The sequence below is a fragment of the Trachurus japonicus genome, chromosome 6 (assembly GCF_045865225.1).
Source record: "Trachurus japonicus isolate A0001 chromosome 6, Traja_1.0".
Taxonomy (NCBI): domain Eukaryota; kingdom Metazoa; phylum Chordata; class Actinopteri; order Carangiformes; family Carangidae; genus Trachurus; species Trachurus japonicus.
Genome location: NC_140912.1, coordinates 13,764,480 through 13,868,108, shown reverse-complemented (window position 1 = coordinate 13,868,108; position 103,629 = coordinate 13,764,480). Strand labels below are relative to the sequence as shown.

The window sequence follows — 103,629 nt, the reverse complement described above, 5'->3', positions numbered from 1 at the left end:
GACGAGCACTGAAGTACACAGATGCAACAAGCACTGAAATGACATTAAAATGAAAGATGAGAGTGAGGTATTCTAGTCGAATGATTACTGTTAGCATCTAAATGTCACACAGACATCCTGAAAAATTGAAAACTTGAGATTTTCAACTTGTTCCATGTGTCTTATTTGCATTTACACTTGACAGATATTTGGCTGCAGTGTCTGATCAGCTCAGGCGGGCAAGTGTAAATGTGCCCTACATGAATATCTGTGTCTGATAACAGTGGAAGGAAATGAGGAATTGACAACTTATTTATGCCTTGTCTCATTCAAGAGAGGATAACATATGCCTTGGCTGTCTAGACTGCATTAGTCATTGCTGCTATAGAGTTTTAGGTTACAGCCTACACCCCAGACTCTCATGCCATAAAGCTTTAGGTCATAAAAAAGTAGCACATTTATCCGTGACTCTGCATCACACAAAGGCTCAGATGTCCTCTGCAGTGAAAAGTATCAACGGAGCCCCTCTCTGAGTCTGGCCTGGACCAGCACTCGATCACAAACACAAAGTGCTCAAACACCCAAAAAACAGAATCCCTCCCTTATTTCCTTTCCTCCCTTCCCTCTCCCCATGTCTCTACACCCCCTCCTCCCTTATGGGTGAGTAATCAGTGGATGGATACTGGAAATGCCTCCCATGGCTGACCTTATAAGGCTCTCAGGAAACTGCTGATTTCAGGTTTCAGGGCTCAGATAGCTTGCCTTTTTACCTCCATTGCTTCAGTCCTCCCCCCCGCCCTCTATTACCACCAGCATCCTGTCTTTATCAGCTCATATTTCACACAAGGGAAAGGCCCGCGCTACTCACTCCACAAAGGCCTTCTCGCAGCATGAATCCTCAAGATAACACGTTGGATCTTTGCCTGCTGGCATACTGAGAACGTCTATAAATTATAATGTGGATCTGCTCTGCTAATGGCAGGGAGCAGGCTATAAGTTACCCCCCCACCCCCCAAAAGGTCCTTTGTCTAACATCCGTCATTCAAGGCCATTCACAATAATATTAACTCTCTGTTGACATTTTATATTAACTCAGCTGACAGATGATGAAACCCAATTAAAGAGTTGTTTACAATGATTTGAAGTTTATTATGCAAGTTAATATCTATTGTAGAATCTTACCTTTATTGACCATAGGTGAGACTTCTCTATGAGCTCAGACAATTATTTATTCTTTCTCTTTTCAGAAACCCTGAGTATGCCTTATAGCGGGTTCACTATTAGCTTTGTATCTTTTGACTATAAAAACCCCTGCAGCAATAATAGTTGTCAAAACCTGATTGACAGCATGGTTTGGGTATATTTTTACATACAAAGATACGTCAGGCGGCACTGTGAATTTCCTGTTTTTGAAAAGCAGATTTGTCCTTTTTGGGGGTTGTAACAATTGGCTCTTGGATAGTGTTACAGCTGCAGTAGGAAGATAAAGGTATTGGTTTTGAATTATGGTAAACTACATTTAAATAAAGGGAAACTGCTTGTATTGCTCACGCACATCTATTTAGCTGCTACAACATATAGGAAAACAAGATGTAGAGTCTTTTGTGGCCCCAAGAGGGGCTGTGCAAAATCTAATGAATGGCCTCAAGTGAGGCTGGGGATGGCTGGGCCTGAACAGTACAAGTTTGAACATGAAAAACTCAGGGAGTGTGAGTCAGAGAGACGCAAGCTTATCAGGCCTTACCAGACCTCTGTGGCCACCTCTGCCTGAAGCAAGCAACTCGAGGCTGTATTATCTGCTACCACCATAAAACACCTGGGTCTCTCAAAAAACTATCACAGGTTGTGTCGCATTGTGGGCACTGTAGCTGCCAGGGCTTGACGGGGAAGAAAATGCACAATTCTGCTGCATCAGCTTTGAACATCCATTATGAGTCTCATAGGCAGAGCAATGCTAAACCAGACTGAAAAACTGTGAACAACCTAATGACACAGAGTAACTCCATGGGGTCCTTTCCTTTTCCTAAACGATGGTCTGTCATTTGGTGAAAGTTGAGGAACTACAATAAACAATATCACTGGGAGGAGTTTAAGGTGTTAAAGACCCAACTTTCCAAATGGCTTCTTACACATACTAAAACCTGCAGCCTCTCCGGATTCCTGATATGCTGCTGTCACTTGCCAGGAAGCTGGTTTAGCATAATACATTTTAAAATACACATTACACTCACAAATAAATTATTAGAAATTACACTTCTGTATCTCGTGATTCACATTTAAATGCAATAAGCATCTATCTTCCTAACTACATGCAAAAAAATGCCACATCATTCACATTATACAACTTAACAGTCTCTTGAGTCTCCATGTGATGCCACTTGTTGAGAGCAGAGCAGCTAATTAAAATGATTAGAGAGGTAGCTGTTTTCCTCGGCTCAAATTTATTTAAATGAAATTTGTTATTCTAATGCAGATAAATTAATCAGTCCCTTGGAATTAGCCTTTTTGTGATTTTCTGTCAGGGCCAATTGAAACCTTGTTGTTCATTTGGTTCAAATGTACCATGTGAGCATGCATCCATTCTTGCAGGTTGGTATTTGGTCATTGGACTAAGTGCATGCATTTATGTGCAGTACTACACAATTTTGAGGTAGGCTACATCACATTTATTCTGCTATATACTTTTTTTATTTTACAAACAAAACACAAGATGAGCTTATAAAAGACACATCTTTACAGATTGTACCACAAACATATAAGAAATAATCCAAGTCGACCTCACCTCTGTCAGCTGCAACATCAAAATGATGTTTATTAATCCAATCAAATATTTACTTGTGTTTGTAATGAAATATTTTTACATGCATTGTTAGTTATTTTTTTATATAAAGAATTTAAATACCTCCTCAAACACTTGTGATCCAGACATGAGCTATTTGGATGTTTTATTTATCTATGGTATTACGCAAAGCACATCGTCAAACAAGGAAATTCTACATCAAAATAATTCTGTGTCCTCAGTTATGGAGTACTAACCACTATACGATCACGGCCAAAAGAAAGGTGAAAAATGGCAATGTGATGTCTGGCTCAAACACTCCTCTCGCTTTTAAAATGTGTTTTCTGAAGCTGTGTCATAAAGATAAAAGGTTTCATCTTGATTGATGCTTCAACCAGAGAGCTGAAGTTGGCACGATGTTCAGCTCAAGCACTTCTGAACATGAACCCAGACTGTTCTCATAAAGAGGGGATATAATTGCAAAGCGTGGTTTGTTTGAAGGCACAGTTATCCCCTGCCCCCAAAGCAGTCTGCTCCACCTCAGGGAAGGTTGCTGAAACAAGTTTTTTTTTTTAGGTCCTTAACACTCCAAAGTGGAGACAGGCACATGTGGGGGTCCACATTTGATCTTGGAGGATTTAAATTATACCAGTTCTCGCATGACCAGTCTTTTTTTACAACTAAATGAGCCCAACAGGAGATCATGACTTTGCTGGAAGTACCAGTAGAGAAGAACATTTGTACAACATGAAGCGTCTCAGTGGCAGATACTGTTCATTACCCTACAACACATTTATGAGCTTGCAGAATACTTTGAATATCAAATCATTCACACAGAAAATGGTTGTTTAACTCGGAGCCACTCTTTTCAAACACAAGCTGGCCTTTTGTTCACCGACACGAATCATTACTTCTCTCTGGATTCCATCACAGTGAAGGCTGTGCCATGATACTTTAGTCACAATGCAGATATAATGAAGGAGTTGCATAAAGGAGGAGGAGTCACACAACACATGAGTACTGTTGTGGTAACAAAAAGTGCTACAGCTGCCTCACACTGAATGGCTCACGCAGCAAAAGTGCTTTTAAGGACACGCATCTGGGCAACAGGTCTGTCAAGACTGACATCTTTTGAAATCACAGGATCGAAAAAGAAAATAAAAAGAAAAGAAAAGAAAAGAAAGACCTGCCCCCAGAAGAAAACATGCGGAGTAGTGACGCCTTGAAAGCGATGCATTGTTACATGTCTCACTCGTCTTCATGTGGTGTAGTCACAGTGCACTAGGCATGCTGGATGGGCCTCAGGAGTTTCCACACCTGGAACTCATAACTCATAATGGTCTATTGCGACAACCACTGCCATTAACACATGTCTCTCTGATACTAAATAATACAGCATTTGCTGTTTGGCCTCCAAACTGTGAGCCTCTGTCTCAGTGCAATAACAGACTTATATTTATCTAGTTGGTTTGGGGCTTTCTTTGTAGGAAAACTACACATTATTTTACATTAAATCTCCACCCACTGTGTATTGCACTATATATTTCACTAAGTCCCGTATATGAAGTGTAATAGGGATCCCACGTACCTGTACCGAGCTGTTACAGTGAGAGAGTGATCGTGTTTCTAATTTGAATGTGTTCCGACTCTTATCGTCTCAGTATGCAAAGATGTGGTTTTTACTGGAAAGATGAAATTGCTGTTCACAGCGCTCATAATGCTCGTCTAATGACTTAAAAGCTGAGTGGCTGCTTTTCAAATTGCTCCTAAAACATTTTGGATAATGAAGCAGAGAGAACTTTTACAATCATTTAGGAGTATTTTATCTTCACAATAATACCCCAACACAGATATATCTCAATACACATAGGTATATTTAGATAAGGTTTTGTCTCAGTAGCATATTCCACAAGGGATCATGATCATTTATATAAGTGATTGTTTTTGAATTATAGCAAAACACAAACACCATCATTGAACGAGAGCAGTTAAAAGAAGAAGAATTTTATAAACCTGAAAACTGTGGCAGATGTAATTTTCATGGCTTCATCATTGTGGGGATTCTGATTTAGTTTCAGAACAACTTTATTGTCCATCACAAATTTGAATTTATAACCAATAAATATGTAAAAAAAACACACACACACACACACACACACACACACACACACACACACACACACACACACACACGAGCGCACACTCACACATTCCTAAATTAAAACAACAGCAACAACAACAACAACAACAACAACAGTATTGTGACCTTTCTTTAACAGCAAAAGTGAACAAAGATTTTGCTACATACAGGATTATATCTTAAGAGCACATGTCCTGGTAGGAAGGAGTGAAAATCTTATTCTTCATTAAGGTGACCTTTTGTGAGAACATATGGTTATAGATGCAGTCAGTAGACGTGGAGCGCCCCAGCAGCCTGCAATAAAACTGTCACATGGCATTTACAGACAGACACACTCCTCTAATCAACCTACTTTCATGTGTCTCACAGTCTTATATAACATGATTCCAATCACAGCTCAGGCACACGGCCACTTTGCCCTAGGAGAACCCTTCCTCCCAGCACCGACATGTCTTACAATAACAGACACAGAGCACGGTGCAACCATGCAACCTCTGTTCTTTTTACCATGTAGGTCTGCATACAGTAACTCTCTCTGGGGAGGTGGTATTTTAATTATGCTATATTATGCTATTTAAGGAATGCTTTTTTCCATTTCTGGGAATTATGCTTATTCACTTTTCTTGCTGAGACTTGATACCACCCTCACATAAAGTTCCTTTTCACTTTAGTATTTGTATGGATTAAAACAAACAATACATTGTGTTAATTACTGAAGTAGTGAATAAAAGGGACTGTTCAATTATTTATTTATTTTTTTTACTTTTGGTTGCCAGTCTTTGAGCAAATCCAAGTGTCTGTGTTCATATTTACTGCACAGTCAAGAGAGTGGTATCAATCTTCTCAGCTATTAAACTCTCAATAAGAAAGTCAATAAGCGCATTTGCCACAATGACAAATAGAATTTTGAAGTTACACCATTACATTGTTTATTCATCATCAATAACTGACAAGGCCACCTGTTATATAAGTGTGTGTGTTTGTGGAATTCCCTCTGGTTAGAATAATGTGGAACAGAGCTTGAAAGACACATAAGGTAAAGGAGATTCATATGCAGCACGTGATGTACAAAAAAGATGTTTAAAAAAGGTACAAAAACACTTCTTTTAAATACAAATAAAAATCATAAAAAACACAGGCAAGTCCGTAAACGATTTTTTTTCCATGTGGTCCATGTGAAGCACTTCCTTCAGGAGAACAGCAGGACTTTCTGCAGCGTCCTCCTGAGCAGCACCTTCTCCACAGGCTTGCTATCAGGGATCATATCAGCGCTCCTCTCTGCACTCAGCTGGATCTCCGGCCGTTTCTCTCTGATAGCCTGCAGGCCTGCCTGAGTGACGTTCCTGCAAAAGTCCACCTTGACTTCCTCCAGACTATTCCCATGAGCCACAACACCTTCCTGCAGGCTGCAGTCGGTGATGCGGACACAGTTCTCCAGGTGGAGGCGGCGTAGCTTCCTGCAGCTCTGCAGCACGGAGACCACATCCTGGTCAGTGATGTGTCCACAGCCAGACAGGGTGAGTTGGAGCAGGTTGGGGCACCTGTGTGCACACACAGTGGTTGTGACGTTATTAACCAATGACAGGTTTGCACACACGTGAAGGAGACCTGTTTTGAGTCACACTTACTCATCACACCTTAGGCTATATTACACGGCAGAATGAGTTTGTTTGGAGAAGGACTAGTTTTGCTGTTTGGCGTGTGGGAGGATGAATGCTCGTCAGATCTCTTGACTAGGATCAGATAACAGAGGTGAACAATATACTGTAGATCAGGGGGTCTGATCTGAGCTATATGTGAATGAGCTATATATCCAACATCACAGAGAGGCAGCAACATGATCTGTTTCAAGACAGACGTTTCAATACCCAGTGCAAGCTATTTTTTCTTTACACTGGGTCCCACTGGGCTCATATGTTTCCGTCCTTTAACAAGCTTTTGTGAATAAATGGAGTATGTTGCTATTGCACAGAACAATTGCAGGATGTTTGATGAATACAGCATGTTAAAAAACAAAACAAAACATTTTCTAATGCTACATTTCATAGGAATGACTTCTAAAAAATGAATGTGAATTGTTTCTGTGAAAATGCATATGTGTAACTGCTTATTTCCACCCAGTATGAGGAGTGCACTGCAGCCTACTGGCAGGCTGGCAGTACAGAGCTGGCAGACAGACACTCAGATGGCTACGGACCGGGGATGTCATTCACGTTCACTGATGCAGATTACATAAAGACTTACATAATCTTACCACTTTACCACATGTGAGCCAAACATATTCCAGTTGCCTGCAAGTGTTTGAGGCTGCTGCCCCAGTAACCTCTGAACATGGGATAGCATAGCCGGTCCACGTGCTCCGTTTCATTATTGCAATGGAGGCGGGGGGGTTACGTGGGGTTTTATCAGCGGATGTGACTGCAAAGTATTGACATTAAAAGAAACAAGGAGGAGGAAGAGCAGTGGCATGACAGGAGCTCAAAGCTGGTGGCATTTAGATTCAGCTGCACTCTGATTGTGCGAGCGTGTGCCTCGGGACTGGAGGCATAAGACGGTAGTGAACATGATAGGTGTAAAAAAACATCATCAACTTTTGTTACATAATCCTGCCCCGACAGCCACTCGGTGGTGGCTTTTGGGGCTGTTGTTGCTGTTGCTTTTTTCACTCAAAATCAGGTAATTGCCTACAGTATATTGTTTTAAACTATCCTCTTCAAATCCACTTGCCTTATTTTTTTCTCTTTTTTTTTCTTCTTTCTTTCACTTGTATCTATACGGTGTGCCACAGAAATGTCTGCATGTGTTTCCCTGTTTCCATTGAGACCTGATGCATTTCCCATTAAAACACACTACACAGAGGGGCAGTCTGGTCTGAGCTGAGCACAAGCAGAGCACCACACCACTAACCTGTAATCATCTCTCTAATGACCTCTTTGGTTTCCTGACGGGTATTCTGTCTGGTCAAATTATCCAGTGAACTCGAAAAGGAACTGAGACGTATATTTAACACTCCCCTCACTTGCTCTGCTAAAAGAAAAATGTTTCTTTCGAACATCCTAAATAAGTTTTGTATGCCTTTTACTGTCTTAATTTGGTGGTGAACATTTCTAAAAGCAGCCGAAACTGTGGTCAGAAGTCATAACTCATAACCTAAACAGTCACTCATATGTGTTTGTGTTCAGCTTCAAAGAGAAAGCATCAGTTTATCCAAATGGTGGAATGAAACTACTCAGAAAGATTTAACCATTAGAGCCAAAGCTTCTTGTGCCACCCACTGTGCAACCTACACTACATGGCACGCTTAACATGTTAATTCATGTTACATAAGTCCAATGCTGTGATGTCAAGATCATCTAAATCAAATTACTGATGATAATTGATTAACTGCACTCGTTTTGTGCGAGAGGAGAGAAGCATTACACTAGAAACTGCACATAAAGAAGTCCGCTGACATGTTATGTTGTACAGTTTTTTCCAAGGAGATAAAAAAAAAGAAAAGAAAAGAAAAAAAGACTGACATGAGCTTGGCGTCAGAGTTTGCGTGGAGTCTTATCCAGGAAGAGGCAGGCAGAAACAGATGCACATGTTCATTCCTCTGACAGCAACAAAGAGCCAATTGTAAGCTCCACCTGCCTGCGTAAATATCCAGTCTGCAGCTGACTAGGAGGGTCTGCAGCCAAATCACTCTTTATCACCCCCACAGCTTCTCTGTGTCCCCTCCCACTCTGTCACGTGCACTTGCTTTCTTCTCCCTCAGACTATTTGGGAGGGTTTATCAGTATGCAGTGAGTGTGCCTTGAGCGCGTTGAGATACAGGGACCCAGACAAAGTAGGTGGTTCTAGTTTTGACTGGTCTCACGGCTCGCATGTCTTGCGTCTCAAATTTCACAATACAGGAAATCCTCACAGGGTCATACTCTGAGCTGCATGAGCCAGCCCTTTTCCCCTCCTCTCCTCTCCTCTCCTCTCCACCCAGCCAGCTGCAGTGGCCATGCGCCCTCACATCAACGGTTATTACTGGCTACCTCGAAGAAATTATCCAGAGACCTCATTACGCCTCTCCGGGCTGACTCCTGCATGCAGCCAGCGCACGGGGGCCAAAAGCCAATAAAGCTACGTTTCAGTGGCCTATCAAATGCAACTGTCACATCATTGAATAAATATAATTTGATATCTGACCACAGTTATGTTAGTTAATAGAATTAGGCTTATGTCCCACAGATGTGTCATTTTTCTGTTTCTATAGCCAGCTCCAGATACACCATCTGTTTCTAATGATTTTCTTCCCTGCTGCCTAACACTTAACATGGCAGTTTCACTAATGCATGTTCCTCCAAATAGAAAATTATTTTGTTCCCTGGGGTGGGTGTGAATGATTCTGAAAAACTGATCATGCCTGAGACACGTCTGAAAAGAGAGAGAATTTCTAAACCAATATTCAAAGTGATCATGTTGGTTTTACTAAACAGTGAAACCGCACGCTCCTGAAAGCATTTTCACATTGCCTTGTAAAAAGCAGATACAGAGACTGATAATGTGATAGGACAGGAACACTGAACCCCCTCCACCCACCCCCCCAAAAAAGTAAATAATAGTGGGGCGCCGTTTAGCTCAGTGGGTAGAACTGGCGCCCCATGTACAGAAACTATGGTCCTCTCTCCTCGGTTCAAATCCCACATCGGGTGGCCCTTTGCTGCGTGTCATTCCCCCTCTCTCTGCCTCCCCATTTCCTGTCTCTCTCAACTAACCTGTCAATTAAAGGCAATAAGCCCCCCAAAAAATATACTCAAAAAAAATTGTATAGTGGGTGTTATGAGTGATGTTAATTAAACTGGTCACGTTTGATACCAGCCTAGTCGGGTCACAGGACAACTAGGGCTTGTATATAACCAATAAGATTCAAGCTGAGAAAGGATGGTTTGCTTATTTTTATATGACCTATTTTTCCATCTTCTCTGCACATTATTTATAGAAACGTTTACATTTTATATATTTATATATTTTATTTGTACATATTTTGGTTCTTTTGTATATGTCGTCTTGTTCTTGTCTGTCTGTGTCTTCACAAAGTCTATATGAGACAAAATGTGCCAAAACAAGTTCCTGTGTGTGTAAAGCTGATAAAGCCAATAAAGCTGATTCTGATGTGAATTCCTTTTTGCTTGGAGTAGTTGCAACCTGCACAGGTTATGACAGGTCACAGACATCAGTTTGTTTAGGAGGTCACAAGCCAGAAAGTCACCAGTGATGTTTTAGCCATCTCCTGGTGGTGTATTTTGTCACTGACCATTAAAAATATCATTTTGTCTAATGTCTTCTGAAATACATGACAAAGCAGAGGGAAACCACACAGAGACACTCACATATGGCAGACATGGGCCAGGAAAGTGCTGACCAGGCTCTCGTGTTTGCTGCAGATGTCCCTCTGGAACGAGCTCTTCATCCAGTCCTCGATGTTGCACACTTGCAGGACCCTGCTGGAATACCAGCAAATAGTCAAGTAACGCAGTGAAGGTCCCAGCACAAAGTTGTCTCTCCTCAGCTGACACGGCGAGCTGAAGCGGAGTAGATTCCAGAGGCCGGGGTCCAGGAAGACCTCACGCAGATGGTGACAGGTAAATGACAAACTCCTCCGGCTGTCCTTGTCCAGGAAGGAGAAGAGGTGAAGGAGACACTCATGGTTGAGCTGGGTGAGGTGCATGGTGAGCTGTCCCGGGACAGAAAGAGGGGCCTCGTCCCTGAGGCGGCGATAGGCCTGCTGGCAGACAGCAACAATGAGCCCACAGCCTGCATTGTGTGGCCTAGATACATGATGCCTTCTCAGGCACATGCTGGAGGCCTGCACATATAAGGCTGTGGAGTGCAGGCTATTTTGGGAAGACAACTGCCGGTGTAGTCAAAGATGGAAGTGTTTGAGCCATACGCTCCCTTTCCATCTGTCATGGCTCGCAACAGACAGCAAGCAGTGGAATGGGCCAGATGTTAACACTGCCCTGGCCTAATTCTCACATACAGTCAGACAGACTGACATGTAAAAGGAGAAACACCTCCAAAATGCACTGCCATACAAAAACACTCCTCTAGTTAAAATATGCAGCTGTTATTGAGACTTCAATCCCCTCCAAAATGTTTTCTGTCATTTCTTCACATTGACGTTTCACCTTCAGTGTGCAGTGATATGTGAGGACAGTTTGACACAGGAATGCTGTTTTTCAGCAAAGTAAGCAGCAAGTAGAGAATAAAAAAAAAACTTTTAAGGAGGCAATTAAATGTCAAGGTCTTAATCTAAGAAGAGTCCTCACACCTGTGTCCTGAGGGGATGTTTCAGTTGGATGCTGTTTCAGTTACGTCACACTTCCTGTAAGGCAAAATAATGTAGCCTACTTCACACCCAACAGGGTGACGCAAAAACTCATATTTCAACCATAAACCAGTGTCTGTTACTGTAAACGTAGCCTGTACGGTGGCAGCTTTACAACCAACACAGCTTTAAATAGTAGGCTAACCCATTTTTATGACGTCAAAAGTTTCCCTTCGTTATATTCAAGATAATTACCGAGGCTAATAATTCAGACCTCACCTAAACCTGGTAGGCTGCTACACCCTTCATGTGAGTGAAAGTCACGAGCACAAACACTGTTACGCAGCACTTTGCCTGAAGGAACACGGCGAACTATGACTCAGACTGAAATTGCTCAATTGGAACACAGAGGACATACTGAGATGGCAAAGGGGAAAAATACCATTATATACCAGTCATCAGTCCACGCTGCATTACTACTGTAGCTACGTTCTGTTCCACTTGTTATCATCAACCTGTGAAAAACACCCGGGACACTGGGAAATGCCCCCGTTGGGAAGCTGGTTTCACTCTGTACTCTGACTGTCTGTATCCACCACGGCACAAAACACAATGCGGTGTGTGAGCTCATTATTAGCAGCTGTGATGTAGCCTCTGAGAGGAAGAGCAAAAGGAGAAAAAGGCCACTTGTGTCATTATTGGGGGACGGAGTATAGCGAGCCCACAGCCACCTGTGAGCAGGCGAGGACGAGCAGCTGTTCATCAACATACAGGAGCGCTTGTTTCTGCCTGAGCGAGAAAGCTGACTGGCTGGCACGTGTCCCGAGGGGAGCTCTTATGAATGTGTGTGTGTGTGTGTGGGTGGGTGGAGATGTTCGCCAGAGGGAGGGGGGTTGAAAAAAACAACAAAAAATGGGCATGGTAAAAAATAAAAAAAAATAAAAAAGTGCTCACTCTCTCCTGTAAGGTCATACTTGAACATATCAAAGCCGGTTTTCCATTACAGGCTATAATAAGGGTGTTGGGCATATAAACACGAAGCAGCTTCTGGTGTGCATGTGCCCAATAACATCCTATTACATCACAGGTAAACAAGTCAATATATAAAGATTATGTTTGAATTTGGGAAATTGTATTCGTTTATTTATCATTTTATATTTTTGATTTTAAACTTAGATAAGTTAAAGGGGTATTTCTAAAAACAACCCGCTTACAACAGTAAAAGCTAAATCATAAGTAAACAATGATTCCTTGGGACTAAGTTTTTCTGGCTTTGAAGGCTTTGGATCATTTTCATTTCTTACTGGAAAATCATTTAGTTGACATACTAGTACTACTATAAAATAATGAAAAATTAAATATAATTTCCCAGAGTACAAGATGAGGTCTTCAAATAACTTTTCTATCCAAAAACCAAACATAACTTTACTGTTATACCAGAAAAGGAAATGCAACAAAACCTCACAAATGTAAACACGTCGTAAACAATAAATCTGTTAACTGTGTAGGATCATTATTATGCAGTCAAATCTGCCTCCACTGTCCTAGAGCTTACTTTTCAGTGCACTGCAAACTAACATCTGGGAACACAAATTAATTGTGTAAAACCTCCAGAAGCAAGAACTGTTGCACAAATAACCTCAATCTTGATCTAAAACTTGATATTTTTCTTCACAGTTCCACATCATTCCCTAATAGATAAAACAATTTTGGTTGCTAAAAACTGACACAGTCAAGACAAACAACCTTATCTACCCGTTTAGTTTTCACTACCACAGATCGTCTGGTTGTGGTAATGGGCTGGCTGACTCACTAAAGGAGTTCGGAGGAAGTTAATGAGTGTAATCAAAAAAAGAAGACCAAGCATTTGAAAAACAAAAAGATTCTCCTTCTGTATTTTGTCATGTTCACTTTGTCAGATACATAATTTAAAAGAGAATTTCATCTGGGCTTGTGTCTCAGCCCATTTCAGATCAACATAAAATGTTAAAAGATTCTCCAGCACCGATACAGACAAACAAAACAATTGTAGAATGATCATTTCTTTCACATTGGTTCTGGTCAAGAGGTTAAAACAACTTTCTACAGCCCTAATGAGCAATCGTCAGTCGATAAATGCATTGCATTCTAAATCCTAATCTCCCCTAATACCTGGAAAAAAATAAACTATGAGATTCTTAAGAGGTGGAAAATATAAAATTAGAAACTTTAAAAACAACAAAGACTCCAAATATGTTACAATGACACACTGTCTTGACACAATGAATCTCATCAGTCTAGGATAAACATTGGACCAACTGAGGTTTTCCCAAGGCTAAAGCTTTACTTCATTACTTTAAACGATCACCTTTGGAATCTATTAGGTACGGAGAAATCTACCTCTCTGACCAATATAACATCAAGGTAATAAGTGTTGAAAGTCATACTAAACAAACAAAAAAAATCAAGCAGCAAATTATACATGATGCCGTCATGCAGGTCATACAAACAAAATAGTTGCACATATATCTAACGTGAAAATTAACTATCGTAATCAAGCACTGTGAGAGATGTGGCCGAGGTGGAGCCCAAATGGAGTGAGGAGCTGGTCTGAGGCCGGTGAAGCCTGAGAAATCACTGTGCAACCATTTCTATAGCTTGGCTAGCTTCCTCCCTTGTGGTCTTGTCTGAGGTATCGCTATCTGCTTCGGCCTCCGCTGACGCCGTGTCGGCTTCATCCAGCGGAGCCACGTGTTTGCCAACACTTTCCAGCGTGGCATTATCTGAGGCTTTCTCGTCCAAGGGAACCGCGTGTGAGGCCGACACATCCGTCAGCACCCTGCCTGTGGCCACTGTGTCTCCTCCGGCCTTGTCCTGAGCAGCCGCTTCTGAAGAGACACTAACGCTGTCCACGGCGGCCGTGTCCGCAGCAGGTTTGTTTGTGGCTGTGCTGTTCGTGGCGGCCATGTCTGAGGCCACCTGGCCGGTCCTCTCCACGTAGAAGAGGATGTAGGCCTTGGCTTTCCTCACTGCATCCTCATTGGTCAGAGTTACTGTGCTGTCATTGAAGTGGTACCAGCCGCCCTTGTGGCTGCCATATGCTGTATAATGCCCCGATCCAACCCTGTGAACACAGACGTATACGTTACGTTCTGCTCCGTGGCTTCTGACAGAGACTAGATTTATTGCTGCTGAAGCGAGAATGATGCGCTCGGCTACGCAACGGTGCAACATCACCACTCGGAGGCCAAGGGTAAAAACAGCAGCACTTAAATTAACAGTTGCTCTTGGCATTTCTAAACACATTTTCAAGGACTCTCAGTCTAATGCCTTTCAGCATTTAGTGGCTTCATGAATTTTTAACCAGCAGCTGTCCACAAGGCTTTTTTAACGCAGTGGAGTGACTGACAGCCAACAGCAGCGGCAGGCAGAACTGATCAGCAGACGATAATGTATAGATTCACAGTTGATTTATTTATTTTTCCCATGTGGGGACACAGCTGTTAGTTGTGCTACCGTGGTCACAAATGCAAATCTAGAATACATCTGATATCAAGATGCTGCAGCTTGAGGCTTTTGTAGGAGCTCATTAAAAAAGCAAATTAGAATTACACAGATGACACTTCAATCCTGCAGCTGTGGATATCAATTATAACTTGTCTCTCTGTGAGTTGAAAGTAAGATACTTCCCAGACAAGCACATTTCATTAATATAACAGTTTCATACATTTTAGGCCCTGAAATAAATCATGAGATTAAACCTGATAAATACTGAGGATCTACTCACCCAGAGCCATGATGCACTACGACAGCAACAAGGTCATACAGGCAAGTCCCTGGTAATGAGTTCTCTGGCTGCAAATGTAAAAGAGCGTGATGAGAAAATCCCTCTCTGAACTTTCAGTTCCGCTCACACCACTGTCGCCCAAAGATGAGAGCAGACAGAGAAGAGGGTACAAATAGAGGTCTCACTTCCACACTGGTTGACACATGAAAATAATGGTAGTCTAAAATCCAATCATCCTGGGTGGTACAGAGGCCTTTGTTTTAATATGTGGAGAAGATGCTTCACTGACTTAAAAATGATACAACTTAAAGAGACAGTTGAATAACGTGAAGGGGTTTTCTTTGTACCCACTGTAAAGACTGTCATTAACAGATTAGCTTTACAATAGCGCCCTCTAGTGCTCTTTGGTATTCACACACTTCAGAGGGTGAATACTGGTATCTGACACAGAATCTTAGTACATTATATTTAATGCTTTGGCACAAATCTAGTAAACATCGAGTCCAGCCCTGCTCACTTCCTGAACACTAAACAGATGCTCTTGCCTCATCCCACATGACAGGCTGGAGATCTGTGATGCTCTTGATAAATAACAATTAGACTATAAGTGGCACTGGAATAACACAGGCCAGCCCATTATTGTTACCAAGTCCTTTAAAATGTAGATTTCTTTGGTCTATTTTAAAACATCCAATTCATTTGCGTGCACACAATGTAATTTTAAGACAATCCCCATCATTTTCCAGATGTGGCCTGTCTCCGGTCGAGCAGAGGCCAAAAGTGACCTCATTGTATCATCTCATTCTGTCATCAGCTGACTGTGGGACGGAAAAATTCAGTTTCACCAAATCACCAGTTTTGCAAATGAGCCATTGCAATTTGTTCACATGAACAGACCTTTTGTAATATTCAAATTTCAAACCGTCTATTCTTCATGCTGTCTGTGGCTGCTCTGTTTGTTCCGTACTTTCACCACAGTCTTTAGTCATCTTCCACGTTTTACCAAAGTCAGCTGTCAGGCATTTTCCTCCTGATTTTTCCACAGTGTCACCAGTGGCTCCTGTTTTAAGTTACCAAACCATACCCCTTCATTACAAAAGGTTTCAAATTGGCATAAACACATTAGTTTCTTGTGGTTTCCGATGGTCCTTGCAAGTACGACTGAGGTAAAGCCAATAAAAATTTCCACAATGACCACTTCAGCAGACTTGTTTTTCCTCTTTAAATTTTCGCAAAGAGAGGATGCAGAGAAAAGTGAGGATTTATGGGAGTGTTTGTTTGTGTTGCATACTGTGGTGTGGGCACTGTCCGTGCTTTTGCAGGCCACAGAACTGCAGCTGATTATCACAGAGAAGTGGGATGAACGAGTAATTGACCTCTGACCCGTTGTGCTACCTACTGTGGCATTTGCGTGGATTTTGACCGTTGACTTTGTCCAACTACGCCGCACCCATTTCATTTTCAGTTGATTATTCCATACTTCCTTTTACAGCACCCTCAGTTGCCACAGAATGTCTACAATTCCTTGAAAATCCCTTGGCTGGACTACAGCCGTGTAAAACCGATATCATGCATATTCTGCACGATCAGCGTCTGAGCTCACCTCAAGTAAGTAGCCCCTCATGTCCAGGCCTTTCAGTGGAAATTCCACGTAGGTATCAACCTTGTTTCTCAAAAAGGCTGTCCAGTGGAACCTTTTTAGATGCAAACACAAAACCTACAATTGAGGTAAAAAAGAAAAAGAAAAAGATCCAGTTACACTAGAGCACTTCATTTCACAGACTAATCAGTCAGTGTAATGCGTGAACTGAGGATTTCCATCTCCTACCTTTGGCAGCTTCTGGACCCAGAACTTCTTAGTGGATTTCTGACGTTTCTTACACTTGTGGCAATAGTACAGCTCAGTTTCATCAAGTTCCTCCAGGTCAGTGAAGCTACGCAGGCAGTCTAAAAACAAAACCGACAAATACAAAATGCTGCCATTGAACTCAGCATTTTGGCAAATATAATGCGATACTGCCAAAAACATAATGTCTTGCCTTTAACACTAGGAAACTTACCACGTAAGGTGCATGTCGGCCCTGGCTCCTGGTCCTTACTTCTCTTTTGTCTGAATTGGCTGGGAATGTCCAAAGACAGATCTAAGATTAAAAAGGAAGGAATAAGATTTTTTTTTTTTGATGTTGCAGAACATCAGGCTATCATGCTTGGTTTTTATACCCCAAAGAGACTTAATTCACTTTGAGCACCACCAATGGTGAGAGGTATGCAATAGAAATGCTTTTGCCAGGTCACGACATTTTTGAAAAGGAGAACAATTCTGTACCTTTCTTCACCTTGGTGTAAATGATTAGTCACTAACAAAAACTTACCGAGGAATGGATCAAATTTCCGAGATTCTGTCCCACATATCAGGCAATTCACTTCATTCTGAAGTATTCCACCAAAAATTGATGTGACAACACTGGCAGTCCCATTTCTATAATGAATCAAAGGCAAACATAAAGCAGTTTTAATCGCTTAATGTGTATAAATCTCCTTGTGTTCCATCAGTATAAGCATAGATTACCACTAATGACCATCCTGCAGATCAATGTTCTAGAAAATTTAGTATCTTAACAGTCAAAAAACAAATCTGCTTCCAATATGAGAATTAGCAGGAAAATTCAACACAGTGCGCTCTGTTGGCCTATTTTTAGCCCTAGGCAATGGAAGACTAACAGAATAGTGCAAAAGGTCTAATTGGTCGATATAAATTCAGCTGAAAAACAGCAAAAACACGAACATAACCGGGCAAAAACACACATAATTGTGAGGTTAGATGGACCTACATGCAGCATTTGCCCTCTCCTGTGGAGAGCCTGACCCCATCCTGAGATGGGACTTGGAGAGACGCCCCGTTCCGGCTGTACTGGAGCTCCCTGTGGAGGTGGTCCAGCAGGTAGCGCATGAACTCATGGGCGTCCTGCTGCTGATAGCCCCTGGACACACAAACACAGCTTGAAATTACACCATTGCAATAAGTCAATATTTTCAATATTTCGTGTTAGACTTCAACACAAAGACAAAAAACTGAACTGGAAAAGAAAGTGTTTGGTATGAAGACCTTAATTCTGGCAAATGCTCTGCACAGTCTTGGCATACCTGAAACTTGGCATGATTTTCCATATGGCATAAAACAAGGAGTCTGGACTGAAGGCGGTCTGGTTCCCTTGCCACAGAGAACAAAGGGTTTTCCTGAACTCCTCCACCAAAGACCTGATCAGCAGAAAGCAAGCCTGTTACCGCAATGCACAACCTGGCGCAACCTGACCCTAAAACATCTAACACTCCACTAAGTGAAGAAAACACATCACTGAAAAAGACTTACCAATGCCTAACATATGAACACATCAAAATCTATAACACTGTATGCAATATTTTTTCAGTTTTCTTGTCATTCATGGCGTAACACCATTTGTGGACTACTTGAATCATCCTCTGCAGAAGCATTATAATTACTGTCATTACGATCTTACTGAGAAATGCTTCTGAGAAGTTTATCTTTCATGATCACTCACAACATAACAAATTTCGTACTTGCTGAAATTCATTTCACAATTAATTGCACTCAGCCCCCCCAAAAATGGCCCCTACTCCAGAAGAGGACCTTACACACTGCTGTCCCCTTGGCTGCGGGTGTGGTACATCCTTCTTCCTGCTGTCTTACCACTGCGTAGAGCTACTGCAGGCAGCTCCTTGAAATAGCAGCTGAACTGCTCGATGTTGCTGTTAAAGAAACAGAACGTTTAGTCATAACATTCATAGCTCCTCAGATTTGCAAAATTTACCAAATGGCAACAGGTAAGAGGACTATCATCAACTAAGTCAACTCTCCTCCTACAGACCAAATCTTTTTTTTTTCTCAATTCAAATTGGTTTCCAAACTTCCAAGCAGCCATTAGTTACTATTCACTCTCTGGTATTTTTAGTTGCAGAGATAAAGTGGCAGATTCAAACCTTTTAGAAATGTGCCCTGTTATGTCATTCTTTTCTCTGATTTCCTGTTTTCTGAGTTTGATCTTCTGACAACACCACAATGCTTTTTGGGTTGGTTACTCAAATTTAAGACAATGTAGCTTCCCACCAGTGCATAAAAATAGCACTGTGAGGCATATTTATATCTCAGCACTTAAAACTGCTTTGCCACAACTACTGTATCCGACTAAGGATTTTAGAAATGTCAGTGTCATTCAACAGTTCTCCTGACATTCATTTACACTTTAATTTTGCGCAACTAGTTCCTTTATTTCCACTTTTAAAATCTATGCCATTACCTTTTCATTTGTACATTGTGCACTGAATTTGTACACAATGAAATCAGTGTAATCCTTTAGGAACCAGGCAAATAAATGTTGGTTGGAAAATCTGGTCTTTAACTGTGTCTTGTTTCCAAGCAGCCCATGTAATCCCCCTGACTGTGCCCCAGACTGTATTAATAAAGGATGACTGGTCGTGGGGCCCTGGGTTTACAGGGGCTGAGCTACTAAACCATGCTGCAAACCCAGTTTACCACCCACAGACCTCATCCCAAGTGCAGAGCCTTACCTGAGGGACTGCAGAATGGCATTCATAAAGCATGTGTTGCCCAAGTTCCGCAGGCCTGTAGCACCTAAAACTACTCCATCCTGACGAGGAAAAGTGAGAGACATTATTATGTAGATTTATTAAACACCACACACACACACACACACACACACACCCACATCACTGAAGATTTATACTAAAATTCAGATTTATTACAAATTCTTACTCTGTATAGAGCTCTGTAGAAACATACTAAATCGGAGCCCTGTCCTTTTGTAAAAGGAAAATATGCACAGAGGCTGAGTGGTAGTACAATACTGTATGTTTTATAAGAACACAGTTGCAGGGTGGCTAGTTTCCTTCTTCTGACAAAAGAAAACAATCAAAATATGTTCAGTCACTTACTTTGTCTTTTAACAATTTGCTGTCTGGAGCAGGGCTATCCTGAAGTTTTCTTTTCCTCTGTCTGTCACCCATCAATACTGAGCTGGAAGAGAGAAGAACATTTTATCTGGACACTAACACTTATTAAAACATCAATGGGTCCCCGTCCAAGGAGAGTTAAAATAAAACAATGACACAAAAAATTAACACTTCATTCTTCATAGTCGTACTTACTTTTCTAAACTCTGAAGATGTTCCCTCACCTTCTGCACCTGTCCAGATTTGGTGTCATTGACGGCAAACTCATCACATCTATAACTGTAAAATTCACAACAGACAAGACACACACATACAAACACCATAAAAATTAAACATGAGATTTGAAACCATCAAAATCTTGCCTAACAAACACAGTGATCAGTTTATCCGCATTGGGTCTCAGTGCATGCATGTTGTAGCATGTTGCACGCATGGCAAGTGTATACATGGTGAGAGTGGTTTTCATAGAATATTGAAGAATATAGTTTATAAAATTTGAGTAAATGTTTTTACTGGGGATAAACGTGATTACCGTATTTGTGGCCTAGGCTGCAACCAAAGAATGTTGGATCATTTGCAAAGTAACTGATCAAGCTTCAATACATTACAGAGGATTGCTTAAAAAAACATTTGGTTCCCATTACCATGGAATAGCAATCCTTTGACTCTTAAACGTTTTAATGACTGCACTTTTGCAGGGCCCCACGGTGAGTCACAGATTGCAGACACAGATAGGTTGGTCATGAAGGACACTCACCAAAATACGCTGTAGTTGCTGCAGTCCATGCAGACGGAGTGATGGGATTTCTCTTTCTCCTGTTTCTCTCCCTTCCTTTGACTGAGGCCAAGGACTTGACTCTCTTCGAAATGCTTCTTTGCATGTCCATTGACATATCTAGACAAAAAGCACATTCATTTATAACACAGCTGTCAATGTGTATAGGCCTAGTTTATGCTCTCCAGAAAAACCACAATGCTTCTAATATACCAGAACGTATCTGTTAATTTCTCGTGTGTATTATCATTACACTTGAGTAAAATACATCAGCATCTAAGGGAAAGCCCTTGTTGATCTTGGGAAGACTCACACTCCCTGATGTTTTGACAGTGTTTCCACAATCTTCAAAGAATCATCTAACCATTTGGATAAAAATAGAATTTGTTTGCTTCATAATGACCCACAAGTTCAAAAACTCAAACCCCTGTCCAAACAACAATAGCAACTGTAAATTACATAACTTATTACTTAATTAGTTGGACATATACCACAACTTTAAAAAGTGCTATCATCTGTTAAATGTAAGTTTTGTACATTATTCAAGATTATAGTATACTTGTGCTGTACAATACAAGGCACAGTATTGTGTATATTTTTTTTCTCTCTTTACAATATCAATTTTCTATGTTCTAAAAAGGGTCCATCTAAAACCATCTAGGTTTCTCAAAGAAAAGTCCATCAAAGAAAAATGAACACTTCGCTCTGCAACATGAATGACATTTTAAAACACAAAAAGCCAAAATGGGCTTGGCAGGAACTCGTGATGCACCTGCAGCTCCGTAAGAATTGAATACTTAAACTATATATTTAAACCTCAGGGTTTGAGCGTTGTGTTTAAACACAGCCACCACTGACTGACTGCGAAACCTTGATGTAGATATTGCAGCCCTTACATGGTCCTATGATTCACTTGCCAGACTACATAAAATGGCCACCAAAAGTAATCTAAGTGTCTCCTTGAATGCAGCTTTAGTTGCCACCAACTCAGCAGACCCCAACTCAACTTACCTTCCACAATGGACCATCTGACATGTGAGGCAGATCCATGGACTTTTATTAGACCTGCAAACTGGAGATGGAAGACGAAACTGTCTTAGTTGTTGAGTTAAACAGTTTAATAAGACAATGATGTTGTAGCCCAATTAGTTCCACAGTGGGTAACTTAACTATCTCATGTTTAACGAGGAATGATATGTTATTAAGTAGCTATAAGTTGCCCTTGTGATAGCTGTTGTGCTGTTATAGTCATAGTAGCTGACACAGATGAGGCAATGTTAATGGCTTGACCAGAGGTTAGGACCCACTTCTTAACCTGGACATCTGTGATCTGCGTTAACATCAATAAAAACGTCGGATTTGGCGTCAATGTGAACAGACAAGGGAGACAAACACAGGTCTCTTACCGGTACAACACCAGGAGGACGGGGTGCCGTGAGGAAACCTGGATGAATCGACAGCGCAGCTCACGTTTGAGTTCAGATGAGGGCACTCCATCAGCTCACAGCGGTGAATAAGTCAGCTAACGTTGTCCAACACCACAACACCACAACACCAGCGACACCGGGCACAGGGCTGCTAACAATAGGCAGCCAATTAACCCAAACTAGCTTGCTAACGTTAGCTGGCCAACTACTTCTGTTCGCGGACGCACGTTTTCCTGTCTTTGCTAACGCTTAACTACAACATTTCCTGCAGTTTTCTTCTTCTTTTTTTTTTTACAGAGAACAAAAGTGCCCAGAAGAGATGTGAAATGCTGTTTTCACCCGGACATATTGCAAAGATTAAACGGTATCGTTATCTTTGGTGTAAAAAAAAAAAAAAGGTACTAAATGACTGCTGGGGTTTGTCACAAACAAATGGAAATAACTTGAGGAAGTGACGTCATGTCTGCCGGCTCGGCCGTGTGCCAAACTGAAAACAAAGACGAAAAATTCAGTGGCAGCGTTGGATTACTTCCTGCTTCGGTTACACTCCTCGTGTCGAGTGGAAACGCTGCAAGTGCCTCATATTTTGGTCGACGCTGTTTTCTGTCACATATATAGCGACTCTGACACTTGGATTCTCTGATATTTAACCAAATTCAGCCATATTGTGAGGTTTGTTTGGTTGGCGGCAGCACGCATGCGTAGTTTTGTCGGTACCGCTTTTCTTTCCTTTTTCTTTTTTTTAAGTGAATCATCTTTAACGTGAAAATAGTAGGCTCAATAAATGAAACATTTAAAAAACTGACAAAGTTTTACTATAGATATTGAGCAAACTCGTATCCATGAGTGTGTAGGAAAGCATGATTTATATTACATGATGTAGCAGCACTTTCAGTTGTGGTAAATAGGCTACATTCACTGTGGTTTCGATGTGGGCCTGAAATGTTCTCTACTTGAACATTTCCATAAATCTGCTTTTTCCCCAGTGCATCTCAGAGTACAAAATTGCATGCTTCCTGCTCAGATTAATAATTTACAAAAGCGTCCATTTCTATCTCAGGTAAAAAAAGAAAAACTTTTGTCTCCATGGGCTATGTAATGATAAGAAAGAAAGAGTATGCCAGTGACATTGCTGTCTCAAGTAAAGCAAGCATGAAGTTCAGTGCAGTTCACTGTCAAAATTCATCACGGCTAATATTGAACAAATGATCCACCAGCAATTAGGATTACCTAAATGGTAAAACTGAGGAGTTAAAATCAGTCCCATATACCCAGTGGTGGGGTTAAGTCTAACCCAGCATTTTTTTTTTTTAATGTAATAACAGTGTGAGTATGCAGTGGACACTGCAAAATAGCTAGACAAAAATAAATATGTGTTGCTTTTTGAATTGGCATATGCATCAGACTTCAGACAGATTTAAGCAAGTGTCAAGTGATGATGCAGTTGTATTTTGGAAACACTGACATACATGAGATCACTGTTAAAAATATTTCAGTTAAGTGTTCAGGAGAGGATGAGAGTCCAAACCTAAAATGGTAGCTACTGTTTCTGAGCACAAGTATGTTTTAAGTGGAAATAAAATAAGATATATGTTTTTCTTGCCATGAATAATGTGTTTAAAGAATGTCTTTTTGACAAATAATTTTATTAGTGATTCATTACTGATTGTGTCATTTAAGACATAAATGGTCTATAAAATGTTCACAATTTCCAGCATTTTGTCCAAAAACAGTACAAATATGACTATGTTCACTTTGCCATAAACAAAGCAAGAAATTCTAACAAGAAAAGCCTAAAACAAAGACAATGACTGCCATTTTAATCAGTTCAATTGACTGATTATTTGAAAAAATGTGAGCTCTATTTTCTTTTTGATTACAGTTTAACAAAATTTATTATGATCAGTGAAAAAAAGCAACAAGTTCCCAGCAAAAAATACAACTTAAGAAACATTGCTTTGCACACAATACAAAATTGAACAAAACTTTAGAAAAAAAAATCTAATCTACATTGGACTTGTATTGTCATAATCAATTGATATGTTTGGCATCAAGACTAAGAGAGTCACACTCATAATGTTCAAGCATGTAAAAACAAGATGTTTCTTTTGAAATTACACTATTAACTAGTCAATTTCAATTCCCTGCTCCCGAAGAGGCAACTCAGTCTTGGCGTCTTTATTTTTCCCTGCTCCCTGGTTTGCCTTCTTTTTCCTGAAGAAAAAAATAGGAAGATAATTAGAGTAGAATGGTAAACTATAAATGATGTTATTGCTTTGTAGTTGCAGTCTGTCATTCCTTGTGTAGTACTAAAGACCAAGAAAAAATGTCTTACTTTGACTGAACAGTCAAGACAACCAAGGTTATCAAGAGAGCGGCAACAATGGCACCAATCAAAACTCCACAGATGATTGCTGTTAAAGAGAAAAACATTGTAATGTCATAGGTTATGTACTGAAATCAACTAACCAGACAATAATATTTTTATGCCGATGGTAAGGATCTTTATAGAACCCAGTTTGGATGAAAAACAAAATGAGAAATATTTACTTACTTACTACATTGTGACGACTGTGTAGCCTTTCATGTTTTTAAGTAAGATATTACACTGAAATTATTGTGTGTCCACTCACCAATAGGAGTGTCTGGCTCTTCTTCTTCCGGTTCATCACCATCATCTTCAATTACATTTTACAGGTCAGAAAACATGATGAAATGGAAATGATGATTAATTTGTTTTATTGACATACTGATATATAGCCTACTGTATTTACAACATATATAATAATCAGCAACATACAAGTGTAGGCCTACAAAAATAAGAGACAGATTTGCCCTCACCGTGGATACCAGCACATGTGGCGTTGCACCTCTCCATGCTGGTAAACCTGTTTCCGTTTCCAATGCAGCCAGACCAAATGAACTTTTTGCATTTGTCATGAAAAGAATCGTAATAGTACCTCAAATGCTGACCACTACATTCACCTATGGCCTTTTTGAAGTGGCAAGCTGTGGTTTCTGTAAAGAGAAAAGCATCATCATCATCATCATTATCATTAGTGGTAATTTGATTGATCGATTGATTTAGTGTCAAATTATTAAAACTTTATTTAGCAGGCTTTGAAAGCCTTGGGAGGTTTCATCCACACTTTTCTGTAAAAAGAAGTCCTGCTCCCTCACCACTTGAGGGCGTATTGCATATACTCAATTTGATACATATTTCTACAGCCTTAGAGGAAATACTACATTACTCAACAAAAGAGTTATGTAACGGTTGAAAATCTTCATTACTTGAATAACACACAAAATAGTATCTCCACTGATAACATGAAGACTTCATTATTACTTAAAACTAGGGACAGGGATCTCTGTCTAAAATCTTATTGTAATGATTATACATCTCCCTGTCTTTGTCTCTCAGTTCCCCCTGCAGGAGCCCAGGTGATGATGTCGTCTACCTTTCATGAACCTTTAGGTCATAAATCTCAAGCCCATTTGCAAGTTCATGGTCCAAAGTCCTTAGCAAACAGCCAAGAAGCACATGTTTCTTTAGTCTGAGCCCATCTACTTTTACATTTTGTATAACTGAGGATATTTGATTCAACAAAATGAATGATCACATTAGAATGATAGGCTAATGTAAATGGATAAAATGATCTTACCATCCATGGGGTACAAATCATTGGCCCTGGTGGAACAGTTTCTTATGCACTCTCTTTCATTTTGAAAGCGGTTTTCATTCCCCCCTTGGCCATGGTAAATGAATGGACTGCACTGATCTTTGATGGGATCATAATACACAGAAAAGGTGAAGCCTCCGCCTTCACCTGCATCAACACCCTGTCGACAGAACTCTGTTGGATGATAAAATAAATTCCAAGTCAGTCACAATTTGCCATACTATTGACTACCTATACGCTTCATGAGATGACCATTGTACAGTATCTATACAATACAGATACAGTATGCTTCAGTAGAAATCATCAAGAGATACCAGTGATCACATACAGTAACTAATGTTTAACTAACCCTCATCACCAGAGACCCACTCCCTGTTTTTATGACAGCAATAAAAAATGGCAGTTTTCCTCCCACCCTTTATTATACATTTGACAGAAGGGAAGTGGTTTCGAATGCTCCATTTACCACATATACTCGGTTTTGGAGGGAAACTAAAATACGAACTGACAAGACCAGTCTGAATGCTTAAATTTTGAACCGTCCAATAATTTACACAGCCGTGAATCAAGTAGAGGTTGCAGGTTGACGTAGTCTCAGCTCATCATGCTCTGTTGGCCCAGACAGAAATAATCTCAGTGTTTAAAAGTTTAGAATTATAGAGGAAGGAATTGTCCAGTCAGCTTAGTGTGATCATTAGAAGTGTGTAAATAACATTTCCAGGGCAGTAAATGGAGCTTTCTTTTTTTCTGGTCACAGCTAAAGACAATCATTGTTGGTTTCAGTTGCAAGTCACAGCATGAGCATGAAGTTGGTAAAAAGGTAAAATACAATTATATCCTGCTGAGAGATGCAATGTAGACTTGTATAATAAACCAAAACAATTTTCATCATGTCTAAATATGCAGGCATCATTTATATTGTGTATAATTAAACCTGGTTCATTTAGTCTTTGGAAGGTCCCCACATCACAGGAAAAGTAAAAGATCCGAGCACCAATGTGAGCGCCATGTTGCTCTGAAAGGGCTGAAGGTGAAGCTTATTTTCCTTGACTCAATTTCACTGACACATTAGACATGAACCAATAACAGAAAGTATGTAAACCACAATATATAAATATATATTTTTTTACCATTATATGCTAACTAATGACATTTTCCCTTTCATAAAAGCAGCAAGACATTAGATTAAAGATGAGCCTATGTGCCCATAGCCTTGCCAGTTATTATTACGGTACTAGTACAGATTATCAGTTATAATTTTAAATGAGGAATAGCTTCATATACCTGGAGTTGAATGGCTGATGTGGATTACAGCAAAAACCACTCCCCAGAACGGCAGGTGCTTCATCTTGCTGTTCACCTTCGTGCTGTCACTGCTGAAGTGAGTGGCGGTTGTAAACTACAACAGGGGTGGGTTGTCATTACTGACCTTTGGACAGTCATGTACCTAATGGTGACACCTCTAATCGAAACAAATGATAACAGTTGGGCCAGACATCTTCCTATATTTATTGCTCTTACTGAGAGCAAATAGTCGCAACTTCAGAGAGCTACTGGGACGAAACTAGATGTAACAAACTCCATGTTAGTGTCTAACATAAGACGGTGTGTCATAATATTGCGTTGTATTTGAAACATCACCATACAAGCTGGATGGAGACAGGTCAGTAGAGGAATTAGAGTTACACAAGCTTGATGTAGTGGCAAACTACAAAAAAACTTACTTTCAAAGCCACCCGAGTTACGAGCAGGCAGGGTAGGTTTACAATCATTTTTTATTTCTCACTCACAAGTCACGGAAGTGTCAGGTCGTCGTTTTGCAGTTTTATTTCATGTTGTTATAGCCTACATTGTAATGGAAATTTTTATGTTATGACCCTTGATTGAACTTTGAAGATGTATGCTCATGAACTTTAGGTGAACTTCGAAGATAGCGCAAGTTGCACTTGTCTGCTGTGCATAGAGCAGTATGCAGGTGTCCGACTTGGTTCCTATTATTTTATGATGATTACGCTTAAGCAAGCAGTTGTCTCCATATCCAAAACCACAGTGAGATGTCAACGAAATGTCAACATGCCGAAGTGTGAAAAAACCACAACAAACCTTCAGTTACAGACAACCACTCGCTTCCTGCCTTTACATACTGTATGAGTTAACCTTATAATAGTCCAGTGACATGTCATGAGCGCTAAGTGCAAACTTGTATTATGCAAACTTATTCTGCAAGAATGCAATAATGTTATGGGACAATGTTTGATGCTGCCTCCAAGGAGGAGCACATGGCTCCTTCCTGCTCTTGTGCCTATGTAACCTGACGTTACCAAATCTCAGTGTGCACTCTCGTACAGACTTTTGTGTGTATGACAGTCCACCTCTTGCAAGATAAAATAAAATACTTAAAATGAAACCTCAATTTGCTGGACTTATGATTTTCTCTCTCACAAGTTAAAGGAAATTTCCACAACAACATCCAGGTATAAAATCTCCATCAATGTACATCCAATCTTCTCTTACATTCCTCACACATGAAGATATTCCACAAACGTTGCACAGATGATGCTTCAACAACTAACAATATTATAAGGGTAACACAGCGTAAAGTAACGGTTTTCTCTCAACCTAGCACTGCTACTAATTCACTTTTGGACCTGTATACTGTACCCCTGGGGGTTACGGTGCGCATGTGCAGTGCCTTGTTACCCAGAAAGGCAATAATGGCATCACAAAAAAATAACAAAGTAGGCTATAAAACACCATAAACACACTTGATTTTGTAATTTCATGGAGCACGTTGAGAGTTTGAGCATCATACTGCAGTTTTAGTGCATAGATGTTCAACAGTGAGATGAGTGCAAATGACACATAACCTTTTGCAGAGGGAATAGCTGTAGTCCCCCTGTCACTGAGTGAACTCAGAGACATACTCTGTCCACTTAATTTGCCATTTAGGATTAAATACTCATGTCAGCTTCTCATGGTCGCATGTGTGATCACTGATCACCCTCATCATAAACCAGCATAAAAGGAAGACAACAACAACTTAATTAGCATTTTGTTTACTGTATGGTAGTTAAAGTAATCAACATCAACATAATCAACAGCTCACTATGAAATATTTTAATGTTCTTTTAAGGTCTTACTCTGTATTTAAAGCAGAAGTAAGCGATATTTTTGTGTTAATATAGGCTAAGTCTTAAATAGTTATATCTTCCGACGGGAATCACTTACATGGAGTGTTTGGATCGAAACACGGGTCTCTCAGTCCCTCTGCTCTGCTCTGAGCCGAGGAGAAAACTTTTCTCGTATCCTACAAGTTTTATCCAATGAGGAGAGAGAACGGCATGAAGGGCTGTGTGTGCAGCCAAGGGATGCGCGTGAATGTGGTGACGTAGGGACGAGGACCAATAGATCCATGACGAGGGCGGGGGCTGCTAACTCCATCGGCTGACAAGACGTTATGGTGCGTTCAAGGCAACCCGTAACTCGTGTTTTTCCGACCTGTGAAGTCGTACCAGTTCGATCTGGTACGAGTTCACGGGTCGGAAGTTACGAGTGGCCGTTATAGTGCACTTTCACAGGTAAAACAGGTCGGAGAAACGCGAGTTGCGGGTTGCCTGCACGCTACAAAGTCGTAAGTCGTGACTTGAAGCTGTAACTTACGGTTTCAAAAGCCTGCCTGGAACGCAGCATTAGCCAAAACGACCGGATCGCTTACTTCTGCTTTAACTGTGCTCGTCTGTATCTATCTGCTGTTTGTTTTATGTTATGTTAAAGCAGATATCAGTGGAATGTTTTTGTTAATATAAGTCCTAAATAGTCCTATTTTCCGTCAGCAATCACTTACATGAAGTATTTCAGCCTAAACACGAGTCTCTCCGTCACTCTGCTCTGCTGTAACCCGAGGAGAAAATTTTCCTTGTGGGATACAAGTGTTATCCAATGAGGGGAGAGAACGGCATGAAGGGCTGTGTGTGCAGCCAAGGGATGCGCGTGAATGTGGTGACGTAGCACGAGGACCAATTGATGCCTGACAAGGGCGGGGGCTGCTAACTCATGGTGCGTTCAAGGAAACTCGTACTTTGTGTTTTTCCTTCCTGTGAAGTCATACCAGTTCGATCTGGTACGAGTTCACGGGTCGGAAGTTACGAGTGGCCGTTATAGGGAACTTTCACAGACAACAGGACGGTAAAAACACGAGCTACGGGTTACCTGGAACGCTACCAAGTCGTAGTTGTGACTTGAAGCTGTAACTTACGGTTTCAAAAGCCTGCCTTGAACACAGCATTAGCCGAAACGGCCGTGCCGATGATATCTGCTTTAAACTGTGTTTTTCTTAACTTATATTTCTTTTATGCACACATGAAAGAAAATTTTCCACTGCTTTTTTGCAGGGGACAATCAAGGTTTTCTGATTCTGATTCTGAAAAAAAAGAATTTCAAGGGAGCACAGGAACAAGGTTAACGCAACGTGTGTACACTATTGTGTCTTTTTTTCTATTGAATGTAATTTATTTTCTGCTTACTATGTAAGTAAACTTTTCACCATATACTTTTCACTCCAGAGGGTTGGGGGATGCCATGAGGCCTTTGAAGCCATATAGTCACAAGTCTGAACCAATTCAGTGTTAACAGCTGTTGCTGTGATATCCAGATGCTTAAATGCTTTGCACAGTTAGAAGTTTCCAACAACCTATAATTTGAAGATTGAGAAGAAGATTAAGTCTGGTGTTGTGTCAAATTCCGTTTCCCACTCGATGAGATATGGGTCTCCCCTTACCTCAACTTCCCCCTAACCACATATATCTACTATGATTAGGCACCATAATTTGTGGCAGGTAAAGTGCAAAAAATTCAAAATAAAAACAATTCATTCATTCATTTTCTATAGGCTACCACTTGGGTCACGGGTCTCAGCTAACTTCAGGCTAAAGGTGCGGTACACCCTGGACAGGTCGCCAGTCTATCACAGGGCTTACATAAAATCTAATTAATATAAAATAAATTATGGAGGGTGTAAACTTTGACACAAGACCTGTTCAAATAAAAACACATCTAAAGTATCACTGCCAAGAAGACCAAAGTGTCCCATGAGTGGTAGGCTATACGGTTCATTGTTAAATATTATGGTTCACTGAGAGGAGGGGCAAGGCGAACTGCCTTTCTACAACCTTTGGGTGCACAGTGTCTATTTTAACTGCTGGTTTTTATCATAAATGGTGACCCTCCATTGTGTTATATGGGGCCACAAGTAGGTAGCAGTTGTAGGACGTGGAGCCCTCACACCTCACCTGTCAGTGTTCAGTCAGCCATCAATCACTCATTTGACGTCACAAAATTTGAAGTCTTTCAAGTTTCTGCGTAACACCGCCTGCGCACGTGAGTGCCGCTCAGCTCGAGCTTTCATCCGTCGGCAGATTTCGAGCCTAAACCCTAAATGAGTGACTTCGCTTGGATGCGGTCGCCTCTGTTGAGCTGTCACTCTCCGGTGACCAGATGACTCTGGAGGCTGGTTTTGTTGTTGCTCTGACGTCAGTGCGAGCTACAATGAAGCTGACAACATGAGTATAAAAGCCCGTTTGAAGACTCGCGCTCTGGTGCTCCACGCTCCTGCTCTGCCACCGGGGTTAACGTCAAGCTGCTGCACGAGGGTGGGCTGAGGAGACCAAGATGCACCTTCTGAGCTTCACATCCGTCTTTCTGCTCCAGCTGATTTTCTGCGCTGTACTGCATGGTAAGAAGGTTCATGAATTCATTAAGATGAGAAGAAGAAAAAAAAGTTTTCATGCACTTTTAGATTTAGTTTGAAGCAGTATAAGAAGATGGAAATAATTCAAAGCAAGATATTTGGATTATTCTTTTTTTTTTTTTTTTTTTGCACTATTTTGTGCAGAAGAGATGCAAAACAGGTGTCTCCATCCACCTCACTGAAATATGATGGGATGAAATGTGAGGTTAAAATTGTTAAAATATTATATTGTTTTCTAATACATATGTGCACTTGAATGTCTAATTATTCTAATATGCTAATACTGTATGCAATGGGATTCTTTTTGTCTGTTTCAGGTGCCAAATGGACATACAGTGGTAAGTGATATTATCTCTGTAAACATAAATATACATATAATTGCAGTATTGGAAATATCTACAGTTGCATGCAAAAGTTTGGTGAACAGTGAAGCAAGTGGAAGATGAACTGATCTCCAAAAGGCATAAAGTTACAGATGACATATTCCTGTTATATCCATCTTTTACAGATAGGCACACTTAGTAGCCTATACCTCGGCTCGTAGCACCCCCTTTGGAAACTATCATAGCGTGTAAATAGTAAATAGCTTGTCTGATTCCTTGGTCAAAGTTATCTGAGACCTCAAGCGTGTCCCATTCTTTTGCAGGGCGCTGCTTTCCCTTTTTCACTCTAAAATTGAATTTGAAATCGAATGCAGTGCTCTCTGATCAAAAGGGGGAAAAAAACCCTCTTGTTGTGGCCTCTTGTTGACCCCATAACACAACCAGTGCTGACCACCCGTCCGTCACCTCATGTAATTGTAGAACTCATTATAGACTCTGCAGTCACAATAAGTGGCTGACTGTCTGCATCATGCCTTTAGGTCTATATGCTGGGGCTTCTTGAACTATGACTCTCTCTTACATAAACTGTGCTCAGGGCATGACCTCTCGTCATTGTGTCATTGCTACTCAAAAGTCTGTGGCATTCAGGGACTGAATGTGAAAAGCAAGATAGGTGCAGCAAATCAACTTACTAATATCACGATTCTTTTGGACAAATGATTTTGACTTCTACAGTCATTGGGGACAAACGTACTGTACTATTTATGGTGTGCAAATTCTTTCACATAGACACATCAGAGATGAATAAAAAAAAGTTATTTTCCCTGCACAGCAATTTATGGTCAAATGATTATAGTTAGAGGAGACTTGCTTAATTCAGACATCAGAAACGCTGATCCACTCTGTTTTTATTATAGCAGCGGCTTGGCGTTAATGGGAGTAAGTGACGCTTTCACTTTGTAGAAACATAGTTGTTCATGTGGGAATCTAGAAAATTAGATCCTAACAAACAATGCAAAATTAGAAACATTTCTAATTGATCAGCATGTAAAATGCTTAATAACTCTTTGAATTAAGGAGCAATGCCATTGTTTATATATAAGCTTCAGGCCTCCTCCTAAGTGCAGTGTAGTAGATTTCATCCTCACTTACAGTCAAACCCTGGAGAGGCCGTGTCATAGTCAGTAGTCCAGAGGGCTGGTAGCACTTTCTGTTGATGGGGGCACAGCTGAGTCATACAATTTATCTCCACCTCAACACTCCACCCACTGGCAAAGGACAAACAGTGAAGCTTAATGTAGGGGTTAAAAAAAATGATGTTGTTGATGGCTGTTGTAGTTTTGTCAACCTGCTCTGCCAATGATGTTATCTTCAGCGGTATACTTTTTAGAAAAACCAAGTATAAATCTTTTCATTTAACGTCCCGTTTACATAGAAAAGGCCCCATATTTAAGAAACCCAGTCATGTATGTTCTACCGAGCACTGCCAAAGGGCCACCAAAGGCCACAGAAAGCCATTATTAAAGGGCAGACTGGGTCTAATTAAAACTTTCTTTCTTATTATAGGGAGTGTTTGCCTCGATTGAACTATGACTTTTGCTTCATACAAGTATTCAGTGATTTCACAGCTTTACTTGATGCCTTTTGGCATGTCTTGTACAGTCAATTCACTGGGAACTGACAGTCGGTTTGGGGCAGGCTTCATGCTGCATCATTCATATTTAACCACAGTCAGCTGGAATATACTGAATGGCAGGGTTTTTTTTAGATAATTAATTAGTTAAATATGCAGACGGGATGAGAGCACTGGAACATTCAGGGCCATTCATGCCATTTTTTTAATGTCACTGCTATTATGTTATTTCAGATTTGAGTCCATTCATTTCAAATTAGTCGCCTCATTAGATACTAAGTATCACATCTGAAAAGCTCAGTGGAGGTCTGCCTCAATTCAAGCACACAGTGAAAATATCAGAATTGAGGAGCTTCTGGATTTTCTCACCAATCAGTTTAGTATCACCATTTTCTTCTCTATTGAATTATTTCAAAGCCTTTCCCCCTCGTTGCTTTTGCACTGAGAGACACCCTCATGCAGCTGAGAAGACTTTGTAAAGTGCATGACTTGATTTGAAAATGTGGCCATTTTCACTGTCCCGTGTTTTATAGAAACCTCTCATTTGGAGAGAGACAGTGTTCTCACTGACTCTCCCCGCAAACAACAGCCTGGTTCTCACTCTTACTGCTTTAGAAAGGGCCAAGAGCAGAGCCACGGGCCTCTCCCATGCCGCCTTGGACATAGATAATAATACTTCACTTTGATTGCAGATAAAATGTTTGGTAAGCCAGGACATGCTCTGGCCCTCTTTGTAGCCACCCCCTGTTCTGTTTCATTCTGGGGCACATACATTTTCTCATTTGCCCTTAAGAATAGAACAGTTTTATATTTGAGAGGACGTAAAAGACACTTTTTTGATGGTTTAGTAGCCTACCACTGCACATTATGTTAAAATTGTGACACAAGTGTTATGAAGCAGTCATGTCTCAAAGGGATTTTATTGATTATAATTTACAATGATGCTTTTTCAGGACCAGACGGAGAGCACCACTGGCCTAAGCATTATCCATATTGCGGTGGGACTTTCCAGTCTCCAATAGACATCAAGTCAGATCTACTCCGGTTTGACCCAACTTTGCGTCCAGTTGAGGTTCAGAATTACAACTTGTCACCCAATGAGCAACTCACACTTGGGAATAATGGACATTCTGGTGAGTATATCATTGCATTTATCCACAAAACATGCAATCATGCACAATACTTAAAATATAATGGGTGCTTTCATTTAAAGGTATCTCAGGTAGCAAACCCGTGTGTCAAACTAAGCAAATAGTAAACAATACTATGTTTTGTTTGGCTTAATATCTACAGCTTCTGTCAATGTATTCATTAGAGATGGCCCCACATAAACCTGGAGGAGTCTGTTCTTGCTGTACAGACTTAATTTCTAGGTCATCCCTAACTAAAATGATAGGAGGATTTTCTTTTTACATCTGCCACAGCAATTTTCCAAAATCACTCTCCTATTATCTTAACTGTCCTTTTATCCAAAGAAAGAGCTCCATGTTTAGTCTGGGAAAATATGAGAAGGAGTTAGTCATATTCTCTGCAACTACGGTCTGATGCATCGTAACAAAAGAGCCAAGCCTCAGTTAAATGTTTTATATCTATTTACAGCATAGTCATAAATTACATTTTTAGATACAGCAATTAGAACAAAGATTACTATGTCACTGTGCCACATATTTGGCTTGTTCAGACACATGAATGATCATTCAATCATTCATTATTTTCTGTTGATGAAATATACTGTCAGAGAAACATAAACTGAAACATCTGTCGCAGAGCTGGTGAGATAAGCTATATGTCTCTATTCAAGCATATAGAAATTCATGTATATGAGGGATTTCAGTGTCAGCCTGTATAGCTGAACATGTAATGTCTGCCCGGTGTTGGTGATTGCTGTAATATCTGCGTAAGTAAAATGCTTATGTATGCACACCTGATGGGCCCCAACACCACAAGCGGAGTGGCATCATCAGTGTGACGTGTGTTTCAAATAAGCTGACAGGTGTTTTCCTCCTGTAAATGTTCATCACGTGGTGACGAACATGCAGAAAGCGCCACGCGTCACCATGCAGTTTCTTAAACATAGCTGTCTCAGTTTTCCTTTGAGAGCAAAGGATGCTTCATCTCATTACATACAGTAAAGGTAAAGTTTCTTGATCACTGAAGTAACCCACCTCCACCCCTGATCTTTTATGTGTACCTGGGTTTCACTTTCTTTTTTGAACCACAGTGCAAATCTCCCTGCCCTCGAAGATGTACATCTCTGGCCTGCCTCATCGTTACACAGCAGCCCAGCTTCATTTCCACTGGGGCTCTTCCAGCAGACCTGCCGGCTCTGAGCACATGGTGAACAGCAAACAGTATGCAGCAGAGGTAAATGCAGCATGTCTTACTAAAGTGACAGAGGTGTAAAGTACATTTATTATTCTAGTGCTCATTTGCACCTTTACAAATCTAAATCTACACAAATTATGTGCCTTTTATTCCATTGTATTTATTAGGCTCTTGCAGATAACACGGTAAATACACAACCTTAGAGAGATATAGATTTAACATATAAAAGAGTTCATACAGTGTCATGCAACATTACATACTGTAAAGTTATTGATAAACCTCTCTACAAATGGCTTCACCCTGACAACATTAGAATGATATTTACAACTTAATGCATTACTAATGAATAACTGCTGAATAGTACATTTGATAATTACATACTGTAGCTCAGTCACTTATTTGCAGTGTCAGGCCACAACATCTCTGACTCCAGACAAATGATTTAATACTTCATGACTTCAATGTGTGACATTTGACTGGCGGAGAAATCAGAGCCACAGGCACACTTGGAGACTTGCAGACACTGCTTATAAGCTTAAGGAACTCTCCAAAGCTCTGCGTCTGCATGTTACTGCTCCACTTTGTCAGCATTGTGACAGGCATACAGTTTTATATCTACCACTAAGACAATGTCAGCAGATGCCTATAGTGCCTTTCCCATTCCACCATAACAAACAACTGAACGCTTATATAAATATCTTCTAATTTAAGACATGTTAAAGTTTCTTTCTTACAATAAACATGGTTTAAGTCTTTAAAATCTTGACTACTGAGCTTCTGAAGTGTTAAGCTCAAAGTTGTTGTTGTTTTTGTTGTTACTGTTGTTTTTCTATGACTCATCCCTAGCAAATTAGCATGTTTTGTCACTTAGTTGCACACATTAAAAGGAAAATGCATCATCTCAGTCAGCCTCAGACAGCGTGCCTTACTTTTGAAGGTTTTAAAGAGATTAGAGTGCCAGACTATTATATGCTTTGGTTTTCAACCACCTCTAGAAAGGAGTGGCTGTCTGTGCTGTTTAATGTGTTGAGCCCTGTAAGCAGTTTTCACACACTAGTTTGGTGTTTTAAGTAAAGCAGAAGATTTGATTGAAACTTTAAAGAGCATGTAGGAATCTCTTTTATGATATAAACAAAAATAGGAGTCTTTTTTATATAATTTGGTATCATTTTTGAATTACAGTGGGTGGAAGCTGTAATGGTTGCAACCTGTGTGCTTTATGTGACCATGTTCCAGCTGCAGCAGAGCCACATATAAGGTGCTGTGGTTTGACCTGAGTCTCTGAGTGGACACGTCGAGCGCATGCATCTTTTCAAGTCTCTCCAGACTACAGAACCACAGCTCCTTGATGACATGTTGTTATTGAGGGATGGAATGATGGGAAATTGAACTTTTCCCAAAAATAGGGCAAATGCCTACCTTAATTCCCAAGTCAGAGCAAAAACTGTAAATACAATTTCATCATATTTGACTGGAATGACCGACATGCCTGTCTGTTGCAATGTATACACAAAACAAACCACAACAACTGACAGTCTATTATTGTATGCACCACCCACTAAAATGATAAATGTCCAGTGCTTCCTGTCTGCTTATGTCAAAGATATTTCACTTATAATACATCTTCTGAGCACTGCAAGCTATATTAAGTCACAATTATCTGCAAATTTGTTCATGTGAAGATCATTTAAAAGGAATCTAAAGAGAAATGTAATCTGTTATCAATTATACAAATATATGTTGCTTAATGTTATATTACTCACCTTAGGTGTAATGAATCTATATTGTTCTAGACGTATTCTCTTTTTCTTCACAGATGCATGTGGTACACTTCAATTCAGACAAGTACCCCAATATGTCCATGGCTGTAGACAAATCCGATGGCCTGGCGGTGCTGGGAGTCCTGATTGAGGTGAGACACTGTCACTGCAACCTGTGAATATCAGTGTAGCAGAACTACGAACTATGATCCATCTACGTTCCATCTGTTTTCTATACAGGTTGGAGAATTCAATCCTGCCTTTGAACAGTTTTTGAAGTTCATAAATGGGATCAAATATAGGGGTAAGTCTAAAGTTTTCTTTTCTTCTTTTGCAGTTTAGACACAACTTACCTACTTAATAAAACTTACTTAGGCCTACATACCAAATCCTAGAAGGACTGTAGGCTTAGCTGGGATCTTCTTGCTTTAGGGTCAGAATCTCCATACTCTTTATCACCTCATTCATGTTACAGTTGAATTTTATTTTGACATAAATCTGTACTAAATACTTTTCTTATTGATTTAACCTGCAGATCAGAAAGTGCAGGTGCCTGGTTTCAATATCAGAGCGCTGCTTCCTGCACGTTTGGATGAATACTATCGCTACGATGGATCCCTGACAACTCCTCCATGCTATCCAAGTGTTCTATGGACAGTGTTTAGGAATCATGTGACAATATCTCGCAAACAGGTGCTTCGTCACGGACAATACCTTTTTAAGCAGATGTGATAAAAAGATAAACAGGCCGCTGCGATACAAATGTTGAATTGTATTTTTTTTTTCCAGACAGCTCAATATAGTTGGTTCCCTTATATTTAAATTTAACTAGTGTGGAAAATTGCCTTTGCGTTTGTTTTGTCTTCACAGTTTCTGGCCCTGGCAACAGCCCTCTACTCCTCCCATGCCCAGGACTCAGCCCCTGTGCCACTGAATGGCAACTTCAGGAAACCGCAGCTCGCTGACAGCCGAGTTGTCCTGGTATCATTTAAAGAGGGTAAGTATGGCCTTCAAAACGGGATCGCTTTATTGTTGGAGCATGAGCACAAAGGTCACATATACGACATACTGACTGCTCTGCTTTAAATATGACTAATCAACAGGTTTGAATGATATAAGGGGTTTTCCTTTGCAGAGCACAGGGGCTGGTTGGCTTTGGCCTGTATGGTATCACCTGCTTGTGGCTGAGCTTCTATGTTGATGTCATTATTAGTCATCTTCAAAGCTGATTGAGTTTTATGACTTTGTGGGAAAGTAGGCCACCTTTGAAGGGGCACGCATGAACTGTCTCTCTGACATTTTGTGAATTTTTGTGAATGTCTGCAGTCCTTAAATTTGTCTTAAAAGGCTGAGTCTCATGTGGTTGGCTGGTTTACCACACTGGTATGGTATTTAGATCTCTATAATGCTGTGCTAATGTGCATGCTTTCCTCATTTCAAAGCTTTCCTCTCAGAGCTTTGCTTTTCTAATGGCACATTTGTTTGGACATGGCAGCGTGGAATCCTCTGCTGTTAGCTTTCATCAGCTGCACGGCTTGTGCATTTAGCTGATCGCTACAGGCAGTGCTGTTGCATGCTGGGTGTGAAGGCCCAACGTTGTTCCAAGGAGTGTCCCGCGAGTTAGGATGTTTAACAAGTTTTGATTGGCTCTGTGTCCGGTGCAGGCAGAGGACTGCACGGTACTCTTTCACTCACATCTCCACTCACGAGGAAACAAATCGTTCAACAACTGCTGGTTGGCGACCTAGCAGACCTGGCTGATGAAGGGCTCTATAAGCTCCTTCCAAGTGGCTCAGAGAAGCTCCATGCTGGCAGGAAGAAAGACCTCAAGAACTACCACAGTGAGACTCTGTCCAAGTCCAAACAACAGATGCTGAATCCATCCCCGCGGAAGAAGAGCCAGTCCAACCGCTATGTGGGAAAGTTGGGGCTGGCTGAAGATGCACTCTGCTATGTCTCTCTGGAGCAGAGAGTTTTCCATCAGCTCAGACAGTCTCACACGGAGAACCAGCTGGTTCACGCTCTCAGAGATGTAGTTTTCCCTGAGCTCAACCTGAGGAGCTACCTGGAGTGTAAATCAGATTTAGCCCTCCCCACTATCAGACACATTCTTCGTAGACGGCCAACAGATGAGGTTCTTGAGTTGGATCGCTCTCTGACTAAAGCCTTGACGAATCAGAAGAAGACCTCCACAGCACCCAAGCAAAGTGCCCCAATAACAAAGTCTGGTAGCTTCTCCCCTGCTGCTGCCCCCAGAAAACCACACAGCCAAGGTTATCCACATCCTTGGCTTCTGCCAATGGAGTGGGAAGACTAGAGAGATTCCTGACATAACTGAGACTCACATTATGTCACTTTCTGTAGCAGACATCAATCATGTGTCCAACAATGAAAGACTAATTTCCATGACACAGCCTGCATTTTTTTTGTTTCACACAAACATATTTAATATTTAAATTATTCTTTCCAGTAAGTGCACATAATTATAAGTTCTACCAGAGAGGATGAGTTGTTTTACTATAGCTATTGTTTTTGCACACTTACTCAATATGCATAACCAGTCATCCCCACTGACTGTGCTCAGTGCTCTAAGCAAATTCTAAACTTTAAGCCAATCTTATGTTGATTTTTGTTACAGAAATTTACACAAATAAGAAGTTGTCTCTTTTTCTCAGTGATCTAATGGTGTGTGCAAAACTTTGCATTGCCATACAATGCTTTAGAATAGACTTCTTTGAAGCACATATTTTGTGTTTAGAAATATGTATGCATTGAGCTACACGTAGTACACAAAATAACTGGCAAGGAACATGTTACACTGTAAGCCAAGTTCAGTTCTCTTCTATGGTATTTGTGAAGCTAGCTAGTAATTTTTGTCTTGCACAATATAGAGATGCAGCTAAACCAAAAGAATTTGCAAGAGCTTAAGCGCTTTACATAGCATCCCTGTCTTTGACAATTTGTACATCTGTTCAAACTGCCATCTCCAATAAGTAAGGAAACAGTTACTGTACAATACATTGGGAACTCTTTTCAATAAAAGCATTATACCCAAATCGCACATGGTAGATTTCTTCCCTACTGTATTTGCAGCTTTCACACTGAAATTATAGAGATTCTATAAATTATTATTTAGGATGTGTTCTCTCTGCCAGCTTAATCCTCTGCAAGGCCACATATGGTTGGCGTTTCCCAGCATACACAGGGCAAAACACAGGGATAGAGACTGTGATATTTAACTTCTATACACTTATGTTCTATATCTATACAGTAGGCTAGAGTATATGAGGCATGTAAGACTGTGAGCAGCATATTTTTGAACAAAAGAACAGAAAAGAAGAACCGCCTGTTTCAGCCAGGTTTTAGGCGACTGGAGTTGTGTGGTGTCTAAAATTTAAACCGTCCAGTTCTAGGAAGCCAGGGGAGCTTGTCTTACATTACATATATTCTATATATTCATCAATATGTTTTACTCATAAAGACTTAAGTGAGGTATAAATATATATTTTGCTTTCACTACATAGCTAATATTAGGACATGCAGAAATGGAAAACTTTGGAAACAATAACACAGACACCCACCTCACTTCCTTATTGGGTCTTATCAGTCATGACTACCATGAGTGTAACCTGGAAAACAAATAACAAGTTTTACAGACTTTTTTGTCTTTGGTTGTGGAGTTAAATTCTCCTTTTACTGTTCCTCAAAAGCAATATTGACTAACCAATTGTAGAGTAGACCTGTTTCTGGAATGGCATGCCCAGTGTAGGCTACATCATTGGTCATGTGATAATGGGTTCTCAGATGGAAAGAGATGATTATCCATTCAAAAATGGTCATCTGGATGGACATGATATTCAAGATAAGCTGTTTTCAGGGCGCTTAAGTGACTCACAATCAGAAAGTAGGCTAATGAGATGATCCAGTGGAACAGGAACTGGTTAGCATGCTAACTTCAGTAAAAGTTTTAAGGTTGATTTAATTAATGTGCTTATTTTCTATATGATTTGTTTTATTATCTGTTATGAAAACCCTTTACGTTTTTCCATGAATGTTACCACGTATAAGGTGTCTTTCATTTTCCCCTTCTTCTTTGTTTTTCTTTGCTAATTAGCTGATCCATCTTGGATGAACACTGGTATGTTGCTTTTCTGTCCATTTTCTACATTTACTCTTTACCTTTTGTTATATTGTCTTTATCTTGTCGTAATCTTCATCTCACACATGGGCAATGAGAGATCCTCCCATTTGCGGGCCACAAACATGTTGTTTCCTTTAGTAGAGTTTAAATAAATAAACAATGTAGTAGGCCTAACAGTTAATAATCATGAAAATCATGGCTTTAAGTTAAAAACTAATCAGTTACCAAGCTAAACCATTTCTATAACAAATTTATAGTGTGTTGCATAGAATATCCCATGATACATGGTAAATAACTATACAAAATTACAACAAATATTAATTTGACCATTTAAACAATGCCTTAACGCATAATCATTTTAATTATGATAAAACATTGTATATGAATATACAAGCCCATATCCCAAATAAGCATGCAGAAAAACAAACCAGTTATCACGTAATACTTTGTGCCTCTTTTGCCTCCATGCCCTGCAGGTCTACTGGTTACCATTCTGGTGGGCTCTGCACTGGGAATTGTTTTCATTTTCTCTTTAATATGTTGTCTATTAAGGCAAAAACGGTAAGTAAAGGGCAAAAACATAACAAGACACTATAGTTATGCTAACTGAAATCATCTTCTGTACATAATACTTTATAAAATGTACTATTAAGTTTGACCAGTTATAGGTAATTATGTACATAGGTGTTGAGATTAACGCTTGAAGATGTGGGCATGTGTGACTCTTCCAAAACTGAAGTCAAAAGAGCTGAACTATTTTAGTGGGCAAATTATTTGTTTTCTTTGACTAATTTTGGAGGATGAGATATAAATATATTTGAAGTTGACAATTGCAGAGGATATTTCAAGAGAATGGCTAAACTTTACGTCTTGGGTTAAAAAGGGAGTGATGGAGTTTACAGGGGTTGTGTCCTCATTAGTTGAGATTTTTGGGAATGTAGACTCACTTGTGCCGCTCTTAGTCATCCATGACAGTGTGACATGTAAATTTTGAGCCCATTTTGTATAATTGTGGTTCTCTATAAAAGATAATTGGTACCCTGGGGAATATTTTCTTTGGTTTGCGTTACTGTGTAATTAGAGATGTTTTATGGCACATAGTTAAGAATACATTTGAGAATTAACTTGAGAAATTAATTTCCCAAAAAATGAAAAACACTCTTGGAGAAAGTGCAACAATTACAGTGTTTTAGGTGGGTTTGCCTAGCAGCCAACAGATTATTGAAAATGTTTGATTTATTCAGGATTGTTTAATGATTGAACAAACAAGATGAGGCTAGTGCTAATTCTTTTTAGGTTTTAGTACGGAGGAACTGAATACATAGAGGAACATTTGATGATCGTGCTGTGCTGTAACCTTGAATAACTTCTGCAGGCAAAAGGAAAAGGAGGAAACACATGTAAAGAGAACAAAACTTTATATACATGTACCTTCCTACAATCCTACCTATGGTTATTTTACAAATCAGCAACAAATCAATGTACAAATGCCGTTGAATTGCACAAGCCTTTAACTTTTAATAACATCATCTCTTTACTGAGCAAATATTGCATTACAACTTTTTTTATATAGTCTATATATACATAACCGGACCGTTTTAGAAGATCTGCATGACGTATTTTTCTGTAACTTACAGTTATATAGGCCTCATGTTGAGTGTTGTAGCCATGTGGTATGTATGTGGGCATGGTGGTGTGTTTGGTATGTAAAACTCAGCATGATGTAGGTTTAGGGTAGAAACATCTGAAGAATTTTAGCAGATCAACTGAAACAGGGACAGCTACCTATAAGCTAGCCACTACATTTTGCACTTTACTATATTTTTGTTCATGGACTTTCTGACTTTCTGAGCAACTGCCACTACCATTTTAATGAATACTTGCATATTAGCTTGAATGTATGCTTCAGTCCTATGGGACAGTAATGAAGACTCATCAGTGTTGCTGCAGAATGATGTGGTCTTACATTGACACTCTCTTTATCAGCAACTCTGACTATTTCTACAACTTAGTACTGTAGCAATGAACGTGGGTTATGTCCTTTTGTGCCCACCTTTACTCTACTGGAAGTCTAAACAATACATTATAATGAAATATTCATAAATTAAGTATGTAGCAACAAACTTTCACTAACTTAGGGATAGATACAATCACATGGTGCCAGTTTACCTAAAGAATATATGTACTTTTAGTGATCTGGATATAAGTTTTCAACAATAGATATTTCAATGTATTCATTATTAGTCTATTAGATTGAATCTGCAGTCCCAAAACCAGAGTATTTGAGATGCTCTGTCTGGTTATATTACGTATAATATATAGCAACATTGTAGGACCTATGCCTCCTCGACACTATAATACTCCTATTGAAATAGGTTATGAAGACAAAACACTGTACAACATTGTAAAGATCGTTACTGCAAAAATACTATTAAGAGTATATTACTTCAGAGGAAAAGATAAGTTTGATTTGACAAGTGGGGCAAAGGGGTTGAAGGGCTGAAATACAGCAATCACTCATTGCACTATAGTGTGCTGAGAATTTCATAGTGTTGTCCAGTTTAGTTGGAGTTAAATTAAAAGACAAAATATCCCACAATTCACTGTAAAATACTAAGCACAGGTACAAGTGTATTTTTGTTTTTTTACCAGACAGTATCTGTGTTCACCTATACGCAGTGCATATCTCCATAAATATGACTTTTATCTACCAAGAAAAAAAAATTCTTTTAGATTTGATAATGACTGACGTTATTTTTCTACAAATGACATAAGGTTATTTTTGGTTAAGTTATGAACAGTTATTACAGAAATTTGATAAATTCACACTCTCCTTATTATACATCATAACCCTGGAGCAGACTGTGCAGGTCGGAACTGTTATTACTCTGTGCACTTGTCAAGTAGAGACCATTTAAGACTGCAAGTTGCATTAGAGATCCAGTAAATGTCTGAGTGACCTATGTTTCTTTTATTTCTTAGATCTGCTGCTGAACAGGACAAAGGCAAACATGCTGCATACAACGTTGGAGAGAGAGATGAGTACAGCTCAAGAGTATAGCTCATCTTCCAGGACCTTAATCCAAATGAACTCAATAACCATTTGTCCTTTTGCACCACCCATACTGTAACTGTTTGTGAAATTGTCCCATGGGTCAGTTTGGACATGTGGCAAAGGCACGCAAAGGTTTGACGAGATCTCATGATGAAGTTTGCATGCAGCACTGGGGTTTTGGGAAGTGGCTTGAGTTTTTTTTTCTCAAGCCACAGTCTGGACTTCCTTTGCTGTGTTGTGGCAGGCAGAACATGATGGGTCTCCATGCTGGATGTTAAAAAAGTTGTTTTATGCTGTATGACTACTTCCTCAGAGCGAGAGGAACATCTGTCCTCTCTAATCCCCTTTTATTTATCTGGCATGATGTGGTCAGTTTCTTGAGAGGAGCTCCAGGACACTTCCAGGCAAACGCAGTCAGGCCAAAGCTGAACTGGTGAGAATCTCAGGTCAAATAAGAGCATGGCACCCGTTCCCTTGGGCTGTCTTGGCATAGTGGAAAGCCCAACCACAGTCAAAACAATAGGGGGATAGGAGTCGACAGACATCTCTGATGGTAGGGTGGCCTGAGAGGGATGGGCTATACCACATTTCCACCAACCCTCTACTTAGAGCTGCTCTATGGATTTTATAATAAAAGGCCACTCAGCTCCGTACAAACACAGAAACACACAGCTCTTGCCCTGTGAATAATTCTCAGAGAGAGAAAAAAAAGCCCTTTGTATTTTCAGAGTGTATGTGGGCTGACCCCTGACTCCTGTCCCCCATCCGATCACGAGTCTGACCTCCCAGCACTCCTCAGTGGGACTGTAGCCTGTAAAGTTAACCACAGAGCTCCCGGATAGTTATTCTACATCATTGTGTCATCCTCACAGAGTTTCACTTTATCAACTTGCCTGTATTTATCATATCCATCCATGTCTCTTGGATCATTCTAGATGTTCCTGAGTGTTCACTATTTGCATGTTGATGGCACTTTTACCGTAAGCCCAAACATTAGATAGGCTACTTTGAAACAGTAGCCTACTTCTGCTATAAATGAGGAAATTACTGAATTGTAAAGAAAAACAATAAAATATTATTGTGTTGTGTCAATCTGCCACGACAAAATGTTATAGTGCTTCAGTAGGCTACAAGGCTTTTTTGCCTGCTTGTTGCTACTTGTGGCCTCATGTGCGTTAAAATATTTTTTTTTTCAATTTTATTTGTGCCATAGTGTTTTTACTTTGTATAGTTAAATATTAATAAATGAGTAACTGTTATCATAATAATAAATAAATAAATAAATATTTATGTTTTTAAATAAAATGTCTTTTGCATTGCATTTTTAATTGTCAATTAATTGTAATGCTGAATAACTAAACTCAGACTTTTAGCAGTGAGACATATGACCTATTTTGATTTTAACTATGTGTTCCCAACCCCACACACACGGACAATTCTCTCTAAAATATCCACTAGTGACAGTTCCACATTTCACCTGCTCTCTGTGAACTCTTCATGAATGAAAATCTGATGCAAGGTGTTCACTGCTGCCAGTCGTCTGACGCTGCTGCCACCTTGCGGCTGGTTACTTTAAGTGCAATCACAAAACATTTCACTTCCGGGTCTCGTCTGGAGACTTGTGCTGACTGTTTGCAGTCATTTGTTTTGAGTGTCCGCTCTTCTGCAGAGCCGCAGCAGGTGTTTGTGTGTTAGTTGTGGGGATGTATCACCAGCCTGTGCTGAAGAACAGGCGCACTCTGCTCGAGCGGGCAGAGAAATTTATCTCTGATATTTACTTCACAGACTGTAATCTGAGAGGACGGTAGGTCTTCAATCCACACAGTTGAATTTACTGTAGCCACATTGACCTGAACGATGATCATGCACAATGGACAGGACATTATCCTGTGTTGTTTCTTGTAAAGGATTGTTTGGTAGCCTACTACATTTATCCAGCATGTAAATCACAGTTTCACATGGTTCTGCTCTCAGTGTTTTTCTCCAGCTGGCCACTAGGCTGCCACATAGTAAAGAAGGGAAATAAAAGAAAGAAAGAAACTACAGGGAGTAATTTAAAGTATTACAAAGTTAAAAAATATGGATCTTTCTACTGTAAATGACAATTTTCCTATAGCCTAATGTCCAGGCTTTATAGCTAAAAAAAAAAAAAAAAACATGATCTCTGCACATGCTCTGTATGTCCTATATGGCCTAATTGCAAATTGTGCATTGATCAGATCTCATCTATTAGGCTTGAATGGATTTTGTCTTTAACTTGTTGCTCATCTTAATTGAAGGTCTAATATTATAGGTTAGGGAAAGCTTTCAAATGAAATACAGATTGTTGTTTGTGAATGTATTTGAGATGTAAGTTTGCCTCATGGATGATTATTCCCTGCAGACTTTATGGAGACTCTTGCCCACTTGAATCCATTACCTCCCACTTGTCCTCTAAACGGATCACATTCACAGAAGCTTCCCAGCAGAACTTTGCCCCTTATAAAGTCGGCGACACCTTTGGACCAACGTAAGCGACACTGGCAGATTTTATCACTGTTGTATATTTTTTATTCCCTTAAATCTTGGCACTAAACCAAGCTTGATGCCTTTTCAAGGTGGTGGACTTGTTGGTTTAAGGTGACCCTGAAAATCCCTGAGTCCTGGAGAGGAAAAGAGGTTCATCTTCTGTGGGAAAGTGATGGGGAAGCAATGGTATGGAGAGATGGACAGCCAGTTCAGGTAACGGAGCAGCAGTTGAACTCACATCAGACTAAATTCTGTGTGTACATTTCATTGTCATGTGTAACATGCTGTTTGGATTTGCAGGGCCTGACCAAAGAGGGTGAAAAGACGAGTTACATCCTGTCTGACTGTCTGAAAGATGAGGAGCCACACATGTCAGTTACTGCAAACATGAACTTTGAGCTTTGCTTAATGAACATTTAAACAAGTCTAACCTTGTGTTTTTCTCATTCGTTAGTGTCACCCTTTATGTGGAGATGGCCTGTAATGGGCTGTTTGGAGCTGGTCAAGGGTCCATGATTGCAGCTCCAGATCCAAACAGAAAGTTTTCTGTACAGAGAGCTGAGCTGGTGGTCTTTAACCGTGCTGTGAGGGAGCTGTTGACTGATTTTGAACTGCTTGTTGACATTGTGAAGGTATTTTCACACAGAACAATGCAGAATGTCTAAACTAGGAATTTCAGTGAAGCAAAACTAATGTACTTTCGATTCCTTCATTTTTCCAAACAGGAACTAGGGGAGGGGGAGCAGCGAGGTTACCAGGCACTCTTTATAGTAAATGAGATGGTCAACCTCTGTGACCCCGCTGATCACAGCTCTTTCTCCAAGTCACGCAATCTGGCACAAAAGTTCTTCAGACAGCGGAACGGAGAAAGCCAGCACACTGTCCATGCAATGGGTCACTGCCACATAGACTCAGGTCTTAGTTTTTGTTTTGTTTTTTACTGTGATTATGTGGAGCTATAAAACTGTTTTGGTACTCACATTATGTATCACATGATATTATGGTTAGTTGGATTTGTTTGTCTTAATTCCTAGATTAGGTATTTCATGATTTCAATCATAATTTGTGAATTGTATGGCTGCTTTTAGAACTTGTTGAATTAAAAGAAAGAAAGACATGTTTCAAATAAGTTTTAAAACATTAATTGAAAACCATGTGTGTTATTTTGGGGAATAACAGATGAAAATGCACCTAAAATCTTGCAATATTTAAAAAGTGTTTCAAATTAGTTCATTTTTATGACTTCTTATCCATAGCTTGGCTGTGGCCTTATGAAGAAACCATTCGCAAATGTGGCCGAAGTTGGGTGACGGTGATTCAACTAATGGAAAAGAACCCAGAGTTTGTGTTTACTTGCTCTCAGGTAACTCTACACTGTTATAGTTTTATAAGAGACATGAAGGTTCTTCCAAACTGAGCTGTCCTTTTCAACTCAGACTTGTTTTTTCTTGTTCAGGCCCAACAGTTCCAGTGGGTAAAGAGCTGGTACCCAGGACTCTACTCCCAGATCCAGGATTATGTGAAGAAAGGCCGGTTCATTCCAGTGGGAGGAACATGGGTAGAAATGGTAAACCTGAGCTCAGAAATAAATAGATAGCATATTATTTGGTTTGCTGTTACTAAGCCCCTTTTATGACATGTTATTAGGATGGCAATCTGCCCTCAGGTGAGTCCATGGTCAGACAGTTTCTGGAGGGCCAACGTTTCTTTGACCAAGAGTTTGGGATGCAGTGCAAAGAGGTGGGAATTCATAAAACATGTCTACATAACCTAACCTCACCTCTGTATAAAATCTATGCCATACTTGTTTCCATGGGGCACGTAAAGGATCTTTTCTCTTTACTCTTTAGTTCTGGCTTCCAGATACATTCGGCTATTCCGCCCAGCTTCCTCAAATCATGCAGGGTTGTGGCATTTCCAACTTTTTGACGCAGAAGCTGAGCTGGAATTTGGTCAACACCTTTCCAGTAAGTCAGTGGCCCACACTAACTTAATTGAGAAAATTGTATGTGTATGAAATGTTTTGATTTTCACTTCTGATTTCTATTTCCAGCACAACACGTTTTTCTGGGAGGGTCTAGACGGCTCCAAAGTTTTAACACACTTCCCTCCAGGAAATTCCTATGAAATGAAAGGCAAGATAGAAGACGTAAGTTTGGTTTCCTCTATACACACTTAAGTCTGTGATGAGAATACTTCTAATCCTCACAAACCATCCCTCTGTCTGGGTTTCTTTTTCTTCACACAGCTTGTGAGAACAGTAAAGAATAACAAAGACAAAGGCAGAGTCAACCACAGTGCATTGTTGTTTGGGTTTGGTGATGGAGGGGGTGGACCCACCCAGCTGATGCTAGACAGACTGCACCGGCTTCAGGACACAGATGGACTTCCCAAGTAGGTCCCAGACGCTTCTAGCCACAGTGACCAAGCCCAAACACAACAGGAAACAACTACGTGAAATAACGGATACAAACAAATAAATTAGTCAGTGGTCTTATATTGTTTTCCCTGTGGGATGCTCGTGAATCAAAGGGTGTGTCAACACGTAGGCAAGAGACCACCCCAAAAGCAATGAATACTAAAGGATATGAGTGATGCCTGATGATGTCATTAATCGTGTGTTTTTACTATACTAGGTTATACAGTCATGTTTTAGTCAGAGTGAATTACATACTCCTAACCCTAACCAGAGATGACATTGTACACTTCCCTCCCTTCCTTGTGTGTTTGTCAGAGTCCAGACATCCAGCCCTGACCAGCTTTTCTCACAGCTTCGGACTGACTCAGCTCTGCTGTGTACCTGGACCGGAGAGCTCTTCCTAGAGCTGCACAATGGCACCTATACCACACAGGCACAGGTAGAATAGAAATCTGTACAATAGAATAGTTTTTTTCGAAACAAAACTAATAGGGTCTCATAAAGCACACAAATTGGATAGAATAGACAAAAGAAAAAGAACAGTGTATTATAACGCTTCAAAGATCCAGAGATGCATATTTTTTAAGTAAAATAATATTACCGTATATTCAATATTACTGTAAATAAGTTTATTAGTCTCTTATCTAAAACACATCTCCACACACACAACAAAGTGGACATGAAATTTAGGCAAAGAAAATGTCATATTTAATACAGGGTCATGCAGGAAGTAGGAACTGTGTGTAGGCAGTGTTAAGAAAAATTAAATGGTTAAATGCACTGAACTAGTTATAAAGTTGAATAAGTTGACAATTGAAATAAAATACAAAACAATATAAAGATGTTTGTGCTATATATAAAGAGGAAAGCCATTTTTATACTTCCTTTGCTGTCTGTAGATCAAACGAGGGAACCGTCAATGCGAGAGCCTCATTCATGACATAGAGGTGGCCAGCAGCTTGGCCCTTTGTCGGGACAGCACGTTCAAGTATCCGGTGGAAAAACTGAAGGAGCTATGGAGGTCAGGACGTACTGACCAAGGTTTCAAAAATCTGGTCTTTGATGTCATTGTAAAAATAGCTCCATTGATGTTTTTCCACTATACCCAGGTTGCTGCTTCTGAACCAGTTCCATGATGTGATCCCCGGCAGCTGTATAGAGATGGTTGTGGAGGATGCACTCAGGTATTATGAAGGTACAGTTTTCACTACAGCAGCCAACCAGAGCCATGTTAATATTTTGTATATCATTTTCCAAAATTAAAACTGTATCATCACAATGTGTTTTAGATATCCGTAGTGATGGTGCTGCACTGCTGCGTGAGGCATGTGGAGCGCTGGGGTCCAAAGGAAACGGTGCCGGAGTGTTCAACTCTCTGCCATGGGAGCGCCATGAAGTCATCCAGATTCAAGATGGTGCTGGTAAACCTGATCTCGGTATGTAGGAGTCTTACAGCAATAATGCTGTTGTCCTATAAAATGACAACTTTACATCTGATCTTATGTGGTGTCTGTGTTACTGCAGCTCTGGTGAAAGTTCCCAGTGTCGGTGTATCTCCTGTCAAAGACACACAGCCGGCGATTCCGGTCTCTGTCACTGTTCAGGTGCGTGCTACACCAGCAGCATTTTTTATTATCACATATATATAATAGCAGTTAATTTATCCACTGTTTATTGTAGAGTAATTTGGATAACTGTGGTGCTATGTAACATTACAGTCCGACGGCACAGTCCTCATGGAGAATGGGATTTTACGGACTGTTGTTAACAAAGATGGCACCTTGGCTTCACTGTATATGATAAATACAAACAGGTACTGTAAAACCACACGTGAAACATCTGTATCTGCTACATCATAAACGTTAATAAAACCTGTCTCACTCTGTATTGATTTTAGAGAGGCTATTGCGGACAGCGGTCATGGGAACCAGTTTGTCATGTTTGATGATGTTCCCCTGTACTGGGATGCTTGGGATGTAATGGACTACCATCTTCAGACAAGGTTTGAGTCATTACCCTTATATCAGTCTTCTGTCTCCGGGAAATACATTAGAGTATGTGCTGTTATTCTAAATATTTAAACTGTGATGTTACAGGAAGCCGGTGCTGGAGGTGGTGCAGCCTGTCCACGTGGTGTCCTCTGGTGGGCTACGTGGGAGCGTCAGCCTCACCCTCAGGATCAGCGATAAAAGCACCATCACACAAGAGATTGTCATGGACGCAATGTGTCCATACATCAAATTCAACACAGAGGTACCTTAACAATAACAGTGACACCTGGAGAAACCATAAGACAAATTCTTCTGTACCTAAGATACTGTATATCCAGTGTTGCATTTTCCACTTTCAGGTGAAGTGGGCGGAGATGCACAAATTTCTCAAGGTGGAATTCCCGGTGCAAGTGCACAACCCCAACGCCACGTACGAGATCCAGTTTGGCCATCTGCAGAGACCCACACACAGGAACACTTCATGGGACTGGGCCAGGTTTGAGGTAGGCAATATAGACTGATCCCCATAGGTACTGTGACAGCAGCACCAATAGAGAGCCTAAGTGGAAGCAGGAAGTAACGTCGCCATGGGACTTCAACCATGGATGTATTATATTATGACCTCAACTCTCAATCTCAAACTCTCAATGTAAGTGAATGGGAGTCAAAGTTTTATTTCGTGATCCGATTGAATTGTGCCATGAGAAAAAATATGCCGTCTACCTGTTTAAAACATCACGTTTAATGCCAAAAAATCAGCAGTTTATCGTAAAACAGCAATGGAAGAATGTATTTTGTGTGAAGACCGCTCTACGGACTACAGATCTGGTGTCCCGCAAAAAATACGTCACCAACTGACACGGGAAAGGGCGGCATTTGGTGTGTTCACATCACCTACGCGACTTGTAGTCTTTCTGGTTACGGATTCTTTGGAATTTTATTTTACAATAGTTTTACACTAGTTTTACAACAAACTGCTGATTTCTCGGCATGAAACGTGATGTTTTAAACCGGTAGAGTAAAACTTTGACTCCCATTCACTTACATGGAGACTTTTTCCGAGTTGAGGTCCCATTGTGACCGTTACTTCCTGCTTCCACTTAGGCTCTCTATTGGCTTGTTTTGGCCTTGTACACTACAATGCTGTAGAACAACAGATGTCTGTGATGCCATTGCAATGAAGGCAATACTGTTAAAATACTTTTACTCTTTCCTGTTTCTGTCTTAGGTTTGGGGTCACAAGTGGGCAGACTTGTCGGAGCACAACTTCGGAGTTGCACTGCTGAATGACTGTAAATACGGTTATTCAGTCCACAGGAACACAATGACCCTGTCGCTGTGAGGATTTCCACTGTTAATATACAATTCAACACAAAGCATGATTGACTTAGATCGTGTTTGAATGATGCTTCTAATTGAATGCCTTATGTTGTAGACTGAGAGCTCCCAAGGCCCCAGATGCCAATGCTGACATGGGGACTCACCATTTCACCTATGCAATCATGCCGCACACAGGTTAGAATGGTTTTTCAGATGCACATTTGAAAATAAGGCATATCTAGTAGAATTTGAAAGTAAATTGTAAAACATGTGATAATACTGTGTTTTGTATAGGATCCTTCCAAGATGCCTCTGTAATCCAGTGTTCTTACAACCTCAACTTCCCTCTGAGGTTAATCCAGTGCACTGCCGACACTGTGCCCTGGAGTGCCTTTTCTGTAAGCGCTAAGGCCATCATCCTGGAAACCATTAAGCAGGTATCTTATGTGCACTTAAATGGATCTAGCTTGACCTAAACCAAAGTCCATTAAAAGTTAGTTACTGAAATTGCACTGTTATGTGTCAAGGCTGAGGACCAGAAGGGTGCACTGGTAGTCCGTCTTTATGAGTCACATGGGAGCAGCGTAACTGGAACTCTCTGCACCACCCTTCCTGTGAAAGAGGCCTGGTAGTAAGTATATTTCCGTCTTTGGTGTTAATTGCTGTCTAGGATCTTTTTTATATCGTAATAAACAATAAACAACACCCCCACTACAACCCACCACTCTTTCTCTTTCAGTTGTGACCTCTTGGAGCGACACACCCAGCCAGCTTACATTACGTCAGAGGGAATTACTCTGAACTTCAGTCCCTTTCAAATTGTGTCACTTCTTCTCATCCTGTGATTACCAAGTCTCAAGGCGATCACATTTGGAATACAGAATAAGTGAGTGTGACTGAGAAAATAAAGAACTTGGTCCTGAAGGCAAAATTTGGCTGAACTATGAAATTAATCATTGGTCTGTTCAGTCTGCTGTGACTGTTCAGGACTGAATGCAGCACTTATTTGAGGGACCCACTGCTAAAATATTGAATTTGTAATCAAACACTTAGAGAATTTTTGTAAAAGAAATTGTGTTTTTATTAAAAACAGTTAATGGTATAAAAGCTTAAAAAACAGTTCCATACAGTGATGCCTCCTCCTTTTTTCCCCCACATCTTTATTGGGTCTGTCTGGTTAGTCTGCTGCTCCGCCTCCGTGTGTCTGCAACAAGGAGGAATGCTGATTAAAACTAGCCACAACTTTCCATTGTTTAAAAAAGCTTTATTCATTTTGAGATGGAATGAAGGGCTCACCTGCAGCTGACTCTGCACTGCTGCTCATCCTCCTACGTGCAGCTGACCGCTTCTCCCGCTGAGGTGTGTTTACCTCCCGGCTTTTTTCATTCAGTCTTCTCTTAGATCCGACTTCCTTCCATCGCGCATCCTTTTCCTTCTTTGGTGTTTTGGTCACAGCGTCCTGTTTGACTGCTCTTTTTTTCACTGTGCTTTTAGAGCAACTCTTGGCCACCTAATGAAATCAAACATTTGTTCAGAGGTACTCTTGTAGACCTTATTACTAGCTAAGCAAAGAAATAAAAAGTGTTTATCTGTTAATACCTTTTTCTTGTCTGTGTAATCATGGTCATCTTTTTTCTTTGGTCTCTTTTTTGCCTTGGGTGACTTTGAATCTGTGATGAGGGAAACAGATGACACCAGTTCAGTGTGACTGCTCTCAGAAATATTTCCGCTGTTTTATTAATTAAATTAATTATTACACACCTTTAGGTGCCATGGGCCCTGGCTCCCCCTGGAGTTAGAACAGAATGTGTTAGTATATAAAATTATGTGGCAGATATTAAAATTTAGACTTTTCTTTTAACTCACTTTGAACCACATCGTTCTGCCATTGTGATCCCGGATGGATTTCATTCCATCTACGTAGTAACATTGCAGCCATGCCTGAAAGTCAGAGTAGTCTGCCTTTTCTGGGTCATAACCCTTTCCACCTACAATAAACCATATAGCATCAAAAACTCTTCACAGGAAAATGAAGCCATAAGGGTGATGCTTTTTTGTAAAGGAGAAAATCTCTGAGTCTGAGTTGACTTTCTGAGTGGGCCAGACAGTACACACAGTACACAGTACTCACCAAGGTTGACCACTTCCAGAGGAACAGTATGACACAGCCTGAGTAGATCTTCTGTCTGCACTTTCACCGCCTTCTTGTTGACCCTGACCGAGATCTTCTGGAAGGAGTACAGAGAGGCAGTGTTAGAGGATGCAGGGGTTGTGGTTGAGTGGTGATGTGAAAAATGTGGTTGTCCTCTTTCACCTTTGTGTCAACAATCTCATTTTTCACAGGCTTGCTACTTTCGAATGAGTCTTCTGACTCAAGGTCTTCCAGCACGGTCCTGGCGGGCACGAACGGCGGGATGTTTAACCTTAAAAAGAGAAGATACTTTACTGAAAAGGCCCCTTTGTAAGACAATACGGCTCCCTTGTTCTCAGTATCTGAATCAGTACACCTCCTTCCTCAAAACTGAAAGCTAAACAGAGATACTGCACTGTATAAGCCTTCTGTTACAGCTTTCTGTCCTGCATCACTGGTTTTATCTGACAAGGTAAATCAGCTGAAAACTAGTCACATGAATACAGTACACAACAGCAAAGCAAATACTACAATATTGATTAGGGGCAATGCAGTGATCCAATATTTTCCGCTGGATCAGAATCTAATTAAAATAGATTGGCAAGTCATATCTGATACCAACTCACTTAATAAGGTCAGTATCTGTGTATCCCTACAACACTACGGCGAGTTGTCAGTTGTATCATGAAATTTGAAGAGTTGTGAAGGTTGTGTGTGTTGATTACCTGAAAAGGATTTCAGCCCTTAGATAGTTCCCAATACCATTGAAGTACTTCTGATTGAGCAGAGCTTCACATATGGGCCTATCAAAGGCCCGGTCAGACAGGTGCGACATAATGTTCTCTCTGCCAAACGATCAACCATCAGTGACAGTGATATTTTCATTGAGCAAGGGCGACAGATGACACTCTTAACATGGCTAACCTGAAGCTTGTGTACTCAAACATGATGCAGGGCCCTCTGTCAGGCTGCCAAGTCCCATTGGGCTGCCAGCTGCCGAACCTGCGTGTATCCACGAAGCTGAGCACTCTGCAGGGCGTCTCTTTGGAATAAAAACGTAAATGGGCGTGTTTGGGTAACTCATCCTCTGTGGTGAGGCGGAAATAACCAGACATCCCAAAGCGAAAGACAATGTCCATGGGCTTGTCTGCTTGCCCTGCCTTCACACTCTGTTTGGGGGCATCACTCTTGATGGGCGTCAGTGTGAGCTTCACTTCCTTCCCTCTGGAAGCAGCTGTGATACGATAGGACTCAGAGGTGAAGGACACATCAGGACTCTTGCTGACTTCAGATTTTCTGACCGGCCCAGTAAAAACAACTCCATTGCACATTTTATTAACATAAAGGCTTGCTAGGTGGAGCTCTGGTCCCTCGGGCATTTTGATGAAGGTGTGCTACAAACACAGAGAATAAAGTGAGCAAACATTATGTGTCAGTGAGGACATGTCATCTGTATTTAGTGAGATAGAGAGATTTTACATTAAATGATTGAAAATGTACATAGTGTCTGTTGAAGAAGCTAATTAATCATCTGAACACGCAATGTGTTTCCAATTAAATACTTTTATACATGTAAAATAATACAAATGCAAAAATCAACATTTCTCCCCAAAAACTTTATTTGATGGACTGCTTTGAAACAACATTTAGACTTTAGACTAAATTTGTTTCCATAAAGCTTTGATGTGTGTTTGGGGTCATGCTGCAATATGAATCCTTCTCCCAAAAGATGGAAACTAGACGGTAAAGCATTCCTCTGCAGAATGAATCAGTTGTTCTCCTTGGTCAGGATGTGGTCAATTTTATACAGGTGCACTGCCCAACTCAAGAATAAGTAAAACACCCTCAGACATAAATACTCCTACCACTACACTGCTGCTCTGATGCTGAGGTATCATGCTCTCTCCTGCAAGTCTCCACACCCTTGTCAGGCTGCTCTAAATCTCAAACATGGATTCCTCAGTACACAGAGCTTTTGAATATGACCACCCAAGCGTTTGGCCTGGAGTGGTCAACTACAGGACAAGCTTCTTTTGAGGGATTGTTAGTGTTGTATTTCTCATTGAGAAATAAGCTTGTGTGTTGACCTTCTAATGGTGTGGCCACTCAGGGTCTCCTCGATCCTGGCTTTGATTCAGTTTCTATAAATCACTGTAGTTCCATAAACAGCCCCCATAAAACTCAGTGATGATTTCAAGATGAGAAAGCCTAGCTTGCTTAAAATATCAACTTGATTTCTGAGACCTTCCCTTTGTTTCCAGACGCCCATCCCACTGCAACAATGCTTCTTAATCTTACTGCTACATTATTTATTATAACAGGTGAAAACTCGCTGTGAATCAAATTAAATAGTGGACAAATTAATTGCAGTACTGTTATGCTGTGTAACTCTTGGCTACATGTTTTTAAATGTTTCCTCTTCTCTGTTTATCGTGTCCAGTTTTATGTGAAAATGTAGATGTTGTCTCAGACTATTGGAGCCCACTTTACAGACTTAATGGACACCAGGCTTACCCTGAGTGCATTAACCATTTAAACCAGTCTGAAAAACTGTTTCTATGCAGCTCCAGCCATAACACCGGTAGCACCACACACAGCTGTGAAAACTCGCGTGCTCACTGACGTGCAAAAGCACCGGATTTAAATGACTTACCCAAACCAGGAAGAGACTTCGTTGTTGATAAACTTGCAAATGTATCACACCGAATGTGCAAGTTTCTAACGTACAGTGGTTGTCCTGTTCCTCCACCCCACACAACGCTGCAGCGAGGAGCAAAACGCTTGTATATAACCAACCACGAGGGTTTCACAACATTGTTACCAAACAACTTGTGTAACATCACCGTTCATTCAGTTGAAGATATCGCGAGATCACCGTGCCTCTCGCGCTGAATGTTTTAGCTCTACCAAAGACGGTTTATATCTTTGGCCCTACAGTCTATGGTTTTAGCAACTTACTATCCGTCTTTGGTTTTAGTTCTCATCTCAAGTATTGCATTGAAAAAAGGTTTCTTGTAAACTCACTTGGGAAACATAGCATTGAAAACAATGATGTAGGGAGATGTAGGTGTTGACGGACCCGGGGAAGGAAATATTTCATTATTTTACACATTTATTTATTTTATTTACATATCTGTGTATCACACAAGTTAGCAACATAATTGAAATCAAGAATTTGTTAATTAACACTCAATATTTTTCAAAAATGGTTCATTCAGTCTATTTGCCTCAGTGAAAAATCCCCCTTCTGTCAGCATTCCCACCAACTATTACTGGCAGATAATACAACTTATACACCTCAGTCTGACTGGGAGTGAGCCTTCCACTGAACATTTAAGATCACAACATTCATGTAAACAGGTTAGGCTGTACAAGATGTAAGTATGGCACTTTTTGGTGGTCGATGAGCACCAGATGTGTCCAGCTCTTGATCCAACATAGAGGTCAAAGTTCATTGTAGCGCATTCATCATTGTCTGGGCTTGTTTGAGCTCTGTCGGAACAAACAAGACACAGAATTACCACAAAATAAAAATAAGTCAGTTGAAAAGGAGAAACAGGAATGTGAAACTGACCTGCGAGCAGAACTCTGAACTTATCGGCGGAAACAGAGACGACAGTCGTCTCCGTGGTGGCTGACTCCGCTCCTTGTGATTGGAATTTAAGCTGAATCACAGGTTCATTCACCTCTCGCAGCTCGCTGGAGCTCAATGTGTAGTCCAGCCGCCACGACACAGCCTCAAATTTCCCTACTGAAATTCATTATACAACAGAATGAGATACTCAGATAAACAAACACCAACACTCATTGGTAGTTTTGTCTTCCTCTTTGAAGAGGGCAAGACAGACAGAAATGACTTACATCTCAGGCTCGTCTGCCTGAGTTTGTCTTGCAGCGCAGAGTGCTTGTCTTCATATGATTTGCAGAGTCCTGTTGTGTGCTCTAAAAGGCAGTGAGTGCACACTTAATGGACAAATCAAGATTAATTCAAGCATAATCATTTAACTGTGTTTTACGGCCATGTCAAGGATCAATAAAAAAGAATTAACATCCATCAAATGAAGGAGATATGGGCTCAGAGAATCAGTTAGAGAGAGAACACAATCTCACGCTGGCCGAGCTTTATACTATTAATAAACCAAAGTCACAATGCATCGCACCACCCACAACACTAAAATGCATTGCTGTTGTAGTAAATTGTTATCTTCAAGTACCAGCTTCACTACAATTATAGAGTGCATATAGAAATTCTAACAATAACACAATAGGTTGTGATTTGTGATCTGTCTGTTTCGGAATTGAGACAATAATCATTGTCCTTCAAACAGAGGTCTTTTTTTGTATTTCTCCTTCTGGTACTCAGACTGGGCACAGTTTCAGATTTCAAATGCTGAAAATGTTTGAATTCAAGAGCCTTTGGTTGTCGTGGTCTCCTGAATAAGTTCTGTTTAACAGAGGCGTTGCTCTAAAATGTGTCTGTACTCTTGGCAAAACAAATGAATGCGAAAGGAGGCTTGCACATCTGTGACCACATATTATGCCATATACGGTAATCAACATTTTTATACAAAACATGGAGGATCCCAGCAGACTAACCTTTTGGCAGGCCGAGCTGCTGCAGCTCACTGGACAGTGATTCACTGTCAACATCATGCTTTGCTGCACTTGAGAAAATGAAGCTGAGCACTGCCACACTGGCTTTGATATCTCCACTCTCTGCAAAATGGAATGATGTCATAAATGCACGTTTTATTAAAAAAAGAAAAAAAAACTATGGTAATACCATGCAATTTGTATTAGTGTTATGTAGATTTGCATGTGAAATAAATGAGTCAGATTTAAAAGAAGTACAAATATTAGTACTATGTATTTACTTGAGTTACGTACTTTCAAACAGGTACTTGAGTGTATTGAGTGTTGTGTCATTTAGCACATGTTTTTCACTTAACATACAAAAACATAGGATCACCTTAGAACACATGCTGCCTTGTTATAGATAAAACATCCCTTACAGTATAAAAATCAGCCTCCCCTTTTAAAATCTTGCATATGTGTAGTAATCCTACATAATATGACATTAATAATGGGTGGGCTTGCTTTAGTTCATGTGGATTTAACATTGAAGTCCACAATTGTACGGATATGTGTGTACATTTACTGAAGTATTTAATGCAAAACTTGTACTTGTACTTTGTATTCGAGTAGATATAAATGTGGTATTGCTGCTACTTGAGTAAATTACAAGATAAGCTTTATTGACTGCAAGGGGAAATATGTGAAAATGTATAGGAAGGTAACTAAAATTGTGATTATAGTATATGTACAAATGGAACAGAAACTCAAATAAACAAGCAGTTGAAGTTGGTATAGGGCTAATTGTTTCTGCAGACAGTAATAGTAGCACATCGAAATTCTGTGAGGGCATTTATAGCTAGATCTAAATACCTTTTCCTCCACTTGTAAAGAGACTTACCAAACTTTGCATCTGCGGTTAGTTTTGCAACCTTGTCATACTAAAAAAACAGAAATGGACAAGCGGTATTAATGAATGTGACTAAAAGTGTGTATTTATAAACTGAACTATAAATCAGTCTCTTACATCAATGCCTTCCCCAAGCAAATCCTTCAGCACTTGAGCGCACAGGAGTTTCATCTTGACACTTGACTGTCAGAAATCGTAAGGCAAAAGACACACATATCATTACAAACACAACCATAAACTAACAGTGAAAATGTCTAGTATTGCTGTGTGTTTAAGACATTTGCAACTACTCACAATTTTCGCCAATGTGCTAATTTCGGCGAGCACCCAATCTGGGCAATCCAGATCTCCACAGAAACGGAACCGCTATAATAGACAACACATAGTGTAAGTGTAGTTTAATGCACTGTAACAACACTCCGCAGCACATTGATTAGTACATTACCCATCCATCACTGAGTGCTACCGCTACCAGCTCAGCTAGCCATACAGCTAGCCACACGGGAAAGAAGGACTTAAAATTGATAACATGGAGTTAAATAATCATACATAGCACTGACAAAGCGTGTCACTGTAACGTCCTCTGAGTAAACGGACTTTTAAATAATCAAACGAGTGTTAAATAATAAGTAGTTTTTAAGTGTTTACCATGTCTGTCGGTCAGCTGAGGAGCTGCAAACTGAACAGGAAGTGACGTCTACTTCCTCTCATCTGATTGGTCATGACGGCGGGAAGGGCGGGGCTCTTCTCCTCAGCTGTCAGCTACAGCCACACTACCACGTCTCGTCTTCATGTAAAAACGGCGTTAAAAATCTCCGACCAGACGAGCGTTTTCGGTCCATACAAAAAGCGGTATTCGTCCAGACAGTCACACCTGAAAAATACACAGCAGACACCGTAACATGTAGGTAAGCTACAGTAAAATGGGCATGCGCGAGCCGGTGTAAACAGGAAGTAGATTGTCTCCAAGTTAATGGTCTGCAGACGATTAGTTGCAAAACTAACTACGAACAACGAACAGAAAAGACAGTTTACAGTTTTGAAATGCACCATATAACCGGACAGCAGCTGCTAGCAAGGTCAGTAAGTTAGTCGACCCAGTCAGGGTAACAATGTCATCTTTCCAAAGGTATTTTCCCTGCGCGCTTCCAAACATCCCCGTTTCCAAACTACAACAGGATCACCTGCGTTTCCGATCCATTGTCTGGGCTCTAAAATGAGAAGTAGTGTGGAAGTAATGAGGATGAGAGTCCAGAATAGCAACAGAGATGTGTGTGTGTCACAGTTGTGTGGATCATGTGACCCCATGCACAAATATGGTCCTGATGTTGGATAGCATCATAACTCAGGTCTCTACAAAATCCTCAGTTTCGACAGTTCAAACAAAACATGTAGCCTATGTTAAATTGGATTTAGGTTAATGTAGTTTGGTAACAGGGTGAATGTGGGATAGTAATCTTTTTTACATCTGTGAAAATGGGTAGGCTACTAGGCAGCTAAATTCAAAACCAGTTCACCTTAATCTACAAATCACATCCTGCCTACTTTCCCAGGGGCAATCTATCTAGCTGAAGGTCTCCTTTGTTATTGTTCACTGCCTCAGCCAGAGGCTGTCTTTATCATATCTTCACAACCTTGGCAAATGCTATTGGGCACTGGCCCAGCTTGACTCTATCAGTCTTCACAGAGACAGACAGTAAACTTTGGGTTTTAGGTTTAGGCCTATGACATGTGGAAACTTCTTTTTACAGTCTATGGTGGAAACACTATACGATGCCACTGAACAACCCAAAATAAATTGTCTCAGGTAATCTTGTGCACTGTTGTTCAAGGCAGGTAGGTCACTCCAAGCATCTTGGAGAACTTCCCACGGTTCTTCTATGGATTTAGGTTGTCTCGTCTGTCAGACATTAAGGTCAGGGCTCTGTGGGGGTCATGCCATCTGTTGCAGAACTCTTTGTGCTTCAGTGGATGCTGTGGTTGTACATTTGATGTCATTTTTTGTGCTGATACCTGGATTTGGAACCAAACAAGTGCCTCCCTTATATCATATCTGCTTATTGACATATTGCCAGTTATAGGGGGTGTTGAAAAGCAAGAACTGTGCTGGTGTTTAATTGTCACCAAACGAAACAGTAGAACTTTCTTGTTACTTGATATACAGCAGAAAGACATTATGACAAGGATGCAGGCAGACAGCCAGGCAGGCAGACAGCCAGGCAGGCAGACAGGCAGGCAGGCAGACAGACAGGCAGACAGGCAGGCAGGCAGACAGGCAGGCAGGCAGACAGGCAGGCAGGCAGACAGGCAGGCAGGCAGACAGGCAGGCAAGCAGACAGCCAGACAGGCAGGCAGACAGACAGGCAGGCAGACAGGCAGGCAGGCAGGCAGACAGCCAGACAGACAGACAGGCAGGCAGACAGGCAGGCAGGCAGGCAGACAGCCAGACAGACAGACAGGCAGGCAGGCAGACAGGCAGGCAGACAGACAGGCAGGCAGGCAGGCAGACAGCCAGACAGACAGACAGGCAGGCAGGCAGGCAGACAGACAAAAGAGCATCATTTGAATTGCTAATCCTTCCCTTTCACGTGCGGATGGCATATGAGAGCTACTGGAAATAAATAGGCTACAGTGGAAAAGGAAGTATATCCGTCCCTTTGGAATAGTTTCAGAATATGAGTGAGTCAGCCGCCACTCGCCCATCGTAATAGAGTAGATGGACTAGTAGAAGCACCGACGCATCTCGTGTGGGGGCAGAGGAGGAGGAGGAGTCCATAGTCTCTGCAAGCGACGCGGCAAACAGCAGCTGAGTTCTGCTACAGGCCAGAGCGATTGATATAACACTGCACAATACTCGCTGCAGCAGACGAAAATGAAGCGCTTTGTTGTGATTTTCACTTGGTTTGCTGGGGATTTACAGTTCGTCCTTAATGCTGTTTTGAAGGACGCACCACCGAGTCTTGGATCTAAAAATGCGCCAAGACTTTTAAGCAAAGGTAAGATTCGTTTCTCATTTCTGCGCTTGAGTCCAAATTAATTGGCATCGTTTTAGATGCAGGCATCCGTATGAAATCACCTACCTTGAAATGGTGTGGACAAGTTGAGAAATAGGTCTCCCGTTAATCCCGTCTTCAGCCAGTATAGGCTATACGTGACTTCAGGGTGATCATCTTTACTCTTAAGCAGGTAACACTAACACCTTCACTTACTGCCTGTGTCGTTTGACAAGAATCATACAGTAAACATAGGTGAAATCAACCTAGATCATTTGTGGACATAAATGAACTACAAACACCTGCACAGACGTGATATACATCTCTGATATAAGTTAGTTATATTTTGGGTGGTAGGCTACGCGGTTTACCAGGTGAGCCACCAGGACGCACCACCACATTCGTGATATTTGAGTAATTTTAGTTTATACGGTAGTTTATTTGTTATTCTCACAGCTTTATTGATTCGTATAACTAAAGAACGAAAACTGTACCATAAACACTAGCCTACTTTATATTACAAACCAGTGCCACAAGTACAGTCCAACAGATGGAAATTTAACATAGGCAATAATAATAAGTTGTAGCTCGGCTGTTTCCTCCTTCTCTGTGTGTTTTTGTAATGAAATGCTGTAACTCTGAACTGATCTGTTTTTACTCGCACCCAGGACAGCACTCACATTTTTCTATTTTTCTGATCACATGCACTTTGAATACTTCCCTGATGTTAATACTAGATAGTTACAGTTGGCAGATGCACAACAACCTGAAACGATGTGGGTATTTATTGAATACAACCTCTTTTTTTTTTCTTTTTTTTTAGCTTTTCAGTAAGACTTTTCTGTTTTCTGTTTTATTTTAACTTTGTTCATCCCACTGTCATACGGTCAAACTGACAGAAGATCTTTTGATGTGCCTGAACAAAGCATTGATATTGTTCAGTCTGACTCCTTTTCATTAACAATGTGACCCTTCATTTCCCCCCACTGCTCAGATACAGTCAGCGGTGGATTCACATACCAAGTTCATCAGAACCACAGCGTATTCTTCCATCATGAGGACTCTGAGGAGATGTATATCGGAGGGACAGATTTTGTCTTAAAACTTGACATGAACGACTATAATGTTATAGAGGTGGGTGAGCTTTTTCTTTTGATCTTTTTTATTTCCTTTATTTCATCACCTGCAGTAGGCTACACACACTTTTATACACATGTCATATCATGTTTAAATGATGTGCTCTCAGCGTGGTATCTGTGTGGAAGTGCAGCTGCTTACAATCATACTGTACCAGATGGCCGCAACAGCCCAATTGTTCTTTGTACTCACGGACAGGTACTCATTCAGTGCTATATTTGGCTTCAAGCTGCTGATAAAGTTGATGGTGAACAGGCCGGACAAACAGATACCACTGACACAATATACTGTTTTCCATTATGATGCCACTATTTTGATGATTCCAGACAATTGTGTGACTCCACTTTTATTCATCCTCTTGTAATTAAAAATTAATATCATGGGCTATTGATTGTTGTCCATTAAACTAGAGCTCATACGGTTATACACGCATAGATTTTCCTATCACTGATGGGCACTTATCTGTGGCAGGAACAGCTGAGACCACTCAAAGAATTGATCAAATCATGAAGCATGTCTGACTAAAAAAAAAAAAGTAACTAGAACCTCAGTCAGGGGCCAACACTTTTGCTCTTATCTCCTCTCCAGCTATGTCAGACATGAAACTAACCACATAGCACATGGTTTCTGGCCAACAATTTTTGGACTGTTTAAATGTTCATTTTCTTTATCTCTAATATCTGTATATTTATAATTTGTACTCAAATGTATTTCTCCTGCAGAACTTTACTCTGAAAACAACGGGGCAACAACAGTGCCCAGAGGTTGGTATCTAGAAAATGATGACTTATGTTAATAGAAATTAGTTTAACACGTTAATAAGTAAATAGAGGATTTTTTAAAATCAGTTTTGTGTAATACCTTGGTAATAACAGCCTCTGTGTCACAGGGTCCCTGTGAAAATGTCATCACTGTCATTGAGAAGTTTCAGGACAGCCTGTTTGTCTGTGGAACAAATGGACACAAGCCACAGTGCTGGAAACTCGTAAGTGTTTGAACAAGTTGCACTTACATGACCAGTGTGTAGCATTTAGTGGCATTTGGTGAGGTTGCAGATTGCAACCAACGTACGTGAAAGGCCCTCTCTAGAGCCAATGTTTGGTTTGTTGCTTCTGGTCTAAGTTCCCAGTAACTCCTACACATTGGTCCTTTCATGTCATGTCTGTCTGACCAGCTGTTTTTTGGTTTTTGTATATATGGCAACAGCAGGGCACAGCTGAAGTTGCATTTCTGATAAAACTTTAATGAAATAAACCTGTTTCATAATTTAAGTAGGGTGTTAGGTGACTGGTGTTGGATGTGTTGTATTTTCCCAGTGCAGTTGTCTGTTAAACTAACTATCACACCATTTTTCTGACTGTTTGTGCTTTCACAGTTTTCGTCAGTCAACAATCAGTCTCACGAAATCGTGGAGAGTTATGAGGGGACGGGCATCTCTCCGTTTGTGCACACCCAGAATTCCCTGTCGCTAACAGTAGGTGGGTACAAAGCAGTAGTGCTCCTTGTATAACTGCAGGCTATGTGGTTGAAGGTTGAATGTGGAGATTTATATAACAATAACAAGTCATGTAGTTGGCAAGCCAGTGCATTTTCTCATGAATACACTCAATAATTGAACAGTTCTGCTGTATATTCATGTAATGTGTCTGTTATTTTTAGAGGGCGATCTATATGCAGCAGCACCAATGGGTGATGACAGAAGTTCATTACAATTCAGAAGGAAAGCAGGCAGCAGAACAAACGTGTGGATGTATAATAAGTGGGTCTCAGGTGAGTAAAGGACTGTCTGATGATTATTACAATGCAGTTTTCATATGTGACAACACAAAATGCTTTGATTAACATAGAAAATAAGCAATAATTACTGGGAAACAGAGTGGTTTCCTGAGACCCTTATCTCGAACTGTTTGCTTGTCATTTCAGAGTGATTATCTCATGTTGTGCTTTCCATTCCCAGCGAAGTGCGTCACATGTGATGTGCCAGCCCTGCATTGTTCTGTAAACAGTGGAGTTTGGTAAACATATCCTCCTATCCCTAACCCTCTGTCCATAGAGCCTACATTCATCTCTGCATCCTGGGTGAAGCGAATGGAAGATCCAGAGAATGATAAAATTTACATCTTTTTCCGTGAAAAGAACTCAGACCCCAGCCCAGAGGCCGACCCCTGGATATCAAGGGTTGCGCAAGTTTGTAAGGTATGCTAGACACTTGAGTGCACTCAGCTTACGTCAATGAAGGTCTCGCCTTGCTAAACCACTAAGCTCTCAAAAACCTCATTAGCTGAGCTTCAGTAATCAAGCTGATAGCCGTCTAGTTCAAGTAACGTGGAAGGTCAATACAAAAAAAAAAGACTTTGGTTGTAAACCTTATTCTGATACCAGGACATAAAATATTATTTATTTTATCAATTATCATTAAAAACCACAAAAATACTGTGAACAGGAGATCAAGTATACCCAACTTATCTAACAGTGATTACTGTGTGTACTGTGTCTGCAGTAAGAAGGGGATTTAATGTGCAACAGATCAGTCTTACTGGCCCTGGTCCTGTTGGTATTAGAATTGAACTTGGTGTTGGTGCCATCCATGGCATCAATATCAATCTGCCCACCTATCATTAATGGACTTGGTGGTCAGCCAATCATACAAGGATTTTCTTTATTTTCATTTTTAAGTTTTGTATTGCGCCTCAGGTTTCTACATTTACAGTACACGGGGCTGGGGAAACTACAATGGAGCATCACTTACAATGTTGCTGCCACAAAGAATTGTTGGATGGATTTCATAAAGAAAGTCTATGCTGAGGGATCTAAGATATATGGATTAGCACCAAGGCCCCTTTACTCAGTGTTTCACAAACTTCAATCAGCTCTTGTTACGACTGCCACCTAAAGACTTCCTAGAATATGTATAATAGAAAGATATGGATAGCAGTCATATAGGCCTATATGACTACTAACAACGCTCAGTGATATTCAGTAACAATTTGTGCTCTGTCGATGTCTTCTGCCTTGCCAGTAAAATTAAATGAAGTACAATGTCTGTCAAAACAGTGTTGTTCGGTGTTGAAGTTAGTCTTTGTTTCACCTAAGGTGTATCCTCTGTCTATCCTCCTTTGTTCATACTGGTGCAGGCTGTCATTCATAGATTTTATCAATACCTTATAGAAAATAAATTATTGGTTTATACACAAAGGGTAATGGAATTATAGTGGGGAAAGATGATATGTCCAGAATACTGTGCCAGAGTGTGACAAGTGTATACATTATTAAATAAGTAGGCTAAACAACCGGAGTAATGTCGTAATATGGTCTGTTGCTGTGTGGTCTCAATTTCATTCCCATTGTCTACCAAATAATCATCCTTCCTCTCCTAGATAAACTACTGTCTTTTCATGTTTTTTATTTGACATCTTTGCAAAACAAGGATGCCTTCCAGATATTTTTGGCCCATGTCAGTCCTATCAAATAACCCTGACTTGATGAATTTTACCTTGCAAATGAAGTGAAAGAGTGTCCTCGCCATGTAATGAATCTGTATTATTTTGCAGGTAGACGAGGGAGGATCAAAGAGATTCCTCCAAAACATGTGGACATCTTTTCTCAAGTCTCGCCTTGTCTGTGGGTTCCCAGAAGAGTCGCTGTATTTCAATCATCTCGTAGACATTTACGTGTTGCAGGCAGAGGACTGGCGTGAGACAAGGGTCTATGCCCTTTTCACGAGTGGCTGGTTAGACACTTTCTCTTCCTTTATTTTCACTTTATTTTCAGCAACATTAGTAAAGCGCTTACTGAGCAGCTCAGCTGTTTCAAATTGAAAGCTCAGCGTTTTTTCAATGCTTTGGGGACAAAATTAACCTTGGCCTGTAGGTTTCCACAGTGTTATAATGTGTTTGCAGATTAGGCTTTTACATTAGTAACTACTTCCATGGAGAGTGAGCTTTCCATGCAACCAAATCATAAACAAATGAGATTGATATGTTTTGCTCTCACTCTAACGTCATGTTAAAGCAGAAGTAAGTGGAATGTTTGTGTTAATATAAGTCTTAAATAGTTATATCTTCCGACAGCAATCACTTACATAGAGTGTTTGGTCTGAAACACGGGTCTGTCAGTCACTCTGCTCTGCTGTAAGCCGAGGAGAAAACTTTCCTTGTATCCTACAACCTTTATCCAATGAGGAGAGAGAACAGCATAAAGGGGCGGTCCTCTCTGTGTGTGCAGCCAAGGGATGCGCGTGAATGTGGTGACGTAGGGACGAGGGCGGGGACTGCTAACTCAATCGGCTGACAAGAAGTTAGTCAAAACCATCGGATCGCTTACTTCTGCTTTAAGTGATGTAATACCATAATTTCATTTGACTGGCCACACCTTATGACCTCATGTTTGCAAGTAGACTTTCTGTTATGAATTTTAATATTACCAGCCAGGATTATCTTGTATGATTTTAAAGATCCTCCAGAGCCTCATAAGATATGACACATGCTGAGCGGTATTTATCAAGTAAACATGTGTAACATGCCTTGTTGAACTCCACCCTCACACAATTTGCAGTATTTGACTTGTTGCCTGGGGAGCCACCCTCATTCCTCTAATGTTTGAACGGAAAACAGAATATGTGTTTATCATTATTGAGGGTTTGCCACTTATTCTGACAAGTACAAAAAGTTTGAGTGATGGGAGCTGCATGAATCTGGTGTAATGTATTTTGTTAGGGCTGCATCCAACTTGTTTAGTCAGTGACAACTTATTGAGTCAAGATAAACTGTACACACCCAAGCATTGATATTGAGGTTTTTTTTTTTAACTTTTAGGAACTCTACAGCAGTTTGCATCTACTCTGTTGGAATGATTGAAGGAATATTTGAGAACTCAACCTTTAAAGGCTACGACAAAGACATCCCCACACCAAGGCCAGGCACAGTAAGGACCTGTTTTGTTCCCAAGTTGTTTTGCATTTCCAGAATACTCCCCTTAAGGAGTCACGTCACTTGTGCCTGATTGTATGTAAAACAACTCTGGCATGTTACAGAAATGGGAGGAATTTCCTCTCTCTGCTGTAAACAATTTACTCGCCAAATGGCCATTTTAGGAAACTTGTCACTGAGTTTTATAAAGAGAAACCCCCCATGTTTTTATCTCTTAATTTTATACCTGGAGGAGTTTATATGGAGTTTTTTGGGGGTGTATACACTGTATATCCTGTGTGTGTACTCTGTACCTAACAACTTGAGAGCTGTTTAACCTAGGTGTCTGCAAACATTCAATTCCTGTTTCCATTTCGTACACTGTGCAGACTACTACCAAAAAAAAAACTAACTAACTTTGTGTCTATGCATTTTTCAGTGTGTACCAAATAGCAGGAGACTGCCAGCAGCCACAGTCTCTGTGGTGAAGGATAACCCCGAAATGACTGACTGGGTTCACTCCATGCACAGAACAGCTCCATTTTATGTAAGCAACAACAACTATACCAAGATAGCTGTGGACCGAGTACAGGCGGTGGACCAGCACATGTATAACATCCTGCTTCTAGCCACTGGTAAACTCCTCCCCACTGACTTGAAAGTGTATTGTTTGTAATCATTGTTGGAACAATAGGCTAAAAATATAGTAACACTGCCAAAATAACCCCTTTTCCAAACTACTCTCCATGTGTTGTGCTAGATTCTGGGAAGATACATAAGGTCTTAGAGGCTGGATCTGAACCTTTCATCATTTCTGAAACACAACTCCCAAGCAGCTCCACTGTACAATCAATGAAACTCGACTCCAAAAAGGTAACGTCCATTTAAAAGTGCAGTCAGTAGTATTTTTGTTGCTGTGCCAAGTAAAAATGAAAAAGCTATAAACCAATTTGCATTTTCATTTTCACATAATGGTCATTCTCACGGCCACATTAAAATGAAAATGAAAGAGCTGTTTGACCTTTCATTTCAAAGTGACACCCTGCTATATAAAGTCAACTGTTAATTAAAATTTGAAAATTGAAATGTATTTAATGAAATAGTCTAACCAAATCTTACACACAGGCAAAAAATGTACTTTTTCTAATAATTTGAAAATTAAAATTGAAAATAACTGTTGATATTTAATTTCCTTAAGTCCAAACCAGGTCTACTGTGGATAACATTCAAATGCAATGTGCAAAACATTTCATTTGCATTTTTATTACCTATTAAGTTTACTGTAGTTTCTATACATGCCTGTGCATACATAAAATGTGTGCAACATTATAACTGATCTCAGAAGACTAGAATCCAAGTCAAAGGTGACTTGACATGCACCTTTCAAAGATTTTAAGGATTATTATATATATTATGCTCAGTGTCCATAAAATTGGGTTTCATGAAACCTGTGTAAATTAAAGAAATTACTGTGTATCTACAATGGCTCTAAGTCCATGTTAGTTAGTGACAACAGCCACTGTAAACAACACAACAGGGCAGTAAATTACATTATATGAATTCAAACAAATGTCAGATTTTTTTACAGGGCAAAATGCTGTTGTCACATCAGATGTGCTAGTAATATTCAGTAATACTCTTCACTCTTGCTTATAGTGATGTGTTTTTGTTTCACCAATGACAATGTTACTGTTTTGGTTCCCTTATTGCACTGCACTCATGCACAAGAGCCAGTAATGCGAGTTGAAGGGAAACTTATGTTTCTGTCTTTTATTCTGCAGAAAAAGTTAGTCCTGGGTTTTTCGGAAAAAATCTCCGCCATGGACCTCCAGAGGTGTGAGGAGTACAACAGCTCCTGTCAAGAATGTGTACTGGCCCGGGATCCGTATTGTGCCTGGACTAAGTCTGGATGCGCCCCAACTGTCCCGTAAGTGCTGCCAAATCAAACCTGTTCTAGTATAAAATACTCATATAGCCCACAAAAAAATGACATGTGTTGTTTTTGTTAACAGCGGCGGTATTCAGAATCTCATGAATGGAGAACCAAGCGTGTGCTCTACATTAGCAGAAGGTAACAACTTATCAGACTGCTATCTTTCATACTACATACTAGCTAAAGGCCCACAAACTAATGGTCATGTCTATATTTTATTTTATTTTATTTTAATTCTTTTAGAACAACCGAAACTAAACCGGACCAAGCGGGAGACAGATTCACCATCATCAGTCAATCTGATGACAGTCCATACAGTCCCCCTGGATGTCCCTTTCTACCTGTCATGCCCTATAGACTCTTACCATGCAGCCTACACCTGGGAGCACACAGACAACAGCAGCCCTTGTCTGCAAATGCAGTCTAACTGCCTGCACCTCATCCCTGCCATGGCACAAGAAAACTATGGCATCTACAAGTGTGTTTCCAAAGAAAAAGACTACGAAAAAGTGGTGAAACAATATGAACTCAAACAGCGAATAATCCGGACTATCAATCCAACAAGGCAATTAATAGAAACAGAAATCATTATCCCTTCTCGAAAAAATGATGCATTGAAAGTTGCATCCGAGGCAGTATCCATCATACTTGGACTGGCACTAATTGTTATTTGAACTTCCCTGCGCTTTCTCTTTGAAACCTTTTTTTTTTTTCCTGTTGCTTATATTTGGAAGCAGAACATCAACATTCACTGGCCCTTTGTCTCTTCCGTGGTTAATCACACAAGGAGCAGTGAAGGAAATCCACTGTAACATCAACAAAGCTCAACGGCTAAGAACTCCTCCTGTGAACTTCAACCCACCTCAGTGGAGGTGTTCAGAAAGATTTAATATCTACAGGAAGAAGCTTTAGCCTGTTTGGAGGCCAGAGCAGAAAAAGACTGGCATAATGGAAGGAGTAAGCCACACGGGGAAGCACCTTAATCACTGGATGCACCTTAAATCATCTAAGGGGCTCAAATGGAGACTCATGATGGTTGTTTTGATCGTGATTTAAGCATTCCTGCATCAAGCCCTGCAATGTTTCATTGACTGAGTACTTGTGGGTCTCTTAAGAAAAGAAAAATAGGAGGGAGTAAGAAGTAATATGAGGGAATGTCTCCTGCATGAACAGAAACCATCTTGCAGCACTTTCAGTTATTAGAGGTGAGGAAATAGCTCCTGTGTGGTTTGAAGGGAGGGTGGAGACACGCGGAGACCCCCGCTTAATTTTTCAGATATTTTTCAACCCCTCCCCCTGTTGTAACAGGGAGTTATAGGCAGCTATTTGAGAAATATGCAATGAAAACTTTTTTGCTACTAAGTAGACAGTGTGGTAGATCTACAAAAAAAGCACCTTGTAAAATTTGCACATGGATTTTGGCAAAAAAAACAAAAAACAAGCATCTAAATGTAAATGAAGGCACTTTCATCATAACAGGTTTGAGATGGTTGTCAACAGACACAATGTGCAAACATCTCTTACAAGTTTTTTTTTCTTCTTTGAATGACCTATACCTTTTTCTAGAAAGTTATTTATATGAAGGTGATACTGCATACCTTAAGCTGAGGAGAAGCCAGCGGTGTGACAGTCAGCAATTTCGAGATAATGCTGAATATCAAACCAAAATGGACAGTCCGTGTTCCAGAGCAATATCTGGCTAACTGTTTCTAATACAGGCGAACAAGTGACGCCAGAGCAGCAAATCAACTTAGTGCAATGAAGGGAGCAGTGCTGCATTTTATTTTGTATCAATTCAACTTTCCACTTAACGTAAGCAAATGAAGACATTATTTCCTCAAAGAAAAGTAAGCTAGATTTATTTACTATTTATATAATATTTTGGTACAATTTAAACATTTCTTTTATTGCTATAGTCTGTCATATTTATGTATATTTATGTGTATTCATAAATCACTCAAATAAAAAAGTGATAACTGTTCATCTATACATGAAGGTCAGAATTTGAATTCATTCTTACTTAGTAGGTTATACATTCACCAGACAGCCGTCAGTAAAGCATGTGCATCTAATTAGAGAGGAGACAACACTTCAAGGGTTTATCACTTAATCTGTCTCAACCTTATAGATTGCCAAGTGAGTACATCCTGTTTGCACGAGGGGAAGAAATCCCATATCTGCACCACCTTATCTCTATTGCCATCACCCGGGTGGAAGGGTCCTGGATCCTTTCTAGATTTTATTTCAGATTAACTAATTTGGAAGCTCCCTGAGGATTTAGACATTGTTTGTGTTCATCCTAAACACAAGGGGGACATTAGAGAAATAAAATAAACTGCTGTCACTTTTAGAGTCACTGAAGGCAAAACATCACGAAAGCTGCGGAGCACAATCATCTGGGGGCGTCGGCTCTCAATTTGTGACCAAACCCTGTTGTTGTCATGGTGAGCTGTGGGAATGACTTGTTTAAGTCTGTCCTCACCACAGGGAAGGTCAACACAACAATGACTTCACATTATAGTGAGTGAATTATTGCTTCTGCTCACAGTTTCCACCACAATGTCCCAAGTGTTCCTAGAAATGTTCCCATACACATGTTGCATAGAGACAGGGGTGGCATGCTGCACGCTGTTGTTCACTGTTGCTTTGTTTTTTTTTTGTGTTTGGTGCACGTGTCTTGCATCATGAAGTTCCTGGCTTAAGTCAAATCTGACATAACACCTGACCTAACAGCCTAGTGCCTCACGTGATTAAGTCTCTGCCTATAGGTAAAGGCACCTGTTCAAAGCTGAAGTGAAAGTGTAAAACAAGTTGATATGGGGTCTGTGGATACCATGATTAGTCTGTGGTGTTTATGAGTAATCTTATGAGTCATACTGGCCCTTGTTGCTTAAGCTGTAGGTTTTGAAACAACATGGTGTCCTGGCAACCTGTAGGGTCAGACAGTCTGTATAGCTGCTAAGCATCACTGATAGGATTTTCTGACGGCCTACTTTAAGATACTTTCAGGATCTCTTCACTGTTGTCAGCTCTGATTCTTGAAGGTGCCAAGCTCCAATCTAATCTAAAACATGCAATGACCATGAGCTTCAAGTTTCTGATATGAGCTCTCCAGGGGACTCTGAGTAACGTGCTGTTTTTCTTGCCGTGCTTTCATGATGGGAGTGGAAGGGAGCCAAAAAAATAAACAAACAATCACAATCTTTCTTTTTCAACTCAAGGAAATCCAAAAAATTCAAGGCTGAAACAACATCCTGTAAAGTAAAGAAAATAAAAACTGTAGTATCTTAAAAAACATCTAAAACATGAAGCAAATTCTATTTTTTTTATTGCAAAAAATAAACTTCTTCCTCAAGATATCCAGAAATGAAGGATTCCAGTTATAACCTGAGAAGACCACTATTATTTGAGAAACCAAAGACTCAAACTACTGTAAAAAATCACTGTCTTTCTGTTAGAGGGGTTAACATCTGGAATAATTGTCCTGAAAATATTAAATTGTGCTGTACTCTAGTCAGCTTTAAAAAAATGTATAAGAACAACATAATTTCTCGTTACAGTATGGAAAATTAAGTTCAATGATTTTGTACTATTGGGTTACGCGCTGTGTACAATTCTTTATTTTGTTGTGATCAGAAATTTAAGTGTACTGATTAATTTCAAATGTCTGTGATCTGTTCCTATTGTATTAATGCGTATATATATATATACCTACACCCTTGCGGTTATATAAGCTTGATATACCGAAATAAATAAATTCATTCATTTCCAAAGCATGACAGAACGCTGGCAATTCATTAGGGCTATCTTAAAATTTGGTTTGATTTAGTTACTGAAAGATTTGTTGAATGTACAAGTACACTACGCTGAGAGTGTACTGTAATTACATCATGGTGACAGCAGAGGTCTCTGTTGTCTAGCAGTACTAACATGTTCACCTCAATCATATGGCAACCACCCGGTCTTCATCAGAAAGATGTCTGCGGTTTACAGGCAACACTGCACTGGCAACAAAAATCATAACTTAAAACCTGAAGTGTCAGCACTCCTAATGTTATAATATGTGTGGTAAGCATGTGGTTTGGGCTCTCTGAGCCTGTCAGCCCATGATTGATGACAAACAATAGACCAATAATATGTGTCGATGCTGGCACACACGGCTAGCCCTCTGTAGCCTGGCCCAATTGGAAGGAATTTATGGCCAGGCCGGCCCACATTGGGTCAACGGCCCACCGGGCATTGCCCGGTATGCCCGATGGCCAGTCCAGCCCTGACTCGAGATTTTTTCGACCATTAAACTTATTTGAGAGGATTGTAAACTCCGAGGGTGATTTAGCCTATCAGACACAGGAATTGAAGTTAACATTGGACAGGTAAGACGATTCAGTTGTTAATGAGGTGGTTGCTGTGCGAGAAAATAATCATTAAAATAATGCAGATAATGTAAGCTGAGGTGGAAGAAATCGCCCTGCAGGCCAATGGCAACTCTGATGTATCACAAGGGCTTCTGCAAGTGTAGAGAGGTGCAATGCCTACTGCAAATTGCTAATGGAAGTTTTGCGATGTAACTCTTTTTAAAAGTAAACTGTTTTAAATCAACTGCAAAAAAAACCACGGACAGCGCCAGTTGGTCCGCACCGGATTGTGGAGACGCGCTTAGAGCAGGAGAGACCACCTGACCCTGACATTGCTGCAAATATGAGACGCAGCATATCTGGATGCATGTTCAAAACTCCTAAAATAAACAATGATTGTGTTGTGTGGATGTGTGTATGTATGTGTGTGTTGTGATTCGGGGCAAAATGCATTGGGAAACTACTTGTGATGCTGCAGATTGTATGACAGCAGCAGGAGCAGCAGTTGTATGCATCATATTGTGATGTTGTTTTCAGCATTTTGGCTTTTATTAGTTTGTAATGCAGTTTTAAGATGTGTTTAAGTGCTGTTGAGACATTTCAAAAAGGATAACCTAGCCTGCACATTTGATTTAATATGACTTAAAAGCTTCCACAGTAGCCTACATATCCGCTCCTGTAATGGACATAATGGATGTGATGTGCATCCGATAAATAAATAAAAAAATGTCACTCGGCTAATGTCTGGTAATTGGTTCTTGCAGGTGCAGAAAATGGCGAGAAGGCTCCTGCAGCTCCTTGCCTTGTGGACTACTGTGACTGGCATTGTGCAGTGCTGTCCAGAGCTCTGCAGCTGCCAGGATAAATTTGCCCACCAGTTTGCAGACTGTGCTTACAAGGACCTGCTGGAGGTACCTGTGGGTCTGCCCTCCAACGTTACCACCGTGAGCCTCTCTGCCAACAAGATCAAATTACTGAAAAGTAAAAGCTTCATCAATATCACTCAGGTCACCTCTCTCTGGCTGGCCCACAATGAGATCGTTACCATAGAGACGGACACTTTGGCCCCCCCTGATCCAGCTCCGCAACCTGGACATCAGTTACAATAAAATCGTGGACTTTCCTTGGGAGGACCTGCACGACCTCACTGCTCTGCAGCTTCTGAAAATGAACAACAACGAGATGGTGAACCTGCCGAAGGATGCCTTCTCCACGCTGAAAGACCTGAGGTCGCTGCGCATCAACCATAACAAGTTCACCATTATCGCGCAGGGCACCTTCAGTGCTCTCTCCTCCATGTCACACCTTCAGATTTTTAACAACCCCTTCACATGCTCCTGCAGCCTGGAGTGGCTCAGGGACTGGATCGAAACAACTAAGATCTCTGTCCCTGAGGAAAATTCAATTGTGTGTGCGGCCCCTGAACAACTGAAAGGCACAATGGTTACAAAGGTTCCTAAACTGGACTGTAGGGCCCCGACTGTCGCTATAACCTTCCAGCCCAACATTACGAACACCGAGATTTCTGAGGGAGTGATGGTCATCTTAAACTGTGAGACACAAGGGAGCCCCAAACCACTAGTCAGCTGGGAGGTGATTGCAGGGAATCAAAATTATCTGTTCCCTCTGCCATCCACCGCAGATATAAATGATGCACCAATTAATGATCAGACGACCAACAATCTATTCCTCGTCTTTAGAAATGGCACTCTCATCATCCCTCGTATGAGTAAAAGGGAAGATGGAAAATACAGCTGCTTTGCGATTAACGATCTGGGTAGAGCAGAGAGCAGTGTTAGAGTGGCTATGGCAGGCACCCAAAAACATAACAGTAACTCAGTGCTTGATCCTACAGATGGCAAAACTCATCCTGCTAGCTGCTAAGCATCACTGATAGGATTTTCTGACGGCCTACTTTAAGATACTTTCAGGATCTCTTCACTGTTGTCAGCTCTGATTCTTGAAGGTGCCAAGCTCCAATCTAATCTAAAACATGCAATGACCATGAGCTTCAAGTTTCTGATATGAGCTCTCCAGGGGACTCTGAGTAACGTACTGTTTTTCTTGCCGTGCTTTCATGATGGGAGTGGAAGGGAGCCAAAAAAATAAACAAACAGTGACAATCTTTCTTTTTCAACTCAAGGAAATCCAAAAAATTCAAGGCTGAAACAACATCCTGTAAAGTAAAGAAAATAAAAACTGTAGTATCTTAAAAAACATCTAAAACATGAAGCAAATTCTATTTTTTTATTGCAAAAAATAAACTTCTTCCTCAAGATATCCAGAATCTTTTTAAAATGAAGGATTCCAGTTATAACCTGAGAAGACCACTATTATTTGAGAAACCAATGACTCGAACTACTGTAAAAAATCACTGTCTTTCTGTTAGAGGGGTTAACATCTGGAATAATTGTCCTGAAAATATTAAATTATGCTGTACTCTAGTCAGCTTTAAAAAAATGTATAAGAACAACATAATTTCTCGTTACAGTATGGAAAATTAAGTTCAATGATTTTGTACTATTGGGTTACGCGCTGTGTACAATTCTTTATTTTGTTGTGATCAGAAATTTAAGTGTACTGATTAATTTCAAATGTCTGTGATCTGATCCTATTGTATTAATGCGTATATATATATATACCTACACCCTTGCGGTTATATAAGCTTGATATACCGAAATAAATAAATTCATTCATTTCCAAAGCATGACAGAACGCTGGCAATTCATTAGGGCTATCTTAAAATTTGGTTTGATTTAGTTACTGAAAGATTTGTTGAATGTACAAGTACACTACGCTGAGAGTGTACTGTAATTACATCATGGTGACAGCAGAGGTCTCTGTTGTCTAGCAGTACTAACATGTTCACCTCAATCATATGGCAACCAGCTGGTCTTCATCAGAAAGATGTCTGCGGTTTACAGGCAACACTGCACTGGCAACAAAAATCATAACTTAAAACCTGAAGTGTCAGCACTCCTAATGTTATAATATGTGTGGTAAGCATGTGGTTTGTGGGAAGACTTTTCTGTTTCAAACTGTAGTTTTTCATTTAAACACATGATGTGTAAAGATCCAGGCCAGTTTCTATTGTACCTGCCACCTTTGAATAAAATTATGGATGTGAAAAGATCAAAATTACTCAATAAACTTATTTTTTGGCCAGAAAATGTATGTGATAAACCTCTCACGTGGTACATAGACATTTTTAGAGTTTTTCCTATGGAAAGACTAAGTGCCAAATTAAAAGGAAATTACGACACGTTTATGTACATATGGCAGCCTCTAATGGATTGCCTAAGGATCCAAGGGAAATTATCCAGAAGGGAAACACTGGCTTAGAAGGTCCCAGACTCAGTTGACCGGTGATAAGAAATATTTCTTAACAGGTACAAGGACATATTTCTTCATTTGTTGTTCTGCCTTTTTCTTTTCCTTGTTTTTTCCTTGATCTTGTTTTATTCTTTTCTTTTCATTTTCTACTTTATCTGAATTTTGCTTCTTCGTTTTTCCCCAAGCTCAGACCACTACTAAATGATTATGCATTGTTGATATGTTAAAAAAAAAAATCAGATTTTTTTTTTTAACTGTAGTTTTCTGACAGCAGAGGCCACTGTTGTTTGTTATTGTGAAATGATTCATAGCTTAAAGTCTAAGGCCCCTGCAGCTTGAGTTAACATCTCTGCTGTAGTTTGCTGTGTTTTCAAGGCAATATTTTACTGTTGTGTATAAAATAGAGCCCCTATTTATTTTCAGCACAATAAACTAGCCTTTTGGCTATACATGCATGGCGTGCACACAATTTCTCCATTAAAGCAGCAAACATGCACAATTGCACAAGAGTTAGTTCCTGTAATGACTGTATATAAGGCAGACAAAAAAAGATGCTGTTAATCATTTCCATTTTTCTGATGACCCTGTGCTTTTTGTTTATTTTTATTTTTTTTAGATTATCTTTTAAAAACTCTGTACCACTCTGAGACTGTTTTTGTTAACCTTAAATAAAAAGGCTTCAGCTCAGTTGAGAAAAGACTCCTGGTACTCCACCTGTTAAAGATAAGCTTTCTCCATAGACCTAAATAATTCTTTGAAGATTCATTAGTAGCAAAGAACTGAGAGTCTGTCAACAATTTGTGGTGTCAACAGTGATTTAATTCTCTCTAATTTCATGATCTGTCATTGAAATTATTCTTTGGACTTTATTTTGAGGTTTCTTTGTCTTGAGTCCCCACCCTGGTGTGTCATGTTCCCTATTACTCCTGTCCTCCCTTGTCGGTCTAAGTCTCTGACTGCGGTTGAAAAGTGTGTGTGTGCAAATCCAGGCTTTCTGGATATATTAATATAATAACAATAGTAATAACATTATTATTATTATTATTATTATTATTATTTGATGTTTCACATGTTTATTGTATATGAGTGGAGTTCTGTTTGAATTGCACGTCACAGAGTTCATACTGTAGTAGTTACACCAGATGATGGCAGTATTTTACAGGAAACACATCTCCTCAAGTACCAACACTAATCAACATGACTGGACCAGTTAAGGATGGAACTATAATGAATAATAATGTTTTTTGTTTTTTAACACAATAATAAGCTTAAAGTCACAGACTTCATAACATATTACATTGAATCCTGCAAATAAAACCAGTCACATAAAGGTTTCATAATAACATGCTATCAGATTATTTGGATCTGACATGGTTCAAGATTCTGTCTCTTTATGTTTAGACTCTGTTTTGTATTTTTTCTTGTTTAGGCTACTTGTTTGCTTGTTTGTTATTAGCCTGTTATAATCAGTCCTAATAACACTGCAGGAAAGTGTGTGTAGCCTGTTTCTCATAGCTTACAACTAAACTTGAAATCTGTCAATTCGTTTGAAAACTCGTTTTTTTAAGACAATAGACAGCAGACAGACCGAATGAGGTCAAAGATTAGGCCCAGGTCGGGGGATAATAAATTAAACATGGGATTCTAAATTATGAATTTTCTTTGAGGGTGGAGGACCCGGAGCTTCTGTATCTTTAATAGTGAGGAGAGAGATGGGAGAGGCTGCGCGTTCACGGTTCATATTCTCGCTCCGCGGAAACGGGAACGCGCAGTGGATCCTACTGTCGCCGGAGAGGGGAAAAAAGCGCCGTCGGTTTGCAACAGCGACTCACCGGGAAAAATGTTCCCTCCACCGCCTTCCATCAGCTCTGTCCTGCTCTGCAAAAGTCATGTGAAAGGAACCGCAACACATGAGGACTCGAGTTTTTTCGACCATTAAACTTATTTGAGAGGATTGTAAACTCCGGGGGTGATTTAGCCTATCAGACACAGGAATTGAAGTTAACATTGGACAGGTAAGACGATTCAGTTGTTAATGAGGTGGTTGCTGTGCGAGAAAATAATCATTAAAATAATGCAGATAATGTAAGCTGAGGTGGAAGAAATCGCCCTGCAGGCCAATGGCAACTCTGATGTATCACAAGGGCTTCTGCAAGTGTAGAGAGGTGCAATGCCTACTGCAAATTGATAATGGAAGTTTTGCGATGTAACTCTTTTAAAAAGTAAACTGTTTTAAATCAACTGCAAAAAAAAAAAAATCTAAGGTTTCATCACCACGGACAGCGCCAGTTGGTCCGCACCGGATTGTGGAGACGCGCTTAGAGCAGGAGAGACCACCTGACCCTGACATTGCTGCAAATATGAGACGCAGCATATGTGGATGCATGTTCAAAACTCCTAAAATAAACAATGATTGTGTTGTGTGGACGTGTGTATGTATGTGTGTGTGTGTGTTGTGATTCGGGGCAAAATGCATTGGGAAACTACTTGTGATGCTGCAGATTGTATGACAGCAGCAGGAGCAGCAGTTGTATGCATCATATTGTGATGTTGTTTTCAGCATTTTGGCTTTTATTAGTTTGTAATGCAGTTTTAAGATGTGTTTAAGTGCTGTTGAGACATTTCAAAAAGGATAACCTAGCCTGCACATTTGATTTAATATGACTTAAAAGCTTCCACAGTAGGCTACATATCCGCTCCTGTAATGGACATAATGGATGTGATGTGCATCCGATAAATAAATAAAAAAATGTCACTCGGCTAATGTCTGGTAATTGGTTCTTGCAGGTGCAGAAAATGGCGAGAAGGCTCCTGCAGCTCCTTGCCTTGTGGACTACTGTGACTGGCATTGTGCAGTGCTGTCCAGAGCTCTGCAGCTGCCAGGATAAATTTGCCCACCAGTTTGCAGACTGTGCTTACAAGGACCTGCTGGAGGTACCTGTGGGTCTGCCCTCCAACGTTACCACCGTGAGCCTCTCTGCCAACAAGATCAAATTACTGAAAAGTAAAAGCTTCATCAATATCACTCAGGTCACCTCTCTCTGGCTGGCCCACAATGAGATCGTTACCATAGAGACGGACACTTTGGCCCCCCTGATCCAGCTCCGCAACCTGGACATCAGTTACAATAAAATCGTGGACTTTCCTTGGGAGGACCTGCACGACCTCACTGCTCTGCAGCTTCTGAAAATGAACAACAATGAGATGGTGAACCTGCCGAAGGATGCCTTCTCCACGCTGAAAGACCTGAGGTCGCTGCGCATCAACCATAACAAGTTCACCATTATCGCGCAGGGCACCTTCAGTGCTCTCTCCTCCATGTCACACCTTCAGATTTTTAACAACCCCTTCACATGCTCCTGCAGCCTGGAGTGGCTCAGGGACTGGATCGAAACAACTAAGATCTCTGTCCCCGAGGAAAATTCAATTGTGTGTGCGGCCCCTGAACAACTGAAAGGCACAATGGTTACAAAGGTTCCTAAACTGGACTGTAGGGCCCCGACTGTCGCTATAACCTACCAGCCCAACATTACGAACACCGAGATTTCTGAGGGAGTGATGGTCATCTTAAACTGTGAGACACAAGGGAGCCCCAAACCACTAGTCAGCTGGGAGGTGATTGCAGGGAATCAAAATTATCTGTTCCCTCTGCCATCCACCGCAGATAAAAATGATGCACCAATTAATGATCAGACGACCAACAATCTATTCCTCGTCTTTAGAAATGGCACTCTCATCATCCCTCGTATGAGTAAAAGGGAAGATGGAAATTACAGCTGCTTTGCGATTAACGATCTGGGTAGAGCAGAGAGCAGTGTTAGAGTGGCTATGGCAGGCACCCAGAAACATAACAGTAACTCAGTGCTTGATCCTACAGATGGCAAAACTCATCCGTCTGTTAGAAAACCAGAGCCCAAGAGCTCTAAAAACAATGTGATCGACTGGACCAAGCCAGGAGAAAAGACAAAGGGCAGTCCTGAAATCTCATCAGACAAAAGTGACCACATGGACGCGGCTGGCGGCGTTTCAAAGACCCCCACGTTTGCTCTCAAGTGCGGTGTGAGAGAGAGCGTCGAACACATCTCCAACCATGCCTTCAACATGAGCATGGAGGACCTGAAGCAGTACACCTTTGATTTTGGTGTGATTGCATTAGAGGTGTCGGAAACGGAGGCCAAAGTGAAGCTGAATCCACTGCAGCTTCCCAACAGTAAATCTAACCTTCACCTCAGTCAAGCTGAAAACCAGGAAACAGTGAATAAAGAGCCTGTGGGTTTGTACCAGTCGTCATCCAGTAAAACCACCCTGGACCTGGTCTACCTCTGTGTAAATAAAGGAAACGGGCACTCTTTGGTTGAGTGGTCCAACATAGAGGAAGGGGTTAATGCCTACCACTTCCGTGGTTTGCAGCCTGGCACCAATTACACACTTTGTCTCACCTATGGGGGGCAGGACTGCCAGGTCCAGGTGGTTTTCACAACTCGGAAGAAGATCCCGTCCCTGCTTATCATTGTTGTAGTCAGCATCTTCCTACTGGCTCTGGCCACTGTTCCCTTACTGGGGGCCACCTGCTGCCATTTGTTATACAAGTACCAGGGGAAGACCTACAAGCTGATCATGAAGGCTCACAATCCGGATCAGATGGAGAAACAAATGGCCGGAGACTTTGATCGCAGGGCATCTTTAGTGGAGTCAGAGAAAACCTTCGACCCCAGCGAGTTGGGCGAAGGGGAGGGGGAGGCCGAGGGAGAGGAGGGAGACGGAGAGGGAGAGGCAGAGGGGAGCGTGGTGACCGAGTCCATCCCCGGATCCTCTTCCAAAACCAACCAGGAGGAGTTCGAGATGGGCTCGGAGTACAGTGACAGATTACCGCTGGGAGCCGAGGCGGTCAACATCTCGGAGGAGATCAACGGCAACTACAAGCAGCCGAGCCGCTGAGCTCCGCGCGCGTCCGGGAGTGAGCATCATGTAAAATATTTTACTTTTCAGTAGCCTTCATTCAAGCAGGTATAACTCACCAACCATTACCACACGACTGTTTATATATATATAAAAAGGTGGATCTTTCTTTGATTATTTTTTACCTCAGAAATTACTCCGCCAGTCACTGAGATTGTGAATTGATTAATGTGACATTTGTCGTTACTGTAAGGTTAAAATAGATACCATGCGTTTACAGAGCAAGCACAGGTTTCTAAATGTATCAGACCTCAAACAAACTGACATGAAAACAACCAAGTGTCCCCTCTCTGCAGGACAGATACGGACAGTGAGGCGCGCGGAGTAAAAATGCGCAAATAAAAGCAAAAAAAAAAAAAAGTGTAAATTTTTGATCATCGGGTTAAAGAGCACAAAAAAGATCAAAGCAAAAAATAAAAAAAGGTGCCATAGATTTTAAAGCCATTTATCAAACAAACCACCATCAGGGAATTTTTTTCTGCTCTTTCTAAGATGTGTGTGCGCCTGTGGATGAGCCTCCTGTAAAAGAAACCTCACACAGGCCAATTATCTTCTCAGGTGTCGGCAGTCCGACTCCAACAGTCTCGTCCGCGGAGCTAAAGCCAACAGATCTGGATGATGAAGTGTTATGAGAGCAGCATATCTGGGTATTTGATTTCGATATCGCGCACAGCAGCGCGTCCTGTCCGCTGTCCTGTGAGTCCAGAAAAAGGGGGGAAATTTCACTGTCAGCTGTGTTGTGCTTACAACGGAACATCCCAGGTTATTTACCAACGACATGTTGTTTCACGTTATGTATAAGGCTTTAAAAGAAATGTGCGATTTGAACCTCTTTAATCCACGGGTGCTTGCTATAGGCTACTATTCGCTTTTTACAATGAACGTGTCCATGGCATGTCACACGTATTTCCTTGTGTGGTTTTTATTAGTGTAGTCTAGAGGACATTAGATGTTATACTGTCAACCTGTGATGTAAAGCCATGTGAATTGAAAACCTTCTTTTTTTACGACGGTAAGTTTAGATGAAGCCTGAGCAAAGAGGGCGCACGAGCGTCTGACGGCTTCACTGTCTTGTAATTTGATGCATAGTGAGTTTTTTGTGAACTATGTTGTAAAACAAGAAATCCCGTAACATTTTGAGATTTTTTGATATAATTTTATGTAAGTGGAATTAATAAAACATATGAAACTATACGGAATATTTTCTGGATTGGTCACTGCTGCGGACAAAACTGAGATGCTTCAGGGAAGAAGAAGAAAAAGAAACAGTTCAGCTATGCTTTTTTCTAAATTCATCTGAAATAAAATAAATAAATAAATCTGGACAAACTATACAATTTGATACAGCCAACTAAAATCTGATATTGATCGTGAATTTGTCACCAGTTTTTATGCCTTTTATTCAGTTTCATATTTTCTAACAATAGGTGAAAATGATGTCTACTGTGATTTTTGAGAGCTAGTCTACTGGACTGACTTACATAAAAAAAATCATCCCTTTGTCTTCATTTTCTTGTCGAGTTCATTTCGCTAAACACACATCAGGAGCAGCCTCACACGATAGCCAATGTGTTTAGACCCTAAATCCACCGAGTAAAAATATTCCATAATATAATGATGGGAGAAAATGAGTACATGTTACTTCAGTTTTATTTTCACAGTAATCAGGAGGAAAATTATATATTTTATTTTGTCATTTGAAATGTCAATGTAGAGACAAACGTAATATTGGTAGATATCAGAAACCAGTTGATTTCACACTGGTAGCAGCAAGCGGTTTTGAACTGAAATGTCTACAAATGCAGGAAATATAAACAGTGTCTTTTGTCTGGTACTTCCTTATCCACAGGTCATTGTTAATTACATAAAATGTGTACAGTGGAAAAAAAAGAATGTATTACCCAGTCTAAGAAAACAATTAATGCTGTAAAGTCATAAATAGTGAAAAGTTCTACATATAAATACCCTCTTTAAAAGGATTCTTCAGTGTTTTGCACATCCATGTGTTCAGTTTGGGCAACTACCATTTTGCATTTTCTGCACTAAATGATAACATAATGGAAAACACATGTGATTCACCTGCAGGTTGAAATATAACACGAGTGCTTTCCCAAAATAAGCACATATACGTGTTGAGAAAGACGTGTGGTGAGTGTGTTATATTGGGAGAGCATAGACACACAAGCTCTCCCATCAGACTGGAGACTGTGGCTCTTGCAGCCGAACAACTAACTAAGTAAACACACAATCGCCAGACAAACAGAAAATGGCTTCTTGAACACCTATACACGAGACACTATAGCGATACTAGGCTATAGCTATACAGTAAGTGCACTTATTTCAACCAATGGAGACATATTTAGGGATAGGCAAATAATGTGACTGCAAAATCTGCCCCAAAACCAAGAGACGCGTTGAATAAAATCCTTAATCAGGGTCACAATTACGGTCAATTGCTGGCGGCAGCTTCTGCCTCCTTGGCTGCTGCCTCCTTTTTGCTCCCCTGGTTGGTGCTGCGGTTGAGGCTTCCATTCAGAAAGCTCTCTGTGGTCTGTCGCTGAAAGTGCTTCCTGGTGCCCACTAGGGAGGGGTTGTTGACCAGGGTGTAGAGGAGCTGCCAGTGCCCGCGGGCTCTCTTGGCACTGGACACTTTGTGCTGTTTCTTCTCCTGCTGGACCAGCTGGATCCCTGAGGACATTCAGACATCAAGACAGCAATGAAGGTATGTCATTTATACAAGTCCAATGTGCTGTGATTTTTTTTTAAATCTTAACTGGAATTGAAAAAAAAGACTCTGTTTAAGGCCACACAGGACCATCTAGATAACAGAAAAAGAGTAATAATAGAAAGCAATCATATTCTAATCCTCTAAGCATGGTAGGAGCATACTGGGCTTGCTATTAACACACTGAAAGCTTAAGCCCCTTGGGCCACATGAATATGAAACAGGCAATTAGCACAGCTCATGTATGTATTCAGCTACTCCAGAACTAATCTTGGTAATACAATAGATTATTTCTGATAATGCATTGTTCTCTAGATACAAACAGGCAACATCTCCACTGTGCATTTGTAATTGGACTTGGCTGTGACTATGCACAAGTGGATTCCACAACAACACATGAAGCCTGATGCATTTCTCACTATGACGTATGTTCACCTGTCACAACACTTGTTAGTGACCATAACTCATCTTCTGTTTGAGTCAATACTATCGCTACAGATGAGCAGCTTTGATGTTACTGTTCATATTTCATATAAATGATTGTATATAGGTGGTACATTGGTTTGATTTGTATCGGCTGAAACTAAAGGACCGCACTGTCTCTTGGTGACGGAGGCTGAGGGCTCGTGCCAGTGTAGGCATGCCAGACGGACTGCTGATTAGTTTATGACAGATTTGATTGAGGCCAGCAGCAGGTCTGTGAATTATTCCACTGCAAGACTCAATTTGCTCTTGATATATTAAATCAGAACTGCAAAGCTTTCTTTCTTTGGTGTGGAGAATCAAGTGTTATGATTTGATCATGTGTTACAGTGACCTGCTACTGAATGCTAAATCTCTCTGGAGAAATTTAAGATGCCTCACTCTCACTGCCTTTAATGCAGATTTACGAATCTACGATTTATCTTCTATCTGTTTTATTTCATCGGGTTATCTGCATTTTTGGCACTGAGAAAATCAATGTAGTGTGTGATGTGGACTGAGTTTTGTGTTACAGACCCTCTTCAGCATCCCGTGACCTCTGCGCAGCATTGCTCTCCTGGCCCACAGACTGCAGCAACACCCCACAGAAGGCCTTCATCACAGGGTGAGACTGGCTCACCTCAATCTTCAGATAATGAGCATAGCAGCGGTAGGCTGCAGACAGACAGAGAGAGGAGGGGGGGTTCACTCTGACTGGGCAAAGGCAATAAACACATAGGACTGCACCCCATGTTGGCTTTGAGGCAATCACACATAATGGCTATACAATCACACTTCTTTTTTTTCTTTTTTTAACCACCTGCTTTTCCTGACAACAGATGACTTAAATCTGCAGCCGGTTCAGAAATCGGTGTGCAATTAGAGTCCCTTGCACTGCACAGAATACAGATATAATACAAGCTGCAGTGAGGTGCTGGCAGGGTAAAGTGGAGAGGATACGCATCTCTGGCCTCTAAGTGGGATCAGTAAAAGTGCATTTACTCATAGAAAATTGCCTCTTTTTAAGCTTCCACAGTGAGAGTGGGAAAAAAATGTGACACCTACAAAGGTAAAAGCATGATGTTTATACCGGTGAATGTGTTAACATAATGCATCAGACTCAAAAGAAAAAGGAAAATGCAAAATTTAATTTAGCAATGTAGTATAATGCAGTCACTCCCCTAGCATTTCTCTGTTGTTAGTTTTTATTTGAACACATGTATAATAGCCCCAGAACTATTTTTATAGGTGAGACCCCCATAGTACCAGCTGTTCATTATATTCACATACAGTTTTATGCAGGTAACATTGAACTTGACCTGAAGCTTTGGTGTTGTCAGTGTACTAGACACTGACAAGATGAAAGTTAATCACCATTTAGAGTGCAGAGTTTCTCACTCACCTGGGTCAAACGCCTCCACATTGCGGTTAAGAAGACTGATGTCCATGCGTCCCATGTGAACGATGTTGAACAGGGCTGTGATGATCATGCGCCAGAGAGCCAGTAGCACCCCAATCAAAACAACAGATTACCCTGTAGACAGAACGTATTTAAGGAATGAAACAGAAAGAGAGAACGGCAAAGGAACGTTTAACCACAAATAAGTGATTACAATGCAAACTATAAACAGCAACAGAATATAGAAAATCACCTGTTGTCTAGGTCTCGGGTGCCTGCTGTTTTTTTGATGAAGCAAAACCTGGCGGTGAGGTGTTGAATCAACACAGCCAAGAGAATCATCAGCCAGAAGGGCCTGAAAGGACAAAAATCAACTATCAAAGACCTCCTGTGGTGAAACAAGACAGAAAGCACTGGATACATTTTGCAGGGATTTAGTGAGTTCTCCACTGACCATGACACCCTCATGGTCTGAACCCCATCAACTAAAAGATCAACTAAAACTTAAGGCTGTAGTTGCACCAACAGTCATGTCACAAAAGGAAGTAACGAGTCAGAGATGTGACGATGCTCACCACATGCTCCACAGGAGCTGAAAGAGAATCAGATTCTGCCTGTGCAGGACAGGCATGATGATGAGGAAGACAGCGATCAGAAGGCAGAGGAAGAACACCATTGTCTGGACGATCATGCCTGCAGGGGAAAGATCAAAGCTTTAAGACCTCATGGCTTTACACCCTGTCCAGTATCCAACAAATCTACACGGCACACCCACATCTCTCTAATGTCACACTGAGACGAGGGACTGTCATTATTTTTCCTGCAAAACTTGGTTGCTAGAAAGATCAAGTAGACTTATTTAAATAATGTGAACAGAATTACATTGAATAATAATGTAAAAGGAAATGATGAAAACTTATTATTGCTGTTGGCCTAAGTGAGGAACTGCCATGTGTGTTTTACCCTTAGAGTATCTATTATACTGTATATAATGTGCAGGTTGATCCCTCGGTTGGGATGGAACGGCCCTGTATTTAACTGTCGGACGCCAACATGTTCCAACATGCTTGTTGCACTGATTAAAAATCTTTGCTGTTTTCCTTCAGCAGTCACTTTGCAGAGGAACTGGAGGAACCGTACCGATGCAGATGTGAGCTGCCGTAAAGCTGGTGTATCCCATCCAGCAGACCAGTGCCGGTCGGGAAGCCCTGATACTTCTCTGGCAGTTGTAAACATTATAGATGTCTCCTCTGTACAGCCCCTTCAGGTTTGACCTACAGAAGGAAAAACACAATCAAGACAATGCAGGACATAAACTGCTTTATTGTTAATGTACACATTATATTATAAATTGAAGACCTAATTTAGCAGCTACTGCTGAAACGCAATCCAATATCCCACTTGGAAAGCATTTCTTTTAATAACGATGTAATTTATGGTAATAGCAGAGCTTTTCACGTTTTATCTTAATAGCCATTTTCATTTCCAGCGGCAGTAAACGCAGAGTGAATGCTACTCTGTCTGTCTGGATGATTAGTACTCTATTATGTTATAATAACTCCTAAGTGAGTCATGGTATCATAATGAGGGGGCCAGAATGCAAAGCACATTCATGATTCTTGGAAACTCTTGGGAGAAAATACAATGTCTACAACAGAAAAAGAGAGCCACAGCACTGTATTGTTCTGAAACCCACCGATGCAGAACCATAGACCGCATGAGCAAAGCCAGGTTGACCAAGCCAGATAGGGTCATCGCTGAGATAAAGCACACTGCAAGAAAAACACAGCATTTGTGGATTAGAAAAATAAACAGCTAACAAGCAACTGCTAAAAGGTAGTTAATGAAAGTGTGTTACTGTAGCTTATGAAAAGAAGAGTCTAATGTGATGTTACTTTATTAGGAGTCTCTTTTATCATTTAATGGCTTCTTTTACTTTAATGGTTTCGCTCACCTTCAACACACCACATATAATAAACCACGATTCTGACCACTTCGTGTTTGTCTGGAGACAGCATGATCTTGAAGCCAGCCAAGAGGTTGGCCACATCCTCGTCAACTCCAGCACGGGCGGTCTGGAGAGGAGGCACCACTGCTGAGATCAGCAGGAGACCCACCTAAAATAGCCAAAAAGGGACATTAGTTACTCATGACTGGAGAAACTCTGAATCTTAGATCATAACATATAATCTGATGACATAATATTAATAGCTACTGAAACAAAAATGGATCATAAAGTCCAATAGTAGATATTTACCTGATACAGTGTTATGAATGACACTACACCTGATATAGCCAACTTCAGTGGAAAACGGAAAGCTGTTTAAAAAGGAAAATATGGTGTTATGAAAATGTAACGGGCAATAATATGTTGACTTGACGAGCATGACTAGACATAAAAGAAACCAAGCTCTCACATTTACCTTCCTCTGGTGTATAAATGTATGACTTCACAGTATCAATCATTCTTTGAGGGAGCTTGGGCATCTCTGTGCTTGATGTGCTGAGGTGAAAATGTAAACAGAGTCAAAGATTTGAACACTTCATACACATTCACATTGTGAATCCATGAGATTAGGAGAGGTTTGTGAATAAATTAGTCTTTTTTTTAAACTACTGTCTTTACATGTATTCTTTCTTGGTGATCATTCACCATAATAAAAACCTCTATGTAAACATTTGTCATTTGCAGGAAGGAAATATTTACAATGATATGTTTATTTTGCATGTTTAATCTCAGTGAGCTCTTTCTAGAAACTACAAACAGAAAGTGCAGTAACATCTCCTACTAGTCTCCTTGCCACCATATTACTGTTATTTCATTGTAACAGATGTTGTTTGCACATCATTGACCTTAGATAAATAAATAATATGCACAAAATAAACTATGGAAGGTGTTTGTTTTTTTTCTTTTACCACCACAGTGGATAGTCATATATTTATCTAACTGATAGTGGTTGTCTGGGCTGGAAAACTCCAACACTCACAGATGTGAGTGTCGGAGTCTCTTCCTGTGAGCTAAAACCATGTGAACCATGGGACCCCAGCTTAGGGGTCATGATGCTGACTGCGACTGATGGTGTGAGTCTGTCATTTCCTGTTATCCCCCTACTCTTTTTAATCAAAACTTAAAATACCAACAAGAAGAATCCTTAAAAAGCGGAAAATTGGAGGGAATAAACTTGCACATGACTCTGTCTGTAAAGAATAAGCCCAAAACCCTGAGGTGAATCAGGTGAAATGCTCCTTTAACTTCTTTGTTAGTGCACATGTGGAGTGTGCAGTAACATCCCACTCTGATAAAGAGATCATCTGTCTTCTATTATTCAGTCAGCAGAAACACTTGGCAGAGATGCAGGAATGCAACAACAAATACGGCCCAAATGATCCCCTTTCCCAGAACACTCTCATCCTAATTCTCAAAAATTGACATTGACCCCAAGTCAGAAGGCCCAAACATTTCCCGACAGCTGGTTCCCTATGGCAGTCTATTCCCCTCATAAACTCAATTGTGAAATCGGCAAAGCACACCTACTCAGAGCAGCACTGAATGATAACTGAAGAGATGTCAAGAAAAAACATAGCTATGTAACAATATGGCAAATCTGATGTGTTACAGACAGGGGTGAAAGTAAGCCGGTACGGTCCGGTACTGCGTACCACTAAAAGATTCAGAGGCGGTACGCAGTACCAGGAAGATCATGAGAGAGATAAAGAAAAAAAAAATGTACATGAATTCCCTGTGGTTTGAAATGATTTCTATGAAATTGTCTCGGTAATTATTATAACACAACACATAGTGTTACGAGATCCCGACCTGATCAAAGACAGAGACATGATCTAGTTTCTGTGCGCATCAGCGCTGCGCCCTGGGACGTCAGCACCACCTGCAAGCAGCTGCAGTGTCCAGCTGTGCACCGCGGAACACGCGCCGCTCGCTCACTGCTGCTGATTGAAGACCGAACCTTTTTTTCCGGTACCGTGAAACTTTGCCCTCAGCGCGTCGTGGTGAGTCCTGTCGGGACCGACGCGGACGTTACACGCGGGCCAGAGCACGCGCTGGGTCTCGGTGCGGCTACAGTCGAGCTTGCGGTCTGTTTATGTGAACGCGGCTCCAGCTGCTCGGTGTGCGCCACAGCGGTGGTGCGCGTTTAGACCATAGTAGGCTACATCCATGATGGTTTGAAGCAGAGAAAAAACAAACGTGTGTAAAAACAAAACGGAGCTGAACAATGAAACAATAAGTCAGTTTTTGCACCAGTCTGTGGAAACAGCCTAAAGTGAATGAATGACAGCAACAGTTGTATCATTGAACTACTGGAAGATAAAAGTAATGACTACATGACTTTCCTTTGTGTTGGGGCATATTTACAATTTTAACTCTGTTTTTACTTCATTGTTAAACCACAGTAGAGCTTAAATACAAGTTTGATGAGAAACAGTTATTTATTTATTTATTAAATAAAGTAGCCAATTTAGAAGCACATGTTTTTTTCTTCTAATTAAATCGTGGTATTGTATAGCTAAGTATCGAGAATCGTGGAAATGTACTAGTATTGGTATCGATATATAAGAAAGCTCCAGCCTCGATGGCGAGACCGCAGGCTGTTTGCAGGCTAGGATATGTTCTTTTTTATTTATTATGGGGATCAATAGGCTACCTGACATTGTCCTGGGCCAGTGGTTAGAATGGTGGGGCCAGCGATCTCCAAAATTTCCTTTATTGTCTACCCCTGACCCAGCCTTCGAAACATGTGCCACACGTTTAACGTTTGTTGCAAAATGTCCCAATTAAAATCAGTAATAATAATAATAATGCAGAGAAAAATAACTTTTGGTAATAGTACCGGCAAGAATTTAAAACTACTTTCACCCCTGGTTACAGATAATAGGCTGCAGTTCCCACCTGATTTTGCTTGGCTTCTTCTTCTTCAGCATTTTCTTCACATAATCTTTATAGTAGCTGCTGCTTAGATCCTAAAAGAACAGAAACCATATGTAGAACCAAATGACAACAAAACAGAAAAACAGGCAGGGATAATGTGGCGAGGCCAAATTAACATAATTTGGGGGGTGGGTGTGAATCCTCTGGGAGTACGTGGTATTAGATACCATTTGAATTTAAACTTTATTTTGTAATTATGATTATGTGGAAAAAGCATTGCTCTAGAGGTAAGCCTCCTTATAATAAAGGTGGAGGGGGGGCAGCTTTGTGACACCCATGCTGAGATTAGCATCAAATAAACACAGCATTGTGTCTCCTCTGTGAAAAAAACAAGGCAACCTTTTCATAATGTGATCAAGAACATAACATAAACCAATTACGTCAAATCTACTTAAAATGATTAGGCCACTGGCGTGCTGTGCTGGACTTCACATTTTCCCTCAGCCCAGACTGTATGAGCATGATAAGCTGCTTGATTAGCAGGCAGCTTATAAAGGTTCTTCACGTGCACAGATTGAGAGGAAATGTGAGTCTTAGTTCGATTTTTTTTGTTGTTGTTGAAAAAAATAGTTCAGCCTTACATCAACATAAACTACCAATTAAAATAGAGATTCTTACTGTTATGCAAGTAGACCAAACAGTTAGTGCACTATAAGAGCTTTGCAACCATCCTGAATCAAACATGCAGGAACTGCTGGAAGATCGAAACGTACCTCTGTCGCATTGTCCTTTCCCGTGCCCTGTAAGCCCTTGAATAGAAAAAGGGGATACTGGAAACTGAGGAATGCCAAGCAAGCGATCTGAGGCAGGCTGGAGAACAGGGAGTAGTGTTTGTGTATCTACAAAGGAGTAAAAGAAGGTTTTAAAAATAAAGCAACTTCTTTTTTCAGAAGCACATTAGGAATTCAATCAAAACTTTGTTGTATTGACACAAGTGGACACAAGTGGCTGTGTGTATCTTGGTTTGTTTAGAAAGAAATGCTATTCTAATTAAAATATTCTGATTCTATTTGAGCTGAAATGTTCCCTGCAGCGTTCAGTCAGTCAGCTCAGTGGGATAAACAGACACACAGGCATCACCACTTAAAAGAAAAGAAAGAAAAAAAAAAGACTACCCTGACCATGTCCCATAATGCCTGGATGTCTCTCTTATACTGACACACACTAAACTGATTAACTGTGGAAAAAAGCTTCTTGATTAAGACTAACAGACAGTGGAACTAATGGTTGTGAGTCGCAGACATTCACGACAATGGGGATGTGGCACAAAATCTCAGACTGAAAAAGTTTTAATTCCCCAACCATGTGTCCATCTTTTCCAACTACATCATCTCTTACATATGCAACAGTACCAGCTTTGTTCGCTAATCAATGGGTTTCCAGACCAAAACAATTTGTCTTTGTCTTTGAAATAATCCTTAAAACAGATGACACACACACACACACACACACACAAATCCGTAGACACTGGATTCTCCACAAATCTAATCAAATGAAATGGAGCTCATTGTTATGTTAAAAGTGGGTTTTGCTTACCAGAGGTGTTTTGGGACAGTCGATCTTTTGCCAGACCAAGACACCAAAGTGTGTCCATGACAAGAGGCTGCCAAGTACATAGCCAACTTTATTATGTAAAGTGCCACATGCCAGGAGAGGGTAGTATAGTGCGGGGTAGTAGAATAGTCCCAGGATCACCCAGTTCTCTGCAAATACAAACAGGTGTGTGAAGGCTGTGAGCATCAGATGGATAATACAGTACACTCATTTGTGATTCAGCGAACCATGGGACCTAAAACTATAACTCTGCAGCTCATTCTGCTTCACTTCAGCAGAGTTGGATGGAAAAATGTGTGAATTTAACATCAGCCAGTGCTGGAGAACCTCTATATTCCCTCCCCTACCAAAGCTTGCTCTGCTTGGTGATTGTGCAAAGTAGCAGGGCAGTCCTTACAGTCAAGTCTTACGTAATTTAATTTCAGTAACAAAAAAGCTTCTTGTGAAGCTTACCATCAAACTCCTGAGTCGAAAATAACATACACTTAGAGACAAGTAATCCAATTACATAACACAGACATTTAGCAAAAATAAGGTTTATAGTGCTACATCTACCAGTGAGACACTTTCTAATCTCCTAACAGAGACTTTCTTTTATTAACTAATTCTAAAAGCACAGTATGATTACTTAGACAAAAAACAAATGTAACTTAAATGAAATGTATGATTAAAAGCAGCTATTTATAATGAAAGAAGTACAGAAGAATACACTGAATAGACTGATGTTAGAGCAGGAAGAACCAAGGAGAACTCCTCACGTTTGTTCTCAGAGTTTGTTGTGAAGGGGAGGGGATTCTGCGATATGACCAGGCCCCATAGTTTACACAAGAGCACTCCAAACACAGCCACTGCCAGGCCCTTGTGCTGTGTATGGTCCAGGAAGTTGACCGGACTGTGAAATCAAGGAGCAGGTATTTAGAGTCCACATGCTACCAGCCTCACGTTTGGATGAAACAGTCACTGACCAGAAATAATCACACTTCAAAAGGACCAGAAAAGTTATTTTTAAATTTTAACCACAAACTAATCATTGTGAGACAATATCAGTGTGATTTTATACCTCCAGGCTTCCCTTGGCTTCCCTTCATGTCTGTATGTTATGAAAATTAAGTTTGAACTTTGCAATTTGCTTGAGACAAGAAAATCCATTGCAGTTCTCAAGCTCTAATCCATGGGGAGTTTCAGTAAGCTTGAAAGCACTATTGAGACCCAGCTCCAGACCCACAAAGTTAAACAAACTCACACCTTCAAGGTACCCAGTATGAACAGCATTACCTGCTGACCATTTGATAGTTCCAGTGGCTGTTCCATTACCCAATGGTTCATCATTAAGTCAAATGAGCTTGTAATCACAGTGTCACCTGGAATATGCACCTCCCATGGTAAATATTAATTGTGACAGATTTTCCCATCTCAGCTGAAGTGTTTGCATATTGATCTTCAAATACCACTTACACGAGGTACTAATATTGTTATTTTAATATTGCACATTTAACCATAGTGTTTTATTACTTTGGAAAGAGCCTCACCTGAGTAAACCTGGGAGTCCTTTTTGTCTGTTGCCCACCTTCGTGCGTCTGGCTAAAATCGCTAGGATTAGCATGACAACAAGCTAGAAGAGGAGGAAATACAAAAGTTAGCATGACCTGCACAGCAGTACACAGCTGTGGACCGCCCTGCTTCTGACTAATAGTGAGGGCAGTTGATGCCACAAAAGGCCGAAGCGTCTCATTAGTGCACCCCATGGATGGGATCTGAATGAAGTGTCATCACTCAGGATCACCGACCAGTAAGAGTTCAATGACCTGTCACGACCTGTGACACATTTAGGAAACACAAGGCTGGGAAGAATGCCTTGCTTTAAACTGGGTCAGTGAGGATCAACTTGTATGTTTCTCTTTAAACAGAGATCAGATGGAGAAACAGTGAATACCAAGTAGCATCACTGTGTAAACATGGGAGGAGGAGAAATCCACACAGAATAATATGAGACAGACTAAGGCCTTAGAACCAAAACAGGTCAATCTTCTGACTTATACTACTATATTGTTATTCAGTTTGTGATAATGTAAGAAGAAATCACTTAGAGTGGAAAAAATAGCAAATAAGGCTGCATTACAATCTTAATTTGATATATTAAGTCATCATCTTGGGGCCAGGACCTCCATCAAAGACATTAGTTACTCATAATGGGCAACAAGTGACTGTTTTTATATTCATGACAAGCAAAATGTTTGATTTTTTTTATGTGAATTCTTCCTCTCATCCTCCTAGGCCTTACCTGGATCTACATCAAAAAAAAGTCCAGAACCATTTGTTCCTTGGACATGTTCCACCAAATGTCTTTAAATCTGTTTCCAATGTTTTTGAGATAATTATCAGACATACAAATGCAGCTAAATAACATACAGTAACTTCCTGGGTGAAGATAATTAGACTGGGCTGACGTGATATCTCAAAAAAACATGGTATCTCAATGCAGCACAACATAAATGGTTTGTGTGATATCTTAAGCCAATGACTGAATGACAGGGAATCACAGGATAGTGTGTGACATGTTGTGTCACGTTAATCCAATGGGAAAGTGGACTTACAGATATGGCAGTGATGCATATATGGTAGAGCCTGTCATCAGCAGTGGGGTCACATGGAGGGATTATTCTAAAAAAAAAAAGAAAGAGAGAGAAAAATAATCAATGCAAGTCTTAAAACTCGAAGCCAGTTGAGTCACTGAGCTGACCTAAAGTATACCTCACTAAACCTTTCACACGTCACTGTCAGGACCATTTGTGGCTGGAAACTTTGTAGCTGAAATCCCACAGCAGAGATTTGCATTTAAACGGATTGGTATCAGCGTGACACAGGAAAACAACAAACGCCTATGTTCACGTTCCTGTACACTAGAGAAGCAGGAATGCCTGATCATGGGGTAGTAATTACAACTCTGACATACAGCAAAGACATACATGAAAGAAGCAGGAAGACTCAAAATTACTTGATATATTTCCCGCAAGCACAGAGATGGCAGCTTCCAGAGTGGATGTTTTGACATTTTTCATGATAGTCTCTTACCCGTCCAAACAATCTGAGGATTTGTCACTTGGCACTGACAGCACAGACTCTGGCGCTGCACCAGAACATTTGTAAATTTCAGCCAATGTTAAAATTCACATTTACAGGGGCCATTGGGACATTTGAGTGTTTACAAAAGCAGAGGAACTGCACCTAAGCTTAGCTCAGTGAGCGACAGTTGTGGCCATACAAAAGCTTTTCAGGCCACAACTCTCCTCAGTGTATTAATTTACATGACATCCAGACGGGTTGTTAGCTTAACATGGCGGCTGGTGATAAATGACACTTGTTCCATCATATTTCTCTCGTATTGTTCATCTGAGGCCAAACATCAACAGTCTTACTTTTAATCATTCTGTACCAGTGGAAACATGGTGGATTTTCTTTCTACAGACAAAAGAAGCAACATGGATTTAAGAAATCATCCCAAAAGAAATGGGTGAAAATATCGTATGACCCCAGTTGCATTGTGGGATTGGTCAGGGCTAAAGAATTAGTTTGGGATCTTATGTCCAAAGTTGTACGGTTATATGTACTACATCTTCATTGTCTGTTTCAAAAGAAAAACAATAAACAAAAGAACTGTGAAATGTTGATGCACTGAGTCATTCAGGGTTGAATGCAAAGTTTTGTTCATACTTTTTTCTAATAAGTTCTGTGGGCAAAACCAACCAGTTTCTATAACAACTTACATTCTCAAAACATGAAAATGATACCGCTTCTGTTATAATATTACAAATAATATGAATGGGAACAAGATCACACACTGACACTGGCTCTAGTGAAGTGTGCCAAGTGTCACCTGATATCTCAATGAGAGCTGTATCTCACTGCAAAACTGTTCAGACTTACAGAAGTTGGATTAACTTTAAAGCATGGACCAATTCATCTTATTTTCTTCTTGCCATAAGACGGTCAATGAAAGCACACAACAGTGGTTGGCAGTTAGGTTGAAAAGATTTTAAGTTTAGCATGTACTTACTCGACTTCAATTTTGGATGGCACAGGATCCAGGTCTGGGTACTCGTAGTCCAGTAGAGCATCCTTATCCATTGTGCTTTCTCTTTCTCAAACAGATCCAAAGTCTTACAAAGAAGTTGAAGCACTTTAAGCACAGTCTCTTGTGGCACAGCTGAAATCCCCTTGACTCGAGGGGCAGAAGTGTCTCCCAAGTCCCAAGTTGGGCTCTGCTGCAGAGGTGTCCTTGTTTCCGTGCGTTTGGTCTGTTCTCACTAACACTCTGTTACCCTCCCTTGCAATCTGTACTCAGGTGCCCTGGTCCCACTGTGGATCTGAGAGTAATGTGACAGGTCCTGGCTGCAGCGTGTTGCCTCCACCCTGCAAAGGCCCTATTTCAGCTGAGGGTTGCCACCACAGGGGGAGCCTGGGGAAGAGAGTGAGAGGGGGGCAGTGTGTGAAAGGAGGGAAAAATGTGGAGATCTGGGCAGCCAATCTGCAAGGCCACCTGCGGCTTACTGGGATTACATCTACTTTTTGGAGCTGTGTTGTTGGACCTGTGGCCGGTGACTGACAGAATCAGGTGTGCAGAGTTATAAACTCCAGCGAGGAGTGTGTGGGTAGGTGGGAGGGATGAGTCTTTCCTATCAGAGCGGAGTTCCACATTGATAACAGGGAAATTGTCACATTGTTTCCTTCTGTCATGGTTCAGGTACATTTGTGAAAGGTTACCAAAACTACATCCAGGTAAATCTCCAAGACAACCGCATGGCACCAAATAAAACAAGATGAAAAAACTTACATGTCAGTAAAGCAAACAGACCACAACTCACCTCACTTCATACCTCTTCACAGGCTGATAATGACCAGGGAAGGTTCATTCACCTAGTACTTTGTCTTCAGTTGATAAATTAAGATTGAAAAAAACTCAAGGGCATATATCCATGTGGAAGTAGTTTTATAATCCAGGTGCCTGCATCTTTAGTCTGTCTTGTTGTTAATGTCAAGTTTTATCAAGTTCTAAGAAATCATTTACTTAAACTACCAACTAAGATTGAACAAACATATTGAGAAAAGGGGGGAAATCTGTCTTGAACTATACACAATATTTGAGAATAAATGGATTTAATAATATGTGTAGTTACACTGCTCAGGGTTAAGGAAATGAAGTAAAGCTTGTCTAGATTTTTCTTTATCGTGCCAAATGGTGTCTTTTGTCAGCTCACAATATGCAAATAACACAACAACAAACATGGCCTTCTGTCCATTGTGTTGATTTACAACGGGGAAAGCAAACTCAGCAAAAGTTTCCCTAACAGAATAAATTCAATTTACCACTGAATATTTTAAAGAATCACAACTGTTTCAATCAAGGTGAAAAAGTACCACAGCGAAATCTACAGTGTCGATGATGGATAAACACATTTTGTTACAGACTAGATGTCTCACAACATGAACATCCTCTGCTTGTCTTTCATTTCTATCACTGCAAACTTAACCCATTTGGGATTTGAACTGTTTGTCAGACTAAACAAGACAATGAAGATGTCACATTGACTTCTTAGAAACTGCAAGGAGCATATTTACTAGTGTCTGATTTCCACAATCACAATAATAGTTGCAGGTTGAAAGAAAATCATTTTATATTGTTTATATTGTCATTCACATTTTGTTGTGAACTGACAGGCCTCGTCACGTTGGGTTTTGAATTTCCTGGTGTGATGATTTCCAGGGGAACAATTAATGTTAATCTTATCTTACCTTATTTCACCTTATCATGTTATCAAGTGATGGCCCAGTGCGTGAGTCATGACAAATCTCCGTTGCATATTAAATCCTCACTGTGTAGCAGCAGCACACACGAGATAGACCACACAATTACAACACAGTTTCAATTGCCTGATTTTTCCTTCCTCTCCTTTGTATTGTATCCTGCTCACACTGTTCACGACCTCCACTGTTGTGTCTTATTTCTTATAGAAAGAACAAGTCTCAGAACAACCACTGTATTTGTTTCTTAGGGGACAGAAAAGCCGAGGAATTTAAGTCAGCTAATAACTGCAACAAGTGAATAAAGAGAGGCGAAATGATCACAGAGGACCTCTGACATAAGAAAAGCACAAGCATGTGAGTGCTACAGAGACACACGAAGGTCAAGGGTCATGAAAACACCTTGCTGCAATTAATTCCTTTTTGCAACAAGTTCAATAAAAACTACATCACATATCTGCATTGCTATATTTACCACTACACACACAGCGGGTTGCATATATCTTGTGCAACATGTCTGCATCAAATCCTGCAATCAGCTGCAGCCAGCTGAGACTAAGTCAGTTTTGCAACACTGCCTCCATGTCAGCATACACTCATTATGCCGGGATTACAGTCACACAACTTTTAAAAGCAACAAATTTTCCCTCCTAACACTCCTGAGAAAACATGGTTTCTCAAGCACATTAAGCCACCAATCAAAAATGCTCCCGAGGAAAAAGCAGCCCACCAAATAAAGGGGTCACTGAACAAAGAATGCTTTGAACACTTATAATTACATCACAGAGAACCAGTTTGATTGAGCCAGACATCTTACTTGTATCAGGTTTAGTAAGTCGGCTCCAAAAGCCCTTTGGTAAAAAAAAACAACATATAAATAAATAAATCTGAAGCACAAGCCTTGTAAAAACAAACATAATTAAATTACTGTTTTACTAATCCATTTTAATAAAGGGCAACATCATTAACAGTGGCAGTGACAAGTCAAGCATCCATAAACTAATTATATGTGAAATGAGCTCAGTTTGCAAAAGCATCAAATGCTTAGAAATATATCAACAGCATATTTCAGAAATATTTTTTGTAAATATAAAACAACATCCTGAATTTTGCTCAGACCCCCATGACACATTAGTTCTCTACTTTCCATAGGCCCCTTGAACACATCCATATCACATCATAAGACCAAGGAGCCGAAATGTTCCTCTAACGATTATACGGATTCAGTTGATTTTATGTCAAATGTGTTGCCAGTTATGCCCTAGCTGTCCGGAAAAACTCTTCCTTTTTCATTTTTGCGCTGTTTAAAACCCTATCCAACAGTGAAACGGGCACATCTCTGTTGTCCTAGATGCCGGGGCTGAGAACGCCAGTCTCCCCCTCTGTGAGGTGCAGCTGCACCAAAACCGTGCAGGCCCTTTGGATCATGGGGATCATCTGGATCCGGTTTCAAACAGACACATTTCACGTCTTTGAAGTTGAGCTTGAGCTTCAGGCAACAAAGAGACCTTCATCTTGAGCGCCATAACAGGTAACCCAGTCACCTGTGCGTCACGTGTGGCGGACGAAACCATGTTCACACGACGAGTTCAATTGTGTATTGTTAGTTTTTGTGTGTGTATGGGACCCACACGTGCGGATTTGCTTGACTGCAGTATCGCGATAGGAGAGTGTTTTATTGTGAGTGTATTTTATATCACCTAGCCTACATTGACTAATTGGGTTTATAGACTTAAGATTCCTGGTTACTCACCGGCTGCCTGCAGGTGTGCTGCAGCCAGGTAGGCGTGGAGGGTTGATTAATGTCAAAGCGCGATTATTAGCACCCACAGCCAATTCCAAGGAAATGAGCAGGTAAATGCCATAGGCTAGCATAGGCCTACTGGTTTTACACAATCCACTGAAATTCAAGATGAATTAGGATCTTACCTCGTGTTTTTCTCCTGCAGCCTGCGTCTTGGTTTGGAAAAATTCAGAAGACTTGAGTTTTAATCACTCCCCAGCCAAACCTCCACCTCTGACAGGTTCAATAATCACGTAAACAACACCACAACCTCAAGAGCAACTTTGCCTTTTTTTTTCTCTCCACACCTCCCTTAAGAGGCCTAGTGTGTGGTGTTGGGACTTTGGACTGTCTCTATCTTGTTGTGGTGAGAACATCATAAATTGCTGCTGCATGCAAAGTGGAGAAAAGTTGTTGTGAAACATAGACATGACAAATGTGGACAAGTTCAGGTCCAGGCTGCAGGTTGTTGACCTTGATCTATATGAAATTAAATAAAATCATAAGGAAACACTGCCGAAGCTTCTTTTAACAAAATTAGTATTTCATCTGTTCATTTAAAATTGTCTGTGTTTTAAATTTGTATATATCCAGTGACCTTTGTGACATCCTGCTGGACTTTCTGTGATGTTGACATTTCAGGTTTGGGGAGATGAATCATGTCATAGATGCAGC

The 103,629-nt window shown here is 40.5% G+C and overlaps 11 protein-coding genes across 12 annotated transcripts; 5 read left to right on the top strand and 6 right to left on the bottom strand.

The window, feature by feature from the left end:
- Nucleotides 1–4,812: 4,812 nt before the first annotated feature.
- fbxl22 (F-box and leucine-rich repeat protein 22) lies at nt 4,813–10,811 on the bottom strand. The gene is made up of 2 exons (XM_085779081.1): nt 10,262–10,811; nt 4,813–6,439 (listed from the first exon to the last, which is right to left on the bottom strand). Exons 1-2 carry the CDS (start codon nt 10,726–10,728, stop codon nt 6,088–6,090), a joined length of 819 nt encoding a protein of 272 aa, XP_085635207.1. The 5' UTR covers nt 10,729–10,811; the 3' UTR covers nt 4,813–6,087.
- Nucleotides 10,812–13,502: 2,691 nt separating this feature from the next.
- Nucleotides 13,503–22,840, bottom strand: usp3 (ubiquitin specific peptidase 3). Its single transcript, XM_085779087.1, has 15 exons — nt 22,136–22,840; nt 21,741–21,801; nt 20,712–20,849; nt 20,150–20,233; nt 19,937–20,018; nt 19,553–19,632; nt 18,620–18,733; nt 18,110–18,223; nt 17,797–17,946; nt 17,338–17,444; nt 17,026–17,106; nt 16,794–16,912; nt 16,569–16,682; nt 14,966–15,033; nt 13,503–14,302 (listed from the first exon to the last, which is right to left on the bottom strand). The coding sequence occupies exons 1-15, from the start codon at nt 22,224–22,226 to the stop codon at nt 13,813–13,815; spliced, it is 1,893 nt and encodes a 630-aa protein (XP_085635213.1). The 5' UTR covers nt 22,227–22,840; the 3' UTR covers nt 13,503–13,812.
- A 1,228-nt stretch (nt 22,841–24,068) lies between these two features.
- On the bottom strand, nt 24,069–27,282 carry LOC146985807 (doenitin-1). Its single transcript, XM_085780592.1, has 6 exons — nt 27,121–27,282; nt 25,819–26,010; nt 24,998–25,174; nt 24,790–24,834; nt 24,492–24,570; nt 24,069–24,370 (listed from the first exon to the last, which is right to left on the bottom strand). The coding sequence occupies exons 1-6, from the start codon at nt 27,182–27,184 to the stop codon at nt 24,283–24,285; spliced, it is 645 nt and encodes a 214-aa protein (XP_085636718.1). The 5' UTR covers nt 27,185–27,282; the 3' UTR covers nt 24,069–24,282.
- A 4,196-nt stretch (nt 27,283–31,478) lies between these two features.
- Nucleotides 31,479–41,171, top strand: ca12 (carbonic anhydrase 12). The gene is made up of 9 exons (XM_085779080.1): nt 31,479–31,567; nt 31,900–31,920; nt 34,492–34,671; nt 35,760–35,902; nt 37,680–37,775; nt 37,864–37,927; nt 38,159–38,316; nt 38,494–38,620; nt 39,288–41,171. Exons 1-9 carry the CDS (start codon nt 31,504–31,506, stop codon nt 39,938–39,940), a joined length of 1,506 nt encoding a protein of 501 aa, XP_085635206.1. The 5' UTR covers nt 31,479–31,503; the 3' UTR covers nt 39,941–41,171.
- Nucleotides 41,172–46,468: 5,297 nt separating this feature from the next.
- On the top strand, nt 46,469–53,992 carry man2c1 (mannosidase, alpha, class 2C, member 1). Its single transcript, XM_085779076.1, has 26 exons — nt 46,469–46,623; nt 47,203–47,328; nt 47,417–47,540; nt 47,628–47,698; nt 47,782–47,959; nt 48,053–48,242; nt 48,584–48,690; nt 48,784–48,894; nt 48,975–49,067; nt 49,178–49,294; nt 49,381–49,476; nt 49,576–49,721; nt 50,062–50,185; nt 50,646–50,767; nt 50,856–50,941; nt 51,036–51,182; nt 51,271–51,350; nt 51,465–51,559; nt 51,644–51,748; nt 51,843–51,999; nt 52,097–52,240; nt 52,966–53,075; nt 53,173–53,252; nt 53,352–53,494; nt 53,585–53,688; nt 53,797–53,992. The coding sequence occupies exons 1-26, from the start codon at nt 46,523–46,525 to the stop codon at nt 53,900–53,902; spliced, it is 3,063 nt and encodes a 1,020-aa protein (XP_085635202.1). The 5' UTR covers nt 46,469–46,522; the 3' UTR covers nt 53,903–53,992.
- Nucleotides 53,993–54,114: 122 nt separating this feature from the next.
- On the bottom strand, nt 54,115–58,028 carry neil1 (nei-like DNA glycosylase 1). Of its 2 annotated transcripts, none has more exons than XM_085779079.1 (10): nt 57,842–58,028; nt 56,113–56,582; nt 55,914–56,033; nt 55,372–55,480; nt 55,189–55,282; nt 54,924–55,045; nt 54,819–54,846; nt 54,657–54,727; nt 54,354–54,567; nt 54,115–54,261 (listed from the first exon to the last, which is right to left on the bottom strand). In XM_085779079.1, exons 2-10 carry the CDS (start codon nt 56,565–56,567, stop codon nt 54,218–54,220), a joined length of 1,257 nt encoding a protein of 418 aa, XP_085635205.1. In that variant the 5' UTR covers nt 56,568–56,582; nt 57,842–58,028; the 3' UTR covers nt 54,115–54,217. The 2 variants fall into 2 exon arrangements, with proteins under 2 accessions (XP_085635205.1, XP_085635204.1); XM_085779078.1 differs by having other exon boundaries at nt 55,189–55,285; nt 57,842–57,974.
- A 275-nt stretch (nt 58,029–58,303) lies between these two features.
- Nucleotides 58,304–61,396, bottom strand: commd4 (COMM domain containing 4). The gene is made up of 8 exons (XM_085779075.1): nt 61,319–61,396; nt 60,965–61,036; nt 60,788–60,853; nt 60,662–60,701; nt 59,785–59,904; nt 59,050–59,130; nt 58,763–58,939; nt 58,304–58,680 (listed from the first exon to the last, which is right to left on the bottom strand). Exons 1-8 carry the CDS (start codon nt 61,319–61,321, stop codon nt 58,640–58,642), a joined length of 600 nt encoding a protein of 199 aa, XP_085635201.1. The 5' UTR covers nt 61,322–61,396; the 3' UTR covers nt 58,304–58,639.
- A 2,054-nt stretch (nt 61,397–63,450) lies between these two features.
- On the top strand, nt 63,451–73,183 carry sema7a (semaphorin 7A (JohnMiltonHagen blood group)). Its single transcript, XM_085779074.1, has 14 exons — nt 63,451–63,666; nt 64,658–64,797; nt 65,523–65,564; nt 65,690–65,785; nt 66,176–66,278; nt 66,460–66,570; nt 66,854–66,996; nt 68,352–68,530; nt 69,615–69,723; nt 70,147–70,342; nt 70,468–70,580; nt 71,489–71,634; nt 71,720–71,778; nt 71,884–73,183. Exons 1-14 carry the CDS (start codon nt 63,543–63,545, stop codon nt 72,312–72,314), a joined length of 1,992 nt encoding a protein of 663 aa, XP_085635200.1. The 5' UTR covers nt 63,451–63,542; the 3' UTR covers nt 72,315–73,183.
- Nucleotides 73,184–75,862: 2,679 nt separating this feature from the next.
- LOC146985801 (immunoglobulin superfamily containing leucine-rich repeat protein-like) lies at nt 75,863–77,887 on the top strand. The gene is given in 3 exon segments (XM_085779073.1): nt 75,863–76,013; nt 76,760–77,062; nt 77,064–77,887. Coding segments are annotated over 2 exon segments (1,110 nt in total). The 5' UTR covers nt 75,863–76,013; nt 76,760–76,768; the 3' UTR covers nt 77,880–77,887.
- A 3,209-nt stretch (nt 77,888–81,096) lies between these two features.
- On the top strand, nt 81,097–85,481 carry islr2 (immunoglobulin superfamily containing leucine-rich repeat 2). The gene is made up of 2 exons (XM_085779071.1): nt 81,097–81,343; nt 82,116–85,481. The coding sequence occupies exon 2, from the start codon at nt 82,125–82,127 to the stop codon at nt 84,264–84,266; it is 2,142 nt and encodes a 713-aa protein (XP_085635197.1). The 5' UTR covers nt 81,097–81,343; nt 82,116–82,124; the 3' UTR covers nt 84,267–85,481.
- A 19-nt stretch (nt 85,482–85,500) lies between these two features.
- stra6 (signaling receptor and transporter of retinol STRA6) lies at nt 85,501–103,239 on the bottom strand. The gene is given in 18 exon segments (XM_085779072.1): nt 85,501–86,975; nt 88,012–88,149; nt 88,877–89,008; nt 89,074–89,228; nt 89,449–89,566; nt 90,014–90,147; nt 90,570–90,645; nt 90,828–90,990; nt 91,131–91,192; nt 91,297–91,376; nt 93,780–93,850; nt 94,532–94,657; nt 95,355–95,521; nt 96,131–96,264; nt 96,902–96,984; nt 97,967–98,033; nt 99,427–99,828; nt 103,101–103,239. Coding segments are annotated over 17 exon segments (2,016 nt in total). The 5' UTR covers nt 99,498–99,828; nt 103,101–103,239; the 3' UTR covers nt 85,501–86,736.
- Nucleotides 103,240–103,629: the final 390 nt, after the last annotated feature.

Bases quoted from the DNA above. Each gene is read 5' to 3' on its own strand.
- fbxl22 (XM_085779081.1), bottom strand. From the start codon at position 10,728: ATGTGCCTGAGAAGGCATCATGTATCTAGGCCACACAATGCAGGCTGT. The intron at 6,440-10,261 runs GTGAGTGTCTCT...GTGTGCACACAG, and splicing joins CTGGCCCATGTCTGCCATAT to GTGCCCCAACCTGCTCCAAC.
- usp3 (XM_085779087.1), bottom strand. From the start codon at position 22,226: ATGGAGTGCCCTCATCTGAACTCAAACGTGAGCTGCGCTGTCGATTCA. The intron at 17,947-18,109 runs GTATGCCAAGAC...TTGTGTGTCCAG, and splicing joins AAAATCATGCCAAGTTTCAG to GGGCTATCAGCAGCAGGACG. The intron at 17,445-17,796 runs GTAGGTCCATCT...GATTCATTATAG, and splicing joins GGAGAGGGCAAATGCTGCAT to AAATGGGACTGCCAGTGTTG.
- LOC146985807 (XM_085780592.1), bottom strand. From the start codon at position 27,184: ATGAAGCACCTGCCGTTCTGGGGAGTGGTTTTTGCTGTAATCCACATC. The intron at 24,835-24,997 runs GTGAGGGCAAAT...ATGTAATTGAAG, and splicing joins CACATGTGCTGGTATCCACG to ATGATGGTGATGAACCGGAA. The intron at 24,571-24,789 runs GTGAGTGGACAC...TCTCTTTAACAG, and splicing joins AGAGCCAGACACTCCTATTG to CAATCATCTGTGGAGTTTTG.
- ca12 (XM_085779080.1), top strand. From the start codon at position 31,504: ATGCACCTTCTGAGCTTCACATCCGTCTTTCTGCTCCAGCTGATTTTC. The intron at 35,903-37,679 runs GTAAATGCAGCA...TTTTCTTCACAG, and splicing joins GCAAACAGTATGCAGCAGAG to ATGCATGTGGTACACTTCAA. The intron at 37,928-38,158 runs GTAAGTCTAAAG...TTTAACCTGCAG, and splicing joins AAATGGGATCAAATATAGGG to ATCAGAAAGTGCAGGTGCCT.
- man2c1 (XM_085779076.1), top strand. From the start codon at position 46,523: ATGTATCACCAGCCTGTGCTGAAGAACAGGCGCACTCTGCTCGAGCGG. The intron at 51,749-51,842 runs GTTTGAGTCATT...GTGATGTTACAG, and splicing joins GACTACCATCTTCAGACAAG to GAAGCCGGTGCTGGAGGTGG. The intron at 52,241-52,965 runs GTAGGCAATATA...TTTCTGTCTTAG, and splicing joins GGGACTGGGCCAGGTTTGAG to GTTTGGGGTCACAAGTGGGC.
- neil1 (XM_085779078.1), bottom strand. From the start codon at position 56,567: ATGCCCGAGGGACCAGAGCTCCACCTAGCAAGCCTTTATGTTAATAAA. The intron at 54,728-54,818 runs GTGTGTAATAAT...CCCTCATCACAG, and splicing joins AGGGCCCATGGCACCTAAAG to ATTCAAAGTCACCCAAGGCA. The intron at 54,568-54,656 runs GTATTAACAGAT...TGATTTCATTAG, and splicing joins ATTACACAGACAAGAAAAAG to GTGGCCAAGAGTTGCTCTAA.
- commd4 (XM_085779075.1), bottom strand. The intron at 60,702-60,787 runs GTAAGAGACTGA...CTGTTTTTTTAG, and splicing joins TGCTTGGGGAAGGCATTGAT to TATGACAAGGTTGCAAAACT. The intron at 58,681-58,762 runs GTCAGTTTCACA...TTGTTCCGACAG, and splicing joins GTTCAGAGTTCTGCTCGCAG to AGCTCAAACAAGCCCAGACA.
- sema7a (XM_085779074.1), top strand. From the start codon at position 63,543: ATGAAGCGCTTTGTTGTGATTTTCACTTGGTTTGCTGGGGATTTACAG. The intron at 68,531-69,614 runs GTTAGACACTTT...TTTAACTTTTAG, and splicing joins GCCCTTTTCACGAGTGGCTG to GAACTCTACAGCAGTTTGCA. The intron at 71,779-71,883 runs GTAACAACTTAT...TAATTCTTTTAG, and splicing joins GTGCTCTACATTAGCAGAAG to AACAACCGAAACTAAACCGG.
- islr2 (XM_085779071.1), top strand. From the start codon at position 82,125: ATGGCGAGAAGGCTCCTGCAGCTCCTTGCCTTGTGGACTACTGTGACT.